Source organism: Malania oleifera, chromosome 1 (genome assembly GCF_029873635.1).
Source record: "Malania oleifera isolate guangnan ecotype guangnan chromosome 1, ASM2987363v1, whole genome shotgun sequence".
NCBI lineage: Eukaryota > Viridiplantae > Streptophyta > Magnoliopsida > Santalales > Ximeniaceae > Malania > Malania oleifera.
Window position 1 is genome coordinate 138,941,778 of NC_080417.1, and position 139,430 is coordinate 139,081,207.

The 139,430-nt window shown below is 37.2% G+C and overlaps 2 protein-coding genes across 2 annotated transcripts; one reads left to right on the forward strand and one right to left on the reverse strand.

The window, feature by feature from the left end:
- Positions 1-24,727: 24,727 nt before the first annotated feature.
- On the forward strand, positions 24,728-82,830 carry LOC131150304 (myosin-2). Its single transcript, XM_058100940.1, has 24 exons — positions 24,728-25,881; positions 26,763-26,864; positions 26,971-27,114; positions 27,207-27,357; positions 27,471-27,498; positions 27,708-27,876; positions 28,391-28,454; positions 28,592-28,605; positions 28,695-28,779; positions 31,860-31,963; positions 32,078-32,216; positions 34,003-34,121; positions 34,234-34,386; positions 34,470-34,559; positions 55,535-55,612; positions 57,306-57,464; positions 58,588-58,791; positions 59,170-59,375; positions 59,462-59,597; positions 77,561-77,690; positions 77,851-77,997; positions 78,081-78,196; positions 79,337-79,537; positions 81,822-82,830. The coding sequence occupies exons 1-24, from the start codon at positions 25,390-25,392 to the stop codon at positions 82,290-82,292; spliced, it is 3,702 nt and encodes a 1,233-aa protein (XP_057956923.1). The 5' UTR covers positions 24,728-25,389; the 3' UTR covers positions 82,293-82,830.
- A 513-nt stretch (positions 82,831-83,343) lies between these two features.
- On the reverse strand, positions 83,344-84,732 carry LOC131150295 (chlorophyll a-b binding protein 13, chloroplastic). The gene is made up of 3 exons (XM_058100927.1): positions 84,388-84,732; positions 84,146-84,307; positions 83,344-84,044 (listed from the first exon to the last, which is right to left on the reverse strand). The coding sequence occupies exons 1-3, from the start codon at positions 84,523-84,525 to the stop codon at positions 83,535-83,537; spliced, it is 810 nt and encodes a 269-aa protein (XP_057956910.1). The 5' UTR covers positions 84,526-84,732; the 3' UTR covers positions 83,344-83,534.
- Positions 84,733-139,430: the final 54,698 nt, after the last annotated feature.

Sequence of the window (139,430 nt, forward strand, 5' to 3'; positions counted from 1 at the left end):
TTTTGTTTTATTTTATTGCATTGTTTGCTGGGTTCTGCCGAACTCAGTGGGTTGGGTTGACTCGAAGTGAGTCACCTACTGAGTTTGGACTGGTTTGCATGTGTGAGCTTGGCCTTACACATGTGAGCTTAGTTTGGGCGCAGGCCTGCTAGATTTTGAATTTGGGCCTCAGCATTTGGGTTTTAAAATTAGGCCTCAGAGATTGGGTTTTTGAAATTGGGCCTCTGCATTTGGTTTAAAAATTGAGAGATATGTTTAGTTTGTTTTAGTTGAATAATGGTTATTGGTTTTTTTAATATTAGTTTTGATGTTGGGGATAGTTTTGATAGTTTATTTATAATCTCATGTGTTATGCATGTAATCACGGCATTCTTCTGCCATAAGTGAGAACTATCAATAAATTTAAAATTTTCATAAAAAAAAGTTATTCATTATTTTTGGTTTGATATATTTTTTAAATCAAAATCAAAACTAAAATTTGATTTAGAAGACACACAAAATTGAAATCAAAACCGACAAACAAACTAAGAAGTGAAACGATTCAATCTCAAATCAAATTTTGATTTCTCAGTAATTTTTATACACCCCTAACTTCATTAGGCTTTTGCTAAAATTTTCCCATTGCTTCTCCTTGTAAGAGAGTTTGGGTCATGCCCTCATTACTTTTGTTTGGATAATTCTAAGTTTAACAATAAGATATGCTCCTCTTCATTGAATAATTTTTTTATTAAATACGCATTACTATATCGAAAGTCATAAGCAAACCCTCTAGTAGACGATAGAGCAACAAGTTTGTGTTGCCTAATTCCTAGTTGAAATACTCTATTATATTAGTAACTTTTGTTAAAACCCTTGTCCTTATGCGGACACCCTCAATTAAATTCTTATGAATCCAATAGAAAAATATTTTGGGTCATCAAGTTGGAGCAAACTTAGTTGAAGTGGATATGCTTGAAGAATTATTAGTAATACACTTTTTCTTTTCGTATTTGGAAAATAAAAAAATAAAATAAAAACTAAAATTATCAACTGAAGTGATTGACACGCAATGTAACGAAAAAAACACAAATTAGCGCCCCCAGCGTTGTGAAAATGCATAAACACGTAAGAAGGAGTATCGAGGATTCAATTTTAGGTCGATACACTCACGGAACTAGCAGTACCCATGGATAGTGAGAATTTACTCTGTCAGCCAACGGGAACTGTAGATGGTGAGAGTTCGCTCTATGAGCCAGTGGGGACCGTGAATGGTAAAAGTTTTTTTTGAGTCAACGGAGACCGTAGATGATAATGGAGATATGTCCCGAGGTTGAGTTGGCCGAACGTTCAACTGATGCACGGAAGCCGTGTCCGCATTCTAAATTTTATCTGATCAGCGAAACATAGGGGGAAGACGCTGATCTGTAAGTTTGTAGTCGCACCAGGGGATCTGAAGGACTTATTGGTGGCTGGAGTTTCTATGTAATTAAAAAAAATAAAAACACAAATTAGGAAAACACATATTAGAATTTTAAATTATTAGGTTGAAGAGATCATAATATCATAATATAGTTTGTTAAAGATACATGCAAATCATTTGACGATAGATCTTAAAGCTATTTTTTCATGTTGTTCTTGGTAATTTAAAGTGTCAAAGAAAATAAAATATAATGCTTAAAAATGTTGACTCGGCAGTACCAAAAATAAAATGCCGAAATGAACATTAAAATTATGAAAAAATTATAAATAGTGGGAAATGGAAAATTTGGACCAGTCTTATGACTTCATTTTCCTGAGGAATACGACGTGGCCTCATGTATCCAATTTGACTTGATTGCGGGGGCAGTAGAAAATGTGTTGGGCATGATCTTCAGTTAGCTAGTCATAGTCAAATTTTATTTTAAAGCCTAAGCTTAGCTCATATGTCAGACTTTGTTTTGCTCATAATCAATACAATAGATATTTTAAATAAATAACAATGTCTCAATTCTAATTCACTATGTAATTTGCTGATTTCACATATATATATATATATATATATATATATATATATTTTAATTTTAAAGGAAAAAGTGTGTTGCATGCCGATTCACAAAATTAAATCATTTTAAAATTTGATATCAGATTTTCAAAATTTAAACTATATTTTGTCTTATTCGAATGAATAGTTATTCTACTGAACTAAACAAGTCAAAAAGAAAGTTTTTAAAAATTTTAAAATCTTAAGAGAAGTTTGCATCATTTCTTTAAACTTCATGGAAAATTTTTAGAATGTATTAAATTCTGAAGGAAAATCCGAACCTTTTCTCAAACCCTGGAATGTATATTTTCGCTCTATATATTGTTATCTAACAATTGACCAATATCAAATAAAGAGGCGATCCTAATAAATTGTGTGATCCTAATAATTTAGGATGTGGTAAAAAATTAAATAAATTTTGTGTCATATTTGGAACATATATTTTGAGTTTTGAATTTGGATTTTGATAAATTTGGGCAAAATTTTAATGTGATTTCGTATAATATTTTTTCCAAATTCAAATCCAAAGCTCCTCACATCGAGTTAGTGAACTCATGGGGCAGATTTATTATTCTAGTAAATTATGGCAAGTGTCCAATGGCTAACAAGCCTTAGACACTATCATATAATAACGATGATGATAATTTTGGCAATAATTAAGTCTTAAGCCCCATTACATAGATTAGTTACTCAAAAGGAAAAAATTGCACTATTTGGACTATTAAATTTTTCTTCCATTTTTTAGAATCTCTTTTTATGTTATGTTATCAATGTAAAATCAAAAATTGTTATGATGCGCCATATTATTATATTAATACTCTTGTTTTTATGAGAAATTTATTGATCTAGCATGCTTAATTTGAATGACATTAATGTATAAAATTAGTTTTTCAATGTAGCCCATATTTTATATTTGGCAAAACATTCATAGTGTGCGCGCATGTGCATTTTTTCTACTTTCCTTTTAAACAAAAAATGGTTGGCTCAACCCAATTCATCTAATAATCAAACAACTTCAATCAACCCAAACCACATCCTTGAAGGTTATGTTTAGGATTGACTTTTTTGCTAAACTACAAAATTGAACCGATTGGAATTTTGCGTTTAATGCAACCCAACCAAAACCATGAATACCCTATATAGGCCTTAAAAGTTTAGTAATAACAATAATGACGACGACAACAACAACAACAACAACAACAAAAATAACAATAATAATAACAACAACAATAATAACAACAAAACTTAAGAACTAATTTGACCCTTTTGTGAATTTTTAAAAGGACATTTTAAAAATGAATCGATAAAAAAGTACTTATTGATATTATTTCAAAAATATTTGATCCCACTATTAAAAAACATTGTTAGAAAAAAAAAAAAGTTAACTTTAAGTGTTTGGTAAAAATATTGTAAGGTGGTTAACAACATTTAAATAACTAAAATTGATGTGTATTTTTTTAAAATATAATTACTGCATTTATAGTTTTATAATTTTGAAAATAAATAAATAAGATAAGGACAACACTAGAGTGGGTTAATTTGTTGTTGAAAAAGATAATTTTTTTACTTTTAAAAGTTTCAAATCTGTGATATTTTGAAAACTCTCAAAAATACTATAAGTTAATTTTTAAGAGTTAGAAAAGTTAATTATCAAGCATGTTACACCCAAAATTATAAAAGTTAATTATTAAACATGTTACACCCAAAAAAGTTAATCATCAAACATGATACATTTGTTAGGAAATTGAATTGGTAGGAATAGTATCACACAGCTAAAATAAAAAATGAGAAAATAGGAATTGATACCAAGATTTACATAAAATGTAACGACCTGAATAAAATGGTATTTAAATAATAAAAGAAAGAGAAATGGAAACCGGAAACAGAAGGAAGAAGTCGACTTCGTAGACGACATTAAACTTTGGAAGGACTAACAAAAAGGGGATCTACAGGGCTTCGTCGACGAATACAGGGGATTCATCGACGAAGACATAAGAGAATTCGTCGACGGATACAGGGGACTCGTCAACGAATAAATATCGAGAGAGGGTTTCGAGCTGACTGAATTTCGTCGGCGATGACTGAATTTCATCGACGAAATTAAGGAGAATTCGTTGACGAAGGACATGACTCGTCGATGAACCCTGTTCTATATATATGTAAAAATCCGATTTTTAACTTATTAAAGAAGCCTCCTCTTCTCTCTCTCTCCTCCCTTCGGTTCTCTCTCTCTCTCTCTCTCTCTTCGACTTTGGCCTCGTCAGTCACCAGATCGAAGATTTGAGGCAACCACTACACTCTTGACGAAGTTCTCTACAAGTTTGCCGGAGCGGATCATTAAGGAAACAAAGTTGGAAATCATCCATAAGTTAAGGTAAAGCTTTTTAAACCAAATTTGGAGTTGTGACAGTTGTAGAAAGTGTTATACGTTTAGAAATACTGAACTTTAATTCTGAGAGTTTTCATTTTCAGGGGTGTTGAGTTGAGAACTCTACGGGTGCAGGGAAGATTTTCTTAAGGGCTTTTCAAGAGTCAGGTAAGGGGATAAACTAAGTTAATTTGTTTTAAGAAAATGCATATATAAATATATATATAGTATCTAGTTTCAGGAAAAATAAATATACATATATAAATTATTCATATTTGGTAAATATTGTGAAAATGATCGTATGTTGAATATGTGAAAATTTGTTAGTGTGGCATGAGTATAAAATGTTATGAGATACCGTTTCTAGAAATGCGTTTATGATATAAATTTTCATGATAGAAACCGGCGTAAGGGCCGAGATTTTTATATGTTTTGCCGGCGTATGGGACCGTGCTATGTGACTTTGATTTGCGAGCGTACGGGCTAGGCTATAATTTTCCGGCGTACGGGCCGTGCTATGTGGATGTGATTTTCCAGCGTACAGGTTGTGCTATGTTTCGCCGGCGTACGGGCCATGCTACGTGGATGTGATTTGCCAGTGTACGGGTTGTGCTATGTTTCACTGGCGTACGGGCCGAACTATGATAAAATATGTAATACCGGTGTAAGGGCCAATGATTTTATAATACACGTATATATGTAAAATGATATGATTGATGTGAAAATAAATGATATGAGATATCTATGTATCACGGTTTTAGTAAATGTTATATGATATCAGAACCTAGTTGGCTTGGTTAAGGCTAACACTTGCACGGTACTGTTGCTTTGTGTCCATGGTCTTCATGATCATGATATCTGTACTAACACCGCTGTACGGAGTGGTGTGAATTGGATGGTGGATGTGATTATTTTCAAGAAGTGTGATGTTATCGCCCCTAGTGTATGGACCAGTCTGGGTAGACCATCGGGCCTACAGACTATATGTTTGACTTGGCAGTGGTCGGCCAACCATTGTCAGGTCCCGTCTTCGGGTCACACAACCAAGTCATGTGGGAGTAATACATGACAACAGCCAGCTAACCTACCAGGGATATTTTTGTGTTATTATTATTGTATAAGATGAGATATGTTTATGAAAATGCAGTATATTCTGTCATGTGTTGATATATATATATGTTTTCTATATTTGACGAAACAGTACTGATTATGTTATATATGGTATATGTAGAACACAGAATACTCATGTTGTCACACACTGGTATTAGTTTATTTCCCTTACTGAGAGGTGTCTCACCCCTAAATCTTATAAACTTTTCAGGAGCCCCCAATAGGAGAGCGGGAAAAGCCCCGCTGATATAGTATTGTTTATCTGCCCTTTTGAAGGGTGAGTTTTTCTAGGGACAGTTAGCTTTTGTGTGGAATGTCCCTAGACATGATTTTTGGGATGTATATATGAAAATATAGTGATTGTAGTAACTCTGGTATATTGCGATATATGGTATTGAGATGTACACGATTGTATATTTTCTGCTGCTAGGGCTTCTGCTTTATGTTCTGATATATCCCTGGTACCCATGGGGTCAGGTGGATTGTGACCTGCTGAGCTAGAATGTGGAATATGTGTTATTGATATGATAATATATATATATATATATATATATATATATATATGTGTGTGTGTGTGTGTGTGTGTGTGTGTGAAAAATGAGCAGGTCGTGACATGGAAAACCCCCAAACAAATCTAAAAAAAAATCACAGGCAAGAGTAGAAAGAATCCACTAGGAAAAATAATAATACAACTTCTCTCAAATTAGGAGAAATTAGAAACACATGCTACAACAAAAACACTTTGCTGGAGAGTACTTGATTTCTCTCTCTAAAGGTGGAGTTGGAGATGCTTGGGATGGATATATTCCTTCGCCACCACTTCCCTATTTATAAGGGTTTTGTAAGCCTCATTTTCAAAGCTGTCAAATGAATAGTGCAGCCACCTTTGTAGATTTGTGCAACCACCAAATGAATAGTGCAACCACCTTTGTAAACTTGTGCAGCCACCAAATGAATAGTGCAGCCACCATATAAATAGTACAGCCACCATATGAATAGTACAACCCCTATGTTGAACTTTGAATGCTAGAAATGACTTTACAATTCAACTTTCTCCCACTTAAAGTCATCTTCAACCCTCCCCCCCCCCCCCTCTTTTTTTCTTTCTTCTTATTTTTTTTATTTTTTATTTATTTCATCCTTTCTTGTTTTGCCAGTTCCATGTCACTTACATTTCTGTTAGGCCATAAGAGGATCTACACTATATGAACTTGTCAGTATTGATTGGTTTTGTCATAACAACTGTTAGGTTGTCTTTGGTGTGAATCTTTTGCATGTCCACACTTCTTTCTCCCACAACTTCTCAAACGAAGTGATACTGTACTCCGATGTGTTTTGTCCTGGAATGAAAAGCTAGATTCCTTGCAATATGTAAGGCACTCTGATTGTCACAATATAAAGAAATTTTCTCTTGATTACGCCTGAGTTCTTTTAATAGTATTTTAATCCATATTGCCTCCTTGCAAGCATGCATGGCTACCATATATTCAGCTTCAGTCGTACACAATGCCACAACAGTCTGTAATTTTGATACCCAACTTACTGCTCCTCCTACAAGAGTAAACACATAACCTGTAGTTAAGGGTGTACAAAAATTACCGAAAAATCGATAACCGGACTGAAACCGAATCGAAACACATTTCAGTTCGATTTTTCAGTTTGCGGTTTCGGTTTCGGTTTAAAATATAAAAATTTTTTGGTTTCAATTTCGGTTTCAGTTTTGGACCAAAACCGAACCGAAAAAACTGAAAATCGAATTAATAAATAATAATTGTAGATGCTGCTTGTTGCCTTCTTGGATCGCCAGTCGCCGGCGAGAAACCACCTCCGAATCCACCATGGCTACCAAAGTCGGAACAGTTAAAGTGTGGTCTCTTCGTCTTCATCTTCAAGTGCTTATGCTATCATCAATCTCCATCTTCCTCTTCACCAAAGTCGGAATCGTCAATCTCCATCTTTGATCTGGAATGGACTCTAACCAGTCCCTAAGCTATTTGCATCCTCGGATCTGGGTAATCAGCATTCAACACCAGATTTTTCTTTCCAAGCTTGACGCCATTTGGGCCTTCAAATCTGCCGCTGACATGTTCAACGACTCCAAATCCATGAACTCCGGTGAGATAGCCTCGCCGAACAATCTAGCCTGCAGCCTTTCCCAGTGGGCAGCGACCTTCTTATGCAGAAAACCAGAGAGAAGACCACAAGATGCTAGTCGTCCCTGCGTCCCACATCGGTTGGAAATGGGATGAAAACAAGTATCCCATCTTATATATTTTATTTGGATCCTACCTTCACCCCGTCTCATGTTTTCAGCTTTGCAAATAAAGCCTTGGCCCAATTGTTATATAATGGGCTGTGGCCTATTCATGCAGCCCAACTTGGGCCCGCTCAAGTAATGTTATAGCTGTTTGGATAGTTCAAAATTTGGTAAAACCGAAAGTAATCGAACCGAACCGCAAAGTTCACGGTTTGGTTTGTTTATAGACCGACGGTCTACGGTTTGGTTTTGGTTCAATCATTTTGAAAACTGAGGAGTTCGGTTTGGTTGGCGGTTTTGAAAAAAACCGAACTGAACCGAACCGTGTACACCCCTACCTGTAGTGGATTTTCTTTGTCAAGATCACCTGCAAAATCTGAATTAACATATCTCCTGACTATAAATTCTGATCCTTTGTAACATAATGCAGCATCTAAGGTCCCTTTGATGTATCTTAGTACCCTCTTCACAGCATTCCAATGCTCTCTACCAGGATTCGCCATGAACCGACTGACCATACCAACTGCTTGAGCAATATTTGGTCTTGTACAAATCATAACGTACATTAGGCTTCCCACTACTAATGCATACGGCACTCGAGACAATTCCTTCCTCTCTGCTTCATTGCAAGGACACATACTTGAGGATAATTTATAATTGACGGGAAGTGGGGTAGGAATTGGCTTACAATCTTGCATGTTGAAGCGTCGCAAGACTTTCTTCAAATAACTCTTTTGAGAAAACCAAATCTTCTTATCTTTTCTGTCTCGGTTAATTTGTATCCCTAAAATCTTGTTTGCTGGTCTCAAATCCTTCATATCAAACTTCCTAGCCAATTGTGCCTTCAATTCTTGGAATCTTTCTTTGTTGGAGCCTACAACCAACATATCATCCACATACAACAATAAAATAATGAAATCATTATTACCAAACCTCTTGTAGTACGTACAATGTTCTGCACTGAGTTTGTTGTATTTGAGGCTAATTATGAAGGAATCAAATCTCTTGTACCAACATCTCGGCGCTTGCATTAAGCTGTATAGAGATTTGATTAACCTGCAAACCAAGTTTTCTTTTCCTTTTTCTTCAAAACCTTCTGGTTGGAGCATGTAAATTTCTTCTTCAAGTTCTCTATGAAGAAAAACAGTTTTCACATCTAACTGCTCTAAATATAAATCAAACACAACACACATAGCCAATATAGTTCTGATAGTAGTAAGTCTAACAACTAGAGAAAATATCTCATTAAAATCAATACCTTCTTTCTAAGCATACCCTTACACTACCAGTGTTGCACGATATCGTTCCACCTAATCGTTACCATCTCGTTTGATCTTGTAGACCCATTTATTTCCAATGGCTTTACATCCATGTGGTAATGGAACAAGCTCTCATGTATTATTTCTCTACAAGGCTTCAATTTCTTCCTACATTGTTGTCATCCACAAAGAAACATTAGTGCTACTAATAGCATCATGGAAAGTTAATGGCTCTCCATCTTCTATTAGAAGACAATATGCAGTATTGCTTGCCATGACATAATATGAGTGTCATGATGGTTTCCTTATTACACGTACTGAACGTCGAACTTCTGTATCATTAACCTCATTTGGTTCTTGTTCCTTATGCTTTGGTGCAGCCTCAAAAGAATCTTTATTTTCTTTTATCTGAACAGTAGTCGTTTCCAAAGTGCTGTTGTTTTCTTTATTTTGCATTTCATTTTTTACAAATATCACATCCCTGCTGACTACGACCTTGCGTGTAGTGGGATCCCATAAGCGATACCCCTTGACTCCGTCAACATAACCCAAGAATATGCATTTCCTAGACTTTGGGTCTAGTTTAGTTCTTTCCTAGGCATTATACATTACATATGTAGGACATCCAAATATGTGAAGAGAAGAATATTGGGTTGGCTTACCAATCGACATCTCCATCAGTGTCTTCAAACCAATTGTTGTTAACGGTGACCGATTTATCACATAACAAGCGGTTCTAATTGCTTCAGCACAGAATGACTTGGCTAGATCTGTAGTCTTCAACATGGCTCTGGTCCTTTCCAATATGGTTCTATTCATCCACTTTGCTACACCATTTTTCTAAGGTGTATGCACAATAGTGAACTGCCTTTGAATACCCTCTTGCTTGCAATATGAAATAAAATTGTCGTCTTTATATTCTCCTCCATTATTTGTCCTTAAGCACTTGATTCTTTTTCCAGATTCAAGTTCCACCTGCGCTTTGAATTCTTTGAACATTAGAAACACATCTGACTTCCTTTTGATTGGATACACCCATAATCTCCTGGAGTAGTCATCAGTAAATGATACAAAATAATGCGCTCCTCCTAGGGATGGAACTGGTGATTCTCATACATCAGAATGAATCAAGTCTAGAGTGTGTTTGCTCTGGCAATAAATCTTTCAAATTTTAATCTATGTTGCTTACTTGTAATACAATGCTCATAGGAAGGTAGACTTACTGATTTGAGTCTAAGAAGAAGATTACGTTCTGAAGGAATCTTCAGACCACGTTCAGACATGGGGTCAAGTTTACGATGCCACATTATTGTTGATTCTTCCTGGGTTGATGCAACTGATACGTTTCCCTATTGTATAGTATTTCCCAGCAGTGTGTATAGATTTGCCGCAATATTTTCTGCTTTCATAATACAAGCGCGCCTTTGACAAAATTCAAGATCCCATTTTCAATAAGGGTCTTACAGCTGAGGTCATCTAACTGTCAAAGAGATAGTAAATTTTTCTTCAAGCCCTTCACATGTCATACCCCTTGAATAGTGCAAATTGTACCATCATCTTCAGTTTGATATTACCGACACCAGCGATCTCTAAGGCATGATCATTAACCATGAATACAGATCTGCCTGAAATAGGTTCATAAGAGTGGAGTCAGTCTCGGCGAGAGGTCATGTGCCAAGTTGCTCCAGAATCCATGATCCATACATCAGTAAGTTTCTTACCACCTTTAGAGATAGTTTTTGCTTTGTTGTACATGATTTCTTCATCACTGGAAGTACTCACAGTGCATCCTTGAGAAGTGATCTCTTCAGGAGCTTTCCCTACATTCTTCTTCTTATGCCAACAATCCTTCGAGATGTGCCTCCTTTTGCCACAATTGTAGTATTTAAAATTCTTCTTACTCCTTGACTTTGATCTACTATGATTGTGACTCCCACTAGAGCTATGTTCTATTGATCTTTCTCTCATCATCAATAGTGCCTCAACTTGTTGAGAATTAGATGATTTGTCTTCCTTGTTTTTGCGCCTAGATTCCTTTTCCAGAACAGTTGGTGCAACATCATCAAAGACTAGATTATCTAACTGAATATTATTTGAAATGTTGATGATGAGTTGATCATACGAATCTGACAAACTTTAGAATAGAAGCTTCGCTCGTCCGATTGGTTCAATCTTATGGCCTAACGTTATCAGTTGAAAGAACAATGTAATAAGATTGTTGATGTGGTCCGTAACGGATGTGGACTCACTCCTTCGAAGAGTGTAGAGTCGCCTCTTTAAGAAGATCTTATTGTGAAGTGACTTTACCTCATAGAGCTTTGTCAGCGCATCCCAAATTTCTTTTGCTGATTTCTTCTCTGCAATGCTTGATAACACCAAATCTGCTAATGCTAGATGAAGATTAGACACAACATTGTCATCCATCTCGTTCTATTTTTTGTTAGTTATCCCTATTGGTCTGTCTCCAATTGCTGTTAAGCAATTGTCCTTTCACAGGACCGCCTTCATCTTCAATTTCCAAAGGGAGAAATTACCTCCATTAAACTTCTCAATTTCGTACTTTGCTATCATTGTAGTAGATAAGATCTATTCCTCCACTAAATGAGCTCCCACTTTTTCACCGTGATCAATACCGTATACGTGAACAGTATCGTAAATGAATGAAACTGTATACTTGAACAAATCTCGTATATGTTCACAATACTGTAAAAGTATCCGGTGACACGTGTGAATAGTAACCGTGAATAGTAACCTCAATCCAAAGGTCGTAACCCAAGGCTCTGATACCACTATTAGGAAATTGAATGGGTATGAACAGTATCACAGAGTTAAAATAAGAAATGAGAAAATAGAAATTGACACTAAGATTTACGTGGAAAACCCCCAAACGAATTGAGGGAAAAACCACGAGCAAGAGTAAAGGGAATCCATTATGAAAAATAATGATACAACTTCTCTCAAATTAGGAGAAACTAGAAACACAGGCTACAACAGAGACACTTTGCAGGAGAGTACTTGATTTCCCTCTCTAAAGGTGGAGTTGGAGATATTTATGATGGATATATTCCTTCACCACCACTTTCCTATTTATAAGGGTTTTGTACGTCTCTTTTTCAAAGTCGTAAAATGACTAGTGCAACCACCTTCTGTAAACTTGTACAACCACCAAATGAATAGTGCAACCACCTTTGTAGACTTGTGCAGCCATTAAATGAATAGTGCAGCCACCATATAAATAGTACAGTCACCATATGAATAATACAGCTCCTGTGCTGGACTTTGAATGCTATAAATGACTTTACAATTCAACAACATTCATTTTTTTATTTAAAAAAAAAAAAAATAGAACGAAAAACATAATTAAACTCACCTTAAGCCTTAATAATTTGACCCATTATATGAATATTTTTTCGTTAACCTACACTAGCCCAATATCCTCTCACAAATAAAGTGCCACTAAATTAAGTGGCATCGACATAAATAGAACAAAACAAATTGTCCCCTCCGTCTACTAAAAAGTAGGAGTAATAAATAAAAAATGTCTAGAATTGATGTTGAGGAAAGGCGCATTAGTTACTGCTCATAAACCATATGGAGGCACCCGGGGTTGGGTAGCCTGAGACCAAATGAAAGGTTGGAAATTGGAAAAAAGGAAAAGGGAACAAGCGGCAAGCTCCAAGTCCGACATAACACAAACCCCACGCTTGACGCTCCTTGAAATTAGGTGGGTTTGCAAAAGTTGCCAGAACAAGAACAGTGTTGTGGTTGTGGCCGCTTTGACTCCAATCTCCATATCAACCTAACCGACCCCTTTTTGCTCCCCTAATCAAGGAGGTCCACGTTACCCTTATCATTAGATTTTAGTCCCTCACCCACTCCTTACTGCTTGATACTTATATTATATGTCAACTCCACAATTACCCACTTAGCCTTGTCCCTTCTGGCCCTCATCCAATTTTTTAATTCAATGGCTAACAGTAAGAGGGAGGGCTTTTTTCCTCTTATATATTAATTTCCTTAAAGTTTGATGTAATTACATAAACATCCTCCTTATTTTGGGTACTCTTTTTTAAAAGTTGTTGTATAAAAAATATAAAATGATAAAATTAATCTCACGGAAGAATAACTAAACTTCCCCATAATAATTTTTTAACAAACTTTCAAATATTTAATGAGGGTAATTTTACGATATTCAAGTGTAACATAATTGTTTAACTTGTCAAAATAGATGTATTAGCGATCATAAAAAAGGTGTTTGAAATAGAGAGAATTTGTTGTATTGATGAATTAATCTAGTAGTTAAGCTACTGGTTCGGCACAACATATGATACAACTATTAAGTCCCAGGCTTGAACTCGACAAAAAATGGTAGCTCATCATCCTCCATCGTTAATAGTCTTTTAACTATTCAAAATTAGAACTTGAAATTTTCAATATTGAAGTGTCAACTTATAGTCATTAGATGTTTCTTTAGGGATTTTTTTTTTTAACTAAAATAGTACCACACCTCCAATTATTTATTAATATACCCTCACTTTTGACAGAAAAATAGCGTGATTACAAGATAAGTAAAAGGGGTATTACAGAAATACCTTTAAAAAAATAACACCAACAACAAATCAAATCATAACAACAAAATTAAACATAACTAAGAAGATAAAAACATAAATACAAACAAAATCAAATCAAAATATACCAAACGAAACTTTAGATGTTTTTTTAGGAATGTATTATTTTAAAAATATATTTGAAGTATATTAATTTAATATTTTGTGAAAAAAAGTTTATATATATATATATTTGGTTTATTATGTAAACGAAGTTTGAAGGTGTAGTGGTAACTAATCCAATGTTGGAGGTTCAGGACTTGTCACTTGATATTCAATAAAATTAGAATTTTCCTTTATAACAAAATCAACAATAATACTAGTGACTTTATGCTATGATTGTCCCAAAATTTATGGGAAAAGGAAAAAGAGAAGATTCCCCTGTAAAGTGACATGTAAGAGAGCATTCTCATTATACAAAATCTATCACAAGAACCTTATCAAGGGAATTGACAAAGATCTTTCTATCTTCTTTTATTAGCTTTTGATTGTGATAAAAAAACAAAAAACCATAAAGAGAAATTAAAAACTAGAAATCAATAATCTAATTGGTTAATATTTATAAAACTATTGCAAATAAAAAATTTCATTAAAAAATAGCTCATTTTCATTTTTAAAGCAAATAATATTATGAACAATATTATTGAAATAATAAAATTACAAATAATGCACATAAAGATTACTGTAATAACAATTAAATTTATTATATTTATTTTAATTTTAAATTTAACTTTACAATAAAAATTTTATTGGCTATGACAAATGAAAAATAGTAAAAGTATTTTGTCATTGACTTTATTGCTATTTTTTTAAAATTTATTTATATTTTATTTTAATTGTATTCAAATTCATACGACCATTTAATTTTTATTGTAATCTAAAAGTGTATAAAATGAATTATTTAATTAAAATTTTTTTTTGTAGATATTAAAATTTTTTATAACAGAATGTCAAAACAACTCAAAATCATAAAATCTGGTTTTCAATTTTGTGGCAAACAATTGAAAATCAACAATAGAAATAAAAAACCGACAACATAAACAAATGTGTTTTTATAATCTGTTTAATCACTATAGAAAAACAAAAATAAAAAATAGAAAGCAACAAATGATACCAAAGAGGCACTAACCCTTTGAAACCAAAATCATGTTTTGCAAACATGCATGCTGCTATTACAAAAATCCTATGAAATTTTTTTATATATTATAAATAATGTTGAATTCAAAAGAACATGTTCTCTATCATAGTCAATCAATTATACAATAAATTCAATCTTTGATTTGTCAATGTAATAATAAAATTAATAATATAAATGAAAGAATTCATATAATTCACAAAACAAATACAAGAATTTGCAAAATTCAATAAATGATGCACATTAAAGAGTAATTTTTGCATCTAAAGAGCAATCCTATTAAGCAAGAGAATTCGTCCACTTCCTCAAATCTCGACACGGTAGATTTCTCTCCAACGACTTCAACATTTGTAACAACCATATCGGCTCCAACAACCTAATTTAATTTTTGCTTCTACATATCTTGTACTCAATATTTATTGTTTGTATTTCAAATTTCAACTGTATCATTGTAACAACCTGCGTTGTATAAATAAATCAATACATGAACTGGTTTGGCATTGAGGTCATAACCTTTTATTCACATCTTATATCTTTTATGGTATCAAAGCTTTTCTAAATCATGTACTACTACACTGATCCTTCAACTTTTCAACCTCGTCTAATGGCTGCCTCATCATCTGTCAATTTTGTTGCCTCCAATCTTAGCCAACTTGTTTCGGCTAAGTTGGATGAGACCAACTATCTCATATGGTTGTCTCAAATTGTTCCAGTTTTCAAGAGTCTCAAGAGTCATGATCTAATGGGTTTTGTGGATTGTTCTCTACCGTGCCCCTCTCAATTTCTCATTGATGATCAAGGAAAACCAACAACTACTCTCAATCCTGAGTATATCCTATGGAATCAAAAGGATCAATTCGTTTTAGGCTGGATTAATGCCACTCTTTCTGATAAAGTGGCACCATCTGTGTATGGTATCAATTCGGCGTGACCTGTTTGGCTTGCCTTGGCCAACAAATTTGCTTCTCTATCTTGATCTCGCATCAACCACTTGAAGCGGCTCCTCCAAACTTTGAATCAAGGTTCCATGAAGTGTGTCGCTTACCTTGATTCGACAAAGCAACTAGCAGCACAATTAGGAGCTGTTGGTAAGCCCATTGATGATGATTATTTAATTGCTTACATTATGAGTGGTTTGAATCATTCATATCACCTCTTTGTCACTTCCCCGTCTCTTGCCACACGAGACAAAGCTGTCTCCTTTGAAGACTTTCAAGCCGAGCTACTATCCTATGAGTTACTTTTAGAAACTCAACTTCATTCAGTCCTACCTTAAACCAATAATTTAGCGTTGTTTGCTCCCAAACATCCCCAACAACCTTACAACCGAAAGCCAAAATACCCCACAAAACCCCACCCGCAAACCTCCCATACTCCATACTACTCCAAACAACCAGCACCTAATACCCAATCTTCTTCCTCTCCTCCACCAAACCTACCCCAGCAAACTTTTAAAACCCCACGAATCCCTTGCCAAATTTGTGGCAAAACAAACTACCAGGCACTTGATTGTTTTCATCACATGGACTATGCTTATCAAGGTCGCCATCCTTCTACTCAACTAGCAGCTATGGTTGCTCAAACTAATGCTATTCATGTTGCTGAAAATCCTTGGTTCGCTGACAGTGGGGCTTGGAAGTCTTCAAAGGAGAGATTTTGTCTCATGTGGAAAGAGACAGAGAAGTCACAAAGGGGTGATATAAATTATTCAAACCACTCACAATGTAAGCAATTAAATCATCGTCATCAATGGGCTTACTAACAACTCCTAGTTGTGCTGCTAGCTGCTTTGCCGAATCAAGGTAAGCAACACACTTCATGGAGCATTGATTCAAAGTTTGGAGGAGCCGCTTCAAGTGGTTGATGTGTGATCGAGATGGAGAAGCAAATTTGTTAGCCAAAGCAAGCCAGGCAGGTCACGCCAAATTGATACCATGCACAGATGGTGCCACTTTGTCAAAAAAAGTGACATTAATCCAACCCAAAACGAATTGATCCTTTCGATTCCATAGGATATGCTTAGGATTGAGAGTAGTTGTTGGTTTCCCTTGATCATCAATGAGAAACTGAGAGGGGCACGGTAGAGAACCATCCACGAAGCCCATTAGATCATGGCTCTTGAGAATCATAACAATTTGAGACGACTACATGAGATAGTTGGTCTCATCCAACTTAGCCAAAACAAGTTGGCTAAGATTGGAGGCAACAAAATTGAAAGATGATGAGGTAGCCATTAGACGAGGTTGGAAAGTTGATGGATCAGTGTAGAAGTATTTGAGTAGAAAAGTTCTCATATCATGAAATAAATAAGATATGAATAAAAGGTTCTAGCCTCAATGTCAAACCGGTCTGTGTATTTATACAGTGCAGGTTGTTACAATGATACATTTGAGATTTGAAATACAAACAATAAATATTGAGTACAAGATATGCGGAAGCAGAAATTAAATCAGGTTGTTGGAGCCGATATGGTTGTTGTAGATGTTGAAGCCGTTGGTGAGAAATCTGTTGTGCCGAGATTTGAGAAAGTGGACTGATTCTTTTATTTAACATTTACCTATGGATCCGTAAAAATGAGATATTTAGCCTTTTATTCATATCTTATTTCTTTCAAATCCTTTCTCAAAACCTCATTTCATTTACATTATTTTGGTTATCACACACTAGTATTCCATAATGTAATCAAATTTTCATTTTTTATTCCATTGTCTATTTACCAAAATTACCTAAATTCTAACATTATAGTTTAAATATTTAATCTTTGAATTCTAAAAATTATTCTATTTATTTTAACACCGCCTTTTAGTCAAATTCTTATATTTAATTTATAGCAAGAAAAAACTCACTGAAGCACCACATGAAATATAATATACACATACATATACATATATAGATATATATATATTCATCATAAAAATATTTTTCAGTAAATTAGTACTTATTAAGCACGAAAAATCACTAATGAAGCATAATTTTTTTTGAAGAATTATTTAGCAAATCTTGGTCTGTTAAAATAGGTATTTATCTAGTTTATGATTGTAAATTTTCTAATTATCACATAATAACTCATTATCCTAATCAAAATTAAGGATTATGTTCTTAGATTTTTATTTGACTAAATAATCGTGTCATATGATGTGGCTCTATGTTGCAGAGCATTAATGGGTTTAATGATATAGGTCCTACATCACTACATTCACTAATATTCTAGTACATGAGCTTATATCGTAACAAATCCACACCACTCATATTTTTCTTTACTAAGTGAAAATAACACCCTTTAAAAAATGATTTATATGGTGATGTCAGAAGCAAGGGGTAACATTGTAAATTGAGTTTTAAAAAATTTAAAGTTCCGTCGCAAAAGGATGTGGGGGGCTACGGTGGAACAAAATCTTATCCTAATTCCTAAACGATGTCATGGCCACACATACATTTAAAAAAATAAAATAAAGTTAAATGATCAATCTGGGTGGCGTCCAATAATAAATTAATAATCAAATTAGCGCCAGAGGACGTGGACTTTTCCCTCCCCACACTGTCCTTTTATAGCAACTGAACATTCTAATGTGCCCATAAATTTAACCAAATTCACGGATGTGCCACTCGCCGGGGCCTTTTCTCTTACCCCGCTCCCCGCCTTTTCTTTTTTTGAAAGGAACACGCTGGCAGAACGGATCATGGCGGAAGTCATCATTGAGTGGGACCCACCTCCCGGTTACCCCACATCATGTGGATTGTGGAGCACTTTCATACTACAATTTTTATTTTTTTATTTTTTTTTATGTTGCAATTGTTTTTCCTTTTTTCAAGTTACCATTTGATACATTGTTAAAAATTAGAGAAACAAAAATAAAAAATAAAAAATAAAAATAAAAATAAAAAATCAAAATCAGAAACTAAAAATTAAAAATCAGCAACCTATTTCATTAATATTCATAAAATTAATACAAGTTAAAAGCTTAATTAAAAAAATACAACTTTTCATTTTAAATCAAATAATACTATACAAATATGATTAAAATAATAAATTACAAATAATACACATTACAAAATTACTATGATAAAATAAAATTATTATAATTATTTTACTTAATTGTTCTACTTTCAAAAATTACTTTATGATAAAATTTTTATTGAACATAACAATTGAAATATAGTAAATGTATTTTGTAATTGAGTTTATTATTATTATTATTGTTATTACTATTTTGAATTTTATGTATTTTTTTATTTTAATTATATTTAAATTTATATGATTGTTTAATTTTAATTTATAAGTGTATAAAATTAATAATTTAATCCAAGTAGGCAATTTTTGAACATTAAAATTCCTGACAAAATAATTAGAAATCGTAAAATATGATTTTCAGTTTTTAAGCAAATAACTGAAAATCAACAATGGAAATATAAAACTAACAATATAAACAAACATGTTGTTATAATCTATTTATTCACTATGGAGTAACATAAACAAAAAATAAAAAACTAAAAATAGCAATGATACCACACATACCCTAAATTTTTTATAAGTTTACTAGGTTTTGATTTTAAAATATTTTTAAAAAATTTAAAATTTAAAATTATTTATTATAATTTTTAATATGATTTTTTTCAAGTTCTCAAATTATATTTAATATTCCAAAATTCATATTTGCGAATATAAAATAGATGGAATAATTAGTTAACATAATAAATCACTTCTTTGCTTATATTAGGACGATCTCAAAACTCTATAGTTTTAAATTATGTATATAGTAATTGAACTATTAATTTTGTATAATATAATTTTTTTAAAGCTTGAAATGAGTGAAAAAATAATTTAATAAAATGAGTTAACTATTAAGAAAAAATTATTCTAATGCTTTTACTACTAAGTGTAATTAAGGATTTATACTTATTACTTTTATTTAGTCAAAGATATGGTTTAAAATAATTTAATGACGTTAATGAATTGAACGATAGGGAAGGTCCTTTGCGGTGTATGGGTTGGTCAACATACTCGAGCGGGTGTTAATGATTGTGAAAAAAGTATATATTGTTTTTAAAATTTTTATTATGTTAATAATCTACTTGAAGCCATAATCATTTTACAACTAAATTTAATTTTTTTTTTTTAACATGGAGGCAAGTGCCAATTCAACATTTTATACATTCAAGGGGAACTCACTAATTTTTTAGATTAATTAAAATGATAAAAATAATTGATTGACATTTGCAAGTAGAAGTTCTTAGTTATACTAATTGAAAATGTAAGGTTAAAATAGATTTTGGTCAATAATACATAAACTAACTTATAATTCACTCTTAAAAAATCAAACATAATATAAACATGAGAACCAAAAGTAAAATAAACATTAAAGAAACTTCCCGAAGAACCGTTCAATAAATATTTACATGTTTAGAATAAGTGTATTTAATATAAGGGGTAATCCATTCTTACTTTAAAAATAGGTGGAAAAATATCAGTTGCAAGAGATGAGCTACATCCATTAAATATTTTAGGTTGATGGGTCTCACAAACACTAATTTTATAGTAATTTTATATTAACAAATTTTAAATTCCAATCTCCTATCAAACTTATCTATGCATAAATGAAAATTAGATTTAATATAATGGTCAGCGATATTATTAATAACAACATTAAATCATGTGTAAATTTTTTATTTTCTCATAACTATCACTATAAGGAAAATGTAGCTATATGCAATAAAAGTTAAAAAAAATTCACAACCTCGAAATTCATATATGTATAAATATTAAACATATTAATGCCATTAATAACTTTTTATTAATTACTTGCTATATTACTAAAAGCTATACTTCGACTAAGCAAATGGAAACATAGTAAGTGAGATATATATGGAAAAAATAAATTTAATGGTCTTATCATTTTCTTAATTAATTACTTAGGGACCAAGTACTCTTTTAAATCAAGAAAGATTGACCAATTTCTATTATTTGACTTAAATGAAAAAATAGTCAAATGCTTGTTAAATTGATGCAATTGGTTAAATATAGTAATGTAAGAATGAGATGATTTTTCTCATTTGAAAATAAATATATTATTAATTTAGAATGAATATTAATAAATTTTCAAATAAATTTATTTATTTTTTGCATAAAAAATTATTGACATCGAATGCTTGAACACTATCTTGCTCCTCTATTTTTAAAATATATTTAATTGCAAAATTATCAATTCGGGTATGCGATCATGTGGCCCCACACTATTTCTCCTACTAATATCCTATCACATGAGCTCATGTTATCATGGGTCTGCATCTTTCAGTATTTTCTTTTTTAATTTATATATGCACATATTTTATAATTTTATAGTTAAAATAAAGATTAATTAGCAAATAATTTGATAAATTAATACTCTTTAAAAAACCATCAGTATTCTTTGATTAACCAAATAATAATACTTTATTGGCTAGTTAAATACATATTAGGAGTGTTAAAAATCATAAAACCAATTATGAGTATTTGTTATTCCTAATTATTAGCCACGGGTGATTGTATGGAAGGCGGCTACCGTTAGGAGATTGCAGTGTGCTTTGTTAAAATGGAGCAAGCATCGTCATCAATCATTACCAACTAAATAAGTACCTTTGGTGTGAAAATAGTAAAGTCACATCACATGCTATAGAAATTGGAAGACGGGGACACGTCATGGGCACCGATTATAAGTTATAACTACCCCATTTCATTGAGTGGCGCTCGGGAATTTGAGATTCGAATTCTCTACATTTAATTTTGTATAATTTTAAATATATAAAATATGATATAAATTACTCAAAGTTTGTCCTATATTTATATAAATTTAAATTTAAGGATTGAAATTTATTCTTGCACTTGATTTATGAAATATTTATTTTTAGGCATAGATTAATTTCAACTATTATACGTTTTTCTATTCCCACATGCAAATCAATTTTATGAGTAAATAATTAGTAATGTAAAATTTTTCATGAGTTCACAACAAAGAATAAATATTTTTTTTTTCATGAAAATATATATTTTTTAATTACATGTTGAACGAAGTGTTGGATTACCACTTTATTTAAAAGTTGAACCTGTTAGGTCGTGGGCCATAATGTATATTAACCTTAAATACTTCCTTGCATGTGTAGTTCGATAGCACATGGAGAGATAACAATAATTTTTTTAAATACCACAAAATAAACACGGACAACAATATTAGAATCGAGGACCTCCTGATGACTAATTCTGATACCATATTAAATTACCACTTTACCTAAAAGTTTAAACTATTAGGTTGTGAACCAACACTGTATGTCAAATTTCAACATGAAGTAATGAAACACACACACACACACACACAGATATATATATATATATATATATATATATATATATATATATATATATGGAATAACTATTATCTACATTTTTAAAATTATTACAATATTCCAACTTTTTCCAAAAAAATAGCTATTCTACAAACTAAATGAATCAATACTATATAGATATTCTTAATACAAGATGATTAAGATGATTGTGCATTTAATAGCTATAGCATTTTTTATTTATACATATAACTATTATTTACATTCTTAGATTTATTACTATATTCCAACTTTTTTCAAAAAATAGCTATTCCACAAAGTAAACGGATCAATACTATATATATAGATATTCTAAGACAGGATGATTAAGATTATTGTGCATTTAATAGTTATAGTATTTTTTAATTGTACATGAATCTCATATATGGTAGACTTTAAAAAAAAATACTATTGCATTTCGATAATTAGGGATTTCTACCACAATTGTGGCTTTTTGAGTATAATTTTTACTCTTAAGGATAAGTTATAATTACTTCACTAGGAAAGGTTTTTTGCTTTGGTTTTTTTAGAGTAAATCATTATCAATATTGATACATCATACAATGTTAGTCTAATATTTCAAAATAATCATAATAACGACAACAATAATAATAATTTTTTTTTATTAAAACTGTTATAATTGTTAGCACTGGAGGAGCCCATGAATAGATTTGATACACATGCGTGAATACTAACTTGACTCAAAAGTTTAAGCTTATTAGATCGTGAACCCAACCATGTATATAAGCACCCATAATCAATTCAAATTTTTCAATGTGGGACAAACTCACAAATGAAATTCTCAATAATAATGTCTATAAATATTTAATTTGTAAATAATATGATCTTTATCACAAAAAGAGATGATTAAAATTTGGATTAAACATGTAAATTTTCATTTTTTGTACCGTGTTATGTAGCCACACGTGCAATTCATGTAACCAATCCTACAAAAACATGAATGAATAGTAGGTAGGTTTGTTTAATTTGTAATCTTACAAATTGTGTAATCACGAGTTATCATTATTACAATTTTTTTGAAAATATTTTCACAATTCAATAACAAGCACGATATGATAATTTTATAATAAAAGATTAATAGATGTGAGATCTTAATTTTACAGCAAAAAAACTAGTATGTAAAAGCAAGGAGGTTCTATATATGACTCAAAACATATACCATTGCACTCAATCAAATTTTTTTTTTATCAATAGTTGAAATGGCAAAATTTTCCCATTCTGTTTTTTCCCCGTCATTTTACATGCAAACTATTAACCAAATCATTTTTTAAGTTAACAAAAAATGTGAACCAAAATCAAACCAGTTTAAATGGTTAGTCAAACTTAATTAGTCAACTTTTTGGAGTAATATTAAGTAATTTAAATCAGTTAACTTAAAAATTATATATTTTTGGTCAACGTAAATATATATAAATTTAAAAATCACAATTTTATCAACATGTGAAAGAATTTTTTTAGTTGATTTTTGTCTAATCACCTAAATAATGTATATTATATAATATATTTTTATATAATAGATTCACATGGGTATTGAAGGATCGGATCGAAAATGAACTGATAAGAAAAAAATTACGCACACGAACTAAATTAGACTAAAGAAATTGAAAATTAAAGGAACTTTTTATTATGTTTGGTTTGATTTTATTGTATGATTTTTTTTCTTTGTTTTTCTCTAAATCTTTGACGGTAAAGCGAGAATAAATAAATAAAATTAGACAATAAAAAATAATTTTGGATACTTTCATAAGTGTACCATCTTAACATTTTATGTCATGCTAATTAATTATGAACATTTAAGATTATCAATGACCGATATTAAAATATTCATAGAGTCGTATCCATTTGTTTCCAAAAATGAAAGAAAAAAAGTGATATGTACTTAGAAAAGAGGGCATCTAATTGATGAATTTCTACTAGCGTTTCATTCTTTTATAAGAATCTCACCAAATCAAAACTTAATTAATAAAAATGCATGCATCTTTATGTCAAAAAACTCGAAAAATACCAAAAAATTAAAATTTTCACTCTTTTAAGTGAAAAAATATGAAAAATTACAAATAGATGAAGGCCAAAAAAACTCCAAGGAAAATATAACCAGTTGGAATATATATTTATTTAGCTCCTTCTGAAAAAAGATAATATGAAACTTAAATTTAACTTAATAAATAAAAAATTTTAACAAAGTATTGAAGTCTATTTGTTAAATGATGTGATGGCCACAATTAATTATTATTGTAATTTTCAAAGAAGAGAGAGGAGGGCAAATAGGGAATTCAGGACAGAAATTCAAAAGGCATGAGATATTCCAAAATGGTAATCTCACAACGTACGGGACATAATCAAATTTCCTTCCACGATATGCGAGGTTCAGGTCCCCCCACGCAGATCCAATGCTGAGCGCCTCTGCTACTTCCTCAACCAGGTCAGGACCCTCTGTTTTTCCATTTTTATTTTTCGTTATCAATTTATCATATCATATTATTATTATTATTATTATTATTATTATTTTATTAGACTAAAATTTCCCAAATTCCAAACCGTTTTCAGAAGAAACGTCCAACACCTCTACCTACCTGAAAATTTGAATTCCTGAGAAATATCTTTGAAGCAAAATCTCCATTCCATGGAAGCAAGTTTTTGAAATTTTTGTTTTTCGAAACACACAAAACATGAGAGGTTTGGTTTATAGAAACATCCGAAGCACTTTTTCTCAAAGCTATATCATACCTTCGTTTTCCCTGTTTTTTCCGTTTCCCCACTAATTCTCTCTCTCTCTCTCTCTCTAAAAGGTTTGTTTCCTAACAACCTTTACCTTCTTCCTCATCCCTAACTGCTTCCTCAGTGAGCTTTTTCTGTTTTAGCGAATGCCGTTTCGGAGTTTGTTTTCCGAAAGCGTGTTCCGGCGACGGTGATCGTAGCTCGGCAAGTTCTTGTACGTGTTTTGTTTGAGGAAATTGTTTTGATACGGCGTTGAAAAGGAGGAATCGAGCTCCCTTCGGTTGTTTTTTTGTTTTGTTTTTTTGAGGGTTGTTTTCATGCAACGTTGAAGAATCCCTAGTCCGGCGCATACGAATATTTGAAATTTGAGTTTGGAGGGGCGGGGTGGTGATTTCTGATCTGAATTTGGGGTTTTATGCTGCGCGTTCGGCAATGTCACCTCTGACATTGTTCGAATTTGAAGGATGAGGCAATAAAAGGGAGCTAAAAAATTCAAAATTTTTGCGGAAGTTCGTGATTAATAAAGGTTGATTCGGTGATTCGAGTTGAGGGATTTGGCATCATGTTGTCGGCGGTGTCGCCTTCAAGTGTCGTGCGTAGCTCGCTGGAGGAGATGCTGGACTCACTCCGGCGAAGGGATGAGACTGAAAAGCCAAAGGATTTGCCACCGGCATTGCCGGCTCGCCCTACCTCTAGAGCTCGGTTGCCATCGGCGAGGAAGTCCTTGCCAAACAACTTCAAGGTTGGTGATGATGCTCCTGAGTACTCCCCTTGTGGTTCCTTAGCAATGGAAGAGGTAAAGAGGAAGGCTGTTTCCTCCAGTAGGGAGCAGAAGGAATTGGGATTCAAGTTTGGTAGTTTCGGGAGCAAGAAGTTGAAAGGAGTGCACCCTGGCGAGTCCCCGTATGTAATGCCGTCAGAAGACGAAACTTCTGAAAAGAAGAGGTTGTTGGAGGAGACCGAGAGGGTGGACCTCGCCGCTGCATCTTGCACATCGTCACCGAAGATTCGGGATTCTGAGTGGGATGACAACATTGAATATTTTTTTAAGAAGGTAAATTAACAAGTGAAATTTTTTTAATTTTTCGTTGTCACTTTTTGCAAAAAAAGCCTCCGTATTTTTGGAATTCTTAGAAAATGGACTAGGTCTTTTTTAATTCTGTAGTTCACGCATGAATAGGGTTGAAAATTCTAGTGTTAGGATAATATGATCAGTGTCCTTAGACTAAATTTTGGTGACTGTAGGAAAATGTTTCTTGTTACTAATTATAAATTGGTGAGAGGCAGTGGGAATTGCTGGACTTCAGTTGATGCATTATTATGCCTAGAGATAATCAATTCAACTAAAGACTAGGCACCCAGCCTATCTTGGGGTTGGTTAACAAATTTCTATTAACCATTCAGCTTTGTTCAAGGTTATTTTATCTATTATGCCTAGATATCTTCATTTAATGCGTACTGCAAATGATAATTGAGATGTTGTGGGGAGATTAGGGATTGGTTTGTGTTTTGATCTGGTAGTTGGATGGGTAATACTTGCTTCATTTATTTATTCTTTTGTGCAAACAATTCTGTAGTATTCTCTTGGAAGTTAACAGAGAAAAGGGAACTGTTTGTTCTCCCTCTGTTAGATTCATGAATGGCATGTAGGCAATGTACTAGGGACATTTCTATTCTTGCATTTTTTGCTGCTTAGATTGCTCGTGTTTTAGTTGCCCATGAATGTGCTTGTGTACATATATATATATATATATATATATATATGTATATATATGCGTGTGTGTGCATGTTGTAGATATTAATTTTAGTATATTGTTACATCTAATTGAAACTCTTCGAGATTTGCAAAACTTGTTACATTTTTGTTATCATTTTTTCTTACTTTAGATGATAAGTTTGTTAAATATGCATTCGTGTTGAAAACTTTTGTTTCAGAAACTTAGCGTCTGGTGTCAGCTGCCTAGTGGAAAGTGGGATTTGGGGAAGATAAAATCAACATCTGGTGAGGAAGCCTCTGTATTGCTCTCAGATGGAAATGTGAGTTCATATGCTCCGGCCTTATCTCAAGGCAGCATCACCAATCTTATTATTGGGCATGTAATGTAATGGGATGCTCATGCACAATTTTCTTGCACTATTTTAGGTTGTCAAAGTGCGTACAGGAGAGCTCTTACCTGCAAACCCTGATATCCTTCAGGGTGTGGATGATCTTATACAGCTTAGTTATTTGAATGAACCGTCAGTTCTTTACAATCTTCAGTACAGATATTCTCAAGACATAATTTATGTATGTATATATATGTTTATTATCCACACTTGCCAGCCAAAATGATTTCTTGTCCATAGATGTTTACTGGCTCTTGTTCCTTCTTTTTATAGAGTAAAGCAGGGCCTGTTTTGATTGCAATGAATCCTTTCAAAGGTGTACAAATTTTTGGAAAGGATTTTGTTGACGCTTATAGATACAAACTCAGGGACGGCCCTCATGTTTATGCTGTAGCAGATACTGCCTATAATGAGATGATGGAAGGTGAGCAAATCCTCGCTGTTTGCTGTTTGGAATAAAATAAAAATCTAGATTCTGTGGTGGCCATGCATAACATTTTTCTAAAGCAATTTTCTTCCTCCCATTTGTTTTTGCAGAGGAGGTTAATCAGTCCATCATTATAAGGTTGGTTGGATTATCCGTGTTAGTCATCTGTAAAATGGGAGCTGCTTTGTAGTTGCTCTTCTTTTCTGTTCTTTTTCCTTTTTTTTTACCCTGCAAATTGTTCTTTATTGGTTTTATGCTCATGTTCTACATGTCATGTGCTTTTAGAAAGGCAGTTTAAGCACTAGTATTGTGACAGGGATTCAATTTTTCAAATATTTATCTTACAGTGGAGAGAGTGGAGCTGGGAAAACTGAGACAGCAAAAATTGCAATGCAATACTTGGCCGCACTTGGTGGTGGTAGTAGCGGGGTAGAGTGTGAAATCCTTCAGACAAGTTGTATACTAGAAGCATTTGGAAATGCCAAAACATCCAGGAATGACAATTCTAGCAGATTTGTGAGTTTTTTTCTTTTTCTTCCTTCTTCGGCATTGTTACTGCTGTGTAAGCTTTGAAGTTGAAAGAAATTCTTGTGCATTAAGCTGTAATATTTTCTTTTTCTTTTTGGTAACCATGAATATGTACCACCTTCTGTTTTCACTTTTTAGACACGTTACAATTGAGATTTGTTAGATTACCACTTTACCTAAAAGCTTAAGCTGTTAGGTTGTGGGCCAACAATGTATGTCAAGCTTTAACACTGTCCTGCACGTGCAGCCGGACAGCATGTGGAGAGATAAACAATTAATAAATAACACCCATTACAAAGAACCTAATAACTTTTAAACACCACAGAATAAATGCGGGTAACAAGACTAGAACCTAGGACCTCCTGGTAATCAGCTCTTATATCATGATTGATTACCACTTTACCTAAAAGCTTAAGTTAGGCTGTGATCAACAATGTATATCGAGCTTTAACAAGGTTATAGACAGATCACCTCACTGACATATCTTCCTGATGTGGTGCAGGGAAAATTGATTGAAATTCATTTTAGCATAGCAGGGAAGATTTGTGGTGCTACAATCCAAACATGTAAGTCTGTTTTACATTGAATATATTGCAATTAGGATACAATATTTTCTAATCACAGTTGTAATGACCGACTTGACTCACTGTTACAACTTCACTTGTGTGCATGAAATGTCAATTGACCTATGGAATTGTGGCAGTTCTTCTAGAAAAGGTATCTTAATGCTCCACCTCAACCTCAGATTGGACATTTAGTTCTAATCATGCACAATTTCTTAAGAATTTTATGATTCCTTTGAACAGTCAAGGGTAGTTCAGCTGGCAAATGGGGAACGGTCATACCATATCTTTTATCAACTTTGTGCTGGTGGACCATCCTGTCTTAAAGGTTCTAATTCTTTTTATGATTATTCTTATTAAAATATTTGATTTTTAATTCAGACCATGCAAGTTTGATGATTCCATGGGAATCCTTGACATGTTGGTGCGAAATCTCAAACTGTGTTCTTAACAAATTGAATGCTGTACTATTTAGCTTCTGCTTCATTTCGGGCTCTATCCAGTATAGAAGGGATGTTACCCACTGGCTTTCTAGAATCCAATTTGATTCCTGCTCCCTTCCCAAGGCATATTTCCTTCATTCTCGAGTATGTTGTTAGTTTCTGTTGACCAAAAGTATTACTCCCAAATGATTTTACTGAGAGTTTCGGATTGTAAGGGGCATACTACCTATTAGGAATAATAGTTCTGGTAAAAGTTGCGTAAGTGGATCATTGTTTTTTAGCTAAGCTTCAAAATTATTTTGTGCAGAATTTATGAGTTCTTCTGAGCAGCTATATCCTGGTTGCAATTTATTAAATCATGGCCGTCTGAATATGGCAGCTGGCAGACAACTGGATGGTTGAGACCTCATGCTTGATGAAGTTACACCAATTATGTTGCAGACCTGAGAGATCTGACTTGATCATGAGAATTAGAGTTGGGCTTAGAAAAGAGTAAGAGAGGGAGAGTCAGATGAAAGAAGTTGCTCCAGAGAGTATGGTTCTCACAGACCATCCAGTTATTTTATATATGAAGTACTGATGGTCAATAAAATAATAATACCTCACACCATGAATGGCCACCACAACACTTCCTCTCAAGTTGGGGTGTATGAATATATTGCAACCCTACCTTGTTACAACAATAAGAGGGAGCAGATCTAACAAGCCCTTTGTGAACAAATCTCCTAGCTAGTTACATGACTTGACTAATGGGGTAGGCGGGTAGCCATATTCTTCATCACAATATCTCTCACAATTGAAAACAAATGAAGCCAACCTCGATAAGTTTTGTCCTTTCATGGAACACAAGATTACTTGTAGGTACCCTAGAATCCTACAAGCAGCATTCAAGTGTGGTTGATTGGGACTTTCCATAAATTGACTTACAATCCTAACAGAAAAAAAAATATGTCAGATCTAGTGAGAGCTGGATATATTAGCTTTCTGACCAACATCCTGTCCACTTTCAAGATATGTTCCAGTATCTCCGCTTCACTTTTGGATCTATTGGGGTGTCTGTTTCAGCTCCCATCAGATCTGTCTTAGTCAATAAATCTAAAGTATGCTTATGCTGTGCAGATTTAAGCCTTGCCATACCCGACATCCTCGAAACCAATGCAATAGCTTAGGATCCCCAAGTTCTTGACTTGGAACTCTTTCTAAAGCCAACACTTGATGTATGCAATGTCTTTTAAGGGCTCTACCATCAAAATAAAGAACTAAAGGACCAAACTTGCCCCATTCCCTCTGATAAAGACAGATTGATCAGAATAACAGTCTTAAGGCCAAACTCAAGACACCACTTCATTGAATTTGTCAAGCCAGTCCCTGTGGGACTACAGAAGGCCATCGATAAATGGCCATATGCAGCCTGCAAGCTTTTCCTCCTTCCCCCTAAGCAACATACCTTAGATGTTGCTCAATTTACACCTCTTCTTCCAGCTCCAGGTCCAGGATTGTGTTTTTAACATCTAACTGGCACAGGGGCCATCCAAATTAACTGCCGAAGGGATTAGAACCTGAACAGAATTTAACTTACCCAATGTCCCAAAGTAATCCACACCTTGAGGTAGGACTATGTCCCTCGGCCATCAATTAGGCTTTTTAGTCTTTCAATAATATATTCAAGATGATGCTTAATTGCATATACCCTACTAACCCTACCAATAAACTATTTACCTGGGAAAGATCCACTAATTCCCATCTCCCTCAAGAAGTCAATGCCTCTAGTTCTGTATCAGTAACATACTTCCACCTAAGTTTTGTCAGGGCCTCAACATCAGCATATTGAGAGAAAGAAATGATATAAAAAAGGCAAGAGAGTGAATAACAAGAGGAAGATGAGTTAAGAAAACATAATTAGCAATATGATCAGTGACCAAGGGTTTCTGAGTGCAAGATCTGGTACCCGTTTCAATGAGCAAATCAAGATCTAAATGGAACTTTTCTCTAGAACTAGAATTTGATGCTGTTGACGGTAGCAGAGGCATTTAGATGGATGCAATGGTGTCAGTTTTGCTTTTACAAAGTTCATATACCTTCAAATGCTTATATGTAGGAGTGATAGATGTTTCACCTTGAACTGCAGGAGAGGCGTCCTGCATGAGAGCAGGGATAGGGGGGTCTAGAGAAGAAGTAGAATTACTGATATTGCTGTACCAACAATAGAATCATCCAAAAAGAATATTTGGCACTAGAACAATAGGCGGTTCCCTTAAAAATTCAAGCCAGCAGGGGAGTTTTGGGGCCATAACATTGAGACCTTTCCTGAGTTCTAGAATACTCAACAAAGACACATTTAATAGCATGAGAAGACAACTTATCCTGAACAATGTGCTGAATATAAACAAAACAGGTGCACCAAAAAAATGACGCACAACAGGGAACACGGTGTAAGCTTGATATGCATTGTTGGCCCACAATCTAACAACTTCAGCTTTTAGGTAAAGTGGTTGTTTAAAATGGTTTCAGAGTTTTGATTTCAGGAGATGGGTTCAAATCATTTGTGTTTTCACTTGTTATGTTGTTTGTGTTGCGCTTAGTTCTATTTATTTTTGCGCACTTCATATTTGTCTATTTGCCTCTTCATCTATGATAAGGGTCGGATGAGAGGGAGTGTTGAATTGCTTGGTATACATTTTTGGCCCGCTACCTAATAGCTTTTGCATTTAGGTAAACTGGCAGTTCAAAAATTTATTTTCATCTGCAAAGCCCTGTTGGTTGTTTGCTGATTTTCTTTTAAGCAATTGTGGTCCTTGTGGAAGCTTTTACGTGAGGATCACTTCTAAAAGGCTATAATTGTCTGCATGCTTTCTCTGTTAGAGCCTTAATGGAGTTCCTTATATCAGTGTGCATTTTATTTTTCTTATGAAAAATTTTTAACAGTCTTCCATGCTTAGCTTCATTTTCTGTTTTTCCTTTTCAGACAAACTGAATCTTAAAATGGCAAGTGAGTACAAATATCTTAATCAGAGCAACTGCTTAGCGATTGATGATGTTGATGATGCTCAGAAATTTCATAAGCTTGTGGTAACTTTTGAATGTCACTGCAATTTATGGGCTCTCCCCCCTGTTTTCAATTTATCATGCCCCTCAATGTCATAATTTTTAATTGTTTTTTTGGGGTATCTCCCATTCCAATAGGAAGCATTAGATGATGTCCAGATTAGCAAAGAAGATCAGGAACATGTGTTTGAAATGCTTGCTGCAGTGTTATGGCTGGGAAACATATCATTTCAAGTAATTGACAGTGAAAATCATGTGGAGGTGGTGGCTGATGAAGGTAACATCTATATATTCGTTTTTTATATGCTTATTATTATTTTTTTAAAAAAGAATATCTTATGTACTTGGTTTTGTATGGCCTTACTTTTGATGGGTATTTTCCACATGATGGTGCCCTCTAAATATGGCTTTGGTGCTGGCTTGAGGACATAATACATTAATACTAGCTGTCATTGTATTAACATTCTTTCATTTTTTAAATTAAGCTAAAAATAAGGGTGTCCCCAGGCCGCAAGGCTCCTTGCTTTGTGAGGGTAGGGGGAGGGTCATCACAGTATACACAGCCTTACCGCTGCTTTTATGTAGAGAGGCTGTTTCCTTCGACTCGAACCTGTGCCAACTGGTCACAAAGGAGCAACCTTACCGTTGATCCAAGGCCCACCCCCCTCTTCATTTTTGAATTAAGCTGAAAACATTAATTTCATATCTCTGTTCCTTTTCATTTGAAAAATGGAAAGTTTTTTGCAACTCAGTAGTTTAGGAACGCCATGGTGATAATGTTGGTGATTAATGAACATCACGAGTTCATTCAAGGAACAGAATCAGAAATTGGTATTAAAGGATTGAGTGTAAATGACGTTGTAAAAGCTAGAAGTTGAAGTCAGTTCAAACTTTAAAGTTTATTTTTTATTTTTGTAGAGGTGTTCTCTTCAAACATATTCTTGGGACTTGGGCTTCACTTAGCATATCTGATTGTGATGATAGTTGATAACATAATATAGCATGGACATAAGTTTCTGTCTCAAAAGAATGATATAGCAAATTTTGTACTGTATATATGCTTGACACGACCATGCTCCACTGCACAATAAATCTGATTTTTGGCTTTAAGAGATTTGTGCTTATGTTTCTAGAGGTTAAGATATTAAGCTATTGTGCTGGGCATTGCTTTCTTGCCAGTATACTGATGAATGTGGAATATTGATGAACACGTTGACGGTTGATCACATGGATCACATCTGAATCAAATGATTTCTAAAGCGATCCATTTAATATTCTGTCCCTGTATCCAGACAGTTTTTATGTTTGCGGCTGGAACAAAAATTGTCTTTGATTTGCTTTATGTTCTGGAACTCCTGTCACCTTGCTGACAAATCCTTTGTTGGTTGGCTGCACCAATGGTGTGGACTGATCCATGTCTCGAGTTGTTGTTACCATCTTTCATATGCTCAGCCAGAAAAAAAAAAAAATAAATTTATGATATCTTTAGTTGTCATCTACCCCCATTATGAGCACTTCCACACATAGCAGTCAGTCACATATGACCTACCTCAAGAGGTTATGAGTTTTTGTTTTACCCTCCCTGTTGCTTCAGGAATCTGAACATAATTTTTGTGATTGGCTCACCATTTTTTACTTTGGGGGGGAGGGGGAGGAGGGTTGGTGGGGGGGGGGGGGGGGAGGTTGAGGAGGGAGATTGGATTTTAGGAATTTATAATGTTAGTTGGTAATTTGAAGAAATGGATGAATAATTGTATGGAGTTGGGCAGCAGAATAGTGCCTCGCAGAAGCCCCCTAATATTGTCTTAAAGAAGATATTATGGGATCCCAAAGTGAGTGTTTTTGCAGATAAATTTTCCATGTAATGTGTTTCTATATTTCCATTGAAGAATTTAAACAAGCACTAATTTTGTTTCGTTCTATTGTCATTCAATTAATTTTATATCCAATGTTTGATATTTTTACCTATGCACCTGTTTATGTGTGCTTGCTCATTGTTACAGCAAAGAGGAAATATAAATGATTATTATATGGAGATAATTAATCTCTTTTCTTTCTGGCAGCTGTAACCAGTGCTGCTAGGTTGATGGGTTGTAGTGCCCAGGACCTGATCTTAACTTTATCTGCCCGAAAAATACTAGCTGGAAAGGATGCTATTTCCAAAAAGCTTACGTTGTGGCAGGTATACTTTTAAGTACATGTCTAACATCTCTCTATCTCTTTCTCTCTCTCTCACCCTCCAAACATGATATTTAAACATAAATTGTGAAAATCTATCATTTTCCACTTTTCAGGCAATTGATGCAAGAGATGCTTTGGCCAAGTTTATCTATGCCAATGTGTTTGACTGGCTTGTAGAACAGATCAACAAGTCACTGAAAGTGGGGAAACAGATAACTGGAAGATCCATTAGTGTCCTAGATATTTATGGATTTGAGTCATTTCAGGTATGCAGTTTTTTATTTGTTAGTTGTGTTCTAAAGCAATGCAATTGTTTATGCTTATGATGATCTCATCTTCATATTTCCAGAAGAATAGCTTTGAACAGTTCTGTATAAACTATGCAAATGAAAGGCTGCAACAGCATTTCAACCGGCATCTGTTTAAACTTGAGCAGGAGGTGAGCTTCTCTGGTCCATTATGGTGTCAAGATTTTTGGACATTTATGACGCTGGTTTGAGTTCCCAGCAGATTTTCAGTTAGTTTTCTGCTAGTACGATCAGAAAAAATATCTACAGTAACTTTTTCACCATGTTAAGAAAATGGCTTCTGTGTGGTTAAGAAATTCTCGTAATTATGTATAAAGAAAATATAGATATGTTCCTAAGCTCTTTCAAGATGGAGTTGGTAAAGAGTTTTAAAATCCAAATTATAAAATATGCATCTCCTGTTGACTTTTGCTCTGCCTCAGCAAATATTGCCCAACCAGTGTATTTATGCGTTCTTTCTATGCCCCCATGCTAGTGTTAACATTGTCATGACTTTACAATGACAAGAAATTTTGTCTCAAATTCCTTGTATGGTTTTATTGTGTTCTTAGGGTTGTATGTGTATTGTTTGGGATTTTTGGGGTGACAGGGAGTTGCATTGTGGAAGTTTCCTATTATTGTTCTTTTCTTGCCCTACTAAAAGTTTAGATGCTCTAAGAATATATGGGTGAGCCATTAGTTAGAGATGATGAGAGGGAGGCATGATGTAGGACAAGAAGCAAGACCATGGGAAGATCCTTGCTGGAAAATAATTCAAAAGAATTGGGTCAAGGGATTGTTGGGTTTAGTTAATAGTTAATTACGTTTTTAGTTTAAATGTTTAATTAGTATCGGATTTTGTGTATTTGGGGCTTGTTTGTAATTTGTAATTTCATCTAGTTTTAGGTGTATATGTATAATGTCTTGTATTAGAGACTTTCTTATAAATAGTGTGTGAAAGCCATGTCGAAGTTGGTTGTTGATTTTGAATTTGAAAGAGATCGTTTGATTCCCCCTTTGTATCTTCTTCTTCTTTGTCTTCTTCTTCATTCTCCTCTCTCTCTCTCTCTCTCTGTTTCAGCCTCTCTCTACTTTTTCTGTTCTTAGTGTTCTACAAATCTTTTCTTTCTCCCATATTCTTTCTTCTCCTTCTCTTCTTCTCTCTTCTGTCTCTAATTCTTTCTCCCTGTTCTGTTTATTATTCTTCTCTTCTCTGCCCTGCTGTCTCTTCTACTTGCAGCGGTTTCCTCCCTTCTTAATTTTTCTTCTTCCCTTCCTTCTCGTTTACTCTTCTTCAATTCTTTGTCTATTTTCTGCAATTGACTTTTAAATTTCCCTGTGACATTCTCCCACACAGCAATAAGAAAACCAGTGTGCTTACTGCAACTACTCGAAAAAAAAAAAAAAAAACAAAAGAGTTGTGCCCCTTTATTTTGAAATCCTTATTTCCAGCCAAAGTTTTGCAACACAGCTACTATGATCAAAAGCAGACGCTACTGTAAGGCCTACCCTCAAAATTTTGTTGAAGCTTGACCACACGTGTGGTCCCACGTGCCACCGAGGTTACCCAGCTGCCGATTTCTGCAAAATCGAGCCTTTTCGGAGTTACTTTTGACGCACCACCACTCACTAGACTTACTGGCCTCTGATTGGTCAGCAGCTGGAGTTTCATTGTTGGAGGTGCCTCGCTGGTGTCGCATGCGTCCCATGCACCAGTGAGCAGCCCGTGAAGAACTGCCAGAATCTTCTCCTGCTGCCAGAATCGTGAGAAATTGCTCCAGCCACGATATTTTGGGTTTTCTCCATGATATTTTGACCTGCAACGAGATACTTTGAATTTTTGATTGTGGACATGATATTTTGCGAGCAAGCATGATAATTTTGTTTGAAAGGCTAGAAATTTGATTGCCAACATCAAGAATCAGATCAAATTGCTGCCATTTGTAAGTTGTTTATGAGGGTTTGTTTTACTTCAAGATTGTTCTTGAGAAATTGGGATTTAGACTTGTGGTCTTACATGAATAGATTGAGACTCGTGGTCAAATTTTGTTAAGTGCTATTGGTGATATATAATTGCAGTATATATGTATAAATTCAGCAATATGGTTACAAATTTTAGGAGAAAGAACACTATTTGTCAAACTTTGGGCACAATTTCCCAAAGTTCCACATCTTTTTCTCAAGTGTTGAGAAAATATTTGCAAAATCATCATATTGATGGAAGATGTCCTATGAGTGTGGTTTCTACAAATGGGGTCAAGTTTGTCCAACTTCATCCGGAACCTCACCTAGAGCCTTGTATCTTGGGTTGATGACTCTACTTTACATGTTTGTGAAAGATGTTTGGTTCCTGTATATATGGGTGATTTTTTTGATAATGTTTAGTTTGATATCCTGCCCATGAATATTGACCTTGTACTCCTTGGTTGGATGATTTGGGTGTGACTTAAGGACATGAAAACACATACATCTTCCAATACAATGGTAAGAAGATTATTTTTAAGCCTACTTTACAAACCAACCAGGACAAAGAATCTGAGATTGCTGATCGTGTCAAATTTACTCAACTTGAAGGCACTACAAGCATGGAAATGCATGTATTTGAAGATATCCAGTCTTTCAAGCATTCCTATTGTTGAGTTTGTCATTCGTGATATGGTCATTGATTCTAATTCTCAATACAAGTCTATGGTGCTGCCAATGGAAAATGTCGCTTCTTGCATCACTTAAGCACTGGATTTCGAAGGGTCCAAGTTTTGTTTTTACTTTTGGTCCTCCAACACTTCAAAATTCGAGGCTGAATTTTTTCTATCTAGGGGAAATTTGATGTTGGACAAAAAGCAAGACCATGGGAAGATCCTTATTGGAAAATAATTCACAAGAATTGGGTTTAGTTAATGGTTAATTGTGTGTTTAGTATAGTTAATATGGGATTATGTGTATTTGGGGGCTTGTTTGTAATGTTTGTGTAATTTAGGGGTTTGTTTGTAATTTCATCTAGTTTTAGGGGTATATGTGTAATTTCACGGATTCGAGACTTTTTTATAAATAGTGCATGAAAGCCATGTAAAAGTTGGTTGTTGAATTTGAATTTAAAAGGGAACGTGTCATTCGTCCATGTATCCCCTCTCTCTCTTCCCCTTCCTTCTTCTTCTTCCCTTCTACTCTCCTACATTCTCCAATGGTCCCATGGCTCCAGATCCTCTAGGCTGTCCCACATCAAGGCACCTATGGAGTAAGGGTAGAATTGGTGGGGCTTTTTGGGAACAGTCTTTGTGGTTGGTAGGCTTTGGAATGGACCAAGCAGGTCTAATAGTAATACCCAATTTATGAGGTGCCTGGTCTCATGCAGCTGGTTTATGGCGTTGCTCCTATAAGATTGCTACATTATAATTTTCTCTCATATGTCAATGCAGCCTTATTTAGGTGAATTATCAACACTATAATTTCTCTCTTATTTGTGGAACCACTTTTTTTTTTCCTGCAACCAATGGTATCCAGGTTCCTTTTGGGGCCTGACTAGTCAATGGGGGTGAAGGGACCTTCCCTTAATTCCCACCCTCCTATAGGTAAGTTGATACAAGATTCAAATCCTTGACCCACAATAGACATTATCGAACTATTTTAATTCTTCTGTATTCTTTAATTGTCCTCTTATTCCAGCGCTTTATGTTTTGCATTTTTGTGATGCACAACAAGTGGTATAAAAACTGATGATTAGTTTGCAGGATTTGTTGCTTGATGATCAAGGTACACAAGAGTTTGTGTTTTGATGGAATTTTTTTTTTAATATGATATGTTTGAGTTTGCTCATTTCTTTCCTTCGTAGTTGATGTTTTTTAGCATGTGGGTGCATATGGATTTGGTGGAAGATTAGTGGTTTACGAAGGCTAGGCTCTTCATAGTTGAATGTTTAGACTTGTGGTGCATGAAATGAATTTTCATTCACGGCAGAGCAAGGTTTTAATAGAGAATTTACATCATTAATGGTTTACATATCTGATGCCAAGATAATGTCCATAATCTCATTTCTTGCCTGTTATTATTTTGATTATGTTTTTCATCCATTATTTATTTTTTATTTTTCATATTGGCTGAGAAATAGCACATGCTATATTTCTGTTTTTCATTCAAATTATTTTTTAGATTTTAGATGTTTTTATTTTTATAAAAAACCTAGGTATTTACTATATAGGCTAATTTTACTGCTGTGTTATACAGAAATATAAACACAATTTCATTTTCTTATGATAACACACAATTTCATGACTTGTATAAACAATAATTATGTAGAGCATAGAAATTTCATTTGCTCTATTTAAACACATGTATTTGTAAAAAAAATTATTAATGATTGTGGCCAAATTGGTCAAAGTAGCCAATATATAACTACTATTTCAGTTAAAAATACTGTTACTAATAGCAAGATAGATTATTGATATCAGTTAAATACTATTATTGAGGCAAGAGGAGATTTCTCGTACTGGAGATGCCTTTTATTTTTTATGTTATTACTGCTTATATATTGCTGTTATTGGCTATTATATTTCGAAGCATTACTTTTAGTTAACAATAACAGTTCATGGAGCCATTCATTAAAACATCCAGGACCATCTTTCGAACCCTCCTCACATTTCCGCCCCTCTGCGCCGATTTGCTGCTCCTGTAGCTGGTGACATCGCCATTGTCGTCCTCCTCCTCTGCTGCACCATCAGAGCTCGGATCTGCTGCTGAAAAACACCGGAGAAATTGCCTTCGTTTCCGATTGATTTAGCTTCGTCGGAGCCCTAGCGGACTCGCGACCCCGTCGAACCTCTTTCCCAGTCTTCCGCTGTTCCTAGCCTTCTTCGCCCTTCTCTCCAGACATCGTAGGCTTCGTCGGAGCCCTAACTGACTCGCGACCCTTGTCGAACCCCGCTCCCAATCTCCCGCTGCTCCCAGCTTTCTTTGCCTTGTTCGCGGCCCCTGGAAGGGTAAAAATATTTGGGTCTTTTAACATGGCGCATCCTAACCCTCTCTCCCGCTCGCATCCCGCATCCCCAACCTCCTCTTGCTGCACGCGATCTGGCTGCAACCACAGCCAGTCGCCCATCTCGCCGCCTGCCAAATCTCCAGGACATTGAATTCCTTAACCAGGTATGTCTCAACCATCGCACGGTCTAGGGTTTCCTTGAAGTTAGGCGCCTACGATGGCGGCGCTTGCCGGCCCTCTGGTGGATCCTCCACCAGTGGGGCCTTTTTCGAAAGGTGGTTCAGGACTTTTGTTGTATGCCCATGTAGTATCACGTTCTCATGCTGTTAACCCGTCGTCTTCCTCTTTCAAACTAGCCATGAGATATCCTGTTGATGTAGATGGAGATCTTGGATTCATTTTCTCTGAGGCTGAGATGAACAAAGTGGCGGAAGATCTTCGGTTTGCGTTAGTTTTGAAATTTTTGTGCTCTAGGCCATCCATTGACGTTATCCGTTTGAATATCATAAAGTCTTGGGGCCTTTCAGAGATCCCTTTTGTCAGTTTCATGGATGATTTTCACGTACTGGTTTAGATGAATAATTAACGAGATTTTCTTCATGGATGGTCTCGTGAAGGAAGGATTTTGGCTGGGTTTCCGTTTCGTCTTTTTCGATCGACAAAGGATTTCAATCTGAAGTAGGAACCATCCTTGGCCCCTCAATGATTATTTCTCCTTGGTCTTCCGATGCATATGTACAGGCCTGATTGTTTACAGATTCTAACCATGAGGTTTGGTAGATATTTGGGAACTGACAATGCTACGCTTAACCAAACTGGGGCTACGGGTGCGAGAATGTGCGGTGGAGGTGGACTTATTGGCAAATCAGGTGGATGCTTTCTGAATTGTTGTTTCTGCAAATCAGAAAATTTGGCAAGAAGTGAGGTACGAAAAACAAGGATTTTATTGTGAGCATGGTTTAAATAAAGGCCGTGACCGGGTGTTACGTAACGGTTTTTTTGGTTACCAATACTGTCGCACGCCGCGAAATTAGTGGGAAGAAAAATCAAGGCTGTAGTGGCTGTTACGGACCGCGACCGTTACTTAAAGGCCACTATGTAACCGCTACATGACTGTTACACCAAAAAATTATTTTATTTTTTACCTTTTCTTCTGACTTTTTCCCTCTCTTTCATATATCATTCTCAATATACCAAGTGGCAAGAGGGGGAAAAGATTATAAAGAGGATGACAATGATACAAAATTTGCTATTTCTTTAAATACTCACAATAGATGCATTAATTAACAATTTGAAAATACTAACTTATTAGGAAAATATTTTTATTTTGATAATATTAGTAATGTGATATTTATGTTTTATATTTTTCAACTTCAACCTTCTTTCTTTTCTAGCTATTTTATATTTGTATTATTCGAATGTCTTATGTGTCTAATAGATTAATGAAGTGTCTAATGTATTTTGTTTTATTAATTAATTTAGCACACATAAGAATTTATCACACATAAGAACAATGAGAAATATAAATACACACACATACACATGTAATTTTTCTATCAATGTTGGTTTAAAACAAATGTAAACTTGTTGCCCTTACCAAATAACTTAGTTACTAGAACTAAAAGATCCAAAATACACTAAAACTCTTTCTAAGAAGGGCTAAAAGTTTAAAATATGCAAGTATGCTGATATGTACAAGGTTGTGCGTGCTTCAAAAAAATTCATTGCTGTTACATCCACTTCCTGTTATGTAACATTCACTACTCCCGCTTCCTGTTACACCCGTTATCGATACGTTATGCTACCCTCTGCCGTGATTTAAAACCATGATTGTGAGAAATGTCATAGACAAGGGCATTCAGAGGTGGTATGCCGAGTGGGTGAAAGGAAACAGAAAATTGGGGATAGACGTAAGGATAAGAAAAATGCTAGACAAGAAAATCGATGAGAAATTTGGCGTGTGAAGCATTTGGATAAAGGGAAAGAAGTTAAGAGAGAATTGATAGATCTATGCATTGTTGAATAACCTTTAGAGGTGGATCATGTTTAGGAGGGTGCAATGACATCACAAATTTTGCCAGTGGTTGAGACAGTTAAGCAAAGTGAGATGGAAGAGGGGGAGTTTGTTCCTGAAGAACTGAGGCTTGAAGTGGAGATTTTGCAGATGAACACAAAACAGTATGAGATTGGACAGAGGGAGGAGATTGTTGAACCAGTCTTGGGTGCTCCCGATGCTGATATGTTGATAGTGGAAGATATTATAGTAGTGCGTGATTAGTTGATGACATCTTGTAACATGGTTTCAGAAATCTTGGAATAAGAGTGTATAATCATGCCCAGATATGTCCTACATAATTGTGAATCGGATAGGGAGGTGGAGACAAATACTTTGGAGAAACTCCCATTGGAAAAAGGCTATTGTTCGGATGATGATTTACATGTTCCGCTTGTTAAGTTGAAGGATATTAATGGGCAAAGTGAGAAGAAGTCTCAACTGGTTATTACCCGTCCAAAGAAACTTGATTTATGATTAATACAGTTCTAGTGTGGAACGTGCGGGATTTAGGCACGTCTAAAAGCCGTTTACAAAAGTTAATGAGGAAATTTTCGCCTTCTATTTTGGTTCTTTCAGAGCCATTTTCTGATGAAAGTTTGATGTCGCAATGGGTTGGCTTTCTAAATTTTTCCAATTTTTGTGTGAATGCATCGGTGGGGGGGGGGGGGGGGGGGGCGGGCCGCCCGCGAGATAAACTTTGGATGTTTTGGGAAGAGGAAGTGCACTTTGAGTTACAACATATGTCTGATGAAGTTATTTCGGGTATTTTTAGTTTTGTGGACTAGAATTTCTTGGCTTCATTTGTTTATGCTAAATGTCGTCAAACAGATCGTCGGGAACTTTGGAATGATTTGGAGTTTGTTAAGAGGGATGATTTCCCTTGGTTAGTGGCGGGAGATTTTAATATCATCTATTCAGATTCGGAACGTATTGGTGGTCATAGGAGGCCGTTATCGGCTATGGAGGAATTTAATACTTGCTTGGACAACTGTGGTCTTATGGATTTGGTTGTTACTAGCATGTCTTGGTGTAATGGTCACAATGGAAATTCTCAGAGTTGGGCAAAATTGGATAGGGTCCTCTATAATTCGACTCTTCCTCAATCTTTGCCAAATATTTATTTTGAGTATGGAAATAGGAGGACTTCAAATCATAACCCATTGATTATTCGGTTTCATAGAAATTTGCATCGGTATGGTCCTTCTCCCTTCAGGTTTCAGAATATGTGGAGCACTCATCAGTCTTTTAAGTCTTGCGTGGAGGAAGCCTGGAGGGAGGAATCCCATGACACGGGTTTAGTTAGACTTGTTGCTAAATTGAAGCATACAAAAGTTGCAATCCGAAATTGGAACAAGCAGGTATTTGGTCATGTGCATTAGAACATTAAAAATCTGGAGGAAAGTATGGAGGTTCTAGTGGCTTAGCTTCAGGAAGGGTATTCGCCAGAAATTGAGGAAGATTTCTTCCTTTCTAAACTCGAGTTGGAAGCTTGGGAAAAGAGGGAGGAGATTCGTATTTCTTAGCTAGCCAAAAAGAAGTGGTTGGAGGCAGGGGATAATAATACAAAGTTCTTACATGCATTTGTGAACCAAAAGAGGAAGAAGGCTATGATTCATTCATTGAAGCTTCTGAATGGAGGAGTGTTGGATTTTATGGAGGCTGTTCATGAGGGTGCAGTAAGGTATTTTCAAACTTTCTTAACAGGTGCAGGACCCAGTCGAACAACTTACCTTGATGATATTATATCTCCTATGGTTTATGAAGAGGAAAATATTGCTCTTTGTCGTGCTTTGTCCGAGCTGGAGGTAAGGGATGCTATTCTTTCTATCCAGAGAAATAGTAGCCTAGGTCCGGATGGTTTTGGTTCGGTTTTTTTCCATGATTGTTGGTGTTGGGAGTCCCAGCCCGGAGTATATAGTCTAGAGGGGGGGTAAATAGACTCTTTTTGCGGAATACGTATTTTTCTACAAAATAAAAATTCTTGGCAAGATACAAGAAATTATATCACAATATAAATATAAATCATGCACAAGATATAAAATAAAGAGTGTAAGGGAGAGAAAGAACAACACCGGTATTTTTACGTGGTTCAGCACCAAGCCTACGTCCATGCTTTAGCACCAAGCCAAGGATTCCACAATCCACTAAAATACTCTTTCACTGGCGGAGAAGCCTTACAACTCGAGAACAAATCCCTACACTTGAGAACGAACCCCTACCGAGCTCACTAAAAGCCTTCGCTTCGGTTCACAAAGAACCTTACAACAATGGTTCACAAAGAACCTTACAAGAGATTGGAAATACAATTTAATGCTCCTTAAATGAGCCAATATGAAACACAACCAAATCCTCACTCTATTCTCTCAAGGAATGAATCTTACAAGATAAGTGAGCAAAAGAGGATTGAGCACTTGTGAAAGATAACTAAAATGCAAATTGCAAAGTGCTTAGGTTTTGGATAAAATGATTTTTTTCACAAATATGATCAACAATGCTCAAAACCATGTTAATACAAGTCTAAAAGCTTGTATTTATAGCCCAAGAACCAAAGGAGCCGTTAACTAGCCGTTGGGGGGGAGAAAAACTATTTTATTTGGCCAACTAGCCGTTTTCTGCCCGTTGGGGCGCTTCTGCCCAGAATTTGTCGACGAAATCTGAATTTTGTCGACGAGGTCCCTGAATCAAAAAAAGTCACCAAAATAAAAGTTGTGGCATTTTGCCTTAGCTTTCCAGGGACACCAAGATCGTCCCATTTGGACTTTTCTATAAAAAGTTATGCCCAAAATACCGTAAGGTGTTCAGGACTCAAGATTACACTACGGTAGTGACGATTGCTTTGTTTTTCCTTGTCAAAAAGCATTTTAATGACTTAAAACATTCTTGGACAAAAGTAAATGAAATATATTGAGTCTAATGAAGATTAAAACTTGTCCAAGTGAGTTTCCCCATAAATATAAGATATCTTGTTTTATGAAAACATATTTGAAAACTTGTTTCGATATCTTATATGCTTAGTATGTTCTTTTGTAAATATACTCGACTTTCTTTGAACCTTTAGGACATTAAACTTGTTTTAACACAATCGGGACTAAGTATAAAAATGTTCTTAAAACTAGGATGTTAAAAACTTGTCCCTTTGAAAACATATTTGAGTTTTAGGATTCATTTGACAAACTCTTATTTTAACTTAGAAAACCATGAAAGGTGAGTTTGTGTTTATGTCTTTAGTGCAATCCTATAAACTCATGTGTCCTAGTATGCATATGCTTTGCTCAACTCTTGCTCAGAAATCATGCAAGAAATACACTCACAAGAGTTACAAAACATACTACCTCACACAACCCTTATTACAAATAATTCTACAATTAAGTTTCCTTTGGTTGTGCTTGGGTCATTCCGAGTACGTGTCCATTTGATCTTTCCTTCTTAACATCTACTCGGTCTGATCTTCGCCTTCAATCCAATAATTCATGTACGAGTACCTATAGTAAACATGATATGCAAAGATAGGAAAACACTAGGAACAACATATAGGTCAATATCATCAAAACATATTAAACAATGATGGTGTAGCCACTAAGGCTAACATTCTCCCCCTTTTTGATGATGTCTAACCTATTACTAATTTACTTAATCTTTGCATTTATATTTATACTAATCATGACTTGATATGCAAAGATAAGCATACCTAAAACCACTAATGGGTTGTTATCATCAAAACAATGCAATTAAACTCACATAATCAATGTAGCTAGAGATTTTTTTGCTGGGTCTCCTCTTCCTAGATTTTATTCTGCATCTTACATTGTTCTAATCCAAAAAGTTCAGAATCCCCAGAGTTTTGACAAGTTCAGGCCTATTAGTCTTTGTAGTGTTATCTACAAATTTTTTTCAAAAATTATTGTTGCAAGGATGACAGATTTATTGTCTGCATTGATTTCTCCGGAGCAGGGAGCTTTCATTACCGGTAGAAGTATATTTGAAAATATTACATTGGCACAAGAAATGGTTCATTCTCTACATAAGAAGTCTAAAGGTGGAAATGTAATGATCAAAGTAGACATGGCTAAGGCTTATGATAGGGTCGATTGGGATTTTTTAAACTTGGTTCTGAAAAGCTTTGAATTCTCCCAAAGATTCTGTGGTTTAGTGGCGGAATGTGTTTCCTCTCCTTGGTTCTCCATTATGACACTTATAAAGGTTTTTTAAACCTTCTCGAGGGCTTCGCCAAGGGGATCCTCTATCTCCTTAATTCTTTATTATTTTACAGGAAGTTCTTTCTCGGTTTCTAAAAAAAAAATTTATGGAGAATAAGATAGGGGCTTGCTATCATCCTTGTGCCCCGCCTTTGGTATCTCACCTACTCTATGCGGATGACATTCTCATTTCGGCCAATGGTAAGAGAAGTTCCATTCGAATGCTTATCAAGATTCTTAAGAAATATGAGGATTGGTCTGGCCAAATAATAAATAAAGACAAGTCAAGTATTTTTTTGTCAAAGAGAATTGCTTATGCTCGGAAGCGATCCTTGGTAAGGATGACTGGCTTTGCAAAAGGAGGGTTCCTTGCTACATATTGGGTGTTCCTTTGGTATCGGGTCATCTTACGGCCCGTATTTTAGAGCCTCTAGTTGCTAAATTGAGGAAAAACATAGCGGGTTGGAAATTTAAGCTTTTATCTCAAGGGGGCCGCTTAGTTTTAATTAAGCATCTATTATCAATGGCGGTTCATCAATTGGCGGTAATTGACATTCCTAATATTGTCTTCACAAAGTTAAATTCTATGTTATCGAATTTTTTTTTGGAGTGGAGTAAATGATAAAAGAAAAAGGAAATGGTGTTCCTGGCCTAATATATGTAAGCCTGTTTGTGAGGGTGGTTTGGGTATTAGGGATTTTGAGGAAGTAAAAAAATCATTGCATATGAAGTTTGTGTGGAGATTGTTAACTATGGATAATCTGTGGACTCAATTCTTTAAAGTCAAGTATTTGAATAATAGACACCACTTGAAAGAAATAAAGCTGGATAAAAGAACTAGATTTTGGAGATCGATTGCTCGTGTGATACCTGAAGTATTAGAGCATGTTCGTGTTCAATTTAAAGAAGGGTAGGCCTCTTTCTGGTTTGATTGATGGTTAGCCTCCGGTTCCCTTTGTGCTAAGGTTTAGGAAATCAGAAACCATAAGCTACGAACACGAGATTGTTGGGATAGAGATGGGTGGAATGTTGATTTATTAGTGGATCTATTGGGTGAAGAACAGGCTAAGGAAGTAATGAACTCTACTATTTCTTGGAAGGAGGGTCCAGATACAGTGATTTGGGAACCTTCAACAGATGGCAAATTTACCACGGCAAGCGCTTGGGAAATTATAAGGGAGCGTAAAGAGGAATTCTTAGTTTGAAAATGGATCTGGCATCCTATGTTGCCAAAACGGGTGTCAATTTGTATGTGGAAGTCTTGGTTCGCTTGTCTTCCGGTTGATACTCGTATTCAAGAAGTAGGTGTTCAGATGACCTCTTGGTGTGTTTGTTGTTCAAATGCCAAGATAGAGTCTCTAGATCATGTTTTTTGCACGGGATCTTTTGCTCAGGAGGTATGGAAACAAGCAGCAGTGGCGTTGGGTGTTAGTTGTATGACAACGAATACATGGAAAGCTAGAGTTAATTTCTTGTTTAGTTGTGCAAGACGGGCCTCACAGTTAGGCATTTTGGTAGGTCTCATACCTAGTCTCATCATTTGGAGACTTTGGACTCGTCTATGTAGAGCCGGAATGGAATCAATTCATGATTCGGTGAGAATTGTGTGACTTGATATTAAATATTGGCTAAGATCCATTTCGGACAAGTTAATTAAATGTGCACCTGCTTCTTGCACGGATATTGCAGTTTTTCGTGCTTTGGATATTCAAGTAAAAAATGTGAGGGTTTCTCTTCCTCGTGTAGTCAGATGGTGTAAACCTGGGATAGGTTGGGTTAAGTTGAATGTGGATGGAAGCTATAGAGGTAACCTAGGTAATTGTGGTAGTGGAGGTGTGATAAGAGATGAAAGAGGATTATTTAAAGCTGCTTTTTCCTCATTACTGGGTTATGAACCAATAATATGGCTGAATTGAATTTGTGTAAAATTTCGGATTTGATCAAGTGGAGATTGCCCATGACTTTGCTTTGTTGGTTTAGTAGATTAATTCTGGGAAGTATTCGGCTTGGAACTTATGGGAATTGTGGGAAGAGCTTGTGTTAGCATTGAGAGGCATACATTACAAAGTGGAACATGTTTTACAGGGAGGCGAATCAAAGTGCGGATTTCTTTGCCAAGCAGGGTGAATCTGGTATATCTTGATCATATAGTTGCCAGGATGAGCTTCCATAGCAAGTCAGGGGAATGATTTGATTGGATTTGTTGGGATTTCCTTCCTTGCGCTCGTGATGTTTTGTGCTGGTGTTTGTGAACGTTGTAGTGGTTGGTTTATTCCTCGAAATCTTCTGGAGTTTTGATTGTTTTCCACTTATAGTTGTTTAGTTCTTATTTATTTGTTTGGTTGTTGGTCATTGGTTTATTGGTTTTAAAAAAGTTGGTTAAGTCAGTTTTACATTCTTGGGGTTTGATTTTGTTTTCCCCAAGTCTCAAGTTTGGAACCACGGTATTCCTCCCCCATAAGTGAGGAGTTTTCTAATAAAGATAGGAGGTGCCACCCTCTTTTTCCAAAAAAAAAAAAAAAAAAGAAGTTCATGGAGCCATTCCTGTTAAAAAACATATAATGTAAGATAATACGTTATCTTGATGTAAATTAAAACTATTTGGTACAATGTAGTCGGGATTTAGACATGTGGTTTTGTGGTTGTGGGTCATGATTAGAACCATGTAAATGATTTGTGGGTTTCATTGCACTTTTGGCTTAGATTGGATTGAGGTGGGGTGTTGCATGTGATTCCTAAAAGGAATTAAGTCAAGGTGGAGGTTGTTAGAATATGCCTTATGGGTTTCACTGCGCCTTTGACTATGGTTTGGATTGAGTTGGGGTGTTGAGCATGATTTCTTGGAGGAGAGTCAAGGCGGTGTGATGTAGGACAAGAAGCAAGGCATGAGGAAAATCCTTATTGGAGAATAATTAAGAAGAATTGGGTCAAGGTATTGTTGGATTTAGTTCGTAGTTAATCGTATGTTTTATTTAATTAGTATAGGATTATGTGCATTTGGGGATTTGTTTATAATATTGGTGTATTTTAGGGGTATTTTCGTAGTTTCATGTTATTTTAGGGGTATATGTGTAATTTCATGTGTAAGAGGGTTTCTTAGAAATAGTGTGTGAGAGCTATGTTGTAAGTAGTTGTCGTTGAATTTAAATAGACAAAGTGAATGTGTTTCTCCATTGTATCTCCTCTCTCCTCTCTCCTCTCTTCGCTCTTCCTTCTTCCCCTTTCCTCCCTTTTATCTCTCATGGCTGCAATCTCGGCTGCCCCTGCATGCTTTGGTATCAAACCCCAATATCAATCTCCAGTCTTCCATTTAAATTCCCCCATCTTCCCCTTTCATCCTTCATCTCCCACTCTTCTTCTCTTCTTCTCTTCTTCCTTCTCTCCTCTGTTCTGTAACTTCACTCTTCCTCCCTGTTCTGCTTTTGATTTGATTCTCCTCTGTTCTGCCCTGCTGTTTCTTCTTCTTCTTCCTTGTTCTATCTCTAATTCTCTCTTTCTCTCTCTCTCTGTTCTTTATTTCTCCTTCCTTCATCTTCTCCCTTTTTCTATCTTCTTTCTTATCTCTTCTTTGTTATATGCTTCTCTCTCACTCCTCTTTGATTCTGATTTCTTTTTCTCTGTTCTGAAATTTCAGATTAAAGGAAAAAAAAAAGAAGGGCAGTTCTGAACTTTTCCAAAAATTCCTGTTGTCTCCAAACTTTCGAACACTCTTTCCCTAAAAACTTTTCACAACACCTCCTACACCATCAGAAACAGACACCACCGAAAGTCCTACCTGCAACATTTCATTGCCGTCGGACCATGAGTGTGGTTCCATGCACCGGTCCTAACTTCCTGCTCTTTTCTCATAATACCACCACCACCAGTGCAGTCCTTATCTCCTGATCTTCCTTTGCCCCTCCGGCAACACGTGTGAGAAAAATTTCCAGCATATCCTGCAACTGCCTGACTCACAAGAAATTCATCCAGCCATGATATTTTGGGTTTCTTCTATGATATTTTGATTGCAGCATGATATTTTGCGTGTGGACCTGATATTTTGCAAGCAAGTGGGATAATTTGCTACAAAAAGCTAGAATTGTCGCTGCCAGCATCAAATGTCAGGTTTATTGCTGCAATTTGTTAGCTTTCTAAGTGAATTTGTTTCATATCTACATGATACTCAAGATTAAAGATGCCTTGAAGATAATTCCTGAAAATTGAGAGTCAAACTTGTTGTTTTACACGAATAGATTGATAATTGTGGCCAAATTATATTAAGGACTTTAGGTGATACACTGTTGCAATATATATGTATAAATCCAACAATATGGTGACTGATTATTGAGAAAAGGAGTCCTATTTATCGAATTTTGGGCATAATTTCAAACTTTTTCACACCTCTCTCAAGTTTGGAGGAAATGCTTGCAAAATCATCATTGATTGAAGATGACTTATGAATGTGGTTTCTAGAAATAGAGTCACTCGTATGCAACTTCATCTGGAACCTCAACTAGGGCCTTGTGAGATATCTTGGGTTGATAACTCTCTTTTATATGTTTGTGAAAGATATTTGGTTCCTACCCAAATGTGTGAAAGTATTTTGCTAATGTTTGGTGTGACATCATACCCATGAATATTGGCCATTTACTCCTCGAGTCCTTGGTTGGATGATTTTGGTGTAACTCAAGGACATGAGAACACATGTCTTCTACTATAATGGGAAGAAAATCATTTTGAAGCTTGCTTTACCATCCAACCAAGACAAAGAATCTGTTAGAGCTACTCAACTTGAAGAGACTGCAAGGGAGAAAATGCATGTGTTTGAAGATATTCAAAGTCTTACAAACAATCCTATTGTAGAGTTTGTCATCCTTGATGAGTTCATTGAAGCCAATCCTCAACTCAAGTCTATAGTGTGGTCAATGGAGCGTAGCTTCTTATATCACTCAAGCGCTGACTATTGAAAAGTCCAAGTTTGCTTCTAACTTATGAGCCTTCAACATTTTAAAATTCAAGGCTGAATTTTTTCTTATTGGGGGTGATTGTAGTACAAGAAGAAAAACCTTGGGAAGATCCTTGTTAGAAAATAGTTAAGAAGAATTGGGTCAAGGGATTGCTGGATTTAGTTAGTAGTTAGCTGTGTGTTTAGTTTAATTAGTATAGATTATGTGTATTTGGGGCTTTGTTTTGTAATATTTGTGTATTTTAGGAGTATGTTTGTAATTTAATGTAATTTTAGGGGTATATGTGTTATTTCATGTGCAAACGGTTTTCTTATAAATAGTGTGTAAAAGCCATATTGTAAGTAGGGTAAAAAACATTTGAAAACTGAACCGATCTGAGGAATTGAACCGAATGAACCAAAAATTCAGTTAACCAATTTGTTTGGTTTGGTTTCATATCAGATTTTTCTAGAGTTCCAAATATTGGTTCAGTTTCGGTTCGTCTTGGTCTTGAACTGACGGTTACCCGAATCAAACTGATACATATGTATGTCTATTTATAATATTATAAAAATATATAACTATAGTATATTATTAAATTGAGCATATAATGCTTTAAAATTGAAAATAAAGATACATGGTTATATATTCATTACTTTGTAGCTAACTACAAATTAAAACTCAAAAAAAGAAAAAAAAAACATTTAAAGAAACCATAGCTGTGCAAATCTCAAATCCCAACTTCTCATTCTCTCTCAAGCCTCCAAGCTCCACCCATCCCCAACAACCATAGCTACCTGCTACTCACCAAAGCTTCCCGTCCTCCGGCCGTTGCAGCTTCCTAGTCAGGCACTCACTACTCTCCATTCTCCTCTGGAGATCATCATGGTCACACCAGTCGCCAGAATTGCCACCCTCAATTCTCCTCCGACCATCACACTGTTGACCAAACTCACTACTCGCCACTCTCTGTTCTCTGTCGACCATCACAACCCTCCATTCTCCACCAGAGATCTCATGTACATGTCCTCCATTAGTCACAGTCATAAATTTTGTCATCACATCCATCTGAGAACATTTCTAGATCTGCTAGTCGTGAGTTGTCCCCATTCGCCACATTCATCTCTACATTCGGATCGGGTCGAATATCTGAACCAAACTATCGATTAATTGTGCTACTGGTTAAACAAAGCATTCGGTTTGGTTTTCATTCAGAAAATCTCCGAGCCGATGGGATCAGTTTGATTTGGTAAATACATGTTCAGTTCAGATATCCGAATCGTGAACAGCCCTAGTTGGAAGTGGTTGTTGAATTCAAATTGAGAAAGTGAATGTGTTCCCCCTTGTGTCTCCTCTCTCCTCTTTTCTCTTTTATTCCCCTGTCCTCCTTTCTATCTCTCAATGCTGCTCCTGCATCACGTTGATTGTTGTTAGAATATGCCTCAAATTCTTAATTTGGCCAGGAAGTTCACAATTCGAAGGATTTGTGGTAGGTAAGAGTTTCCTAATTTTGAGTTTGCTTGTGACTGAAGGAGAGGAAATTCCCTGTCCCATTGGTTTTAATGTTTTGTGGCTTTATGATGTGGGGTTATGAGGGCATGGAAAGAGGCCAATTGAGGGAAGAGTAAAGATGTGAATGTTCATGTGTAGGTGGGTTTGACTCAAGCTAAGGGTGGAGTTTTTTAGCAAAAAAAAAATTGGCTGTGAGAGGACTGTTATTAGCATGAGATGTTTAGTGATCGAGTGTAGGGAAAATGTGGTAGCTCAGGGTGATGGGATGCAAATTTGGAAATGTAAATTAGAAACATTGAACCTTTTTCAGAATCATATCATGCAATTGGCCTGTCCCAAACATATGCAAAGGATGGGAAATGTGGTGAATAAGGGTCTGTCTTGTTGTGCTGTATTATGTGGGTGTGTACATGTATGTATATGTGTGTGTGTGTGTGTGTGTGTGTGTGTGTGTGTATCTGTCACTCTGTCTCCTGTTGTCTTTGAAATTACTGTGACAATTATTGCTCTGTATAGCTGTAAACAAATTATTTGTTGGTTGTGGGCCGCCAAAAAGCTTGTGAACTGAGGCCAGGCCTAATTCATACTTGTTTAGCTAAATGGCCCTAAATAGGACTAGATCAAGTGCTTTCTCTGTGCTTTGTATGGATTATGGGCTGTGTAGAGTTCAAGTCACAGAATCAAATAGGCATAATCGATAGGCGTTGGATATAATGATACATCATTAGTGATTCATATTAGTTATGGTGATAATGAAGAATTTTACTTTTTTTTTTCTTCACTCAATAACAATAATGGCCAGATTGCAATTCCTTAGAGCAATGTTGAAACTTCAGGAACGTGATCTCTATCACCTCAAGAAAATGGGGAAGTAATGGATAGTGCTGTACAGTGCTCATTCTTGCTGTTTATATAATAATGCAAGTATGGAGGGCATTTTATAGGGCCAATGGGTTGCAAGTGGCAGAAGGGGCAGAATGAAGTGTACAGTTATATTTGGGAACACTTAAAGCAATTCCACCTTTTTGGCAGTTCAATAATTTTTAATTTAGTTTGCCTGATAATTTTTTTTGTTTGCAAGCTTGACGAGAGCACACCATAGTTACTAGGGATGTCAAATATGTATCTCATAGCTACTGGGGATGTCAATTATGTATCCCCTGCTAATCTAAAGCCTTGGCTCTCTTCAGGACTGAAGTTTTGAGTAATTGAGTTCCTTAAAGTTTGGACAGCTTGTGTAGTATGTCTTTGATTCCATCGTCTGAAACTGTTTGAGCATCTTTTTCTTTTGTAACTCAGAAGGTGGTATGGGTAATCTTAGTATGGACAGCTAAGATGTAGCTGTCCAAGCTCACTTGTTTTGTTCAGTTTGCATGACAATCCCTTGCTGCAGTTTTTAATTCTGCTGCTAAAACTAATTTCTGTTTTATCCTAAAGATCTAGCTTTACAGCTTTCATTGCTTTTTGTTGATTCTTCAGTTTTCAGCTAATTTATTTATTTAATTATTTTTTTTTATTTGCAGCTTGTGTTGTTTTCGTGTTGGTTCTTTAGTTTGAGCTGATTATTTATTTATTTTATTTTATTTTATTTAGGTTCTGTTTGATTGGTAGGGTGAGATTGTGAATGATTGTGGGATGTAACTAAAGGAAATCTAAATCTGGAGAACATTGAAAACGATTTTGACAGAGACACGCTTTATGTAGAAGGATTATAATTTCAAAGTTGAAGATTAAACACTGATGAGGGTTAACATAATGCCCTAATTTATTTTGAGAATCTGCACAAAGTGATTCAATGGTCCATATCCTATTTCAAAGTTGAAGATTAAACACTCGATGAGGGTTACGATAATGCCTATTTTTTTGCGGAGTAATTTCCCTCTGGATAAATGTCTCTGCAATAGTTATACTAGAAGAGCAATCTGAAACAAATTGTAGAAATGACAGGGTTGGTAACTTGGTGATCTGCATAGGGAGTCAGGGACATTTCTGGTTTGTTTTCTTCTTTATGCATTTTGTGTAAGCATTTTCTGTCGTATGCTTGTTTGCCAACGAAGTGTTGAAGAACTACTCAGCCCATGCATTAATGTTATTAGATGAAAACCTAAGGATAGATTTTAATATCTGACATGTCTGTGATGTGCAAGCCTATTTGGGTTTGAAAGGCAGAGAATGTATGGGCTTACTAGGTGCATTGGGTGTTGAAATTAAATTTTAAGAACAGGGATACCCAATACTTGTGCTTTAAACAATTAGGTCAAGAAGGCTTGATAGAATAACCACTCATTGTAAAAGCTTAAGCTATCAGTTATTCAGGTGAAGGCCCAAATATAGGATTTGATATCCAATGTAAGCTACTTTTATTGGATATTTGCTTGCAGAAAGCACATCTAAATACGTATAATACCTATATAAGAGGTTTATTAGGAACCCTTGGAGTTTTTGTTATGAAATGTATGGTTTGTGAGGGTATTTTAACAGATCTAATGTAATTATCTGTTGGTTACTTGGTTTGTACGAGTAAGGATATAATTGTCTTCATTTAATGTGCGAGCAACAGTATCCTTTCTATCTCTTCTAATATTAGCACATTTTAAGGGTCATTTTATTTAATTCACCACTCAATAAAATTTGCTTTCCATCAGTAATTTAGAAAAACTACTCATGGTCACTGAATATGTAATCAAAATTATCCTTGCCCAAAAGTTTGGAAAGAAAATGTTGGTGTGGAAATCTTAAAATTTGAAAACCTATATACTCCTTTAAATTTGTTTACTATTGGAAAACATGCATGCTCATTATTGTTGTGGATCTTCATTATGGTTGTTGTGATTACTCTATAAATGAGGTTTGAATTGTGTATTTTTTAACATTGTAACTGTATCCGATATCTAAGTGAGGTTTTCTACTGTTACTCTGTTCTTGAAAATTTTCACAAACCTCCACCCCCCCTGCGCAGGGTGCATGCACATGGGAGAAGTAAATATTACTGGTATTTTTCTTTATGTGGATTCTCAGACCCAATATTTCTGTTGAAGCTTGATATACATTGTTGGTCCACGACATGACAACTTAATATTTTAGGTAAAGTTGTAACTTAACATGGTATCAGAGCTACGTATAGCTTGCCAGGAGGTCCTGGATTCTAGTATTGTTGCCTGTGTTATGTGGTGGTTAGGAATTATCTTATTCCCTGTATCAGTGGTTATTTACCATTTGTTTCTCTCCACGTGCAATAGGGCTGCACGTACTGGGGTGTGTTAAAGCTTTACATACATTGTTGGCCCACAGCCTAACAGCTTTAAGCTTTTAGGTGAAGTGGTAACCTAACAATTTCTTTCCTCTGCAATTGTTTTGGTTTCATTTTTTTTTTTTTGGTGAGCTAGGCGACTAGGCGTCTATTGCCTATGGAAATTTCTAATTGGTAAGAATAGTGAGGTTAATGTTTTTTCACTTCTTATTACAGGAATATGAGTCAGATGGGATTGACTGGACAAAAGTGGATTTTGAAGATAACCAAGAGTGTTTAGATCTTGTTGAGAAGGTACTTCTGCCGCCCAACTCTTTTATCCAGTTCTATTATATAAGTTTTTGACACTGTACATGGACTAGTTTTCTGTAAATTGAGTATGAGGGTGTGGTTAGGCTCTTGTGATCACCTCTTCTGTATTTTCTTTATTTTATACTGCACTGGTTGAGACCCATGAAACGCACCAAGGTTAATGCCAATGCCAACACTCCTGTGACAATGAACTCCAACTTCAAACCCAGCTTCAAATACCAACAGTCCACTGCATAGCCATCACCCAAATCCATCACCAGATTTGAATCAGTCAATCCATACCAAACTAATTTTGCCCAAGAATTGAATCCCCTTCTTTGAACTTGTAGTCCAAATGCTTAACAGATAGCACAGCCCCATATCTTCTAAATGAAATTATTTTTACCAGAAAAGCTTTTTCACAAACAATTACCATTCAAGCAAACGATGATGTCACACTTAACTGAAAAATTTTGCGCCTAAACACAGGGTTAAAATTTGAAAAATTCAGGATGATAGGGCTCGAAATTTGGGTTTGGATGGATCTCTTTTTTCATCTATGCAAGTTTGGTTGTATTCAGGGTTATGATTTGAGCGTTTGTGAGATTTTGATCTCTACTTGTACCTTTTTTATTCATAGTAAAATTCTTTCATCTCCCACCCTTGGACATATGCTTCAAAGCCAAACCACATGAAGCTTGGTGTTGTTCACTCTTGCGCCTATGTTTTGCTTGATTATCTGCTATGCACGTGCATTTATTGAGGTTTAAACAGAAACCATCTTTACTAAAAGGCCACTGTGCCAATTCCATTTGACTTCTTCCTTTTCCTAGCAAAAAAGAAGTCCTAACTAAAATTTAGGAAATTCTTGAATTAGCCGAGGGTGAGATAGAGGATATAAAAGCCGAAGATGAAGCTGTGAAATCTCAAATCAGAATCTTTCTCTGCAGAAGTTATGCAAATATCTAAAGTGCACGGGGATGAGGTTGAAAGAAGACTAGTTGATGTAGAATCATTCGCTGACAAAAATGATAGAGAAAATAAGAGCAGCTCCACTGTTGCAACCAGTTTTCTACTTTTAAATGTCATGAAAATTTCGTATAACAATTGTATCTCTGATAAAAGTTTGTTCCCAAAAAATTTTAAAAATGCTTTTCTGCAGATGTGCTCATGATGAAATGCTGGGATGCAGTTTTCATCTTTTTAGATTACTTTTTTGTTTTGGTCATAGGAAAGAATATATGTTTTTACACTTCACTGGATTGGGTGATTTGGGGAGGAAAGAAAAGAAATCAAAGTCCCCCACTCCGAATCACTACTTTGGGTTGCACTTTACAAAATAAATAGAGAGAAAAGGGGTGAAATAGAGGGAGACTAAAGCCGCTTCTGAACTCTGTTGAATGTTTCCAAAAGTGCAGATATTTGGAAAGAAAAGAGGCTAGCTTTATAATAAAGAAGTAAAATAATATTATATCTTTTCCAAACAGCATAGATGAGAAATTGTGCTCCTTTCTCCTCATTTCTCTCTAGTTATTCAAGCAGAGAGGAGAGGAAAAACTATCATTTTTTTCCTTCTCTCTTTACAAAGAAACTACTATCCTTTCATTCTTTTCCCTGGTTATCCAAACATAGTGTTGAAGTTAGATATCATCTGTGAATTATGTACTTATGAAGCCCATTTAAATTCATTGTGCAGAAACCTTTAGGGCTGCTGTCCTTGTTGGATGAGGAGTCAAATTTGCCCAAAGCGACTGATTTAACCTTTGCAAATAAGCTGAAGCAGCACTTGAATGCTAACCCTTGCTTTAGAAGTGAAAGAGGTGGGGCTTTTGGCATTCGTCATTATGCTGGAGAGGTTAGCTTTGCTACTGTCTCAATTTTGTGAATTTTATGAAATTTCATTAGATTATGACTTGCATTAATCAAAATTGTCTCTATTTTGATGATATCTGGATCTATGGTCATTTCATTATAATAAAGATGAATATGATGAAAATAGGGGAGTTTGTCTTGTAAGATGCCTCAATTGATATTTATGAGAGTATTTTGTGTGAAATTTTTAAAAATCAAAATATAGTTATTCAAATTTAATAGCTTGCATGGCTCTTTTATTCTGATAATTGCATCCTCTTCTTGTGATAATTTCTAAAACATTCTCGTTTCCATTTTTCCTCATTTTTATGACTTGTTTTTTGCACTTTTTCCCTCATTTTTTGAATTATGTTTTCTGAAAAACTACTTTGAAGTGTGGGCCTGTGGGGTTTTGGCCTGAGCCACTTTATCAAAATGAAAACTGCGATTCATGGCAGATTGTGACGTAAATGCCTCACCCTTGAAGTGAAACCAAGTAATATTCAGATACCTGGACTTAGATGCTCAAAATTACAGCAGATATTCGTTTTTAACAAAGTTAAAAATTGGCAGCACTTTATTTCCAAATCTAAGTTTGTAAAATTTTGGAGGGATGACCAATTGAACCTTTTATATGCTCTAAAGTTCGATAATAATATTTTAAGAAAGCCTTGCAATATTGGCAATCAGATTGCAGCTGACTGTGGTGCTCATGGCTAAGATTGATGCCAAGACTAAAATTTACATGCTTGGTTTTAGTACACTTTAAATTTCAATATCCTTATCCTTTAGTAATCAATCTTTATGTTACTACGCAAAATCTTCATGCAAAATGTAATCTCTCAATTGAAATATTCCTTTATCTTGGAGTATAAATGATTTACAATTTTTCTGAAGGTGTGCAAAATATTTTGGTAATTTATACTGAGCTTGGTTGTTTTTAAGGTGATCATGTAAAGATGATCTTGAGTGATTGTGTGGTTTGTGAAATAATCTTCTTCATTGAACAAGTTAGTCACAGTCACTAAGCGTGATGCATTTTCTTGAATCTATTGATTTGCACAAGATTGTGAAACTTGAAATACAACATTTCTAGTGTGAAATATACTGACATAAAGTTTTGTTAGGTTCTATATGATACGAGTGGCTTCTTGGAAAAGAATAGAGATCCATTGCACCACGATTCCATCCAGCTCCTCTCATCATGTAGTAGGAAACTACCTCGATTGTTTGCCTCCAATGTGCTTAACCAATTCCAGAAACCTGCAAGCCACTCAAGTCAGTCAGGTGTGTTGGATTCCCAGAAGCAAAGTGTTGGAACAAAGTTTAAGGTAAGATTGTTGTTGCTTTTCTTGTCTCTCCTTTCATTTTTTTTTTGGTCCAGAATATGGGGAGATATGTTTATTGCTAAGGTAAAATTGGATGTTGAAGCCTCTGAATTTATAACAGTGCAAGTGCACAACATGTGATAAAGTGCAGCAGCTGCTGCGAAATAAACAATTATGTTAATATTTTAGAATTCTTCCTTGGATGTGTGCTTGTTTGGCAAAGTTTTATTGAGATGTTTGATGGGAGGTCCATCATGTTGCTTCAAGGAGATGAATATCTCACATCATACTCTGTTGGTTAATTAGTTTACTATGAAATGTGCCTGTTACAAAAATCACATTGTTCAAATTTTATTAAAGGCTTTCTTTTTGTGCTTGCAGGGTCAATTGTTCAAGTTGATGCAGCAGCTAGAAAGTACCACCCCTCGCTTCATACGTTGTATAAAACCTAATGGTAAGCAGCTTCCAGGTATGTACGAGAAGGACCTTGTCTTACAGCAGCTCAAGTGTTGTGGAGTTTTGGAGGTTGTGAGGATCTCAAGGTCTGGGTATCCTACTCGAATGACACATCAAGAGTTTGCAAGAAGGTAAAGGGAAAAAGATCCTTCTGATTCTTCAATGATTTTCTTTTATAAAATTTGGCAGTTCTTTACTTATGCTTATACATATTTAGGTATGGATTTCTATTTTTGGAGAATGATGTATCTCAGGATCCATTGAGTATGTCAGTTGCCGTTCTAAAGCAATTTAATGTCCTCCCTGATATGTACCAAGTTGGTTTTACGAAGTTATATTTCCGAACTGGGCAGGTGAGTTTGTCCAGTTGGCTTAAGTTGTATTGTTTCTAAAATTATGTCTCATGTAGCTTGGTGAAAGGATGTAGTCCTTTTTTTTTTTTTTACTAGAAAACGTTTCCATGGTATTTCCTGACAAAGAAACATTTGAAATTGTGATTTGAACTTTCAGGGGTGGTGAAAATTTGATATTCAATGACCTTTCTGCTGTTGTTCAATAACATAAATTGCAATAAAAGTCATTGAACCTTTAATTCACATACTTGATCTATTACCGTTTTGCTAGGGGAAAGTGTCTGGTGTTATTAGGAGTTTCAACTGTGAAGCACATGAAAATTGGAGTCCTGAGGATGGCCATATCTTGAAAAAATATTTAAGGGTAGGATAGAATCAAACTCATCACAGGTTCTCAGCTGGCTGTTTTAGCAAGTAGCCTCAGGAGTCTGTCTCTTCGTGCATGTGTGTAATGAGTGGAAGCAGCATCATGTTCATTAACTGTTGCATAGAGATTTGAGAACCTGCTGCCCCACCCAAGAAAAGGCAGTTCCAAAAGATAGCCCTTTTCTTTTTGGTGTAATTTTGAAATGTGGAATTACTGTTTTAATGCAAATTTTCTTTTAGTACAAACAATTTTGTATTCTTCTTGTCATTTATATAAATGTTCTTTACATCTTAAATAAAACTATTATATATCTTGTGAAAAAACCTCAGTCACAACCACTACAACTTAAAAGCTTGAGCAATTTGTCAACCCCATAGCTTGTAAGATATTAAAATGCATGGCTAAAAAATTCATTACCTTTCTGTGAGGGTGAGTTTTGGCCTAATGATAAGGTTAGTGTGTCCTAATCTTGAGGTTTTAGGTGCAGATTTGCGAAAAATATCTCCAACTGCTTCAACAGATTGAAGATTGAAAACTGTTGAGACTTGATATGCATTGTCGGCCTACAAGCCTAACAGTTTAAGCTTTTAGGCAAAGTGCTAATCTAACATGATACGAGTCTGTCAGAGTCATTGTTCCCAGGAACCCCTGAGTTCTAGTCTCATTGCTTGTGTTTATTGTAAGTTCAATTTAAAATTATTTTGTTTCCAGCAATTAGTGTTATTCATTGTTTGTTACTCTCTCCACGTGCAAATGGGCTGCACGTGTGAGGTGTGTTAAGGCGTGATATGCATTATTGGCACATAACCTAACAACTAATGCTTTTAGGTAAAGTGGTAATCTAGCAAAGACTTTCGAGATTCCAAATCTCGATGAGGACATCAACAAATTGAGTGGGGGAGGAGTCACAGATTGACATATTGGGTGTCCTTTTGTTCTTTCTAGAATCTTATAACATGTTTGTTTAAACTTTAATTACACTTAATTAAATCAGCTTATGATTTCTATTTTGTTTTTTGACAGGCGAGTATCTAAACAGAAACTTTAAGTCGCTTAAAACTTCCTCATTATTGATCTTGATTTAGTGCTGCTGCACTAGTGAAGCATTAGTTAATATCTTAAGGCAATCCACTCTTTGCCTTGTTAGTTGCGATAATAGTAATTAACTACTGTTATCTGGGTGTCATTATTATGGTTGAGTCAAGTATGTCATTCCAAAGTCCAAGTTTATTATTCACAAAGTTCATTTGTGAGTCTAGTTCCAAGTTATTTATGAGGTCTTTTGAGTCTCGATTCTAGAGAAGTCAAATCACCATAAATCAAGAATAGGCTTTTTCCTAGGCATGTTTAAGGCTGTTATATACTTATATTTGTGTGTGTGAGTGTGTTTTACTCCAGATAATGAAGGGGTAGCACAGAATTTTCACTTTCCATTTTGGTTCTCAATTCTGATCTGTTCAGAATTTTCCTTGGAGTTGAGGGTTCACCCAGTCGTGTTTTCCATGGCCTCCACTGCTGTGTTCCCACCCAAGAGGATTTTTATTTCCAACTAAATATTGCTGCAATTAATCCTAATATGTCAGATTTCTACTCTGACGGATTCTACTGTGTCTTTGCTCCATGCACGCTACATCAGATCTCATGAAGTAATCAAAGTTTGTATTGAACTTTATCTGAATGGGTGAATAATTTTAAGAGTGACCTAAATATTAGTTGATTATATATGGTATGCTTACTATGAACTATTTTTATGCTTAGGCATCATACAATGCGTTGCTTTGTCTTTATTAGTACTTGTTGAAATGTGGAAAAGGAAACTGAATATTCCGCTAACTTATGAAAAAGATTACATTCCCTTTAAATAGATGATAATTCTCATCTAATTACTAGGGATATTTACAACTTATTGAAAATAGAATATCCTATTTAAAATGGAAAGCAGTAAACTAGGGAAGACTATCTACAAAATCGGGTAACATGCTACCCAAATCCCCTAGAATCGTGGAACCAAAAATAGCTAACAAATCAACTGTTTTGTTAGCAGTAAATCTCCTAAAGATCAGCCTCTAATAAAGGTTGATAGATATCTAATAATTTTACACTCCCCCTCAAGTTGGGCTCTAAATATTGATTAGGCCTAGCTTGGAACTCAGATCATCAAAATTCTTTCTTGACAGAGCCTTGGTAAGGATATCGGTTGTTTGGAGACTTGAAGCACATACAACATCTTGATTATTCCTTTATTTTTTATTTTATGAAATTTTGATCAATCTCCACGTGTTTTGTTCTATCATGATACATTGGGTTCTTTGCAATGCTGATGGCTGACTGATTGTCACAGAACATCTTCATGGGTTCTTCACCTGAAATCTTTAATTCCTTTAGAAGCCTTCTTAGCCATATTCCTTCACAGATGCCGCATGCCATTGCCTTGAATTCAGCTTCTGCACTGCTTCTTGACACAACTGATTGCTTCTTACTTCGCCATGTAACTAGGTTTCTCCACACATATGTGCAGTACTGAGAAGTTGACCTTTGATCATGTATTGATCCTGCTCAATCTGCATCACTGAATACTTCAATATCTCTTCTTTGATTCTTCTCATAAAATAATCATTTACCTGGTGTTAGCTTCGGATATCATATGATTCTATAAACTGCCTCCATATGTTCTTCATTGGGATTGTTCATGTATTGACTCACCATACTGACAGAGAAGCCAATATCAGGTCGGGTGTGAGACAAATATACAAGTTTTCCAACTAGTCTTTGATATCTGCCTTAATCCATTGGTGCATTGCCTTCCTGGGCTCCTAGTTTGGTTGTAGAATCCATGAGTATTTGCTGGCTTGCATCCGAGTGTCTTAGTCTCTTTCAAAAGATTTAGAACATATTTCCTTTGGGTGACAAAGATTCCCTTCCTTGATCGTGCCACTTCCATGCCTAGGAAGTATTTAAGATTCCCAAGGTCCATGATTTTGAATTCTTTAGTTAATAGATTTTTCACTTTTGAGACTATTCATTTGCTCCTCATAATCTCCCGTTAGAATGATGTCGTCCACATATACAATGAGGATAGAAATTTTTCCTTGAGGAGAGTATTTAACAAACAGTGTATGATCTAATTGACATTGAGAATAACCATACCTCTGGACTAACTTTGTGAATCTTTCGAACCAGGCTCTTGGGGATTGCTTGAGCCCATATAAAGATCTTCTGAGTTTGTAGACTTTGTTGTGTGTAGCTTGTGTCTCGATTCTTGGAGGAATTTCCATGTAGACTTCTTCAGCGAAGTTTCCATTGAGGAAGGCATTCTTGACATCTAGTTGGTGAAGAGACCAGTCTAAATTTGCTACTAAAGATAAGAGGACCTGCACTGTATTTAACTTGGCTACAAGGGCAAATGTCTCTTCGTAGTCGATTCCATATTATTGAGTGAATCCCTTTGCTACCAGCTGAGCTTTGAATCAGTTAACACTTCCATCTTCATTGTGTTTGACAATGAATATCCATTTGCAACCTACTGGACGTTTTCCAGTTGGTAATTTTGTGATCTTCTGTCATGCCCCGAACTCGAAAATGGGCCCCAGGGTGTGATTTAGTAACTTAACCTGTCCCTATATCATACATCCATCCTTGATACTACACAATACAAGGGTCCGATCCCGTAGGGTTCACGTATACCCTATCCACAATCACATACACAATTTACGTAGTAGAATAATTCAACCTATTAAGTCATAACACCATACCAAAGTCTATACAAAACTCGGAACTAGTCCCATAATACAACACATACCCTCGGGCGCCTACATAACCCAAAATGACAACCCGGCCAAAGATCAGTACTTACACAAGTACTTAGACAATGCTAACCAACAACCATGCTCCTGAAACGCTAGGATGCTAGTGTCGGCTACTCAAAGGACCTAAAAAACATTTGTATGATAGGGGTGAGACACTTCTCAGGAAGGGAGAAATAGGTTATATCAGTGTGTGGATACATGAGTGTTATATCAGTGTTATTTCACAATTCCAGTGTTTTCACAATTCAGTTCCAGTATATCTCACAAAACACCTCGGTCCAGTGTCGTCACACTCTTCGGCCTAAGCCGACCGCACGACACGGCGCCCCCGGTAACCTGGCGTAGCATAAGCCCCACAACGTTCAACCGGTGCAAATATGGGAAAACTCACACTCTTCGGTGACCAACCGGAATCATAGGTAGTATTTCACACCCTTGGCATCACGCGGGATATCTGAGCCTACGGTAGTTAACCGACTTGGCCGCCTACGGTATTATTCCAGCACACCTCATATCTCAGTCTTCAGTAGTTAACCGGAACGCTTCAATTGTCCTCGGCCTTCGGTTTTATTCCGACTCGACATTTTCACAAAATCTGGAACATTTTGGAGCTTCCATTCCTATATCTCATTTCAACAACTCACAGCCTACAGTAGTTAATCGGCACGCTTTTCACAAAACACATCATTCAATATTTCAGCTCATTCCACACTTATTTGGGTAAACAAATAATCTCAAATCAGATACTTCGAAAATATAGTTTGACATAATCAAAGGTACGGGCATCTCTATATTACAATTTAATCATATATACAATTTTCCAATAGAAACAGAGATGATACCCAAAACCCCCAATTTTCCCAAAAACTGTAACCTGAAAATCCCGTCATTTTACCTGATAGATTTTCCCAAATAAGTAACCAAAACATCCGTATAATCGTAAACCATAGTTTTACCGATTCAGATTTCACAAAATAACTGATATAAACAAAAACCCCTTACCTTATCCTGAAAACCAAAATACAAATTTAATCGGTCCAAAACAAGATCCCCAAAACCTAAAAACCAAAGAACAATACTTCAATGTAATCCTAGCCACTATAGATCTATCGAACTGAAAACGAATTCAGGCCCTTACCTCGATTTTGGAACAAAACCCGAAAATCCTCAAAACGAAGATCTGATCCGTTATAACTGTAGAGATTCACTTCTTGATCCATGTAACAACGTCAGATCGTTGATTCGGGTAACAGATGGCCCGAAACCTTAGAGAGAGAGTTTCCTTCGAATTCTAAAGAGAGAGAGAGAGAGAGAGAGAGAATTTTTGATTTCTTAGCAACTAAACAAGTGAATAGGATATTTATAAACCTTTGACCCGGCCAGACTCGTCAACGAGCAGAAGAAGGGTGTTCGTCGATGACGGCGTGGCCTTGTCGACGAGCCTGAGATTTCATAAATCCCAAAATCTCTCAGTATTCACTTGTCGACAAACCTTTGAATTTTGTCGCCGAGCTGTAAAAGGGACTTCGTTGACGAGCCCTACTGTTTTTCTCCTTTTAATTTCCTTCCCCTTTTCTCATTTATTAAATCCAAAATTCTCGGGTCGAGTCCTTGCAACCTCCCCTCCTTACAAAAATTTTGTCCTCAAAATTTGCAATCTCTCACTTGTTAACTCACCAATATACCAAAACGCATACCTGACTCTAGGAAGAGCCGACGGCCACCCATATAGCAGCCCCGTTTCAAATATATTACATTCCCTCACTTATGGCAGAGGAATACCATGGTTACATACACAGTGTCTCGGGAACCCACAATATCACAAAATTCTCCAAGAGACTAACCACACATCACTCTAAATAATAGATACATCAGATACTTACCCAAATTGTTCCTGTAAACATCATTCCTTAGAATAGTTTTGGATATTTCTGGCGTATTTTCGTCTCTAATTCCCAAGAAACTTCCTCAACTGCGTGATACCGCCATAGCAGTTTCACTAACGGTATCACCTTGGTACGTAGCTTCTGAACTTTCTGGTCCTGAATCTGAATGGGTATCCCCTCATACACCAAAGCATCCCCAATCTCTAAAGATTCGTAACTAATCACATGTGACGGATCCGGAACGTACCTTCTTAACATAGATACATGGAAAACATCGTGGATCTTAGAGAGCGCTGGAGGTAGTGCAATCTTGTAGGCTACTGGACCCACTCGTTCAGGTACCTTGAATGGTCCAATATACCTCAAGCTCAGTTTGCCCTTCTTCCTGAATCTCATCACTCCCTTCATTGGAGCGATCTTTAGAATATCTTACCCCCCACCTTGAATTCCAATTCCTAATGACGAACATCCGCGTAACTCTTCTGCCGACTCTGAGCTGATTTAAATCTATCCCTGATCAATCTAACCTTCTCAGAAGCCTGCTGTATGAGTTCGGGACCCAATATCTACCTATCACCGACCTCATCCCAGTACAGAGGAGACTGACATCATACAATGCCTCGAACAATGCCATACCAATACTAGCTTGGAAGCTATTGTTATAGGCGAACTCCACGAATGATAGAAATTGAATCCAACTACCGCCGAAGTCCAACACACAAGCCCGTAACATATCCTCCAAGATTTGAATTGTCCTCTCTGACTGTTCATCAGTCTGGGGGTGGAATGCTGTACTGAAAGTAAGCTTCGTCCCTAGTGCTTCCTGTAAGCTCTTCCAGAATCGAGAAGTGAATCTCGGGTCTCGATTTGAAACAATGGACACCGGTACCCCGTGCATTCTGACTATCTCCTGCACGTATAGGTCTGCTAGCCTTCTCAAGGAGTAGTTAACCTTTATCGGTACAAAGTGAGCAGATTTAGTCAACCTGTCCACGATCACCCAGATTGCATTCTGCCCATGAACTGCTGGTGGTAACCTGGTGACAAAGTCCATGGAGATGTGCTCTCATTTTCACTCCGAGATACTCAATGGCTGCAACGGTCCTGCCAGGCTTTGATGCTCAGCCTTTACTTACTGACACTTTAGACATTGCTCCACGAATTGAGCAATCTCCCTTTTCATGCTACTCCACCAGAAAGATTCGCGTAGATCTCGATACATCTTCGTGCTACCCGGATGTATCGTATACAAAGAACGATGCGCCTCCTCCAGAATCGTCCTCCTTATCCCCTCGTTGTTTGGAACACAGTCTGGTTCCAAACCTCAGCACACCTCCCTCGGAGATGTTAAAATCTGCAGCCAACCCTTGCCGCACTTTCTCTACAACCTCGACTAACTCCTCATCATTAGCCTGCGCAGCTTTAGTCCTCTCTAATATTGTCGGCTGGAGCACTAAGCTAGTAATGAAAGTTTGATGATTTTCATCCACCCATTCCATGCCAAGCCCCTCCAGATCCTGTCTGATATGATGCTGACCCAGTACTGCAGATACTGACGCATGCTCTGACTTCCGACGTAATGCATTAGCTATCACATTAGTTTTCCCCGGATGATAGCTAATGGTGCAATCGTAGTCCTTGATCAGTTCAAGCCACCTCCTCTGCCTCATATTCAATTCCTTTTGCGTGAAAAAGTATTTGAGGCTTTTGTGGTACGTAAAGATCTCACACTGTTTACCGTATAAGTAGTGTCTCCAGATCTTCAACGCATATACTACTTCCTCCAACTCTAGATCATGCGTGGGGTAATTCTTCTCATACTCTTTGAGTTGTCGAGAAGCATAAGCAATCACTTTTCCCTGTTGCATCAGCACACATCCCAAACCCTTCAGAGATGTGTTATTGTAAATCACAAAACCACCATCCCCAGATGGGATGGTTAAAATCGGAGCAGTGACCAGTCGGTTTTTCAACTGCTGGAAACTCCGCTCGCACTCATCCGTCCAATCAAACCTCACATCCTTCCTTGTCAACCATGTTAGAGGGCCATATAACTTAGAGAATCCTTCCACGAATCGCCGGTAGTACCCAGCCAGTCCTAGGAAACTCCGAACATCCTGCACGCTCTTTGGTTTCACCCAGTCAACCACTGCTTCAACTAAGATACAACCTCTCGACACGATATGACCTAGTAATGCGACCTGTTTCAACTAGAACTCGCATTTCTTTAGCTTAGCATACAACTTCCTTTCTCGCAGTATTTGAAGCACCAACCTTAGATGATTTTCATGCTCTTCCGAACTCCTAGAATATACCAGAATATCGTTAATGAATACCACTGCGAACTAGTCCAGGTATTCATAGAAAACCCTGTTCATTAGGTCCAAAAAAATCGCTGGAGCATTAGTCAACCCAAAAGGCATGACCAGAAACTCGTAGTGGCCATATCTGGTTCGGAAAGTAGTCTTTGCAACATCTTATGTCTTAACTTTCACCTGATGATACCCTGACAGTAGATCGATCTTTGAAAAGACCCGCGCTCCCTACAGGTGGTCAAATAAATCATTTATATGAGGCAACGGGTATCGGTTCTTCACTGTTACCTTGTTGATCTCATGGTAATCAATGCACATTCTCATTGATCCGTCCTTCTTCTTCACGAACAATACTGGAGCTCCCCAAGGCGAAACACTAGGTTTGATAAAATCCTTATCCAGTAGTTCCTGTAATTGCTCCTTTAACTCTTTAAGTTCAGCTGGAGCCATTCGGTATGGAGCCTTAGAAATCGGTGCCTTGTTTGGCAGCAATTCAATAGCGAACTCCACCTCACGATCAGGAGGTAAACCGGGTAAGTCTTTCGGGAATACATCTAGAAATTTGTTAACCACTCAGATATTTTCGAGCTTTAGATCATCCCGAGGTGGTTCCTTCACACAAGCTAGGTACCCCTGACACCCATACAAGAGTAACCTTCTTGCCTGTATTGTCGACATTATCTGTGGCATCGAATGCACACACGATCCTACGAACTTATATTCCTGTTCCCCAGGAGATCTAAACGCCACCATTTTCATACGACAGTCAATCACAGCAAAATTGGAAGATAACCAATCCATCCCCAGTATGACATCAAATCCGAACATATCGTATACTACCAGATTCACCAGTAGCGACCTTCCCTGAACACCAGTAGCGACCTTCCCTGAATTACCACTGGGTAGTTCCTTAACATCTTCTTACAGATCACTACACTCCCAGACGGTGTAGCCACAGACAACCCCTCATCCATCACTTGGGTTTCAACCCCACACAATTTCACAAAGTTTGCAGATATAAAGGAGTGGGTTGCTCTTGAATCGATAGGACAACAACTTTATTTGAAAACAGTAATATGGTACCTGTCACCATGTTGCCGGCATGCTCTGCATTGGCTGGAGTAAGCGAGTACACTCTCGCCTGATCTGTGTTTTCTTGAAAGTTTCCCCGAGGCACCTGATTATTTCCCCGGTTCTGATTCAGTGCAGGCGTACCCGTCATTTGCGTACGATAGTCTCGAGCTTTGTGGTCCGATTTTCCATAGCTGTAACAGTTACCCCCAGACGGCTGACATTCACCATTATACCATCTGTTGCACTTGGTACAACGCTCGTGAGATCGGTTCTCCTGTGGATCCCACGGTTCCGTACCCTGGCGATTATCCGAACCGTAGTTCCTCTTCTTCCACCACCCCTGACGAGAACCAGTCTAGGAACCAGAAGGCATTGACCTCTTCTTTTGATCCTGTACCACCTCATCCTCCAGGGGACCTGCCTCAACCACGACGACTTTATCCACTAGTACAGGAAACTACCAAATCTGTAGCATTCCCACTGGCCTATGAATATCCTTCCTCAGACTCTTCTCGAAACTCCAAGTTTTTTGTACTCGTTCGAGATCAGACACGGCGCAAAGCAAGATAGCTTGATGTATCTAGCTGCGTAACTCTGCACTATCAGGGTCCCCTGCGTCAGACTCGAGTATTCGTCTGCCTTTGTGTCACGGGTAGAAGTCGGGAAGTATCTCTCGAATAATACCTCCTTAAAACGGTTCCACGTCATCCCATATGGGTTGGCCCTTTGCTCCTCAAGCAGACTTACAGCCATCCACCATCTCTTAGCTTCTCCTGCGAGCTGAAACGTAGCATAGAGAACTTTCTGCTTGTTTGTGTAGTGCAAAACATTTCGAATCTTTTCTGTTTTCTGCACTTAGTTCTCTGCCACTATTGGGTCGGATCCTTTTTTAAACATCGGAGGATGCATGCGGGTGAACTTCTCAATGGTGCAACCTGCAGCAGTAGGCGAATGCTTACGTCCCCTAACACTTCGCTCGATCTCTCGCATAATCTGCCTGGTCAAACCCCGAGGCACGGATGGAGACCCTTCACTCGCAGTCCCTTACGAGCTACTATTCCAATTGCAATCCTTAGGCTCCATTCTGAAAATAGTATAAGAATAGATTAGCATTCCTATATCATAGTGCAATTAACACAATCATTGCAGAATAATCATGTTAACTTCTAGACTCTCAGGCCTAGGTCTGCCCTATCGTACAAACACGAAACCGTCAATGGTTTGCCGTGATTTTACTTAAATCGTCATTCCAGGAAAAACACAGAACACTGTCAATGAATTCCTGTCTAGTTACAAGACAACTCTCGACCTACTCTACCCATTCCCTACATCCCTATACTATGGTATGTTCACCTAATCACGCCTAACCAAGTTTACAAGACCTAACAACCTGGTTAGTTCTGATACCAAGCTGTTACGCCCCGAACCCGAAAATGGGCCCCAAGGTGTGCTTTAGTAACCTAATCTGTCCCTATATCATACAACCATCCATGATATTAAACAATACAAGGGTCCGACCTCGTAGGGTTCACGTATACCCTATCCACAATCACTTACACAATATACGCAGCAGAATAATTCAACCTAGTAAATCATAACACCATATCAGAGTCTATACAAAAGCCGAAACTAGTCCCATAATACAACATATACCCTCGGGCGCCTACATAACCCAAAATGACAACCCGACCAAAGATCAATACTTACACAAGTACTTAGACAATGCTAACCAACAGCCACACTCCTGAAACGCTAGGACGCTAGTGTCGGCTACTCGAAGGACATGAAAAACATTTGTATGATAGGGGTGAGACACCTCTCAGTAAGGGAGAAACATGTTATATCAGTGTGTGGATACATGAGTGTTATTTCAACAGTAAAACATAAACATTTCACAATTATAGTATTTTCACAATACAGTTCCAGTATATCGGACAAAACACCTCGGTTTAGTGTCGTCACACTCTTCAACCTAAGCTGGCCGCACAACACGGCGCCCCTGGTAACCTGGTGTAGCATAAGCCCCACAACGTTCAACTGGTGCAAATATGGCGAAACTCACACCCTTCGGTGACCAACTGGAATCATAGGTGGTATTTCACACCTTCGGCTTCATGCCGGGTGTCTGAGCCTATGGTAGTTAACCGACTTGGCCGCCTATGGTATTATTTTGATACACCTCATATCTCAGCCTTCGGTAGTTAACCGGCATGCTTCCATTGTCCTCGGCCTTCAATTTTATTCCGAATCGGCATTTTCAAAAAACTTGGAACATTTTGGAACTCCCATTCCTATATCTCATTTCAACAACTCACAGCCTACGGTAGTTAACCAACACGCTTTTCACAAAACACATCATTCAATATATCAGCTCATTCCACACTTATTTGAGTAAACAAATAATCTCATATCAGATACTTCAAAAATACAGTTTAACATAATCAAAGGTACGGTCATCTCTATATTACAATTTAATCATATATACAATTTTTCAACAGAAACGGAAATGATACTCGAAGCCCCCAATTTTCCCAAAAACTGTAACCCGAAAATCCTATCATTTTACCCTATAGATTATCCCAAATAAGTAATCAAAACATCCGTATAATTGTAAACCATAGTTTTACCGATTCAGATTTCACAAAATAAGTAATATAAATAGAAATCTTACTTTATCCCGAAAATCGAAACACGAACTTAATCGGTCCAAAACAACGACACAGGATCCCCAAAACCTAAAAATCGAAGAACAACACTTCAATATAATCCCAACCACTATGGATCTACTGAACCGAAAACGAATTTAGACCCTTACCTCGATTTTGAAACAAAACCTAAAAATCCTCAAAATGAAGATTTGATCCGCAATAACTGTAGAGATTCTCCTTCTGATCCACGTAGCGACGTCGGATCGTTGATTCAGGTAACAGATGACTCGAAACCTTAGAGAGAGAGAGTCTCCTTCGAATTCTAGAGAGAGAGAGAGAGGATTTTTGATTTCTTAGCAACTAAGCAAGTGAATAGGATATTTATAAACCTTTGACTTGGTTAGACTCGTCGATGAAGTGGAGCGCTCGTCGTCGAGCAAAAGAAGGGCGTTCGTCGACGATAGCGTGACCTCGTTGACGAGCCTAAGATTTTAGAACTCCCAAAATCTCTCGGGATTCACTTGTCGACGAACCTCTGAATTTCGTCGCCAAGCTGTAGTAGGGACTTCGTCGACGAGAGAAGGAGCCTCGTTGACGAGCTCTGTTGTTTTTCTCCTTTTCAATTTCCTTCCCCTTTTCTCATTTATTAAATCCAAAATTCTCAGGTCGGGTCCTTACATCTCCCATGTTCCATTCTTTTCTAGTGCACTGATTTCTTCCAAGACAATAGACTTCCATTCAGGTGTACCGAGAGCCTCTTGTATGTTATTAGGAACTTGGATTTTGTCGAGGTTGGCAACAAAAGATCTAAAATTCAATGATAGCCCCTAATATGACACAAAAGTGTATATTGGGTGTTTTGTGCATGATCTCACACCTTTTCTCACAGCAATAGGACAATCACTATCATCATTAGTTAACTTATTATGGGAAGTCTCGAGATTAGAGTTACCTAGTGGATTTTCACTTGATCTAGGGCTCGGATTAGACACTTAGATTTGCTCAAGGTATGCTTGTTGTTCTATCTCCTTTTGGTTCCTTCTCCTACGTGAATAGGTAATCAATTCATCATTTTTTGTTGGTTGAATAGTGTCCAGATGCTGATGTTTCACGGGAGTGAAGGTGAAATGAGGTCAATAGTTGGAATAGATTCAGAAATTTGTGATAGGTGAGAAGGGCGAGAATCAGAAGAAGGGTGAGATAACTCTTCAATATCCCAAAGCTGGAATTCCTGTGTAATCTCCTCTTGAATTTTAGATTTGGGGTAATATGGTTGTTGCTAAAAAAAGGTGACATCCATGGAGTGATAATATCTTTTAGTAGTTGGTGAATAGCATTTATAACCCCTTTGGTTAGGAGAGTACCCGAGAAAAATGCACTTAAGGGCTCTAGGATCAAGTTTACCCCGGTGTTGACTATGAACATGAACAAAAGCTAAGCACCCGAATACTTTGAAGGGAATAGTGGAGATGAGTCGAGTATTGGAAAAGGAATGAAGTAGAGTTTGATAGGGAGCTTGAAATTTGAGAATGTGAGAGGGCATCCTGTTTATGAGGTAGGCTGTAGTGAGAATGGCTTCATCCCAAAAGCGTTTCGGTACATGTGTAGAGAACATAAGGGAGCGAGCAACATCTAATAGGTGCCGGTTTTTTCTTTCGGCATTCCATTTTGCTGAGGAGTGTCGACACAGGAACTTTGGTGTATTATACCTTGACTCAAGAGAAAATCATCAAGAATGGATTTGAAATATTTCACAATCTGTATTTTTGCTTGGAATTGTGTTTGGATCATGGTGTTAAAATTTTTGAAAATCAGACCTGCCTCTAACTTTTCTTTCATGAGTAATATCTAGGTAAGTCTAATGTGATCATCTATGAAAGATATAAACCAGCAGGATCCAGTAATATTCTTGATCCTAGATGGCCCCCACACATCACTATGAATCATTGAAAAGGGCTGGAATGCTTTGTAGGGTCGGTTGGGATAAGAGTTGCGAACATGTTTTGAAAATTGACACATCTCACATTGAAAATCATTTAAATTTTTATTATTGAATAATGAAGGAAAGAGTTTCTCGAGATCCAAGAAATTTGGATGTCCTAGCCTATAGTGCCACAACATAATTGCACTATCATTATTAGAACGAATGACAGAATAATAACTTTGACTTCTAGACACTAAACAATCTGATTTGTGAGTTGTTCCTTGAGGAGGATCATTAACCTCGAGAAGATAGAGCCCTGAACACATCTTAGCACTGCCAATCATCTTCCTCGAATCTAAAACCTGAAATTCACGCATATTTGGGAAAAATTTAATAACACAATTGAGATCTCGAGTGAGTTTACTAATAAAAAGTAAATTACAATCCAAATTTGGCACTAATAGAACTGAGTTGAGTGTTTGGTTCTCTGAAATTTTAACAGAACTTGTACCTTTGAGAGTGAACCATCTGCTATCCTGACTGTTAAATTTTCATAACAGGGACTATAAGTAGAAAAAAATTTTCCATCTCCAGTCATATGGTCCGAAGCTCCTGAGTCTATAATCCATGTACCTAGCTTCTCCTTTTTAACAATAAGAGCACTTAAAAAATTACCTTTGTGTGGCAAAGAACTAGTACCAACCACAGTAGTAGGGGCTGCTAAAGATTGGCTGAACATTTTCTGCAATAATTCTAGTTGCTCCTTGCTAAAGAGACTAGGCTCGGGTGGTGTTGGTTTTTTCATCTACCAAGACGAAATTTCCCTGTCCTTCTCTGTCATTGGAAAAGCAGGAAGGTTTCCAATCTGCGGGTTTATTGCGGATTTTCTAGTAGGTGTCTTTGGTGTGACCAGGACGTCGACAATGGTCACACCATGGCCTCCTTTTCTTCAGTCTACTGTCACTGTTGTTATATGGATTTCCTCGAACTGCAAGGGCTGAACTCTCCAGGTTTGTTGCAGAATCTTGAGGGCCCATCATTATCGTCTTTCGACTCTCCTCTCGGCGAGCTTCTGAAAACGCTTCTCGGATGTTTGGCCGTGGTTTAGATCTTAGGATTCTTCCTTGTACTCCATCAAAATTTTTATTTAATCCAATCAGAAATTTGTATATTCTTTTCTTTTCAACAATTTGTTTATACCTGATTCCATCTTGGGGATAGTTCCAATAGTGTTCCTCGAATAAGTCCAACTGTTGCCAGTAGGAGTTGAGGGTGTTGAAGTATTGGGTCACTGTCAAATCTTCTCCCTGCAAGTCAGGGAGAACACTTTCCACCTCGAATAATTCAGATGTATTCTCATTGTTAGAATACGCTTCCTTGGTAGCTTCCCAAATCTCCTTCGCTATTCCGTAGAGAAGTAAATTTTCTCCAATGTCATTTGTCATGGAATTAATGAGCCATGACATGACCATGTTATTTTCCGATTTCCATGTTTTGAACTTCGCATCATCCTTGCTTGGTTGGGATGCAACTCTGGAGAGATAATCATCATTTCCCTTTCCGCATATAAACATCATCATGGAATAGGACCATTGGAGATAGTTATTCTATAAGTTTGTGTCCTGTAATGGGCATGAGGCTGCTATCTGAACTGATGCTGTTGCTTGAGACCATGGATTCCTGATTGGTGGTGACGTCTGAAGAGGTGGAGTCGCGTCTCCCGGTGGCCATACCGTATTTGGTCACATGGGAAGATTAGGGTTCAGAGGATGCTCTGATACCATGTTGAAATGTGGAAAAGAAAACTGAATATTCCACTAACTTATGAAAAAAATTACATTCCCTTTAAATAGATGATAATTTTCATCTAATTAATAGGGATATTTACAACCTACTGAAAATAGAACATCCTATTTAAAATGGAAAGCAGTAAAATAGGAAAGACTATCTACAAAATTGGGTAACATGCTACCCAAATCCCCTAGGATCATGGAATGATTTGTTAGCTATAAATATCCTAAAGATCAGCCTCTAATAAAGGCCGACAGATATCTAATAATTCTACAGTACTCCTATGGTTTTATGACGAAGAAGTACACAGAGAAATGAATACAGTATTTTTCTAGGATGATGATACAGTTTCTTGAAAAAGTAATATACACTACGGCAAGGATGGGTTATTAAATAAATGTACTTAAACTATAATAATGCGGATCTTTTGTTAAATCATACATTATTCTATAGTTGAAAGTTTATTATAGAATAAATTCATGAATATTTCTATATATAATAAGTTAAGCGGCTGTTTGCTCTGAGGGAATCAAGTTTGGCTGGTTGATACATGTTGTCATGCGTAAAAATCCCTCCTAAAAATCCTACATAAATTGTAAAATCTCCACTTTCCTTAAATTTCAAAAAAATCTAAACAACTGAAAAATTATAAAAATTCCTAATTCTTTGAAAAAAAAAATTTTGGCCTTTCCAAACCTTGGAGCACAATAGGTTATTTTGGGTACTAAAGATCCATGTTAAAGGCAGTATTATTAGGTAATTTCTATTCTTTCCTGCCAGTCCCTTCATTCTTTTCTAATAATCTTTTTTATTGATCTTTTTGTTTTTTCATTATTCTAATCATATTTAAATGAGTTTGGATTTTAAATCCATTTTTTGATGGTGGTTTAAGGGTGGCATAACAATGAACTATTTGACCTGAAAAAGAAAAAAAAATGCAACTGGATGGCTTTTCAGTTTGAGGAACACTACCAATAGTGATTGTTAGTTTTCAGTTTTCGTGTCTATTTCCCGTGGTTAGCTTCTGTGTTTAGTTTTGTTTTCGAGATTTTTGTCATCGATACAGGATGGCCCCTAAGTGTTGGTTAATATTATCTTCTTTTTTGGATTTATTTTTAAACATATTCCTTATTCTCAAGAAAGTCATTTTTGGGTTAACGTGTGTGTTGGTACATATTTAAAACTATCTGCTAGGTAATATTTATTTTTAGATTTTGGATATGCATCTGGAACTATTGGACTAGTATCATATCAGACTTGAACATGTTACAAGGATACACATGCCTCAAGGAGTATCTGTGCTACATAAAACTTAAACATTCATAATTGATTGCTAATTTTTAATTTTAACCATATGCAAATGATATTGAAAATTCTGTCCAGCACTGGTGAGAGCCTTGAAATTGATGAAAAAATAACATGCATGCTGCTTTAGTCCACTGTATATGGTTCTCTTCATCATGTTACATTGTAAAATGGTTTCCCCAGTTCTAATTCAGTAGAATTATCAGGAATTTTACTTCAGCATTTAGAAGTATTATCAATATCCATCAGTAGGTCCCTTCTGATAGGTAGTGCTTCAGAAAGGCACACGCCCAACTTCACTTCAGATCACACAGGCCAATGTTCAAGTTTAAAGACTCTAGTCCTAGATTAAGCATTTATACTTCATGTCCAACCATTTGTAGTTATTCAACCCCTATTGTTTTTAGTCTTGTTGTTATTGGCTTTTTGATGGCCTTAGGGTTTAATGATGTGGGTTGAGGAGAAGATGAAAGATGATAATGGTAAATGGAGTAAGAACTAATGACGGAGTGAGAGCTTACAGACTTGTTTCCCATCTAGAACAAAAAATTCTTCTGTATATTGGCTTACTAAGCAAAAATGCCTTCAATAATTATGTTCTATGATTACTCAAAGAATAACAGCATCAATGCCCACTTGGGGCCAGCCACCAGAAATATTGCTCAGTGAGAAATTTTGCCAACTCTAATGTTTGTTTGGAAGTCATTTACCATCAAACGAATTACTTGCCTGAGTTTTGAGTTAATTTATTGGGTTGAAACAGTCACATAAATCTAATTCCTTTTATTTGATTTCAAGTTTACTGTACAACTGTTTGTCTGATTTTGTTGTATCTTGGTGTTCCTAGATTGGTGCATTGGAGGATGCAAGAAAACAAGTTGTGCAAGGCATAGTTGGGGTTCAGAAATGCCTCCGTGGTCATCAAGCTAGGAGCCTATTCTACGAGCTACAGAATGGAGTAATTACACTGCAATCATGTAATGGATATTCATCTGGAAGAGGAGTTCTCCAGTTTTATACTTTAGTTGACCTTAAGTTATTTGCATATTCTTTTTTCCATTTTTTTAAAAATTAGATAGTCGGTGTTTTCTTCAAGATCATATAATCTTTTTCTAAAGAAGGTTACTTTTGCCACAGTTGTACGTGGAGAAAATACTAGGAAGGAGTATGATGTTTTGGTAAAGAAGTGTAGGGTTGACATGCTCACAAAGAAGCGTATGAAAGTGCAGTTTGCTCCAGAAACACTTGATAAGCAGCAGAGGGCTATCATACAGATACAATCCAGTAAAACTTAAAAATTTTCATTTGACAGTTGTGTGGACGTTCAGTTTCTTCTAATATTCTCACCTTCTATTATTTTTTTGCAGTAATCCGTGGCTGGCTGGCTAGAAAGCATTTTGATGGCATGCGGAATGGGAAATTGTTGAATTTCAAGAATGCTAATTCTGAAAGAATGCCATATAGGAAGAATTCGGAAATGAAGGTACTCCCTCACCTATATGCATGCGATATATTTTTGTTCTCCTGTTTATGTTTTCTCCTTTCTGCATTAGTTATTAGTTAGGCAGGAGAGAAGAAAAATTTCAGTCTGTTTTTACTTTTTAATGCCAAATACTGTTATTTGGGTGTCAATTGTCCTCTACATGGATCTTATGGTAATTGTTCAAAACATATTTCTGTAAGATGCATGCAATGGTAACTTCCCTCGTTCAACTCTCTTACAAAAGGCCTAGATGATGGAAGCTGTGTGATTATTATATTGGACGTTTCAGATTATCAAAACCAAATTGAGATATTAATATTGTTTTATCCAAGTTTGGATTTGAGATGTTCTGTTCATAATGAGGAAAATATCCAGAATATTTGTGGAAATATCTTTTCTAATATTCACAAAGGGCATGTATGGTATCTGCCTATTTGTGTCTCAACATTTTGAACAAGGTAATAATATGAGAATGGAGATGGCTTCTGTTTCTTCGATTGCTTCATTTTTTATGATTGATTTGTAAAGATTGGAGCATTCAATTTTCTGTTTGACAGCCCAATTTACATAAAAATTATATTGAAAAAGAGTTGTGTTTCATCAACTTCTATTTGAATTTTCGTAATGTCAGTCGAAAAAAGGTGATTGCTGCATTGAGAAACACAAGAAATTAAAACTAAAAGCTATTCCAGAAACATTTTTTGTCCTTTTGGGAAAAAAATAGAAGAAAACTTACTGCACATGCCCGTAACATTGGATGATCTCCTGATACTTGACATGTATTGGACAATACTGGTATAAATCAATGCATTGAAATCTTCTTCTTTCTTTTATTTTGCGTGTATGTATGTCTACTTTCCATTTTTTTAATTGGCTGTTTAAAAAAAATATTGGATATTTGAGATCATTAGTTAATGCTTTGATACTTGTAGAATATTGCTCAGAAATGCATAAGTAGTTGGAGATTTTGCTAGAACATGACACTTATGATGGCAACTGCCTGGGAATCTGCACTGCTAATGCATTTTCACCCAGGCTTACAGTTTTGTTTCGAAAAATGGCATTGTTCTGTAGTTTAAAAATTTTTTGGTTCATAATTGTGTACAATTTATTTTAAACACTCAGCTGGATTTACTTCAGGGACGTGTTCAGGCTATGCCTCCAACTATGGCAGACCTTCAAAGGCAGGTGCAGAAGGCAGTAGCAGCTCTGGACCAAAAGGAAGAGGAAAATGCTGTGCTGCAGGAGCAAGTACAACAACTTGAGAGAAGGTGGTTAGAGTATGAGGCAAAGACAAAGACAATGGAGGACATGTGGCAAAAGCAGATAGCATCTTTGCAAGTGAGTTTTTTGGTTAAACTATATATGTATTGTCAGTATAGTCAGTCAAATGAAAATATAATGATGATGCTGGAAAAGAAGTTAAACGAAAAGGTTGTTGGAAAAATGCACATTGGATCCTCAAACTTTGTTCAATCAAATTGACTTTTCTGTCACTTTATCTATTCATTAGAAACCATCAAGTGGAATTATCCTGATATTCTTTTAAAATGCATGTCTAATAGTAAAAAAATGGGAGCACGGATCCTATGTGATAATGGATGTATTGGAAGTAGACTGCCAACATCCAGATTCATTAATGTTTGAAAGTAATAAAAAAATTGGCAAAATCAGCAAGCCAGCAGCCAGTAAACCTGTTGCTTCTGTGGTACACAAGGAACGGATGGGAATATTTTGTTTGGAATCACACAATATATCATGTAAGTGGAAGCCATCAAATCACACAACAAATTAGCAAGCAAAGCATCCACTAGTCTGCGTAACCCAATATATCATGTAAGTGGAAGCCATCAGTCCATTGTACGTATTAGCAATCACTATCAAAGGAAAATAGTTTAGAATCACTGTAACACTAGGCTAAAAAACCACGTCAAACCTCGCATTGTCACATATTAATCAGCCTCGCACGTACTAAAAAATGAATGACTAATGTTTAGTTTTCATAATGAATGGGCTGAAATTGAATACCAATTTTATGGGGATATTGTTGTTTTTTTATTTTTTATTTTTTTTAAAAATATTTGTTTTAAAAAAGGCATTGCCATTTTGAGATAAATGACTGTTGTGAGATTGGGAAATATTGTTCATTGTATATTCCATGTTTGTTAGAACTACATCAACTTTTTTTGTAAACAATTATATCCCTGTATTCAAAGTAAACATATTGTAAATTATTAACGTATTGCCTGACACTTGCTTCACTTAGGCAAAGCCCCTTCATATTGCGCAAAGACCCTTCACTCTTGGGTAGGACAACAAAACTTCATGCAATCTTGTGTTTATAGACTTCAACTTCTGTTTGAAGCATCATATTTTGCATGGAAACGTAATGTGGTTATTTGATGTCCTGTCTGACATTTACTTAGGCAAAGCCCCTGTATATTGGGCAAGGCAGCTCCTTCACTCTTGGTTAAGGCCAAAAATAGTTTATGCAATCTTGTGTTTATAGACTTAATGTCTTCTATTTGAAGCATCATACTTCTACATGGAACAAGAAACCTTACCTTGTCTTTGAAGCCTTCCTGTTTGCACATTTTTCTTTGGTTGTCTTAGCATCAAACTAGGAACTATTACCTACCAAGAACCCTCCAGATTGGGATCTTTCAAAGTGCTGCTTTCCTTGTTAAACTAGGAATTTGTGGCGTATTCCAACAATCTCCACTGGGACTCAAATTTTCAAAGTAATTTCCAAATGAGTTTTGTCATATGTTGAGCTGTCCTCCATCTTCATTGTATTTCCATGTTAGTTCCTACTAACTCTCACACAAATCTAACCCACAGCTTAAAATATTAAATTAAGCGACAAAATATGTTTTGCTTTATTTTGAATGACACTGACAAATCCAACCCATGCTTTATTTTGCTTTATTCCTGTGTCATCGTGGTTTTATCCCTAGCTTCTGTAGATATTACTGTATGAATTAGTGGTCCTTTGAAGTTTGCAGTTTGGTAACATGTGATATTTACTAAATATTAGAATGTGAGCTTTTGTTGTTTATCTGGTTTCCTGGCTTTTCTTATCAATTATCGACATTTCTATAGTATTTACTCTAGTTTTTTTGAAGTGTGAATGGCATTGAGACTTTTAGCTAATTGCATGGTGATGCATTTTATTGTCTGCCTAAGACCATAGTTGGCAACAGGGAATGGCAAAGATCGATACTGCAGAAGATTCAAAACCAGTCAGCCATTTAGTGTTTGGTGTTGGTGTGAGTTTGATGCCATTCACTTGAGCAGACTAGTGCCTACTTTATAATGTGCAAGTGTTCCAAGTGAATAATAGTTCATAAATGATGAGTAATGCACCATATAAAATCATTGATGGGTTTCTTTTACTATTTCTAAATAACCATTTGGAAGATCCAATGTTCTAAAAATTCCACTAGTCATTTAAGAATAAAATGGACATGGAGTTGTTTTTGAAATCTTTTTGCTTATCGATGCTGATCTTATCATTGGATTAGCGAAATGCTTCAATTTTTTTTCTTCGTCGATTTTAGAGCATAAATGTAAGAGTCCCAAGAAAAAAGGTAATTAAATTACTCATATTTATGCATATATGCAGATGAGCCTAGCTGCGGCAAAGAAGAGTCTTGCTTCTGACAACAGTGCAGGTCAGCCCGGAAGGCTTGATTCTTCTCCATCACCTTATTATGATTCTGAAGATACGCCAATGGGTCAAACTCCTGGTGGAAGCACACCCGTTAAATTTTCTAATGCTACTGCTGATATTGGAGCAGGACACGAGACCAATGGCAGTGTGAATCTGGTTGGTCACCTAGCAAAGGAGTTTGACCAGCGGAAACAGATATTCGATGATGATGCCAAATCCCTTGTTGAGTTTAAATCAGCACGTGGGGCTTGTAATACAAATCCTGATGATGAACTCCGGAAGCTAAAACAAAGGTTTGAAAGCTGGAAGAAGGATTACAAGGCTCGGTTGAGGGAGGCAAAGTCAAGGATTCATAAGCTTGGGCATTCAGAAGCGGAAAAAGGTCGCCGTAAATGGTGGGGGAAGAGAAGCTGGGTGACATAATAGTGGTTCGATGAAACATCAGAGATTCAGATCCATCTGGGTGGTTTGATGAAACATCAGAGATTCAGATGTATCTGGTAGGCACAAAATGGAGATGCCTTGAGTAGTTGCTTGGTAAGAGAATTGCTGTCAGAAGGCTATCTCATGCTTTTTTCTGGTGTAATATCTTTCATTGTATTTAATGCATTTATATGGGTATCTGTAGTGTGAGGTTAGTGGATAGAAGTAGAGGGACTCTGTTTGTAAATCTGCCAATTTTTGGGACTTGGTGGAAGGATGGACGGGCTTGTTCATAGTCAAATAGGGGTTCATTGACAGGTTTGTACTTTGTAGCCCCCCTTTTCACTAAGTAGTCTCCAATACATGTGTATATACTGTTTTATTCATGTAATGTCAGAGTCGTAGTCTGTGTAAAACCGAGATTGTGATAGGGCTCATAGAAGAATGTCCCTTGGCACTTTTCTTGTAACTTAATTACTGCAGTATATCGTTTCACCGGAAACAGATAGAAATATGTAGTTTACTTGTTACTATAGAATATGTAGTTTACTTGTTACTATAGAAGCTTTATACCTTCACTTTTTTCTTTTAAATTTTATTTGTATAGGTAAATGCAGCCTACACTGTTGCCAGGGGCAGAATTCATTGCGCTGAGTTCAGAAAATCAATACTAGTGGGGAAACACAAGTTTCTTAGATAAATCTGGAATTCTTTACGCTGTTGGATAGCCTTCTCCATGGAGATTTCATTCATCCAGATGGTTACTGCAGAATATTAACCATGGACTTCCCCATATTGGACGGCTCTCAACATTGTGCTGGTATGGCAGAATGCTGCCATGAGGTGTTTGTTGAAAATTCACTCCCATCACCAATGGACAGAGTAAGAAATTGGATTAACTGTACTTTAATTCATAACTTGTTGGTATTTTCTCCTATTTAGCTTAGGACACAGGTCTTGGGCTTCAAGCTCATTAACAAAATCTAGTTCCACTTTTTTAGCCTGTTTGTGTATTCCTCATATTGGATACTCAAATCCAGTAAAACCATCGTTTCTCATCTGAAAAACATGACTAGATCCGCCATTGAATGGAAAATTATGCAGGACTAGCAAATGCAGATGGTTTTTTTTTTTTTTTTTTTTACACGAGTCTCAATCCAACAAACACCTATGATAATAATGTGCACAACTGCCATTCCAATGAATTCACACAAAACAAGATAGACACATGTGAGGACCAATTTATGAACCAGGCACAAACTTGGTGGCATAGACCCAAGCATTGTTGGCAACAGGGTTGTCAAGGTGGTCCAAGAGGTTCTCCAGCGGCCCCTTTCCGGTGACAATGGCCTGCACAAAGAACCCAAACATGGAGAACATGGCCAGCCGCCCATTCTTGATCTCCTTCACCTTGAGCTCGGCAAAGGTGACAGGGTCATCGGCAAGCCCCAGTGGGTCAAAGTATTGGCCACCAGGGTAGAGGTTGTTGCCCTCTCCGACCCCGGGAAGGCCATTGATTCGGAATCCCTCCACAAGGCCCATGAGAACGACTTGGAAGCCAAGGACAGCCAAGATGCTCTGGGCATGAACCAGATTGGGGTTGCCCAAGTAGTCCAATCCCCCCTCAGAGAAGATTTGGGCTCCTGCCTTGAACCAAACTGGTTCCTTGAAGTCCACTTTAAACCATTTCTCAAGCACTTCTGGAGTGATGCATCCCAGTGCTCCAAGCATAGCCCATCTCCCATGGATCACCTGAAATGAAATTCTTTAGCTTTCAACAATTCATTGTATACGTCTCCATTAATGATTACTGCAAGCATTGCATCAGTGTGGATTCGGAACCTATTAAGTACCTCAAGAGCCCTGTTCCTGGCAAAGGCTTCAGGATCAGCGGATAATCCGGCGGTGTCCCATCCATAGTCTCCGGGGAATTCTCCAGTGAGGTAGGAAGGAGTCTGAGCAGAAAAGGGTCCCAAGTACTTCACTCGGTCTGGTCCATACCACAATTCATTACCCTGTTCCACCCACAAGCAAAAACCAACCCACTATTATAAACCAACCAACACTACAAAGAGAGAGAGAGAGAGAGAGAGACCATGGAGAATTTTCCGGTGGCCATGGAGACAACATCCCGGAGGGAGTTAGCACTTGCTCCCCTGCTTTGGCCCAGAAACGGGGATGGGCTAAGCATAGTGCTGGAGCTTGCGGTAGCTGCCATTAGCATTGATGCCATGTTCTTTGAAGAAGCTCTGTTTGTACTTTTTTGGCCCTGCAGAGTGGCTCTTGGGAGGTGAGAATTGCGGTCTACAAATGGGTTGTAGATGGAAGAAAGCTGGCTGTAAGAGAAGAAGCAAGATGTGTGGTTAAGAAAGCTGGAATGTGAAGTTGTGGTGCAGATTTTGGGAGGTTCTTGTCAACCAATCAGATTCCTCCAAAAGATTTTGAGTATCGCCAACTCCCATCTTTTTATCCACATTTTATCTCCTGTTCCTTCTAAAGTTTTAAGAGCTTAGGGTTAAAGGAGAAAATTTTGGATAGTTCTGCCTATCACCTCAACCTGTCTAGTAAAAAGACTATCACTTCCACACTGACATGTAGAAAATATAGTGTTACAATGTAAAAAAAATGTAGGGCTCAAGATTTATGTATTAGTGTGTGAATAGAAAAAGACTATCACTGGACATATTGAGTTGACAGTTCAAGACTAACCAAATCTCTTAAGAAAATTTACTGTACTTTCATCAATGGGGAGCAATATTTCTACTTGAGTCATATTGTTTGTCTAGCCCTGACCAACACGGGCCATTAATATTGCTTTTTACGGGTCTAGGAACATAAGGAGCCCATGATGGTCACAGGTTGCATGATGAGCAACATTTTTCTTTCTACTTGGGTCTCCTCAAGTAACCATGGACTACCATTGTCTAAAATTTCCCTCCTTTTTGTAAAATCTTAAGGTTTCGTTTGGATTAAAATTTTTGTTTAGATAAAGAAAAGAAAAGGAAAATAAGAAGAAAACTAATTTTCTGTTACATTTCTCTCTGTATCAATATAAATAAAAATAAAAAATTGATCTTATATAATTACAAATTAAGAAAAAACATATGTTTATAATGTGCAAACTTAAATTCTTTTGTTCATTGATTTGGTATATATATATTTTTTAAAAAATTTCTCACATAATCAAACATAACAAAACAAAATCTTTTGTATTTCTTTTCCTTTACTCAATATTTTTCAAGTTTTAAATAACTGCAATTTTTTCACATTTTCCCAGCTCATTTTTTTAAGCCCTCTTTTATTTCTCCTCTTACGTACATGCTTTATAGACTAGCTTTCAAAATGGTGGAGCGTGGAGGTGCTGCTGCCGTCAGGAGGAGTGGTACAGACCCTTGTTTTAAAAATGACATTCCAAGAATCCGGAATTTGAACTGAAAGATTAACCGAATGAGTTGAGAGTCTTGCCAGATTTTCTATTTCACTGCAAGTATGGCAGCAGATGTAGCATCACCCCTATTCACCCATTTACAACATTTAACCAGCAGTTTGCAAGAAGAGATCTAGTCCATTACACAAGCAGTAATGATTACTAGAACTATAATCCAATAATAAACCCCTCCGATTTGTTTATAAAATGAAATTGAAGTTGGAAAAGAATAAAGGGAGGAAATTGCTTTTAAAATATAATTATTGCAGTTGACTATTAATATGAAATGGTTGTAAAAATCTAATTTCAGTTTTTTTTTAACATTTAGTTGTTATGCCTAATTTGACTATTTAATTACACTTGTCTAGGTAAACTCCTTATTTAATGTTGAACTTTCCAAACATGCGAGAATATTTTCAAAGTCATGTATTGACTTTGGTAACAATTGGGTCTCTAATAAAGAGTGATGATTCATTAACATTTGTGGTGAGTGTAAGTTTAAGAGAAAGTGAATTATAAAAGGAGTTTTTTTTTTTTTTTTTTTTCTTAGGTTAGAAAGAAGTTGAGTTTTTACAATTGCAGAGTGGGGAGTGATACCCTCTTGTTGTATTTTTTCTATACTCTGATAATAGTTGAATTCTTATTGTATTGGGATGGACATAAGCTTAGTATCCAACCATGTAAAAATTTCTTGTAATCTTCTACATCTTATAGTTTCATCATCTCTTTACCAATTGCGACGTGGTATGGATGGTTGTGGTCCAACATAAAGCAATCCAAACTATGTCATCAAAATTAATATTTAAGTGGCTTTGTTGTTGGCATCGGAGGAACCTATGGGTGGACTTGATATACATGTGTGAGCACCAATTTGACCCAAAAGCTTATGCCTATTGAGTCTTGAATTCAACAATGTATATGTCATCATGCACTCAATTTTTTCAATGTGGGACAAACTCACAAGTAGAATTCTCAATAGTCTCCCCCTCACTTTTGAGTTCTAATTGCTCCCCCTTGAAAATAATCCGTTTCCTTTATGGAAGTAAGCCCAATTCTCCAACAGTTGTTCAAGTGGGCCTTACCACTATGCCTTACGTGTCTTGGATTACATTCCATGTGTAAGAACTCGAACCCGAAAAATAAAAGAAAAATAATATAAAAGATAAGAAGAAATGAAAATGGGAGAAAAAGAAGTTATTGGACAAGTCTAGACAAAACCGTAGACGGTTTTCTGACTAGAGAAAAATTGTTGCCGGTTTTGGGTCAAATAGGCGGATCAACCACAAAATCGGCGCCGATTTTGTGGTGACAGGGGAAACCGTCGCCGATTTTCCTCTGGGATTGCTTGCCTATAAATAGAAACAAGCTCACTTTTTTAGGAAATTCTCAAAAGCCCTTTTCTCTCTCCTAGGGTTTTGAAACCTTTTCTTCATAGAGCCTTTCCAGACTTCGTTTTGGGTCTCGTTTGTCTCTCTCTGTAACGCCCCAACCTGGGTCTGCTAGGGAGCACTGCATCTCTCCTCCTCCACCTGGACCAGACAACAGGGGGCGAGCCTTATCAGACTAATGACTGACTCAACAAACCAACACGTGTCCTTTTCAATGTGTTTTGTCCCCATTCACACACTTCCTTAGAAAACTTCCTAGGTGGTCACCCATCCCAAAATTGCTCCAAGCCAAGCACACTTAACTATGGAGTTCTTATGGGAAAGCTCCTGAAAATAAAGGTGCACCTTGTTGATATGGGTAGTATCATCTAATCCTTTTAAGTCTTTCATTCATGGGGTATCACATTCTCCCCCACTTATAGAATGCAACGTTCTTGTTGCGAACTCACATTTCCAAACCCAGGCGATGTGAATCTTATCACACTTCCGGCTGGGTGTTGGCTTTGATATCATTTGTAACACATATCTGTGTATCTACATCCATACCTAAGCAGCGGGAACACATATCATACAACCATTCATATATATACTATACAATACCAGAATCCAGTATATACAGACTATAGCCATACAAAAATACCCCTCCAACATCATCTACTCAAAATATACACAACTCTTGCCAAAAACTCACCCTATAACCAGGGTAATCAAACCACTCTCTATCCGCGAACCTGATCTACTCGCCTAACTGGCTCACTTGAAAAATGTTAAAGTAATAGGGTGAGTTGACGCTCAGTAAGTGGAAATATGCTATTACTAGTGTGTGACAACTAAGTTAAAGATACTTTTAAAATAATAACTGAACTGTAATGCAACAAATAATCTGTAAAGCATATTTTCTTTCTCAATTTAAAATATACTGTATCGTTTGTATTTTCTACTTTTCATACTGATAATATCATACCATACTTATCATATACTGTAAAACTGTATACATATACATAACTGTGTTTTATCTCTGGGACTCTATACGTCATGATTTGACCTCTCATGATAGGGTTGTGCGGCCCGTATGCGGGACTTTATCTGGTCAGCCCTCCAGATAAGTCAATATACTCTATCTACCTCAGCCCGGCCAAACTGCATCCACTCCTAGGCTTGGGACTGGCTATTACCTCGTCAAACTGGCCCCCTCCACCCAGTGAACTGGGGAGCTACAACCTCTCCGAGCACGACTGATGGTACCCACACACTATCTTGAGATATGTGGTTGCACTCTATCTGTATATAGCAACGGTACCGTGCTCTGTAATCTATATCTGTACTGTATCTGTCTGTAATCTTTCCACAGGGATCTGATACTATATGCATATATACATATATACTCTTTTACTGTTTTCATCATGTTTCCAAAATTACAATGACGCTATCTTTCTATACTGTAAATACTGTAATCTCTGTATACTGTATCTGTAGCATCTTGATGCTACCTCTATATATCTGTCTATATACTCTGTCTGTATACTCTGTATGCTATGGTAAAAGGAAACATGACATGCTATAACTTTGTATATACTGTTCTGTATAAACTGTAATATATATACTAATCTGAATAAAATTGTATACATGCATATATATATATATATATATATATATATATATATATGTCTATTTTATGAAACTATTCGTATAAAAGCTTATATGTATGTAAATTTCTCTGTATTATCTCTGTGAATATGTATCTATATCTATATATTATGTATAACTCCATATACTGGGAAAAACTATATAAACTGTATATACTGTCTATGTCTGTGTATTCAGTATAGTATGATACATCATAAAAGTTATATAAATTTCTTCATCTCATGAAAATCTACTCATACCACACAAGCATTTAAACTCATATTTTGTAAATACTATATAATAAACTGGTATAAATATGTGTCTATGAAATCTCTGATAGCATTATGAAAAATCCTAGCATAACATATTTCCCTTACCTTAACTCTGAAAAGCCCCTATATAATTCTGGCTCTATACCCACGGGGTTCCTAATTCAATATCTTGAAAATAAAATCGTCTAAAACAAAACATCAGTATTTTCTTACCTACAACATTTCTTATAACTGAGGGAAAAGCAAATTCCGAATAAAATGCCTTACCCTGAGATTGGGACGAAATCCAACCCAACTTTTCCAACGATCAGTTTCGGCAGACTTGTAGAGAACTTTTCCAGGAGCGTCGTGGTAGCCTCAAATCTTCGATCCGACGAGAAACAGGCCCGAAATGAAGAGAGAAGTGAGAGAGAGAGAAGAGAGAGAGCAGCGTTTAAAATGGATAAAAATATGAGTTTTAGCTATTTATAGGACTGGATTCGTCGACGAGCCACGTCATCTCGTTGACGAGTCCTTCAATAATTTCATCAATGAAATCCACTTCTCGTCCATGAAATTCAATCTACTCAAAAACCTCTCTCGGTATTTTCTCGTCGATGAGGCGTAGCTTCGTCGACGAGTTCCCTTATGCACTCGTCAACGAACTCCCTATGTTCATCGACGAGGACCTGTGGAAAATCTTTCGAATTTTTTTTCCCAAAATGCAATGTCATCGACGAAGCTCGCTGCCTCCTTCCGTTTTTGTTTCCATTTTCCTCTCTTTAAATATTATTATTTTTCAGGTCGTTACATTCTCCCCTCCTTATAAAATTTCGTCCTCAAAATTTACTATCTGTATCTCCATTTATACTTTCCATCATTTCGTAAAGGAAAAAAGTCTACTTATTTTATTACCTGCCCTCACTTGTGGTGGAGGAATATCGTGGTTACATTTACGTCCCGGGAGTGGATTTCATCGACAAAATCCACTCCTCGTCGACGAAATTTAGTCTACTCAAAAACCCTTCTCGGTATTTTCTCATCGACGAGACGTAGCTTCGTCGACAAGTTCCCTTATGCACTTGTCGACGAACTCCCTGTGTTCGTCGACGAGGACCTGTGGAAAATCTTTCGGATTATTTTTCCCAAAATGCAATGTTGTTGACGAAGCTCGCTGCCTCCTTCCGTTTTTGTTTCCATTGTCCTCTCTTTAAATATTATTATTTTTCGGGTCGTTACATTCTCCCCACCTTATAAAATTTCGTCCTCAAAATTTACTATCTGTGTCTCCATCTATACTTTCCATCATTCCGTAAAGGAAAAATGTCTACTTTTTTTATTACCTGCCCTCACTTGTGGCGGAGGAATACCGTGATTACATTTACGTCCTGGGAGATTACATATATAAACTAAAAACTATTTACTAACTAAAATCAATACATGTACCTGCAAGAAAACTTATCTAACTATTATACTTTACCTAAGTACCTCTATACCTCTTGGAACAACTGCGGGTATTTCTGTTTGATCTGCTCCTCGAGCTCCCAAGAAGCTTCTTCTATAGCTTGATTCCTCCACAAAACTTTAACTAACTGTATTTCTTTAGTGCGTAAAGTTTGAACCTTCCTATCCAAAATCTGTACTGGTACTTCTTAATATGCCAATGAATCCTTAAGTTCTATCTCTGCATAGCTAAGGATGTGGGATGGGTTTGGGACGTATTTTCGTAACATGACAACATGAAACACGTCATGAATATGAGCCAAAACTGGCAGCAAAGCTAGCTTGTAGGTAATTGACCCTATTCTCTCAAGTATCTCAAAAGGGCCGATATACCTAGGGCTCAACTTGCCATTCTTTCCAAACCTCATAACTCCTTCCAAAGGAACTATCTTAAAAAAATACTCGATCTCCCACATCAAATTCCAACTCTTGGCAGCGAGTGTCTGTGTAGTTTTTCTGCCGACTCTGTGCTTTACTTATTCTTTCTCTAATTAATCGGACTTTGTCAGACGCCTGTTGTACTATATATGGACCCAAAACTCGCATTTCACCTACTTTGTCCCAAAAAAGAGGAGAACGACATCTCATGCCATATAATGCCTTGTAAGGTGCCATATCGATGCTAGCCTGATAGCTATTATTGTAAGCAAACTCAACTAATGGCAAAAACTGAATCCAACTGCCTCCAAAATCAAGCACACAAGCACGAAGCATATCTTCTAGTATTTGAATGGTCCTTTTAGTCTGACAATCAGTCTGGGGATGAAAAGCAATGCTAAAAGCTAACTGCGTACCCATAGTCTCCTGAAAACTTTTCCAGAATCGTGAAGTAAACTAAGGATTTCGGTCTGAGACTATGGATACTAGTACTCCATGAACACAAACTATCTTCTGAACATATATCTCTACCAATCTGTCCATGGAATAACCAATTTTAATAGGAATGAAATGAGCGGTTTTCATCAGACGATCTACAACCACCCAAATCATATTCAGTCCCTGTCGAATTGGTGGTAACCCCATAACAAAGTTCATAGAAATGTGGTCCCACTTCCACTCTAGAATGAACAACGGCTGCCCAAATGGCATTCTGACCATGCGGCGCCGATGGTAGCCCAGTAACAAAATCCATGGATATGTGGTCTCACTTCCACTTAGGGATATAAAGTGGCTGCAACTGTCCTGCCAGCCTCTAGTGCTCAGCCTTAACCTACTAGCACATCAAGCACTGCTGCACAAATTCTGCAATCTCTCTCTTCATACCACTCCACCATAAATACTCTCACAAATCCCTATACATTTTTGTACTACCGGGATGAACTGTGTAAAGAGACCTATGAGCCTTCTCTAGAATCATTTTCCTAATATCATTATCCGTAGGCACGCACAATCTGGTGCAAAATATCAGGGCACCATCATCATAAATACTGAATTTCCTTTCCCTGACCATCTTGTATTCTGGCTATTACTTTTACTAATTCTGGATCTTTCCCCTGAGCGGCTTTAATATTTTCATATAATGTAGGCTGCACAACAAGGCAGGCAATAAATATCTGAGGATCATCCTCCACTAACTCCACGTCGAACCTTTCCAAATCCATCTAAATTGGATGCTGAATTTCTACCACTAACTACGTTGTATCCTCTGATTTATGGCTTAGTGTATCAACCACCACATTCGCTTTACCTGGGAGGTAGCTGATGGTACAATTGTAGTATTTGATGAGTTCGAACCATCTCTTTTGCCTCATATTCAACTCTTTTTGCATAAAGAAGTACTTTAGACTTTTATGGTCAGAAAATATTTCACACTTCTCACTATATAAATAATGCCTCCAAATTTTCAATGCGTGTACCACTGCATCCAATTCCAGATCATGAGTAGGGTAGTTCTTTTCATACTCTTTCAACTGCCTGGAAGCATACGCTACCACCCTACCATGCTGCATCAATATACAATCGAGCCTTTTTAAAGACGCGTCACTATAAATTACATAACCATAACCTCCTGATGGAATCGTCAATACTAGTGCAGTGACGAGCCGTTGCTTTAATTCTTGAAAACTCTGCTCGCATTCTTCATCCTACACAAATTTGGCATTTTTCCTGGTCAAAAGCGTGAGAGTCCCTGATAAGACTAAAAAACCCCTCAACAAATCGACAAATAATAACATGCCAGTCTCAAGAAACTTCAGATTTCTTGAACGTTCTTCGGCTTGGCCCAATTCATCACCGCATCAATTTTACTGGGATCCACAAAAATACCATCCCCTAAGATCACATGACCCAAAAACGACACTTTCTCTAGCCAAAATTCACATTTACTAAACTTGGCATATAACTTTTTCTCTCTGAGTGTCTGCAGTACTTGTCTCAAGTGCGCCTTATGATCCTAAAAACTCCTTAAGTAAACCAGTATATCATCAATAAAAACCACTACAAACTGGTCTAAATATAGGTGAAAGACTCTATTCATCAAGTCCATGAACATAACTTGGGCATTCGTCAGACCGAATGGCATAACGAGGAATCCATAGTACCCATATCTGGTCCTAAAAGCTGTTTTCGAGATGTCCTTTGGTTTTACCCTCACTTGATGATAACCTGATCTGAGGTCGATCTTGGAATACACTCATGTACCCTGGAGCTGGTTAAACAGATCGTCTATACGGGGTAGAGGATATCTGTTCTTAATAGTGCCCTTGTTCATTTCCCTATAATCAATACACATCCTCATAGACCCATTTTTCTTCTTTACGAACAATACTGGAGCTCCCCACAGTGATACACTGGGTCGTATAAATCCCTTATCTAATGAATCTTGCAATTGATCTTTTAATTCTCCCAATTCAGCTGGAGCCATACGGTAAGGAATCATAGAGATCGACGCAATCCCTGGAGGTAAATCTATAGCAAAATCCACCTCGCGTTTGGGAGGCAACCCATGTAGCTCCTTTGGAAAAACATATGGAAATTCCCTTACTGTTGGTGTACTGTCAAGCTTCGATTCATTTTCTCACACTTCCTTTACAAAAGCCAAAAACCCCTGACTTCTATCCAGGAGCAATCTGCTCGCATGCATGGATGGCATTATCTATGAAAAGGCACGTACACGTGAACCAAAAAATATGAATTTTTGCTCGCCAAGGGGTCTAAAAATCACTTCTTTCTGATGGCAATCAATACTGGCGTGATTAACTGCCAACCAATCCATCCCCAATATTACATCAAACCCACACATATCCAATACGATTAGTTCAGCTGGTAACATTCTCCCCTGAATTTCTATTGGATAGCCCCTGAGCACTCTTTGACACCTCAACACTGACCCCGATGGTGTAGCTACTGACAATTCTATATTTAACAACTGAGTCTTATTTTCAAAAAATTTGACATAGGTCGCAGAGACAAAGGAATGGGTAGCACCTAAATCAAATAAAACAATAACTTGATATGATAGAACAGTAAATGTACCTATCACCACATCTATGGTAGTCTCAGCATCACCCAGTGTTAAAGCGTAAACCCTCACCGGGGCTACATTCCTCTGCTAGCCTCCACGAGCCGCCTGATAACCTCCCCAATAGGGTCTGGGAGCTAGAACCCGAATCGACAATCCTAGGCATGCTTGTGCCATGTGGTTGGGTCTCTCACAACGATAGCATACATTGCCCATACCCGAAACTCCCCCAAATGTCGTCTTCCGCACGTCTGATCGGGTAGGTTTGCATGCCCTGATTCTCACGGGGTCCTGCCGTATGTCTCTGATCTCCCCTATTACGATCTCCTCTCCATGGGCCCCTGTAATGTCCTCAAAATTTACATCATTTTCTTCTTATTATATATATATATATATATATATAATCCATACCTATGCTGCAGAAACATAAGTCATACATCATATATACTATACAATACCAGAATTCAATACATATAGGCCATAGCCATATAAAACAATTCCTTCCAGTATCATCTACCCCAAAAGTACAAAACTCTGTCACAAAATCATCCAACAACCACGGTAATCAAGTAAACTCTCTATTTGCGAGCCTAATTTGCTCACCTGAAAAATGGTAAAGTAATGGGTTGAAACGACGCTCAGTAAGTGGAAATATGCTATTACTAGTGTGTGGCGACCGAGTCGTATAACTATAACAATAATATTTGAAACTGCATGACTTGGAAAATTTGTAAAAACCCATATATCACATATATAGTAGCTTAAAATATATGTATCATTTGAACTTTCTATTATTCATACTGCTAATATCATACTATATACAAAAAAAGCTGTAAAACTATATACGTATACATATACATAACTGTGCTCTTTCCTTGGGACTTTGTATGTCATGATTTGACCCCTCATGACAGGGTTGTGCGGCCCGTAGGCGGGACTTAACTTGATCGGCCGTCCAGGTAAGTCACTATACTCTACACTACTTTAGCCCGGCCAAACTGCAACTACTCCTAAGCATGGGACTGGATGCTACCTCGTCTAACCGGCCCCCTCAACCCAGTGAACTGGGGAGTTGCATCCTTTCCGAGCACGGTTAGACGGTACCCACACACTATTTGAGATATGTGGTTGCACCCTATTCTGTATATAACAACGGTACCGTGCTCTGTAAACTGTATTTGTCTGTAATCTTTTCCACAAGGATATGATACTATATATATATATACACATACATACTATACTCTTGATATTGTTTTCATTATATTTCCAAAATAACCATAACACTGTGATTTTGTATTGTAAAGTCTGTAATATCTGAATAACTGTAGCATCTTGATCCTAAACTGTATCATTTGTCTGTATACTCTGCCTGTATAATATATCTATATACTATGAGTGTTATGGAATTTAGGAAAACGTAGCTTTCTATATACACTATATATACTGATCTGAATAAACATCTGTATACTGTTATATATATCTATCTGTGTAATCGTTTGAATAAAAACTGTATATTGTATACATATTCTGTCTATATAAAATCTGTAAATATCTAATTATATCTGCATAACTTGATATACTGAAAAAACTGTATAAAACTCCATATCAGATAATATCTACTCAGGCCACATATACTTTAAAAATTCATATTATGTATAATAGTTGGTATACATGCATATATATAAAATTTCAGATAACGTAAGTAAATCTCCTAGCATAGCATATTTTCCTTACCTAGTTCCTGAAAAGCCCTCACTGAACTCTGGCCCTACACCCACAGGGTTCTTCACTCAACACCTTGAAAACGACATCTTCCAGAACAAAACATCAGTATTTTTTGTATACAACATTTTTTATAATTGTAGGGAAAGCAAATATTGAATAAATTGCCTTACCCTAAAATTGGGATGAATTCCAAATCAACTTCTCTCACGATCAGCTCTGGCAGACTTGTAGAGAACTTCGCCAGGAGCGTCGTGGTGGCCTCAGATCTTCGATCCGGCAAGAAATGGAGTCGGGATCGAAGAGAGAAGGGGAAATGGGCATAGAGAGAGAATTAGAGGGTTTCCTATGCAAAGTTTGCATAAAAAATCCAGGTTTTAGCTATTTATAGAGCCGAATTAGTTGACGAGACACGTCACCTCGTCGACGAGTCCTGTAGAAAGTTTGTCGAAGAACCTGCACCCTCGTCGACGAGTTTCAGTATACCTTAAACCCTTTCTCGGTATCTTCTCGTCAACGAGACGTGACCTCGTCAACGAGGTCCTCTTTTGGCCTTCGTCGATGAAACCCCAGTGTTTATTGACGAATTCTTATTTAATTTATTGGGTTATTACGTTCTCCCTTCCTTATAAAATTTCGTCCTCGAAATTTACTATTTGTGTTGAACCATCATTCATATAATCTATCATCTTCAGAGAAAAATGGTCTACTTATTTTATTACTTACCCTCACTTATGATGGAGGAATACTGTGGTTACATACTATGTTCTGGGAGATTACACAAATAAAATTAAAAACTACTTACTAACTAAATAGTACATATACCTGCAAAAGAAACATTACCTAATTATTTACATTACCTGATTATTCTTGGAACAAATGAGGGTATTTCTTTTTAATTTCATCCTCGAGTTCCCATGAGGCTTCTTCCATAGCATGGTTCCTCCACAGAATCTTCACTAGTTGAATTTCTTTAGTACGCAGTTCTTGTGTATTTCTGTCTAAAATCTGTATTGGCATATCTTCATAAGCTAGTGAATCCTTGAGTTCTATCTCTGCATAGTTGATTATGTGGGATGGGTCTGGGACACATTTCCTTAAATAGCAACATGAAACACATCATGAATTCGAGCCAGAGTTGGCGGTAAAGCTAGCCTATAGGCAACTGACCCTATTCTCTCTAGTATCTCAAAAGGGCCAATATACCTAGGGCTGAACTTGCCCTCTTCCCCAAACCTCATAACTCCTTTCAGAGGAGCTATCTTAAAAAATTCTTGATCTCTCACATCAAATTCTAGTTCTTGGCGGCGAGTGTCTGCGTAGCTTTTCTATCGACTCTGCGCGGTACTAATTCTTTCTTTAATTAGTCGAACCTTATTACATGCCTGCTGCACTATCTCTGGACCCATAACTTGCCTCCCACCTATCTCGTCCCAGAAAATAGGAGAACGACATTTCCTGCCATACAATGCCTCGTAGGGTGCCATACCGATGCTAGCTTGATAGTTATTATTGTAAGCAAACTCGATCAACGACATAAATTGAATCCAACTGCCTCCAAAATCAAGCACACAAGCACGAAGCATATCCTGTAGTGTCTAAATTGTTCTCTCAGTCTGTCCATCTGTTTGGGGGTGAAACCCAGTTCTGAATGCTAACTGTGTACCCATAGCTTTTTGAAAACTCTTCAAAAATCGTGAAGTAAACCGAGGATCTCGATCAGAGACTATAGATACCGACACACCATGGACGCGAACTATCTCATGAATATATATTTCTGCCAATCTGTCCATGGAGTAATCAAATTTAATCGGAATGAAATGAGCGGTTTTTGTCAAAGGATCAACAACCACCCAAATCACATTCAACCCCTGTCGTGCTGGGGGTAATCCCGTAACGAAATCCGTCGAAACATGGTCCCATTTCCATTCTGGAATGAACAATGGCCGCAACTGCCTTGCTGATCCCTGGTGCTCAGCTTTAACCTTCTAACACGTCAAACACTATTATAGAAATTCGACTGTCTCTCTCTTTATTCCACTCTACCAGAAGTACTCCCGCAGATCCCGATACATTTTAGTGCTACTTGGATGTACGGTGTATAAGGATCAATGAGCCTCCTCCAGTATAGTTTTCCTGATCTCGATATATGCAGGAACACAGAGCCTATTACGGAACCGTAGGGCTCCGTCATCTGATATGTTGAATTCCTCACCCTGACCATATCACACCCTAGCCATTACCTCTGCCAAATCTACATCATCACTCTAAGCTACCTTAATCTTATCGTATAGCGTAGGATGAACCACTAAATTGGCAATGACTGCCTGAGGACTCTCCTCAACTAACTCTATGCCGAGTCTCTCTAAATTTTTTAAAATTGAATGCGGAATCTCCATGTCTGCTAGTACCGGTCCCATTGATTTCCTGCTTAAAGCATCAGCTACCACATTCACTTTCCCTGGGTGGTAACTAATGGTGCAGTCATCGTCTTTAATAAGCTCTAGCCACCTTTTTTGTCTCATATTTAGTTCCTTCTAAGTAAAAAAATATTTCAGGCTCTTGTGATCTGTAAAAATCTCGCACTTTCCACTATATAGGTAATGTCTCCAAATCTTGAGAGCATACACCACCACAGCAAGCTCCAAATCATGGACAGGATAATTTCTCTCATATTCTTTAAGCTGTCTAGATGCATATGCAATAACCCTATCATGCTGCATTAGTACGCACCTAAGTCCCTTTAGGGACGCATCACTGTATATTACAAATCCGTCCTCCCCTGATAAGATAGCCAATACTGGGACAGTAACCAACCTCTGCTTCATTTCATGAAAACTATGCTCGCAGTCATCAGTCTATTCAAATTTTACATTTTTCCTTGTGGGTCACGTCAGCGGACCTGATAAACTGGAGAATCCATAAAAAAAATGTTGGTAGTAGCCTGCTAAACCCAGAAAACTCCTAACCTCTTGAACATTTCCAGGCCTTACCCAATTTACCACTGCCTCTATCTTACTCGGATCAACAAATACACCTACCTCAGAAATTACATGACCAAGAAAAGAAACCTGCTTCAGCCAAAATTCACATTTCTTGAACTTAGCGTACAACTTTCTTTCTTTCTCTCTCTCTCTCTCTCTCTCTCTCTCTCTCTCTCAATGTTTGCAATACCAACCTCAAATGATGCTTGTGCTCCTTAAAACTCTTCGAATAGACCAGTATATCATCAATAAACATAACTACAAACTGGTCCAAATACTGGTGGAACACTCGATTCATCAAGTCCATGAATATTGCCGGTGCGTTAGTTAACCCAAATGGCATCACTAGAAACTCATAATGCCCATATCTGGTTCGAAACACGGTCTTTGAAATATTTTCTGCTTTAACTTTCACCCGATGGTAACCTGACCGCAGGTCATTTTTAGAGTAAACCTGGGTCCTCCGAAGCTGATCAAATAAATCATCAATCCTAAGGAGAGGATATTTATTCTTGACTGTCAGTTTGTTAATTTCCCTATAATCGATGCATAATCTCATAGTCCCATCCTTCTTTTTTAGGAACAGAACTGGTGCTCCCCAGGGCAACACACTGGGCCTGATAAACCCCTTGTTCAGCAATTCCTATAACTAATCTTTCAACTCTTTTAACTTGGCTGGAGCCATACGGTACGATGCTTTAGATATTGGTGTAGATCCCGACAATAGATCTATAGTAAATTCAATCTCATGGTCAGGTGGCAAACCAGAAAATTCTTCTGGAAAGACATCTGGGAACTCCCTCACTACTGGTATGTCAGCTTGTTTCAACTCTTCTTTTGACAATTTTTTTTTGTATGCGACATACCCCTAGAAACTACCCTGTAGCAATCTCCTCACCTGAATGGCCGACACTAGTTGTGGCATGGCACGTACACATGAACCCACAAATCTATACTCTTGTTCATCTGGGGGTTTGAAAATTACTTCTTTCAGGTCACAATCAATACTGGCGTGATGAGTAGCTAGCCAGTCTATGCTTAGTACCACATTAAACCCCTGAATATCTAGGACCACAAGATCGGCTAACAACACTCTCTTCTGAATACTTACTATAAAATTCCTAAGCACCCTTCTGTATTTTATCACAGATCCCATCGGCGTACCCACAGATAATTCTACATCTAATAGCTGTGCCTCTACCCCAGTTATTCTGACATACCTCGCCGATATAAAAGAGTGGGTAGCACCTGTATCAAACAAAACAATAATTTTATATGGTAAAACAATAAGCGTACTTGTGACCATATCTCCTGCCGTCTCAGCTTCAACACATAAACCCTCGTTGGCACGATATTTCTCTACTAACCTCCACGGCGCTCTTGGTATCCTCCCTGAAATGGTATAGGAGCCGGTATATAATGCGGTGGCATCTTATAGGATCGAGCCATATGACCAGGCCTCCCACAGCGATAACAAACATTCTCCCCTAGTCGGCACTCACCAGGATGTCTCCGTACGCATCTAAGACAAATGGCAGGAAACTGTCCACCTTGAAATCCACCATGCTCTACCATCTGTCTCTGGCCTCCACTACATCTGCCTCCTTTCCATGGGCTTCGACTGGGACCCGCCTGAAAACTCGAAGGTGCAGTCCTCTTCCTCTGACTTTGTGTCTCAGTCTCCCTGAGTAGACTCTCCTTTGCTATAGTAGCCCTGTCAACCAACTCTAAAAAATCCTGGATCCTCAGCACCGTCACCTGCCTATAAATATCTCGCCTCAAGTTTCTCTCAAATATTTTGACTTTCTTCACTTCATCGGTGACAATATATGGCCAGAAACATGAGAGCTTGATAAATCTCGCCGCATACTATTGGACGGTTATCGACCCCTGGGACAGACTTCGGAACTCCTGTACTCGAGCCTCTCTGACTGAGGCAGGATAATACCTATCGAAGAACACCTCCCTGAACCGAGCCCAGGTCATCGACACTAGTATAGCCCTCTGCTCCTCCAATAGCCTGGTAGCTATCCATAATCTCTCGGCCTCCCCTGCCAGTCTATATATAGCATATAAGACCCTCTTCTCATTGGTGCAGTGAAGTACTATTAGGATCTTCTCTACCTCCTGCACCCAGTTCTCAGCAACTGTAGGGTCAGCCGCTCCATAAAAGGCTGGCGGATTCATCTTCATAAATTTATCTATGGTACATCCCTGAACTGGAGATGGACCTCCCTGCTCTCTAGAGCTCCGCGCTATCTTAACTATAGCTTGTTGAGCCACACTATGTAGCACAACATCTGAATCTCCAACCCCTGCACCAGGAGGACCAGCTCCATCATCACCACTGGCGTGAGTGCTACTAACTCCTGGGTCCATTTAGAAAATATAGAGAACACAGTTTCAGAATCCTATTCCCCATACAAACCCAAATTATTCAACTAAAACTTCAAATCTCTATTAACCATCCCTCATGATCCTAATCCCAAAATCCAATCCTACAACCCAAATACACGACTCGTTGATAGTTTACTATGGTTTTCCTAAAATCATCACCCTAGGAAAAACACAGAAACCACCACAAAATCTTGTATCTAGATCATAGAAAAAAACCTCAAATTCTTTTCCTATATTTCGGTATTGTTTCCCGCTGCACTCTAGAGTCTACAAAACCTAACAACCTAGGCTCTGATACCAAAATGTAACGTCCTCAAAATTTACATCATTTTCTTTTCCTTTTATATATATATATATATATATATATATATATATATATATAATCCATACCTATGCAGCGGAAACATAAGTCATACACCATATATACTATACAATACCAGAATTTAGTACATATAGACCATAGCCATATAAAACAATTCCTTTTAGTATCATCTACTCCAAAAATACAAAACTCTGTCACAAACTCAACCAACAACCAGGGTAATCAAGTAAACTCTCTATCCGCGAGCCTGATCTGCTCGCCTAGCTGGCTCACCTGAAAAATGGTAAAGTAATAGGGTGAGACGATGCTCAGTAAGTGAAAATATGCTATTACTAGTGTGTGGCGACCGAGTCGTATAACTATAACAGTAATATTTGAAACTGCATGATCTGGAAAATCTATAAAAACACATATATCACATACATAGTTGCTTAAAATATATGTATCATCTGAACTTTCTATCATTCATACTGCTCTTATCATACTATATACAAAAAAAGTTGTAAAACTGTATACGTATACATATACATAACTGTGCTTTTTCTCTGGGACTCTGTATGTCATGATTTGACCCCTCATAACAGGGTTGTGCGGCCCGTAGGCGGGACTTAACCTAGTCGGCCCTCCAAGTAAGTCACTATACTCTACACTACCTCAGCCCGACCAAACTGCATCCACTCCTAAGCACGAGACTGGCTGCTACCTCATCTAACCGGTCCCCTCAACCCAGCGAACTGGGGAGCTGCATCCTCTCCAAGCACGGCTAGATGGTACCCACACACTATCTGAGATATGTGGTTGCACTCTATTCTGTATATAGCAACGGTACTGTGCTCTGTAAACTGTATCTGTCTGTAATCTTTTCCACAGGGATCTGATACTATATATATATACATACTATACTCTTGATACTGTTTTCATTATGTTTCCAAAATAACCATAACACTGTGATTCTATACTGTAAAGTCTGTAATATCTGACTCTGCCTATATAATCTATCTGTATACTCTGTGTGTTATGGCATTTAGGAAAACGTAGCTTTCTATATACACTATATATACTGATCTGAATAAACATCTGTATACTGTTATATATATATCTATCTGTGTAATCGTCTGAATAAAAACGGTATATGTATACATATTTTGTCTATATAAAATCTGTAAATATCTAACTATATCTGCATAACTTGATATACTGAAAAAACTTTATAAAACTTCATATCAAATAATATCTACTCGGGCCACACATACTTTAAAAATTCATATTCTGTATAATAGCTGGTATACATGCATATATATAAAATTTCTGATAACGTAAGTAAATCTCCTAGCATAGCATATTTTCCTTACCTAGTTCCTGAAAAGCCCTCACTGAACTCTGGCCTTACACCTGCAGGGTTCTTCACTTAACACCCTAAAAACGACATCCCCCAGAACAAAACATTAGTATTTTTCTGTATACAACATTTCTTATAATTGTAGGGAAAGCAAATATTGAATAAATTGGCTTACCCTGAAATTGGGATGAATTCCAAACCAACTTCTCCCACGATTAGCTCCAGCAGACTTGTAGAGAACTTCACCTTTAGCGTCGTGGTGGCCTCGTATCTTCGATCTAGCATGAAATGGAGCCGGGATCAAAGAGAGAAGGGGAGAGGGGTGTAGAGAGAGAATTAGAGGGTTTCTTGCTTCAAGTTCACATAAAAAATCCAGGTTCCAGTTATTTATAGAGCCAGATTCGTTGACGAGACACGTCAAATCGTCGATGAGAACTATAGAAAGTTTGTCGACGAACCTGCACCCTCGTCGATGAGTTTTAGTCTGCCTTAAACCCTCTCTTAGTATCTTCTCGTCGACGAGATGTGACCTCATCAATGAGGTCCTCTTGAGCCTTCGTTGACAAAACCCCTATGATCGTCGACGAATTCCTGTTTAATTTCATGGGTTAGTACAGCCTTGACTGGAACTTGCCTGACAACCCTGAGGCGTGGGCCTCTTCCTTTGACTCTGAGCTTCTATACCTCTTTGTATGCCACTCTCAATAATCGTAGCCCTATCCATGACCTCCACAAATGTTTGAGCCCAAAAACCAATCACCTGCTCAAACAAGTTCTGTTTCAAACCTTCTTCAAACTTTCTAGCCTTTTTCTCTTCGTCTGGTGCCAAATGTGTGCCAAATCGAGACAACACAATAAATCGAGCTGCGAACTGAGATACCGTCATCTACACCTGAACTAGGTGCATAAACTTTGCTGCCTTTGCACTCTGAATGATAGTAGGGAAGTATCCCTTGAAGAATAGCTCCTTGAATTGACCCTACGTCATCGGCACTAGATCTGGCCTATGCTCCTCAATCAGTCGCGTTGATCTCCACCAGTGTTTTGCCTTTCCTGTCAGTTTAAAAGCCGTAAATACCGCCTTCTGTTCATTCGTACATGGAAGCACTGCCAACGTCTCCTCAATGTCCTAGACCCAATTTTTAGCCATAATCGGGTCAGCTCTTTTAGAAAAAGGTGGGAGCTTCATCCACGTAAACTGTTTGATCATGCAACTACACTCCCCTGAGCTCCTGGCCATCTCAGCCATCACCTGCTGGGTGACGCTGCGCAATACTGCATCAGTGTCTCCACCTTCCATACTAGAAGGTCCTGATCTGTCTTCCCCAGCATTCGTACCACTGCTTCCTGGGTCCATCCTAAAAAACAAAGAACACACTTTAAATACCTTATCTCCCATGCAAACCTATTCTATTTCATTTGACTAAAATCCCATATTTGCACTTAACTATCTCCCCTCATACTAAATTCAGAATCAGATCCTGTAACTCAGACACACGACCTGAAAATAGTTTACTATGACTTTCCTGAAATCGTCATCCTAGGAAAGACACAGAAACCACCACAAATATTTTGTACCCAAACCACAGAACAAAACCTCAATCCTTTCCTATACTCTAGTATTGCTTCCGCTGCACTCTAAAGTCTACAAAACCTAGCAACCTAAGCTCTGATACCAAACTGTAACGACCTGCTTTCTATTGCCTGTTTTTTTTTCTAGATAAAATACTATGAAATTCCACTATTCTGATACTATTTAATTTAAATCAAATCATCAACCTAAGCAGCGAGAAGCTATATACATAAAAACATATCCACATATATATATTTACAATACCAGAGTGTCAGAATATTCCCTAAATTGTACTTATACAACTATTCCCCAAAAATACTCTCAACTGATACAAGGGCTATACAAAATAACTTCCCAAAATATTTATCTTCAAATAGGGAAGTACTGTAGCCCCCTCTACCTGCGAGCTTGATTTGTTCGTCTATCTGGATCACCTAAAAAATATTAAATTACTGGGATGAGACAACGTTCAGTAAGATGAAATATGCTACTACTAGTGTATGGCAAATGAGTTACATTTCTATAAAAATCTGACTTAAAAATATCATGGATAACTGAATTTTAGAGAACCAGAATAAATAACATATAATATAACTTCTACCTATGTTACTTAACATATCTATCTTTATAAATTTTCTATTCATAATACTTCTAATATTCATAGATACATCTGCTGCTTCTATAAATCTGTATATACATATAATATCTGAGAAAACTTCCCTGGATGGATAACTGTATGTCATGATTTAACCCCTCATGACAGGATTGTGTGGCCCGTGGGCGGGACTTATCACTGGCTGGCCTACCAGGATAAATCACTATTCTACAAAAGTCAAATTGGCCTCCTCAACCCTAACTGCTGGGGAGCCTGTCCACTACATAGGCACAATCAACTGCTATAATCCACATACTATATGAGTTATGTGGTTGCACTTTGAACTTATAACTACGGTATCGTGCTCTGTAAATTGATCTGTAATGGTCCATTAGGGTCTGATACTATATAATACATTTCTATATAAAATCTATCTGTTTTACCATAAATCTATAATAACTGTACTAACCATGACGCTGTAATAAACTGTATTTCTATATCAACTGTATTTTTGTATGTCATGGTTCTATGATTTGTAAATCATGGCTTTGTAAAAACTGTATAATCATGGTACTATGAAAAACTGTAAAAACATCTTCTTGTCTGTATAAACTGTAAAACATGATCCTGAAAATACTATAAAACATTTTTCTGTATATATACTGTAAAACATGATTCTGTAAGTACTATATAGCCATAACTTTGTAATAACTGTATAATATGTATATCATGAAATTGTGGAACTATATAATCATAGTTCTATAAAGAGTTGTGTAAAATTATGTACTATATCAATATTCTCATGCCACACAATAATAAAAAACACCTTAAACATAATTTATAAACTATATAAATTCCTACTCTGAAAACCCATGAACATATACTATATTTTATTGGTAAAAATCTCTACTTTAACTAGCATAGTTTCCTTATCTGATTACCTTGAGATTGGAATGAAATTTAATCCAGCCCCCCCCCCTCCAACGATTCACTCCGGTAAACTTAGAGAGAACTTTCCTAGGAGCATCGTGGTGGTCTCAGATCATTGATTTGACGAGAAACGGGGCTGGAATCAAAGAGAGAAGGGGAGGGGAACGTTTAAAGAGAGAAAACGAAACTTCTATGCCAAATTTCTACCAAAAATCCGATTTTTAGCTATTTATAGCCTCGGATTCGTCGAGGAGACATATCATCTCGTCGATAAGTCCCTAAAGAAAGTTCGTTGACAAACCTGAACCCCTCGTCGACGAATTTTAGACTGCCAAAACCCCCCTCTCGGTATCTTCTCATCGACGAGACATGTCCTCGTCGACGATATCCTCATATACCCATATCAACGAATCCCCTGTGTTTGTCAACGGGGCCTTGATTAATTTCTTGGGTTATTACATGCATTTTATGTATGTTGCCTTCTCTTTTTGTATTTGTGTATTGTAGTGGGCATTGTACTTGTTGCCACACTCATGTGCTTTTGACTCTCATGCATTTTCTTTTAATAATCTATGACTTCACGCACTTCAATTTGGACCCAAATTTCTGATGTCAACATTAAACCCCAATTCTTGATGGCAATAAATCTTGACCTTAAAAATGGACCAAAGCACTTGGTTTTGAAATTGAAGACTCAATTTGAAATTCAAAGCTTACTTACAACAATTAAAGAGAAATTAAAAGACTGCTCAAGAACAAAATTTAAACTCAATTTTCAAAATAGCATGACTCAATTTTGAAATTCAAACCAATGTTAGAAAAATCATGTTTAAAAATAAAAATTGGAAAGGACTCAATTTTTTTTTTTAGAAAATCGAGACTGGATTCAACATACTAGGACTTCACTTTGAAGAAATAAAACTAATTTTGAAATTAAAACTTTCCTAGAATATCGGGATTAAAAATATAAAAATTATCTTTTGAAATAATTAGGACTCTAAAAACAGGAATCAAATTTTCAAAAGGATTCAATAAAATAAATCGGAACTCCAATTAGTCTTAAAGTCAATTTTTTTATGCTAGGTCCTCTTAGAAAGGTCTAGTAAAAATTAGGGTGTCTACAATATATATATATATATATATATATATATATATATATATATATATATTTATTTATATGTAAGGAATTTTCCTTTGAATGGACATTCATATATCATTATGTAATAAGCCCACATGATCGGGTTGTATGGCCCGAAGGTGTGACTTAGCCATGGCTGGCCCACCGCCAAGCTAAGTCAAATTTAATGCATCTATAGTACGATTTACCTACCGCAGCCTGGTCTAGACCCAAGTGCGGTCAACATCTCTTCGCGGGCCAAATCAGCTTCCGTTACCAATACTCTCCTCGAGTAGTGTGGTTGCACTGACTATCATTATAGCTACGGTACAATGCTCTCAATCTGAACCAGTCCATAAGGGTTCTGCTACCATATAATACAATTCATATAATATAACTGTATAAAACCTGACATGTTCTCAATTCATCTTGTATAAAATCATATCATATCATATCTTGGCATAAAGATGGCTGAACTCGGCACACAACCATCAATAATCATATCATAATTCCAAATTATTTTACACATATTCTAAAATCAGTATATACTCATGCCACACAATTTGAGTAATAAATCATAATTTAATAACTTGCTGGAAAATATATACATTCCGCTGAAAATTAAATGAATCATCATCTTTTAGGGTTTAATCAACTCAATATACCTATTTTCTCGGGAATATACTTATAATAATTATAATTCAGAACCCCCATTTCCATATACTAGAATATCCAGAAAAACATATAAATAAATTCTGTATCCATATATTATAATTTAATCAGTTAAATTTTTGAAAATACTAATCTATTCCACTTACCTGATTCCTGGAGTGATACCTAAGATCCCCAAACTATGAATCCGCCTCGGTTAATCAGCAAAGAATTGCAACCAGGACTGTGAAATGGTGTTTATTAATCAATTTGGTTGAGTTTTGGGGTAAAATTTGAAGAGAGAGAGTGGGAGAGACGCAAATAGAGAGAGAGTGAGGACAAGAAATTTTTATTCCAACCAAAATGAACTTAAAACCTATTTATAGGCACACTGACTCGGTCGAAACCGTCGACGGTTTGACTTTTAACCAAACTACCATTTTACCTTTACTGGCCCTCGGTAATTCAAAATCGTCAACGATTTTCCTGAGATTGCTGAAATCGTCGATGATTTGGTCTCACCAAACCCTTCACCCATTTGAAACCATCGACGATTGTTCCTGGGCACCTAAAATCATTGACGGTTTGGTTTTGTACCAATCCAAATTTCCCTTTGTCCTTGTTATTTTATTATTATTATTTTTCAGGTCTCTACATCCTCCCCTCCTTATACAAATTTCATCCTCAAAATTTGCTAACCCATACTTATACCATCATCTAGAAATCACTAAATTGTTTCACCCAATTCTAAGAAGAGCCGACGGCCACCCACATAGTGGCCACGTCCCAAATTTATTAATTACCCTCACTTATGGTAGAGGAATATCTATTAGTATATATGTTTGCAATGCCCACGTCCCACGAGTTAATTGACACATTTACCTGACGTATGGCTCAGATGTGGTCGAAGCGGCATACCGTAATGGTATTATGAAGATAGAAGACGTTCCCATCCGAGACACGGTGGTTTGGGGGCAGCGCCACCGGTGGGGGGTATGGGGGGGGGGGGGAAACGCCCCCTGAGATGGTGGGGTTCGAGGGTAAGGTATGTCAAATACGACCACTAATGTCAAAGTCAGCCATGGTAGGTGAGCTACCACCACCTACCATGGTAGTGAGTGCATGGTTGGACAGATTGTTGTAATCCGATTGTTGTAACAAAACTTTGTGTTATCTCTTCAATTGTTTCTTCAAAGCAGATCTTGGTGTTGTTATTTTACAATATCGTGGTTACATCAAAGGTTTCTGGTAGATTACAATTAATCATATAAAAACTCTCTCCCAAACCCACACAAAACATAAAACTATTACATGGACATTTACAATTAAATACATTTAATTAGTCTACCTACTTAAAACATACTTACATACAACTAATTTTTTACCTAAACTATTACATTATTTGTCTAACTCTGGGCCCTGCTAATAAGTGTGGGTACCTCTGGCCCCTCCTCTAGTTCCCATGAGACTTTCTCAATTGCGTGATTACGCCAGAGTACTTTTACTAGTGGGATTTTTTGGTAAGTAATTCTTGTTCTTTATGGTCTAAGATCTGAACTGACACTTCATCATAGGATAATTTGTCTCTGAGCTCCAGTTATTCATAACTTATGACATGTGACAGATCCGAGAAATAATTTTTCAGCATAAACACATGGAACACATCGTGGATCCTATGTTGACCTTATAGCTCGCACCCGGTTTTGATAATGAAAAATACTGGTATTTGATGATTGTTAAGTGTTTGTGTAGGCTTAAATAAATATCCCAAGGAAGGAAACTTGAAGCAACTAGAAGACCCTAAAGACCTTTAATTTGTACTTATGAATTTATTGTCTGTAATATGGGTCTGAAATAGTAACCTAGGCTGTGGTTTGTATTTATCTTACCAGCACATCAGGCATATAGGATATATCGTAAGCTCAATAAGACCATAGCAAGACTTTAGGTCCCAACACTCACACACATAGCATATGATATATAGGAGTGTTGAAATTGTGCTTGAATTGAACATTTCTAGGCAACTTGAGAGAACTCGGGCGACCGAACCCTTGGAGTTCAAAACTCCTCCGATGCCCGAACTGTTGTTGAGTCAACAGTTGACCAAGGCTCTCGGGCGACCGAAATAAAATGTGCTTATCTTCCTCAGGCGCATAAACGCCTCGAAAGGGACAGTCTACCAACTCAAGTGACCGACTATTTTAGTTCAAAAAGGACCCCAGGTGACCGAACATATGGATTTGGGCCACCAAATATAGGACCGGGTACCCAAAGTCACGAAGTAATGCTACTGACTTTGATTTGGGTCTTCGAACGTGAAATCGGGTGACCGAATGTAGCTTAATAAAATTTATTATTGAGTTTTGTCGAGTGATCGAACCTTAGTTTAGCCACTTGAACCTCGGCCGGTTAAAATTAATTTAATCGCGGTAATACAGGGTTGTTTTGGGCTAATTGTATTTTAATCATTTGAGACTTTTTAAATTATTCCCATCATGTCCCAACCAGTTATATTTTTACCCTTGACTATAAATATGAGTTCATTTGCAAGATTAGATAAAGATTAACAAAGTGATTAGCTAAAAATATCCTCTCTCTTGAAAATTCATTCTTTGGCCAAATACTCTCAAACCTTCATTCTTTTGATAAATTTTGAGATTGTGAGAGTTCTTTTTGTATGATTGTGATTGCTATACTTTGATAAATACTCCCACTTGTTTGTGTGATTAAGATAATTTTTCTGGGGAGTTTATCTTAGGTTTATCCCACAAATTTGTTCATTATAAATCTTGTGTGGAGATAAACCAAGTAAAGTTAGGATATTTGCATCTTTGTTGCAAGTGTCTAATAGCTAGATTTTTGTGTGCAAAGATTTCTCAAACAAGCAAGTATTTTCAAACTAGTGTTGTGCATCTTTCATTGATGAAAATTCTTTTTGAACTAGTTTGATTATTTGATTAGTATACTTGGAATATTGATGTGCTATTGAAATACCTTGTTTAGATTCCAAGATATTGCTTGTGTTGAACACTTTTGAGCATCATACTAATTATATTGTGAGTGAGTGTTGATTACACAAAACTAGCATCACTGAGCTTACACTATATCCATGTTATTGATGTGTATGTGAATGTGCGTATTTGGGTACATATCTGCTTTACGTGAATGCACTATTTCTGTACCATTTATTTGAGAGAATATTATTTTATTTCTAGGCATGGCCTGAGGGGGCGGTAATCCAGTTCGGTAAGGATTGGTTGTAAAGGTTGAGATCAGCCCTGTGCTAATTGACCTAATTTGTTTAGGTGCCACTCCATTCGTTTAAGTGAGCAATTATAGTGGTAATTCTCATGCTTATTTGCCAAGGCAGGGACGTAGGCAATTGGCCGAACCTCGAAAACACTTCTACGTGTCATTCTTATTTTACTGCTTTCTAGTACTTGTGGTGTTAATTAGATTGTTGTACTTAATTACTGGTACATATTACAGTTGATTTACATTACTTGCACGAGACTGACCATAGAGTTGTGAATATACTGCTGTTAGGAGATTTACCTAGGGCTTGACTTTTAAAAGTATCAATGCACCCCCCCCTCTTGGGATCACGGTAAAGCTATCATCCTAGATAATGCCGGGGGTAGCGCTAACCTATAGGCAACTGGACCAACTCTTTCCAATATCTCTAACAGTCCAATATACCTAGGGCTTAGCTTACCCTTCTTCCTAAATCTCATCACTCCTTTCATTGGTACAATTCTCAAAATATGTTATCTCCTACACCAAATTCCAGTGCTCGTTGACGGGCATCTGCATAGCTTTTCTATTGACTCTGAACTATTTTAATTCTTCAATCGATAAGCCTGATTTTCTTGAAAGTATGTTGTATAATCTCCGGCCCCAAAATTTTTCTTTCACCAACTTCATCCCAATATAGTGGAGTTCGGCACTTCTGATCATATAATGCTTCATATGGTGCAATTTCAATACTGGTCTAGTAGCTATTATTGTAAGCAAACTCCACTAGTGGCAAATACTGAATCTAGCTGCCCCCAAAGTCCAGTTTACAAGCCCCGCAACATATCTTCTAGTATTTGAATGGTTCTTTTTGACTGTCCATTGGTTTGGGGGTGGAACGTCATGCTAAAAGTCAGTTGGGTTCTCAAGGCTCTCTGTAAGCTCTTCTAGAACTAAGATGTGAATCGTGGGCCTCAATTTGATATGATGGACATTGGCATACCATGAAGTCTAACTATCTCCTGAATATACAACTCTACCAACCTATTCATAGAGTAGTTAGCCTTGATTGGAAGAAAATGGGCAGTTTTCGTCAAATGGTCAATGACTACCCATATAGCGTTTTGCCCATGCTGCGTTGGTGGCAATCCTATGATGAAGTCCATGAAGATGTGTTCTCACTTCCACTCAAGAATGTGGAGTGGTTGCAATGGCCTTTCTGGCCCCTTATGCTCAACATTTACCTGTTGACATGTTAAACACTACTCTACATATCAAGCAATTTCTCTTTTCATATTACTCCACCAGAAGGATTCCCGCAAATCTCTATACATTTTAGTTCTTCTTGGATGCATTGTATACAGGGAATGATGTTTCTCCTTCAGAATAGTTTTTTTAATCTCAATGTCATTGGGTACACATAACCTGGTACGAAACCTCAAAGCTCCACCATCTGAGATATTAAAATATGCTCCTAGTCCACTCTGCACATTATCCATAATCTTTACCAACTCTGCATCTTTCATCTGAGCAATCTTAATCCTTTCTAGTAAAGTTGACTGAAGTACCAGGTTAGTAATAAATGTCTGGTGATTTCCCTCTTCTAGTTCCACACCAAGCCGTTCTAGATCCATCCTGATCTGGTGTTGAGCTACCACTACTGATGCTAAGGCATTTACTAACTTTTGACTCAAGGCATTAGCTACCACATTAGCCTTCCCTGGGTGATAACTGATGGTACAGTCGTAATCTTTTATCAATTCTAGCCACCTCCTCTAACTCATATTTAACTCCTTCTGCGTGAAGAAGTACTTAAAGCTCTTGTGGTCCATAAAAATCTCACATCTTCTGCCATACAAGTAGTGTCTCCAAATTTTCAATGCATAAACCACTACAACCAATTCAAAATCATGCGTAGGGTAGTTCTTTTCGTACTCCTTAAGTTGCTGAGAAGTGTATGCCACAACTTTTTCCTGTTGCATCAGAACACACCCCAGCCTTTTCTGAGACACATCACTATAAATCAAGAAACCATAATTTTTTGATGGAATGGTCAAAACTGGAATAATGACGAGTCATTGTTTCAGTTCTTGAAAACTCTGTTCACAATCATCGGTCCACTTAAACTTCAAATTTTTCCTCATCAACCGTGTCAGAGGACTTGATAGCTTAGAACATCCTTCCACTAATCGCCGGTAGTACCCTGCCAGACCTAAGAAACTTTTAATCTCCTGCATATTCTTCGGTCTCGCCCAATTCACTACCGCCTCTATCTTGCCCAAGTCTACAGAAATACCACCCTCGAATATCACATGTCCAAGGAATATAACTTTCTCCAGCCAAAATTCACATTTTCTAAATTTAGCATAAAACTTCCTTTCTCTTGACACCTGAAGCACCATTTTCAAATGATTTCTGTGCTCCTTGTGATTTTTATGAATAAACCAGTATATCATTAATAAAAACTATCACAAACTGGTCTAAGTATTCATGGAAAACCCTATTTATCAAGTCCATAAATGCCGCAGGAGCATTGGTTAGTCCAAAAGGCATGACCAAGAACTTATAATGGCCATACCTAGTTCAGAAAGCTTTCTTTGGAACATCTTCTGATTTAATTTTCACCTGATAGTACCCGGATCGGAGATCAATCTTACAATAAATTCGTGTTCCCTGAAGCTGGTCAAACATATCATCAATACGGGGAAGAGGATACTTATTCTTAATTGTCACTTTATTTATCTCCCGGTAATTGATATACATCCTTATCAACCCATCTTTCTTTTTCACGAAAAGCATTGGTGCTCCATAGAGTGATACACTAGGCCTGATAAACCCCTTATCCAGTAATTCCTGTAACTGCTCATTTAATTCCTTCAATTCAACTAGAGCCATTCTATAAGGAGTCTTAGAAACCAGTGTCGTCCCTGGAAGTAAGTAAACATCAAATTCGATTTCACGATCGGGAGGAAACCCAGGTAAATCCTCTAGGAATACGTCTGAAAACTCCCTCACCATTGGAATATCTTCAATATTTAAGTTTCCCACTGGTGCTTCCTTCACCCAAGCTAAATATCCCTGGCATCCCTCCAGAAGTAACCTCCTCACCTGTATGACTGAATATATATGTGGTGAGGAGTGCACACATAACCCCGTAAACCTATACTCCTGCTCTCTCGGAGGTCTAAATATTACCTTTTTCTGATGACAATCGATACTAGCATAATTGGTGGCTAGCCAGTCCATCCCCAAAATCACGTCAAATCTGTACATATCAAGCACTACGAGATCAGCTGGTAGCATTCTTCCCTGAATATCCACTGGATAGCCTTTAAGCACCCTCCTACACACCACTACTGCTCTTGTAGGTGTGGCCACAGATAATTCGGCATCCAGTAACTGAATTTCTATCCCACACAGTCTGATATACTCCAGAGAAACAAACAAGTGTGTTGCCCCTGAATGATAGCTTTAATTGAAAACATGAAAATAATACCTGTCACCATGACTCTTATAGTCTTTACGTCCCCTAGTGTGAGAGAGTAGACCCGCACCTAAGCAGTGTTACTCTGCTGGCTGTCTCCGGGTGCTTGGTTGTTTCCCTGAAATTTTCTATGAGCGGGAGCATTACTCAGTAACACACAACAATCTTGCACCATGTGGTCAGGTCGACCGCACCAATAGCAAATAATTGCCCTAACTTGGCATTCCCCTAAATGTCTCCTATTGCATCTAGGGCAAGGAAGATAAGATTGATCACCCTGATATCCTTGGCTCCCTATCTCCTGTCTCTGGCCTCTACTATTTCTATCTCTCCTCCATGGGCCCCGACTGGTACTTGCTTGAAAATCAAGAGGCGTGGGCCTCTTCCTCTAGCTTTGTACCCCTATACCCCTCTGTGGGCTTGTCTTTATCACCGTGGCCTTATCCACTAGCTCTGAGAAGGTCTAAACCTAGAAAGCTACTACCTGCTCATAGATACCCTGCCTCAAGCCTCTCTCAAATCTTCTCATCTTCTTCTCCTCATCTAGCATCATATACGGGTCAAAACGGGATAGCTCAACAAATTTAGATGCATACTATTGAACTGTTAGGTGCCTCTAAGTCAAATTCATAAATTCCTCTACTTTAGCATTCCTGGTAGTAGTAGGCAAGTGTCGATCGAAAAATATCTCCTTGAAACGGCTCTAGGTTAGGACTCCGGGTAGTGGCCTCTGCTCTTCCAACAGCTTCAATGATCTCCACCAACATTCAGCTTCCCTCATCATCTTAAAAGTTGCAAACAAAACTTTTTGCTCCTCCGTGTAAGGAAGAACTGCCAATATTTCCTCAGTCTCCTGGACCCAATTCTCTGCCGCAAATGGGTCGACTCCTCCTAAAAATGATGCGGATTCATACAAGTGAACTGTCCTATCGTGCAGCCCTGGTGAGCTGGTGGGCAGCCCTGTTCCCTAAGTTTCTCACTATTTCTACCATGACTTGCTAGGCGATACTGCGCAACCCCGTATCAGAATCACTGCCGCCCATGCTGGAAGGCCCCGCATTATTACTACCACCAGCATCTGCATTGCTACTCCTAGAGTCCATCTTGAAAATAGAATGAAATGATCTTATAATCCTATTGTCTTAATACGATCAGTGCATTTATTTAGCTAAAAACCATAAGATATCCTCATACAACCAATCAACTTAACGTCCTTATTCCCAATTTAAGGTTCAATCTTACTTCTCAGAAACAAAAACCGAAGATAGTCTACCATGACTTTCCTGAAACCGTCATCTTAGGAAAATCACAAAAACTGTCACGAAATTCTTGCCTCGAGGTTGTAAGATAAAACCCTAAATTCTTCTTTAACCTCCAATAATGACTTACTAAAATCTTGATCTACCCCATTTCCTATGGTATTACTATTCGTTGAAGTCTACATAACTTAGCAACCTAACCACTGATACCAAACTGTGATGACTCAAAAAATATACTATAAATATATATATGCTCTGATATCACAATATCAATATCAACTAGAACCCAAAGTGGGGTACTGAGGATTCACCTATCTAGAAAAACATACTAACAATACAGGGGAGGCATAATATACATACCCCTCATATATAATGCTAGAGTTTTAATGTTACTCTAAATACATACACATTTCCCCTTACATCCCTATTATATCTCGGATTATACAAATCATATTCCTATCTCAAAACACTTACCCTGAACTACAGTACCTAGGCCTTTTCAATCTCGAAGCTTGCTATGCTCGGCTGCCTGGATTTCCTAAAATGTTTAAGTTATTAGGGTGAGACACCTCTTAGTAAGAAGGAATAGATTATTATCAGTGTATGGCAACATGAGTTTTAGTGTAGCAAGAAAAGATCCATTAAATACTTAACTTCAACTGATAAGTCATGTAAATCTGGACTCAAACTTTTATATATATATATATATATATATATATATTTCCTCTAAATGGACGTTCATATATCATCATGTAATAACCCCGCATAATTGAGGTTGTGTGGCCCGACGACGAGACTTAGAAATGGCTAGCCGACCACTAGGCTAAGTCAAATTGAACGCATCTATAATACGATTTGCCTACCACAGCTTGGTCCAAATCTAGGGGCAGTCAACATCTCTTCGCAAGCCAAGTCGACTTTTGTTACCAACACTCTCCCCAAGTAGTGTGGTTGCACTGACTATCATCATAGCTACGGTACCATGCTCTCAATCTGAACTAATCTGAACCAGTCCATTAAGGTTCTGCTACCATATAGTACAATTCATATAATATAACCATATAAAATCTGACATGTTCTCAATTTATTTTGTATAAAATCATATCATATCTCGAGATGAAGTCAGCTGAACTCGGCACACAACCATCAATAATCGGCACACAGCCATCAATAATCATATCATAATTCCAAAATTTTTTACAACATTTTCTAAAATCAGTATATACTTATGCCACACAATTTGAGTAATAAATCATAATTTAATAATTGTCTGGAAAATATATACATTCTGCTAAAAATTATATGAATCGTCATCTTTTAGGGTTTAATCAACTCAATATATCCATTTTTTCGGGAATATGCTTATAGTATTTATAATTCAGAACCCCCATTTCCATATACCAGAATATCCAAAAAAACATATAAATAATTTTTGTGTCTACATGTTATAATTTAATCAGTTAAATTTCTAAAAATACTTGACACAATCTATTCCCCTTACCTGATTCCGGGAGTGATGCCTAGAATCCCCAAACTACAAATCCACCCTGGTTAATCAGCTAAGAATTGCAACCAGGCCTCTGAAATGGTGTTTATTTATCAATCTAGCTGAGTTTTGGGGTAAAATTTGAAGAGAGAGAGAGTGTAACGACCTGCTATTTAATTGGGTTTTTTTTTTATATTTTATATTATGATATTTAACATGCTCTGATACCATACTGGGGTAAACCCAATCATTAACCTAAGCAGCAAGAAGCAGAAATCCAATAAACATAACCATATGTAAATATATATAATACCAGAGTACTAACATAATTCCCAAAATATATATACATATATCTGTTTCCCAAAATACCCTCAACTATGTTAGGATATACAAAAATCCTCCACAATACTCACTTCACTGACAGGGCACTACTGAAGCCCCTCTATCTGTGAACCTGGTCTGCGAGCTTACTTGGATCACCTGAAAAATGATTCAACACTGGGATGAGCCAACGCTCAGTAAGACGAAATATGCTATTACTAGTGTGTGGCAAATGAGCTGCAGTATTATGGAAATCTATTTTCATATAAACATATATAACTAGATACGTAAGTACAGTATAAGTAATAAAATACACCACCCTTTCCATGTTGCTTAACATAACAGTATTGTAGGTTACTATTCAAAATACTTCTAGTGTACATAAGTATGTTCTATGTTCCTATAAATCTGTACTTACGTAATAGTAACTGAAAAACTTTCCTTGTGGATAACTGTGTGTCATGATTTAACCCCTCTTGACAAGGTTGTGCGGCCCGTAGGCGGGATCTACACTGGCTAGCCGACTAGGGTAAATCACTATACTTCGTCGGTCTGATCTGCCCACCTCAACCCATATCTGATGGGGAGCTTGTCCACGTCAAGGGCCTAGGTGATCGACCTACTACCACGTATTATCTAAATAGGTAGTTGCACTCATAACATAACATAATATCTGTAGCAACGGTGCCATGCTCTGTAACTGTATAGTCCAACAAGGTCTGATATTATATAATATATCTCTATATATCACTATCTGATTTACCATGATTCTGAAATAACTGTAATAACCATGATGCTGCATAAACTGTAACTGTAATTTACACGCCATAATACTGAGAACTGTATAATCATAACTCTGATAACTGCATAATCATAGTACTGAAATTCGTATAATCATGGTACTGAGATTCGTATAATCATGGTACTAGAATTCGTATAATCATGATACTGAAATTCATAAAATCATGGTACTTAAATTCATAAAATATATCTCCATATTATATTCATATTCTCAAACCACACCATACTTTAATACATAATTTTCATGATTAAATAAATTGTATAATATTTCAAAATTTCCTAGCATAGCATATTTCCCTTACCTATTTACTGAAAAGCCCCTATGACACACTAGCCTAACACCCGCAGGGCCTCCTACCTAACACCCTGAAAACAACATTTGCCAAAACGAAATATCAGTATTTCTTCGCCTACATCATTTCCTATAACTGTCAGAAGGCCAAAAATGGGCCAAAAGACCTTACCCCTGAATTTGGGATGAAATCCAACTTCGTTTCACCAACAATCCGCTCCGACAGACTTGTAGAGAACTTTGCCAGGAGCATCGTGGTGGCTTCGGATCGTCGATCTGGAAACTAGTGGGGCTGAAATCGAAGAGAGAAGGGAGAGAGTCCATATGAGAGAGAGAGAGAGAGAGAGAGAGAGAGAGGAGAGAGAGACAGGCGCTAAATTGTAATAAAAATCCGATTTTTCACTACTTATAGGGCCAGATTCGTCGACGAGACACGTCACATCGTCGACGAGTCCTTCAGTAAATTCATCGACGAATCTCACCCTTCGTCGATGAAATTTAGAGTAGCCCAACCTTCGCTCAATATTTTCTCGTCGACAAATTGGGACCTTGTCGACGAAATCCTGAAGACATTCGTCGACGAATCCCTATATTCGTCGACGAAGCCTGGAATTTCTTGAGATTATTCTCCAAAATGCAATGTCATCAACGAAGTCTACTGCCTCCTTCTGTTTCAGTTCCCATTTCTCTCCCTCATTATTATTTAAACACTATTATCCTTCGGGTCACTACATTCTCCCATCCTTATAAAATTTCGTCCTCGAAATTTACTATCTGTATCTTTATCTATACTCTCCATCATTCAGTAAAGGAAAAAGGTCTACTTATTTTATTACCTGCCCTCACTGGAGGAATATCGTGGTCACATGGGTAGTTTTGGGAGATTACAACCATAAAAGAAAATTTCCCCCGAAACCAAAATACTACCTAACCTATACTCTACATTACAATTACACTAGACTCAACAACATAAAACTACTATCTTAGCATCTACATCAATACTATAATTCATCAAATAAATAGGGATATTTCCGTTTGATTTCATCTTCAAGCTCCCATGAGGCTTCTTCAATTGCGTGGTTTCTCCATAGAACTTTCACTAGTGGTATCCTTTTGCTTGCGTAATTCTTGTTCCTTCCTATCTAAAATCTGTACCGAAGTTTCTTCATATGCTAAAGCCTCATTGACTTCCAATTCTGCGTGGTTGATGATATGGGAAGGATTTGGGACGTATTTCCTTAACATAGAAACATGAAATACGTCATGAACTCGAAATAGAGATGGCGGTAAAGCCAGCCGATAGGCTATTGACCCAATCTTCTCAAGTATCTCAAAAGGGCCAATAAACCTAGGGCTCAACTTACCCTTCTTCCCAAATCTCAAGATTCCTTGCAGTGGAGTTATTCTCATAAATACATGATTACCTACTTCAAATTCCAGTTCTCGGCGGAGAGTATCCGCGTAACTTTTCTGCCGACTCTACGCTGCACTGATCCTATCACGAATAAGTCGGACTTTATCACATGCTTTCTGAATTACCTCTGGACCCAAAACTCGTCTTTCATCTACTTCATCCCACAAAAGAGGAGATTGGCATCTCCTACCATATAATGCCTCGTAGGGTGTCATGCCGATGCTAGTCTGATAACTGTTATTATAAGCAAATTCAACTAGCGGCAAACCAGCTACGTCCAAAATCTAGCACACAAGCACGAAACATATCTTCTAATACCTGGATTGTTCTCTCAATTTGACCATCGGTCTTAGGGTGGAAAGCTGTGCTGAATGCTAGCTGAGTCCCTAATGCTTCCTGTAAACTCCTCCAGAACCGCGATGTAAAACGTGGATCACGGTCCGAGACTATGGATACCGGCACTCTATGGGATCGAACAATCTCCTGTATATATATCTATGCTAACCGGTTCATAGGGTAGCTGACTTTGATGGGCAGAAAATGCGCTGTGTTTGTCAATCTATCAACTATCACCCAGATGGCATTCTGACCATGCGGTGCCGGCGGCAGCCCAGTAACAAAATCCATGGACACGTGGTCCCACTTCCACTCAGGAATGAAACGTGACTGTAACTGACCCGCCGGCCTCTGGTGCTCAGCTTTAACCTGTTGGCATGTCAAACACTGCCGCACAAACTCTGCTATCTCCCTCTTCATGCCAGTCCACCAGAAATAATCTCGTAGATCCATATACATTTTTGTACTTCTAGGATGAATAGTGTATAGAGACCTGTGTGCCTCCTCTAGAATCGTTCTCCTAATGCTATCATTTTCAGGCACACTCAATCTGGTGCGAAATCTCAAAGCCCCATCATCAAAAATACCAAACTCTTCCCCCTGATCATCTTGTATTTTGGCAAGCACCTCCATTAACTTTGGATCATCTCTCTGAGCAGTTTTAATCCTCTTATACAATATGGGTTGTACAATCAAACTGGAAATAAGTTCCTGAGGATCATCCTCCACTAATTAAACACTAAGTCTTTCTAAGTCCATCTGAATCGGATGCTGAACTACCGCTGCTAGCTGTGCAATGTCTCCTAATTTACGGCTCAGTGCATAAGCTACCACATTTGCTTTACCTGGGTGGTAACTGATGGTACAGTCGTAATCCTTAATGAGTTCCAACCACCTCCTCTACCGCATATTCAATTATTTCTTTGTAAAGAAATACTTGAGGCTCTTATGATCAGAAAATATCTCACACCTCTCACCATATAAATAATGTCTCCATATCTTTAGTGCATGTACAATCGTAGCCAACTCCAGATCGTGAGTAGGGTAGTTCTTTTCATATTCTTTCAACTGTCGAGACGCATATGCTACCACCCTATCGTGTTGCATCAGCACACAACCAAGCCCTTTCAAAGATGCATCATTGTACATAACATAATCATCGCCTCCGATGGAATCGTCAGAACCGGTGCAGTGACGAGCCACTGCTTTAATTCCTAGAAGCTCTGCTCGCACTCTTCATCCCACACAAATCTGGCATTTTTCCTAGTCAATCGCGTGAGAGGTCTTGACAAAGCTGAAAATCCCTCAATGAAACGTAGATAATAACATGCCAGTCCTAAGAAGGTCCTGACTTCCTGCACATTTCTCGGCCTAGCCCAATTTATCACCGCGTCAATCTTGCTGGGATCCACTAAAATATCGTCCCTTGAGATCACGTAGCCTAAAAATGTCACCTTCTCAAGCCAAAACTAACACTTGCTAAACTTAGCATAAAACTTCTCTTCCCGGAGAATACTTGCCTCAAATGCACCTCATACTCCTCAAAACTCTTCGAGTACACCGGTATATCATCAATGAAAACTACTACAAACTGATCTAGATACTGGTGAAAAACTCAGCTCATCAAGTCCATGAACACAGCCGAGGCATTCGTCAGACCAAACGGCATAATGAGAAATTCATAGTGCCTGCACCTAGTCTTGAAGGCAGTCTTTGCGACGTCCTTCGCTTTTACTCTCACTTGATGATACCCGGATCTGAGGTCAATTTTGGAATATACCCGTGTACCTTGGAGCTGATAAAAAAAATCGTCTATACGGGGTAGAAGATATTTATTCTTAATAGTAACCTTGTTTATCTCCTTGTAATCAATGCACATCCTTATATACCCGTATTTCTTCTTTACGAACAGTACTAGAGCTCCCCATGGCAATACACTGAGTCTTATAAACCCCTTGTTTAGCAAGTCTTGCAACTGCTCCTTTAATTCTCCCAATTCAGCTGGAGCCATACGATACGGGACCTTAGAGATCAGCACAATCCCTGGAGGTAAATCCATAGGAAAATCTACCTCGCGCATAGGAGGCAACCCTGATAGCTCCTCTGGAAAAACATCTAAAAATTCTCGTACTACTGGGGTGCTATCAATCTTCAATTCATTTTCAGATGCTTCTTTCACAAATGCTATAAATCCCTGACCTCCATCCAAGAGTAATCTGCTCGCCTGTGCAGCTATCACCAGCTGTGTTGGAGCACGTACCCGTGAACCAACGAATCTGAATTCCTGCTCTCCAGGAGGTCTAAAATTTACTTCTTTCTGAAAACAATCAATGTTGGCATGATTGACAGCCAACCAATCCATACCTAGTATTATATCGAATCCACACATATCAAACACAATCAGATCTGCTGGTAGTACTTTTCCCTGAATTTCTATCGGATAGCCTCTAAGTACCCTTTGACATCCGATCCCTGATCTTGATGGTGTAGCTACCGATAGTGTTATATCTAATGACTAGATCTCACTCTCAGATAATTTAACATAAGATGCAGAAATGAAAGAATGAGTAGCACCCGAGTAAAAAAGAACAATAACTGGATATGATGAAACAATAAATGTACCTGTCACCACATACGTAGTAGCCTCTGCATCTCCAGGCGTTAGTCATATACTCGCGCTGGGGCCACATTCCTCTGCTAGCCACCACGAGGTGCCTGGTATCCTCCCCGAGCTGCCTGATGTCCTCCCTGATAGGGCCCGAGAGTTGGGACCTGATCCTACTGACCTGGGCATGCACGTACCATGTGACCGGGTCTCCCACAACGATAACATACACCTTTGCCTACCCGGCACTCCCCCAAATGATGTCTCCCGCACGTCTGACACACCAGGTAGGTCGGTGCACCCTGGTTCCCACGAGGTCCTGCCATCTGCCTCTGATCTCCCCTATCATGACCTCCTCTCCATGGGCCCCTACTGGAGCCAGCCTGAAAACCCTGAGGCGCAGGCCTCTTCCTCTAACTCTGAGCTGCTACACCCCTTTTGAATGCCACTCTCAATGATCGCAGCTCTATCTACAACCTCTGTGAATGTCTGAGCCCTGAAACCAATCACCTGCTCAAACAGATTCAACCTCAGTCCCTCCTTAAATTTCCTTACCTTTTTCTCTTCATTAGGTGCTAGATATGGAGCAAATGTGACAACTCGACAAACCGAGCCACGTACTGGAATATAGACATCTGCCCCTGCACCAAATGCAGAAACTCTGCTGCCTTCGCCCTCCGAACGATAGCAGGGAAATACCGCTCGAAGAACAACTCCTTGAATCGGTCCCACGTCACTGGAACTGGAACTGGCCTCTGCTCCTCTATCAGACGCACTGACTCACTCGAAAAATGAGCAGCTCGGAAGCTATCCCAAGTATAGGAGTTCTGTCGTGTAATATTAAGCACAAAGGCTAGATCGTCTCCTCAGGGAATGCGTTTTAATATCAGATTTTACGTTTACCCAATTGAAAACAAAAATGCACTGAACTTAGTTCAGATTCGGAGTTTTCAAAGTTGGTTGAAACTTATATAAAACAAACACTCGAATTAAAATCCTAAAACTAACTTGCACTGAATTAAATAGCCAGAATAAAAACCCTAATCTACTCAAACAAAACCGAAACACGTGCTAATTAAAAATGATAACCTTAATCTTTAAATACGCAATAGCAAAACTCACATAAACATAGACACGAATAAAAACTCAAGCAGTTCAAACAGTAACTGAACGCAATAAAAACGAAAACTTTAATGAAACTGACCCTGAACTAAACCGAACTTTGATAAAAAAAAAAAAAAAACTTTTATATTTTGTATCTCTTTTTTTTTCTTCTTTTTTTATTTTATTTTAGGACAAAACTAGACATCACCATATTAAACTACTAAATTGAAACATTAAACAAATCTAACACAAACTTAATTGAAAGAAAAGAAAGAAATAAATAAATAACTGAATATTGCAATAGAAAAAAAACTAAATAAATATTTCAAGCAAAAATCCCTAAACAATAATCAAAGTAAGAGAAAAAAAAATCAAAACTTTAATAAATTGCAATACAAATTAACTCAAGACTCAATGACAATAATAATAACAATAAAAAGTGAAGAAGAAAACTGGAAGAGAAAGAGAAGAAGAGAGAGAGAGAGGCGGCCATGGTAGGCCGTGGAAGACTCAGCAACTGCTATGGTGGAGCTCTCGGGTACTGGCAGATTGGAGGAACTGGCCATGGCAGCTATTGTCGTGCTGTGTTGCTGGCAGAGAAGTCTCGGGCTGGTGGTTTTCTGCTGTGGCTTCGGGTCTCGGCTGTAGTAGGGGACTGTGGAGGCTGGTTTGAGATGGAGAATTGCAGCAAATTGCAGAGGACTTGCTGCTGCCACTGGAGTGGAACAGGGACTCGGGTGGAGTGTTGAGGATGCTGCAGAGGATGGAGGTACTCCGGTGAGCTGAGGAGTGCTGGGGTGGTCCGTGAAGCCGGCGCAGCAGGGAAGGAACAAGGAGAGGGAGAGACTGCAAAAGGTTAAGGAAAACAGGGGAGAAAAGAATGAACAAGAGAGAAGACAGAGAAAAAACTAAGGGAAATAGAGGGGACAGGAGAAGAGAAGAAGAAGAAGAAGAAGACGAAGAAGAAGAAGAGAGGAGAGAAGACAAAAGCTAAGGAAAAATAAGGAAGAGAAAAGGATCCCGCCGGAGCTGTCTACGCAGGGGGAAGAAACAGGGGAGCTTAAATAGGAGGCAATGGGTGCCCTAAACCAGGATAGCACTGACCCGACCCGGCCACGCATGGCCGGGTCACATCAACTATTCATTCAAATATATTTTTTTATTTTCTCATTTTATTTGTTCTCTGTTCGTTGCAAATCTGACTCTTCTGGAGACTGTATCTCACAAAACTCAAAATACAAAAGTTGTATATGATCCTTTACTCTTTCTCTAGAAATTTGAATCGTCTCGATCAGAGTTTGGACGGAAAAGTTATGCATGAAATACGAACAGGTGTTGGTTTTGGTTCCCAAGAATTTTCCTGCGACAAAAAATTACCAAAACTTCATAAATAGTGCAATAAAGTTCAAGAATGATGATTTTGGCACTTTATTAAAATATTGGACAATTTTGGACATTTAATTAAAAATATAAACCATAAAGTTCGGGTTAAGTTGCCAAATAACGCAGTTTTGACGCGTAATCACGCACTGCTCTCCACCAGCGCTTCACCTCCCCTATCAGTTTAAATGTTGCAAATGCTACCTTCTGCTCATCCGTACAAGGAAGTACTGCCAATGTCTCTTTGGTATCCTGGACCCAATTCTCAGCTACAATCGGGTCATCTCCTCCAGCAAAGGATGGGTGCTTCATCCGCGTAAACTGCTCAATCGAACAGCCACACTCCCCAGAACTCCTGGCCATCTCAGCCATTACCTGCTGAGTGACGCTATGCAGTACAACATCTGTATTTCCTCCACCTATGCTGGAAGGTCCTGGCTATTCTCCCCAGAATTCGTGCCACTACTTCCTGGGTCCATCCTGAAAACAAGAAACACACTTAAGCACTTTATCTCCTATACGGACTTATCCTGTACCAACTCAAAATTAATTACCTTCCCTAACCGTAACTCAATATCCAGTTCTGTCACCTAGACACATGACCCGACAATAATTTACTATGGTTTTCCTGAAATCGTCACCCCAGGAAAAACACAGAAACCACCATGGTAATCCTGTATCCTGACAACCGAACAAACCCCAAATCCTTTTTCCTATACTCTGGTATTGCTTCTGCTGCACTTTAAAGTCTACAGAACCTAGCAACCTAGGCTCTGATACCAAACTGTAACGACCTTCTATTTAACTAGGTTTTTTTATTTTATTTTATACTATGATATTTAACATGCTCTGATACCATACTGGGGTAAACCCAATCATTAACCTAAGTAGCAAGAAGCAGAAATCCAGTAAACATAACCATATGTAAATATATACAATACCAGAGTACTAGCACGATTCCCAAAATATATATGCACATATCTATTTCCCAAAATACCCTCAACTATGCTAGGATATACAAAAATCCTCCACAATACTCACTTCACCAACAGGGCACTACTGAAACCCCTCTATCTACGAGCCTGGTCTACGAGCCTACTTGGATCACCTGAAAAATGATTCAACACTGGGATGAGCCAACACTCAGTAAGACAAAATATGCTATTACTAGTGTGTGTCAAATGAGCTGCAGTATTATGGAAATCTATTTTCATATAAACATATATAACTGGATACGTAAGTACAGTATAGGTAATAAAATACACCACCCTTTCCATGTTGCTTAACATAACAGTATTGTACGTTACTATTCAAAATACTTCTAGTGTACATAAGTATGTTCTCTGTTCCTGTAAATCTGTACATATGTAATAGTAACTAAAAAACTTTCCCTGTGGATAACTGTGTGCCATGATTTAACCCCTCTTGATAGGGTTATGCGGCCCGTAGGCGGGATCTACACTGGCTGGCCGACCAGGGTAAATCACTATACTCCATCGGTCTGATCTGCCCACCTCAACCCATATCTGATGGGGAGCCTGTCCACGTCAAGGGCCTAGGTAATCGACCTACTACCACGTATTATCTAAATAGGTGGTTGCGCTCATAACATAACATAATATCTGTAGCAATGGTACCGTGCTCTGTAACTGCATAGTCTAACAAGGTCTGATATTATATAATATATCTCTATATATCACTATCTGATTTACCATAATTCTAAAATAACTGTAATAACCATGATGCTGCATAAACTGTAACTGTAATTCATACGCCATAATACTAAGAACTGTATAATCATAACTCTGATAACAGTATAATCATAGTACTAAAATTCGTATAATCATGGTACTGAGATTCGTATAATCATGGTACTAGAATTCATATAATCATGGTACTTAAATTCATAAATATATCTCCATATTATATTCATATTCTCAAGCCACACCATACTTTAATACATAATTTTCATGATTAAATAAACTGTATAATATTTCAAAATTTTCTAGCATAGCATATTTCCCTTACCTGTTTACTGAAAAGCCCCTATGACACACTAGCCTAACACCCGTAGGGCCTCCTACCTAACACCCTGAAAACAATATTTTCCAAAACGAAATATCAGTATTTCTTCGCTACATCATTTCCTATAATTGTCAGAAGGCCAAAAATGGGCTAAAAGGCCTTACCCCTGAATTTGGGATGAAATCCAACTTCGTTTCACTAACAATCTGCTCCGGCAGACTTGCAGAGAACTTTACTAGGAGTATCGTGGTGGCTTCAGATCGTCGATTCGGAAACTAGAGGGGCTAAAATCGAAGAGAGAAGGGAAAGAGTCCGTAGGAAAGAGAGAGGAGAGAGAGACAGGTGTTGAATTGTAATAAAAATATGATTTTTCACTACTTATAGGGCCAGATTCGTCGACGAGACACGTCACCTCATCGACAATTCCTTCAGTAAATTTGTCGACGAATCTCACCCTTCGTTGATGAAATTCAGAGTAGTCCAAACTTTCGCTCGGTATTTTCTCGTTGACGAAATGGGACCTCGTCGACGAAATCCTGAAGACATTCGTCGACGAATCCCTGTATTTGTCGACGAAGCCTGGAATGTCTTTAGATTATTCTCCAAAATGCAATGTCATCGATGAAGTCTACTGCCTCCTTCTGTTTCGGTTCCCATTTCTCTCCCTCATTATTATTTGAACACTATTATTCTTTGGGTCACTACAGAGAGAGAGAGAGAGAGAGAGAGAGAGAGAGAGAGAGAGAGTTGGAGAGCCGCAACTAGAGAGAGAGAGAGTGAGGAGAGGAAATTTTTATTCCAACCAAGATGAACTTAAAACCCATTTATAGGTATGTTGGCCCGATCAAAACCGTCGACGATTTGGTTTTTAACCAAACCGTTTTTCTACCATTTTACCTTTACTAACCCTTGGTAATTCCAAACCATCGACCGTTTTCTTGAAATTTCTAAAATTGTCGATGATTTGGTCTCACCAAACCCTTCACCCATTTGTAACCGTCGATGGTTTTCCCTGTGCTCCTAAAACCGTTAACGGTTTGGTCTTGTACGAAACCAAATTTCCCTTTTTTCTTATTATTTTATTATTATTATTTTTCGGTCCTCTACAACAAGTTTGTTGACTTTTTGAGTCCGATGCCTAGTTTTGATAATGGCAAACCGCAAGTTACTAATGTGTGTGCCTAAGTACTTGAACAAGTTAATCATTCAGATCACACACATGAAAGTAAAGTGGAAGCCAGAAGAGACTTGAAGAGCACATATTCCTAGCATACTCCATGGAGAATCCGAAGAGCAAAAGAAAGAGAAGAATATTTTTATTGTAAATGCATTTTTGTTTTAAATTTGGTTTATAATATTTATATATGGTCTGTAATAATGCATCTGCATGCATGGTAGGGTTTAATGCTCAAGACCATAGTTTGACCTTAGAAATCACCCTTTGGCCGACCGAAGGTCGACTAACACCGGATTTTTTGGGTTAGCTCAAAAAGACCATAGAAAAGACCCTAGGTCCTTGCTTTACCACTTAAGAAAGTCCTCATTATCATATATGCTATCAGGGGAATCTTTTGATTTAAATTAGAACTTAAGGTGTTAAAATGTTAGGGCTTCGGGCGACCGAACCTTAGTGTTGAAAACACCTCGGTCGACTGAACATAGAAAAAGTTAGAGTGTCGACTTGACTTTGGGTGACCAAACCAAAAAGACCTTAATGTCTTTGGTCAACCAAACATTTACACTGACTTTTTCCAACAACTCGGGCACCCAAACGTTTACGTTCAAAATACCCTCAGGCGACTGAAAGTGTAAGTTTGGTAAATCGAACTTAAAGCTAGGCAACCAAACCTTGAGCAGGTTGGAATCTCGCCTTGTTCAGCAGACCAAATATCTATTCAGGCACTCAAACATGAAAAACTTGCCTTTTCTCATATGACTGTTCGGGCGACTGAACCTATGGCTCGGTCGACCGAAACTCTCAGGTTGGCCTAATTTTTACCGACGTTAACTGGGGTTAAACAGGGTTAATTTTTTAAAACTCAATTAAAATAATTTTAATAATTCCCTTGGTGTCCCCAACGGTCAAAATTATTGGCTTGTCTATATATAGGTTGTCATTTGTTCTAATTAAAGGGGATTAGCAAATAAGATTAGCAAAAATCCTCTAAATTTTTTATACTCCCATTTGCCATACTACATATTATTTAAACCAAAATTTTTATACACTCTCTTACATTCTTTGCAAAAATCACTTTGAAATAGAGATTTACATTTTTTCTTATACTTCTCACTTGCAAATCAATTGCAAGTTGAAGGGGAGTGTTGAGCTTTATTGTTGTGAGGATTTTCCTACACAAATTTTTATATGCTCTCAAATTCCTATACTCATTTGAAAAAATATCTTCCTTGAGATTGTGCTTGGTAATTTTCCTTGTTGATTGATTAGCATTGTTGGGAAAAATTATTTTAACTTGTGAGCTTCTTGCATACAAATTGCAAGAACTAAAAGTTTGTATTTATCCTTGATAAATAGTTTGCAAGCTTTATCCATAACCTCTAGTGTGCTTTATTTGTGAAAAATATTATTGAAGTACTTGATTAAGGTTGTTTAGATTCTGTGTTTGCTTATATTGTGAATAACATATTTTAGAATTACAGACCTTACTTAATCACGCGTATACAAATTGATATATATATATATATATATATATATATATATATATATATATCATTTGTGAGTGCATTGGTTGTATTGTGCATAGTGGTACATATCTGCTTGTGTAAGAAGCAAATTTATTTGTACGTAAATTTTTATATCTATTGTATTTCCGACATATTATCGGAAGAGGGAGACTAGCCCTGTGAATAGTCTCAGATTGATTTTGACCCACTTAGGAAAGTTAGGTGCACCATCCTGGTAAGGTGTTGTAAACAGTGTTGTTTCACCCATGAAATGAGCCATAGATGAATCCTCTAGCTTGTTTTGCTGTGAGTAGATACCCTGTTTAGAACAAATCTCATGTGAGCATTAAATCTTTATCATCTGTGAGTACATTAGTTGTATTGTGCGTAGTGGTACATATTTGCTTGTGTAAGAAGCAAATTTATTTGTACGTAAATTTCTATATCTGTTGTATTCCCGACATATTATCGGAAGAGGGAGACTAGCCCTATGAATAGTCCCAGATTGACCTTGATCCGGTTAGGAAAGTTAGGTGCACCATTCTAATAAGGTGTTGTAAATGATGCCGCTTCACTCGTGAAGTGAGCCATAGATGAATCCTCTAACTTGTTAGCTTGAGGCGGGGATATAGACACAGTTGCCAAACCCTGATAACATATCTTGTGTTTGCACTTAAAATTCCTACACTTTAATTTTCAGTACATGTATGTTGTATGTTTTATTCATTATATGTTGTACATATGTTGATTGTATTTATGATTATATATACAAACCCTTGGTTGTGTGTTACTGCTGCTGATTTGGATATACCTAGGAAAAAGTTTTAAATTTCCAATTCACCCCCCCACCCTGGGAATACACCAATTCCAACAAAGTATATAGGTAAGTGCAGGGATACTGAATCGGAACTAGTTTTCACTCAGGTACAAATCAGGGTCCATAGAGAAGAAATAGTAACAATATGGGCCAAAGACATGAAATGGGGAATCAAGCTGATCAGGGTAATCCATCTGTTATCGGTGCGGTAGACTCGGCCATATTGCACGAGACTGTCGTAGGCCATCGAGCAATGCACCCACTCCCAATCAATACCGGGGAAACAATCGAGCACCCCGAGGAAACTATCGGAGGAACACCGCCCAAGCACGTGTTTATTCTCTTACATCGAGAGATGTAGAAAATGCCAATGACGTGGTGACAGGTAATATTTTCATATGTGCAAATAAAGTTGTTGTATTATTTGATTAAGGAGCAACGCATTCATTCATATCTCTAGAGTATATTAGAATGTGTGGGGTAGGAACTTAGCTATTAGATGCAAACTTATTTGTGGTCACACTGACGGGAACTGTAGTGATATGTAGAAAAGTACCCAAGGACTATCCAATTGGAATTTAGGAAATAAAGTTACCTGCTAATATAGCATGGATTTGATGTGATTCTGGGGATGGACTAGCTAGCCTCCAATTATGCTAGTATAGACTGTTACAAGAAAGAAGTAGTGTTCAGACCTCCTGGGGAGCAAGAGTACAAATTTTTTGGGTCGTGCGTGCGCTCCTCACCACAAATAGTGTTAGCTACTCAAGCAAAAAGGCTACTCTTAGATGGATGTCAAGGGTACCTAGCATGTGTAAAGGAAGCACCAAAGGAAGAACTAAATTTCAATAGTGAGAATTCTTTGATGTATTTCCATACGACTTACATGGGTTGCCTCCCAATCGTGAAGTTGAGTTTGCTATTGATCTACTTCCAAGAAAGGCACCAATCTTTTAAACTCCATACATAGTGGTTCCGACATAATTGAAGGAATCAAAGGAGCAGTTACATGAATTACTGAACAAATGATTCATCAGATCTAGTGTGTCACCTTGGGGTGCACCAGTGTTATTTGTTAAAAAGAAAGTGGGGTCGATGAGGATGTGTATCGATTACCGGGAAATAAATAAGGTGACAACCAAGAACAAGTACCCATTACCTCGTATAGATGATTTGTTTGACCAACTCTAGGGAACACAAGTCTTCTTTAATATTGATCTTCAATCCTGGTACCATCACGTGAAAGTCAAATCAGAGGATGTTCCAAAGACTGCATTCTGAATCAGATATGGTCATTATGAATTCTTAGTTATGCCTTTCGGACAAACTAATGCTCCTACTACATTTATGGACCTTATGAACATGGTCCATAAATATTTGGATCAGTTTGTGATGGTATTTATCGATGATATTTTGGTTTATTGGAAGAGTCCCGAGGAGCATGAGAATCATTTGAGGTTGGTACTCCAGGTGCTAAGAGAAAGGAAGTTTTATGAAAAATTCAAGAAATGTGAGTATTGGCTAGAAAAAGTTGCATTCCTAGGACATGTGATAACCAGAGGTGGTATTTTTATAGACCCAAGTAAAATAGAGGCAGTAGTGGATTGGGCGAGACCAAAGAATGTTTACGAGGTCAGGAGTTTCTTGGATCTGGAAGGGTATTATCATTGATTTGAAGAAGGGTTTTCTAAGCTATTAGATCCTCTAACAAGGTTGATAAGAAAGAAAGTGAGGTATGAGTGGATAGATGATTGTGAGTAAAGCTTCCAAGAATTGAAGCAATGACTCGTCACTACGCCGGTATTGACAATTCCTTTAGGAGATAGTGGTTTTGTGATTTACAGTGATGCGTCTCAGAAATGGCTTAGGTGTGTATTAATGCAACAGGGGAAGGTCATTGCATATGCTTCTTGACAACTCAATGAGTACAAGAAGAACTATCCTACGCACAATTTGGAATTGGTGGTAGTGGTATTTGCATTGAAAAGCTGGAGACACTACCTGAATGGTGAAAGGTGAGAGATTTTTACAAACCATAAAAGCCTTAAGTACTTCTTCATGCTAAAGGAACTGAATATGAGATAGAGGAGATGGCTAGAACTAATAAAGGACTATGATTGTACCATCAACTATCATTTAGGGAAGGCCAATGTGGTAGCTGATGCATTAAGCCGGAAGTTAGGGAATGCATCAGTCTCAGCAGTGGTAACTCAACATCAAATCATGATGAATCTGGAAAGATTTGGTGTGGAATTAGTAGAGGAAAATTGTCAAACTTTCATTGCTAATTTGGTAATCCAACCGACCTTGCTAGAAAAGATTAAGGCTACACAAATAAAAGATATAAAGTTGGTGAAAATTATGGGTAAAGTATAGAATGAACTAAGGGCAGATTTTAACATCTCAGATGATGAGGTTTTGAGATTTCACACCAGATAATGTGTACCCAATGATGTAGAGATTAAAAGAACAATTTTGGAAGAGACTCATCACTCTCTTTATACAATACATCCAGGAAGCGCCAAAATGTATCGAGATTTGAGAGAATTTTTCTAGTGCAACAACATAAAGAGAGAAATTGCTTGATTCGTGGAGTAGTGTCTTACATGTTAGCAACTGAAGGTTGAACATCATAGACCTGCAGGGCCATTGCAACCACTCCACATTCCTAAGTGGAAGTAGGAGCACATTTCCATGGATTTTTTAGTAGGGTTACCATTAGCACTTCATGGGCAAAACGTCATTTGGGTAATTGTCGATCGTTTAACAAAAACTGTCCATTTTGTTCCAATCAAAGTTAACTAGTCCATGAATAGATTAGTAGAGTTGTATGTTCAGGAGATAGTTAGATTGCATGGCATAACAATGTCCATCATATCAGATCGGGACCCATAATTCACCTCCTAGTTTTGGAAAAGTTTACAGAAAGCCTTGGGATCTCAACTTACTTTTAGCATAGCATTTCACCCCCCATAATAACGAACAATCAAAGAGAACAATTTAGATATTGTAGGATATGTTGCGGGCATTTGTGCTGGATTTCGGAGGTAGTTGGAGTCAGTATCTGCCATTAGTTGAGTTCGCCTACAACAGTAGCTATCAGACTAGTATCGAGATGGCACCGTATGAAGCGTTATATAATCGGAGGTGCCGATCTCTATTATATTGGGATGAGGTTGGCGAATCAAAAATTTTGGGGCCAGATATTATACAACAGACTTATGAGAAAATCAAACTCATCCGGGATAGAATTAAAACAGCTCAGAGTTGGCAGAAGAGTTATGCTGATACTCACCGACAAGCGTTAGAGTTTGATGTGGGGGATAAGATATTTTTGAGGATTTCTCCAATGAATAGAGTTATGAGATTTGGAAAGAAGGGTAAGCTAAGCCTTAGGTACATTGGGTCATTCGAGACACTGGAGAGGATGGTCCAATTGCTTACATAATAGCTTTACCTCCAGCACTATTTAGGATTCATGAAATGTTTCATGTGTCAATGTTGAAAAAGTACGTTCAAGACCCTTCACATGTGATAAGCTATGAGTCGTTGGAGGTCAAAGACACTTTATCATATGATGAAGTCCCAGTCCATATTCTAGACCGGAAGGAGCAAAAAATTACGTACTAAGAAGATCCCATTGGTCCGGACCAGGATATGGTAGGAAAATCATATTTGTAGACGGTTACTTTGATTTAGTCTTGGTCGGCCAACCAAGGCTAAGTCCAGTTTTCAGATCGCACAACCCGTCATGAGGGTTAAATATGTTGTTGGCCTAACCGAACTTTTCAATCAGTTTTAATGATAACAAACAAATGATAATCTAACTTGGAATGGTTGAATAATGATGTTTCAGGTTTGATAATAATACAAGGATCATTATGGACCATCAAGCCACATTCACCAATAAATAATCCAAGAGAAGCTCAAAGCAACACTAGATTGATCAATGCATAAGGAATTTAAAACCAGCTCAAGCTAAAGTCCAAGGGATTTCAAAGTGACCATGTCATGGAAGATTTTAAGCTTAGAGTATAAGGTTTTAGGATGAGCAATGTAAGTACTTCAAAGTTGAATATCTATTGAAATATCATTTGAAGCTCTTTAGGGGAAATACATGGACTTAGAGATCTATTTTAAAACCCCAGAAAATGTTTTATAAAAGAGCAAAGAAAGAGAGCAAAATAGATTTTTGAAACTAAAATGAAAAAAAAAAAACCAGAAAGTGTACTACTTAGAAGACTGAAATTATTGTTCAGAAGTCTAAAGATTTAACTTCAGAAGACTGAGGTTTGACCTCAGTCGTCTGAAGATTAAGTTCAGTCGTCTAAAGATTTATTGGTGAAACACAAAAATAGGCAGAAGCACATCAAATGACTGAACCCTGACTTCATTCGTCTGAACCTGCAAACATCTGACCCTATGTCCAATTCAAAATTTTTAAAACTTTAAGGAACTTTAGAAGACTGAACCCAATAGTTCAGTCGTTTGAATACTATTAATGGTCAAATTTTTTAAATATTTTAAATTGGTTTCTTGCGCTCCAAATTTTCTTAAAACTTGGGAAACACTTCAAGTAATCTTGGGTAGCACGAAACTAACTTTATTGGCCTATAAATATATGGTTTTACAATTTGAATCACACCAAGAATTGAAAATTTTGCTCTAAGCTCTCTTGTATTCAAAGTCACTGCTTGCTCAATCTTTTGCAATATGAAAGTGCTAATATCTGAAAGTGTTAATCATCAATCCCTAAGCTCTACATACTGATTTCTCATCTGGAGAAAAGGGGACTTGGTGAATTCTAATCTTGTGCTTCGAATTTTATTTCAAATTTGATATTTAAATTTTGAAGTATATAAATTTGAATTGTACTAATCAGCTCTGTGTGAGAGCACTCTTTGTACACATCTACCTGTTGTTTCTCTTATAGTTATTGGACGATTCCAGGCTTGTTGGATCATTGACCGAACGAGAGAATATCATTTGGAGAGGTAGGCTCTAGCCTACTTGAAAAAGTGGTTGTAAAAGGTGTTGTTTCGCCCGGCAAAGGAACTAAGCTAATGGAATCCTTTGGTGTTTTTCCAAAGGCGAGAACGTAGGCTGGGGATAAGCCAAACCTTGTAAAATCTCGGTGTTCTTCTCTCATGCTTACTCTTTACTTTCTGTATTTTACTTATTTTTGTTGGATGTAAATTGATTGATTGCAGGGCTTATGTAAAAATTCAGAGAAGACTCGTAATTCTAGAAAGTATGTTTTAATTAACCTTTTTTGGAAACCTTCAAGGGAGTGCGTTGGTTAATTTGCGAAACTCTTAATTAAGAAAGCGCACTACAAAACAAAAACAAAACAAGGCTTGCATATAATCACAGGACTATTACCAAAGACTGAAAACATCGAGTTCTTGTTTATTTTGATTGATTGATTTCAATATTGTGGTTGATTGGAATTTGTGGTGTGTTTTGGTTTGATTGACTTTTTTACGTTGTTGTTGTTACACTAAAACAAGTAAAAATTTTAAAAAGAGCCTAAAAGTTTTAAATAATCCAATTCACCCCCCCCCCTCTTGGGAATCATATTCTACTTTCACATGTCATTAGTCCAAAATGAGGGGTTCTTTTATGCATAATTGTAGATTTATGTAATTTGGGCTATTATTGAGCCGGAATTATGTTTTGAAAGAAAATGTGTATTTTTACTATATAGGTGTGAGTTACTGTTTACAAATGTCATTTTAGTTAAAGTTAAATTAATGGAGGTATTTTGCTCACAGTAAAACGCATGTTAACCACATATTGATAATAATTTATTCCTTCTTACTGAGAGATGTCTCACCCCAATAACCATTTCATATTTCAGGACATACAGGGAATCAAGCGTAGCAAGCTTCAGGGTAGGACTTAGAAAATATAGTTTAGTGTAAGTGATTATAAGACACTGAATTATATATGCTTGTGTATACCTTGGGTTGTAATATTGTTTTGGGATATACCTATGTATTTGTGATGGTTTAGTACTCTAGTATAGTATTTGAGATTTAAAAAGTTTCCACTGCTTGCTTTAAATTAAGTTATGGAAAGGTGTACCTTGGACCACACTGGGACTCGGGTTGTTATAAATGTGGTATTAGAGACAGTATTATATTGTGAATATAAGTATATATTTTTAGGGGCGTTACAAATAATGTTGAGGAGCAAGTTAATGAGGAAAATCACTTCCTTAAAAGTGATGATGATGTAAATGATGATAAGGATTTGGAGAGGTTAACATGAACCCAAAGAAAGGAAAAAAAAAAAAGTAAAATATGGTGTTCATGAAGGAAGTTTGATAGGTGTGGGTGCTAGAGTGGTTGTTAGCAAGTCAAAATCATGACCTCCATAGTGCATCTAATTCTAACTTTGACTTTGACTTTGGAGATGAAGGCCACTATAGGATTTTCCTGAGTTCAATGCTAATGTGGACATGGAAGCACCCCCAATTCAAGGTTGGGCGATTTATTTAGACCATTTGACAAATTAAAGGAGGCATCAGGCAATACTCATAAGAATAGGTTTTCAATAAGATACCAAATAAATGATAAAACCAATGTGAAGGAATATGCAAATAGGGATGTTTATGGAATATATTGACTTTGTACATAGAAGAGCAACCTATAGTGCAAATTAAGGCAATGAACAATATTCAAACATGTAGTATAGACCTTTACATAAGGTTTGCATTAGCCAAATGGATAGTAAAAAGGTATCATGAGAATTTTAAGGCTAACCTAAAATGGACAAGGGTAGGTTTTAATGCAAGGGTGAGAAATTACTATAGCATAAATGTGTTTGCAACCAAGGTATGGAGATCGAGCTAAAAACATAGCTCTGAAAATGATTCAGAGGGATAAGGAGGAGCAACATGCTTTGTTTAATGAGTATTGAGGAGAGATATGAAGGACAAAACCAAGGAACACACTAATTATGAAGTTAGAGATTTGCATATTCTAGAGGGCGTATATATGTCTCGATACTTGCAAGAGGGGTTCCTTGGCTGGTTATAGGAGGGTGGTGAGTATAGATGGGTGTTTTCTGAAGGGAAGGCATGGTGGTGAGTTATTGGGAACTTTTGCGATAGATGCCAGTTATTGTATATTACTAATTACTTATGCAATTATAGAGATTGAAAGCAAAATACCTAGGGTTGGTTTTGTACACTTGTAGCTAAATATCTTTAAAGAAATCAACCATGGAATTTTATGTTAAATTGGTCTTTTTAACCATTTTGATTCCTATTGATTTTCCTATCTCGAACTAACCATCCATGATTCCTATGGATGTAGAGACTTGTGCCAATTTTAGAGGAGAAATTTTCAGGAGTTGATCATAGGTTTTATGCGCATCAAACATATCAAACTTTAGAAAGTAGCACTACAACAAATTGCTAAAAGGTCATATGTGGTATGCAGCAATGGTCAACCGTGTGATCGGTTAGACAAGTAAATGTCTAAGATCAAGGAAGTTTTCCCTGCATCACGCGAATTGTTATGCAAGAGACTAGCATAAATAATGATACATGTCTCACTTCTCCACATTGCCTAATATGCGATATGCTTTTGAACAATATTCTAAGTGGTTCAATAGTTTGATAATTGAGTCTTGGGATAAAGCATTCTTAGTTACCATGTTCGAGGAATTTTGATGCAAGTTACTGAATGGGCTATATTTGAAGAAGGATTCTATGAAGAAATAGGTTGTGCCATTATGTCCCACAGTGCAAAATGAAGTGTACAAAGACAAGGAGCAAAGTTTATTATGCACCCCACAATGATCTAGTAGTGGTGACAAGTTTCAAGTTTCTTGCCTATCTAGTCAATTTGTGGAATTTACAAAATACGTTTTTCTTGTGAAGGAAGTGGACTTCACTAGCATATCTTTGTAAAGTGATTTAAAACTCCAGCCAAAATAAACACACACAAAACACATCAAAATTTTAACGTGGTTCGGCCAATATTGCCTACATCCACGGTTGCAAAGCAACAATCCACTAATCAATTTTAGAACAATAATTACAAGAAGAAATTTCTCTCACAAAAAGGAAGAAACAGATGAAATTAATTTCACTATGATTTTTCTCTCCTTGCTGGTTGATCCTCATTTGATCCAACCGATTACATTTCAAACAAATGCAGTCTCATATTTATAGGACAATGGGAGCAACCAATTTCCTTCTTCGTCAACAAAATACAGCCATCTAATTTTCAGATCAACAATGGTTGTAGCAGCCACTCGTCTGGTGGGCTTCTGAATTTGCGGCTTCAACTTTGGTGGGTTTCTAGATTGACTGTGGGATATGGAATACCTAACAATCTTGTCCTCAAGCATTTTCTTAAATTTTTTTTATTGCAAAAATCAAAGGGGTTGACTCCTATGTGAACGTTGGTTACATAGTTTAACAAAAATGGGGATATATGCCTACATTATTAATCTCCTCAAGGGCACATGTGGCCAAAAAAAGTGGGAAGGAACTGTTGCTACCATCAAAGAGGGGTGGATCCAAGTAAAAGAGGAGATAACAATTATGGAAGAAAGATGTTGTAGCGGTAGAGAAATCTAACCCTGCCAAAATCCCTA

Bases quoted from the DNA above. Each gene is read 5' to 3' on its own strand.
- LOC131150304 (XM_058100940.1), top strand. From the start codon at position 25,390: ATGTTGTCGGCGGTGTCGCCTTCAAGTGTCGTGCGTAGCTCGCTGGAG. The intron at 27,499-27,707 runs GTTGGTTGGATT...TTTATCTTACAG, and splicing joins AATCAGTCCATCATTATAAG to TGGAGAGAGTGGAGCTGGGA. The intron at 34,387-34,469 runs GTATGCAGTTTT...TCATATTTCCAG, and splicing joins ATGGATTTGAGTCATTTCAG to AAGAATAGCTTTGAACAGTT.
- LOC131150295 (XM_058100927.1), bottom strand. From the start codon at position 84,525: ATGGCATCAATGCTAATGGCAGCTACCGCAAGCTCCAGCACTATGCTT. The intron at 84,308-84,387 runs GTCTCTCTCTCT...TGGGTGGAACAG, and splicing joins CCACCGGAAAATTCTCCATG to GGTAATGAATTGTGGTATGG. The intron at 84,045-84,145 runs GTACTTAATAGG...ATTTCATTTCAG, and splicing joins CCAGGAACAGGGCTCTTGAG to GTGATCCATGGGAGATGGGC.